The sequence below is a fragment of the Adiantum capillus-veneris genome, chromosome 27, assembly GCF_014529385.1.
Source record: "Adiantum capillus-veneris isolate H3 chromosome 27, ASM1452938v2, whole genome shotgun sequence".
Lineage (NCBI taxonomy): Eukaryota > Viridiplantae > Streptophyta > Polypodiopsida > Polypodiales > Pteridaceae > Adiantum > Adiantum capillus-veneris.
This window is the reverse complement of record NC_140957.1, coordinates 138877495-139021673: the sequence shown is the minus strand read 5'-3', so window position 1 is coordinate 139021673 and position 144179 is coordinate 138877495. Positions and strand designations below refer to the sequence as shown.

The following is a 144179-nucleotide window of genomic DNA, read 5'->3' as shown; positions in this document are numbered from 1 at the left end:
CAAGGCATTGACTTTGATGAAGTCTTCTCTTCGGTGGTGAGGATGACTACATTGAGATGCTTTCTTGCATTGGTTGCCATATTAGATTTGGTGTTGCACCAAATGGATGTCAAGACAGCGTTCTTGCATGGTGATTTAGATGTGGAAATTTACATGCAGCAGCCAGAAAGGTTTGTTGAGAAAGGCAAGGAAGATTGGGTATGCCAGTTGTTAAAGAGTCTTTATGGCTTAAAACAATCACCGAGGGCATGGTACCATAAATTCCACAAGTTTATGCTTTCTCAAGGCTACAAACGTAGTGAGTTCGATCACTGTCTATATACAAAGAAGGCTAAGGATGGTAGTTGGTTGATCCTTATTTTGTATGTGGATGACATGTTGATTGCTGGCAAGCACTTGGAAGAAATTTCAGCTTTGAAGTCAAAGATGGCAAAATTGTTTGACATGAAAGACATGGGTGAGGCAAGTCATATACTTGGTATGCGCATTGAGAGAGACAGATCAAAGAAGTTGATTTGGTTATCTCAAACAGAGTATATTGACAAGGTTTTGCAACGTTTCAATATGGAGAAGGGAAAGGCATTGAGTGTTCCATTGCCACCATATGTGAAACTTAGCAAACAAGATTGTCCTGTGTCTGAGGAAGAACAGGCTAAAATGGATAAGATTCCATATGCGTCTGTAGTGGGTAGTTTGATGTATGCAATGATTTCTACTCTTCCTAGACATTGCATTTGCAGTGGGAGTAGTAAGTCGATACATGTCAAACCCAGGCAAGAAACATTGGGAGGCAGTGAAAGGAATATTGAGATACCTGAAAGCTACAAAGAGTATGCGTATATGCTATGGGAGTCAGGAGCTAAGTGTAAAGGGTTTTACAGACTCAGATTATGCAGGTGACTTAGACAACTGAAGGTCTACGTCAGGGTATGTCTTTACATTGGCTAGTGGAGCAGTATCATGGCGTTCTAGATTACAAGATTGTGTTACAGACTCAGATTATGCAGGTGACTTAGACAACCGAAGGTCTACGTCAAGGTATGTCTTTACATTGGCTAGTGGAGCAGTATCATGGCGTTCTAGATTACAAGATTGTGTTACTCAGTCTACTACAGAGGCTGAATATGTTGCAGCATCAGAGGCATGCAAAGAATCAATTTGGCTTAATCGACTAGTAACAGATTTGGGAATCAAAGAAGAGATGCCTGTGTTATATTGTGATAGTCAAAGTGCTATACAATTGGCTCGCAATCCAGTTTATCACTCAAAGACAAAGCATGTGGATGTGAAGTATCATTTCATCAGGGAAATGCTCGAGGATAAGCATTTTCAGCTTGTCAAATTTCACACCACAAAAAATCCTGCTGATCTACTTACAAAAGGACTTCCCTCAGAGAGCTTTGCGCATTTTCGCAAGCAGTTAGGTGTAGGGTAGTACATCACTTCTCTACATCTCTTGTATATTAGCTTGTATAGTAGCTTCTCTCACACTTAAAGTACCACATTGGACATTAAGTGGGAGGTTGTTGGGGTATAAAGCCCAATGTGGTCGCCCAGGTAAGTGGGCGGGCCGCCAGGTATGTACACATATTCTTTTGTAAAAACCTAATAAGAACTCACTATGCTCTACACATTATAGTAGAGCGAGTTCACCATATCGTCATGCTCTTCTTCTCGCACTCTCTCTCGCGTCACACTTCTGCTCGTACTCCTTCAGATTTTACCCATGAGTGGATGTGTGATATGTTCAACCTTGCACTTCAACATGGTATGCCTTATGATTGGAGTACTAATTGGGTTAAACCTTTGCATAAAGGAGGGGATGTAAAAAATGTAAACAACTACCGGACTATAATGATTGGATCCTTATGGCAAAGTTGTTTGGTGCATAATGGAGATAAAATTGAGTGATTGGGTTGAAGAGAATGACAAGCGTGCAAAAGGGCAAGCCGGTTTTTGTAAATTCCATAGCACCATTGATCATCTTGTCACTCTTCATATTCTCATGGAGGAAAGTCGGTTGAAAGGCAAACGATTGTATTGTTGCTTTGTGGACTTGAAGAAAGCCTTTGATATGATTCCACGTAACAATTTGTGGAGGAGGATGGAAGAACTACAAGTGCCAAGCGAGTTTATGCTTGCTATTTCTCGAATCTATGAGAAGGTGATTTGTCAATTGCGCATGGGAATAGAAACTTCAGAAATTTTTGTAAACACTATTGGGATTAAAGAAAGATGTCTGTTGTCACCAACTCTCTTTGGTCTATGCATCGATCAATTGGAAAAAATGGTACTTCACTTTATGCAAGAAGAATGCATTGAAGAGGTCACTATTTGCAATGCGGTAATCATGCTTTTGTTGTAGGCGCATGATGTAGTGCTTCTAGCACACACTTTAGAAGATGCACAAAACCTTATGGTTGTCCTTGAGAACTTTTGCTTGCATAGTGGGCTGATTGTGAATGAATCCAAAACAAAGGTTACGCTTGTGAAAACCAACCACAAGGGGAAGCCATGCATTGTGTACAACAATGAGACACTAGAAGTTGTTGAGAGCTTTAAGTACTTGGCCTTGAGGTTCCGTCCAATCACAAGTGGCATGAATGTGCTATGCGTCGTTTGGAAGCGGGAAAGAGAGCATATTATGCATTTGAGAACATGTGTAATGCGGGAAACATCAAGTGTTGGGTTCTCAAGAAGTATCTTTTTGATGGATTGGTGACACCAGTTCTTCTTTATGGAGTTGAAGTGTGGGGTGGGAGCATCTCAAAGTCTACTTGGAAAGAGTTTGAGAATGTCCAAAAGTGTTTTCTTACAAAATTTCTCCAAGTTAAGATACAAACACCATATATGCTCCTACTTCTTGAGTTGGGATCTCTTCTAATTGAGGTTATGGGCATGGAAAGGGTTGTGGAGTACATGATAAAGATGTGTCAAAACCCCTCACATCGACTTCCTACAATTGCGTGGGAAGCAAGCAAAAAAGTTTGACGCATAAAAGCAAGATCTTGAGCACGGGATGGATGCAAGACATAAAGAAGTGGTTTGGGAGATGGGATGCATTACACTTACTACATGATGCTTCAATTGACTCCCAAGTGAATGAAGCTTTTCTACAATGCCAATGTATTACGGCTTGGGAAAAATCCGGCGGGTCACGCTTCATACATTACACCACCCATATTGCCCCCAACTACAAAACGATGTTCTTTGTTGAAAGAGGAAATCGTACTCACACTTACATGCTTGAGCCTATCCCCTTATCAATGATACACACTATCATAGCCATTCGGCTTAGCTCCAACTCTCTTCATGCCCACATAGATAGCAAGCACTGTGAGTGACTCATCTTCTCTGAGTCCTAATGTTTTGGCAATGTCGTCAAGGAACAAAAAGTGACGATCATCCACCACCACTGCATGCAAAGTGAGAATTTGGAGGTATGGGACCTCTTCTAGCACCTCATGTCCCTCTATCATTCGATCCTCCTCCTCAATGGAGTTGGGATCTTGCAAGAGGACGAGTGTCATAGATGCTTCGGTCTACTCATCAATCTCTTCAATAACTTCATTTGATTCCTCCACAATGGTCACAGGAGGTCTTTGGTTGACCTTTTCCTTTGATATTCCCTTATCCATTCCCTCAAGCACAAGTAAGACAAGAATCATGTCCCATGAAATGAACTGGGTGCCTATGCACCCCATGCCCAGAACTATGAGATCATCTTCATCCTCTGTCCTATAGTCCCGTTCCGTGAGGCCTTTAATGAATCTCAAGAAGCAAAACCAAAAGTTTTTGTTGGCCGCATAGAGATGCTTCAAAAAATCCCCTGGCAACCACGCCATGTTGGATCCCTCAAAGATTATGGCATATTCTTCCATGTGATGCGCCATGTAGTCAAGAAAGCTTCTAAATGCCTCTGCATGAAGGTTGGCAGTGGCTTGCATGTCAATTGTCGCCTCGAACACATTGAGTAGTTCATGTGCTCAATTTGTAAGTCCTACCTTTTCTAATTGTGTGAGAAGTGCATCAGTAGACATTGCCATGTGTTCGTTTGCGAAGAAGATGCGAAGAGAGCTTATAGCTAGAGTTTTGTGAATGTGAGAAATGAAGTTTTAAAACTAGAAAGTCACTTATGTCTTAAAGAAACTTTTTAAAAAGCACTTAAAATTAAGGTCAAAATAACTTAAAACTATAATTTTAAAAAAAATTCACGCGACAAAGCATTGAAAGACACCAGCATTGAAAACATTTGTGCTCCACATCAAATAAATTGCACGTTTCAATTGAAAACTTGAACAAGTTGAGAATAAACAAATATGCATAGAAAAGAGATTCAAAACACCATATGTATTAATGTGGGCAAAATCCCTGTCAGTTACAAGCTTTTACAAAAATACATCGCGAAAATGGAATGTCCTCACACAGAAAGCTCTTCTCTTTTTTGGAGCGAACAATATCTTCATTGATTACAAAGAGATATTGCTTGGGCAAGGTATATTTGAGATTAAGATACTTGCGAAGGTGGCTGAGATGCCAGTCATTGTTCACTGTAATGTGGTGCACTGCATTGTCGTGGAGGTGTATTTGCAGGTCAACTGATTCTCTAGCAGCAACCTCGGCTTAGAGAGAGAGAGAGAGAGAGAGAGGGGGGGGGGTTGGAGGGGTAAGATAGAGAGAGAAAAGGGGCATGGAGGAAGAAGGAAGAGAGAGAGAGAGAGAGAGAGAGAGAGAGAGAGAGAGAGGAGGGGGAGGAATAGAAAGAGAAGGGTGGAGGTGGAGAGAGAGAGAGAGAGAGAGAGAGAGAGAGAGAGAGAAAGGCACGGGTACACACACACACAGAGGCAAGGAAAGAGAGAGGGAGGAGAATGAGAGAGAGATAGAGAGGGTGTGTGTAGAGAGATATAGATAGAGAGAGAGGCAGGGGTAGAGAGAGAGAGAGAGAGAGAGAGAGAGCTTTACAAGAGAAGGGAGAGAGAGAGAGACCGTTATTGCTCAAGGGAGCACAAGCTTTGATTGAGTTGTGTCAAATATTTGCAGGAGTGTGTGTATGTTTAATGATTAGGATGTGTTTTGTTCCTTGTGTATGTGTGCTCACCAAGGAAAGAAATCTAGGAGAGAGAGCGAGGAAAGAGAGAGAGTGAATCCTCAACTATCCAAGGTTGAGAGAGAGAAAGAATCTTTTTGGAATTTGCTCGCTAGATTCTAAAAAAACGCTCGTCGAAAAATGCTCACCAAAAATTTGTGTCCGATAGGGAATCTATGTGTTGTTTTCACTTGATGCAAAGGGGAAGGTTTCGTGGGGCGTGGGAGGGAGGGGGCTAGCTTGCCGAGTTAGAGGGGGATGTTGAGGAGGCCGATGAAGGGAACTGGGAGGCACAAAGGAGTAGGTCAATTTCTACCTTAGCTTAGGAGAGAATCTCCCAATAATAGCATTATTTCTTTTAAAGTAGTGCAAGTATATCATACACATTTCATATGTGCCTATGATGCTAAAAAAGAAAATACACCCTCTGATAAAAAAAATGGTTTCCAGCATGTGGTAGGGAGCCAATGACGAGCAATGAAAGAAGCAGGGATGCAAGTGCCATGAGCAAGCAAGGAGCATTGTCTGCGTCTATCAGCATGGATAGAGGGAAGCCACGCCACCATATAATTGGACAAGGGGATAAAGACCGGGGGAAATTTTTTGTAAATATTGAAGGGGCTCGTTTGCTAATGTCGAGATCAGCTAGTCAGGTTGCAGAGGTGTCTAAAAGTGGGTGTAAGCATCAGAGTTCAAATCTACTCTACGACTGGCAATTTTGCTCACTCCATGCCGTGCTACTGAGAGAAGAGGGAGTGAAGGAATCTATAGAGATTCTATGTAATATAAATAAGAAGAGCTATCGATTTTGAAAATAAACAAGTAATAAAATCATGAGGCCTGACTATGAAAAGGGCACATCAAGCTAGCTAGACTAGGAAAATTTACACCAAGCTTAAGGTTTCGTTCTCACAAAAACTATCCTCGATGTACAATCAAACCAAGGATTAATGAGACGATAAGCAAGATGTTTGGATGAATCAAGTTCGATGAGAAAATCTTCTCTATTTAATGTTCTAAATTAAGTAAAATGGATTCCATAGTAGGTATCATACTGCAAGCATGCATAATACAATGTGTTGCAAGGGCTTCATTATAAAACCAAGACTTTGGCAAAAGAATGGTAATAACGTTTGGCCTCCTCCATGATCATCACATTGTAACACTAACTCCCTTGAGTATAGAGACTATCAGCCGCATCGTGGGTCGCTTGGAAGGAATTTCTTGAACATAACAACGTTTGATCTGCAAGTACTGTAGAATTTCGCATTGCTTGTCCCCATGATCTACTTGCAGAAGACATGGATATAGTGTCTTATGTACACCTCTCATTTACAAGCTGCCTTAGCGAGCTGCCAACCAAATTTGTGTCTTCAAAAAGTCCCTTATATGTGCATCACTTCCTAGTGAGGATCTCTAGCAAGATCACCCCAAACGAGTAGAAGTCCCCTTTGAAAGTGCACCTATAGCTTTGGTAGTACTTTGGAGGCACATAGAGAGGTTCCCCTGCCAATGTTCTCACACTTACATGAGTGTCCAATGCACTTATTAGCCTTGCCATGCCAAAATCGGACACTAGCCTCAAGATTTTCGTCGGGGCACATTGTTGGGCTTCATATCCATATGGATTACGTAGAAAGACCACTCATGATGTAGAAGGAGTATCCCTCAAGCTACCCTGCATGCAATTTTCTTCTCGTGTTGCCATGTCGGCCTCTATTTTATCCCCTCATCTCCATGCAGACTATTAACCTCCACCTTCTATGTACTCATACGCTTAAGAGTTCCTCTTTGCTCACCTGCAATAGCCTAACAAGGGCACCAAGTTTCTATGCTAAATCTTGCCTAAAGCCTCCATCTCTGCTGTGAACTCTTTGTCTCCTTGATAGTTGAAGTGCAACAACTTCTTGATGGCAACCATAGACCCATCTTTAAACTCAGTTTTGAACACCTTGCCAAAGCTCCCTCTCCCCTCCTATGTTCCATTTGCTATTTTCGTTGCATGATGCCAAATGAAGATTGTTGAGCACACATCAATATCTAGTTGTCCCTTCTTAGCTCTCAACATGAAGATTGTTGAGCACATCATTAGTATCTAATTGTCCATTCTTAGCCCTCTACATTTTACTGCACACTATCATCACTATCATATTATGCAAAAGCTATGAGAATTCCCATAACAATGTTGTTGGCCCATGGAAGCAAGTAAAGTGATTATGATTGATGAAACCAACAGTAAGAAAGGACTTGCCTACAAGGTGGGGGCAGAGTGTATTAGAGGGTTGGAGGTTGGAGCTTTGAGTGCAAGCCTCGAGGTGGGGGTACGAAGTGACTGCCTTTAAGTTCCGTGTCATTGGCATGGCCCAATGCCACGCCATTGCACAAAGGTAGATAGAGACTCTGAGAGAGAGAAAAAGAGAGAGAGAGAGAGAGAGAGAGAGAGAGAGAGTTGTGACTCATGACGCTCAGTACTACGCTTCTCTCCAAGACTCCGAGTCTCAGAGTCGAATGCATGAATGAGACATGAGAAGAGTGATAAAGAAGCAGCATGCCAAAATCATGATAATAGGCTCACTTCAACACCCCACCCCCCCTCTTAAACATGCTATTTTTTTTCACGCAAACCATTTTAAATTATTTAATAATTCTTATGCTTGTTTATTCTCACAAATATAAACCATAGAAGAAGAGCGAGTCCGGCATACATGATAGGCTCTAGCCTCAGTCTTTGCTCGCACACACGAGAGAGAGAGAGAGAGAGAGAGAGAGAGAGAGAGAGAGAGAGAGAGAGAGAGAGAGAGAGAGAGAGAGAGAGAGAGAGAGAGAGAGAGAGAGAGAGAAGTGCTTGTGTGTGTAGGAAGAGGAGAGGGGAAAATTGTTTCGGTGGAGCTCTAGGTGAGAGTAGTCCTCACCAGTCCTTATTCTTCCATATAACCAAAGAATAAGTTAGTGTTATTGATGGAGGGCCGTCCACTTGGCCTATACCCTAAGAATCTCCCACTTGAGGGCCAACGTGGCCCTAGTTGTTGTAAGTGCAAGGGTTAGTATGTGCAACTATACAAGTGTGAAGCATGCAAATCTTTCATTTTGAAAGTAGCATTCAAATCAGCCTTAAATTCAGCAATGTGTGTCTCATTGGGACAAGTGATCATCCTATGCCCATCATCTCTATGCAATGTGGAAACCACTCTAAGGAAGGCTCTTTGTCAGAGCATCCGTTGGGTTCTCATCTATGTGGACTTTGGCTAACTCATTGGGTTTGCTAGCAAAAATATCCCGTATCACATGATACCCAACCTTGATATGTTTTGACTTTGAATGAAACACGGGGTTCTTTGCTAACACAATCGCACTCTGGTTGTCACAATGTAGCAATGAAGTTTGGTGTATACCAAGGTCTCCCACTAGATGAGATAACAACACAGCTTCCTTGCCAGCACTAGAAACTGCAACTAATTTAGTCTCAATGATGGAAGACAAAGTGCAATTTTGGAGACACAATCTCCAAGAGATTGCCACTCCAACAAACAAGAAAATATAGCCATATGTGGATCTCCTAGTGTCCACACAACCCACATAATCATAATGAATGTATCCAACTGTGGATGCATCACTATTCCCAAAGCGTAAGCATGCTAGATGAACCCTTGATGTATCTCAAGATATGCTTCACTGCTTCCCAATGCTTTTAGCCAGAATTTTCCATATACTTGCTGACCACTCCCAGTGCAAATGCAATGTCTGGTAACGTGCTAACCATGGCGTACATGAGACAACCTACTACCAAAGAATAAGGCACCTTTTCCATCTATGCCCTTTCATCATCCAATTTGGGGCAATCATTATTGCTAAGTTTTACATATGTAGCCACCACTAGGGTACTCGATGATTTCCCCCTTTGCATGTTAAAATGTTGCAAGACCTTATGAATAAACTCTTCTCGTGATAGGTCAAGTATTCCATGCTTACGATCTCTCTTGATACGCATACCTAGAAAGTGACGTGCATCACCCAAATCTTTCATGGCAAAATGCTTGCTTAAGGCATCCTTGAGAATTGCAAACTCATCTTTTGACTTCTCGGTTACAAACATATCATCCACGAACAAGAATAGAATGATGAGGGAGAGATCGTTCAACCTCCTTGTGTACATGCAGTGATCCTCTTGGCTCTGTACATAATCTTGGGATTGAATGTACTTATCAAACTTGATTTACCACTACCTTGAGCCTTGCTTTAGTCCATACAATATTTCTTGAGTCTACACATCAAGTCTACCCTTGTTGGCTTCTCATTCTTTATCCCAAAACCTTCTGGCTACATCATGTAGACTGTAAGAACTAGGGTTGCTAGACCATAGGATCCTCCTCCCAACCCCCCATTATATAGGCGGGCTCCTAGCCCCTTGCCCTAGACGGATCCCCTGTCCACATTGTCTAGCCCGGCCCCTGGCCGTAGTCCATGACCGCCCTAGTCCTTAGGTTTGGGCCTTGTCCCTACAGAACCCTTGTCTTGACATTACTCCCCCCTTAAGGAAGAGTTTTCGTCCTTGAAAACACAAGTAGTAATATCTTCATAAAAACACTGATGTTTTCTTTATTGACGTCCCATACGTGGGCTAGTTGTCTATATAAGCGATAATTGGTGTCGTGAGGAGGTTCAATGAAACCAAGAGCAACATCTTGATTTTCAACATTGTTGTCCTTTTGCAACCACTTGGGTCTAAATGGTAACTCCATTTATAACTCACTTGAGTATTATAAAGGAGTAACCACAACTAAGAGTTGTCCAAAGGCATAACCACTTTTCAGATCTTCTGAGGGTACTAGAATAATGCAAGAAAACCTTGGCACAACTTTCCATGAAGTTGTGAGCCAGATTTCCAACTCGAGTGAGTATCTTAAAAAGCCCATAGCTACTAAGAAGTAGAATAGGGTGTGTCCTTATGTCAGACTTCTGAAAATTTTGGAACACAAAACTACATATTCACCCCTAATAAAGGTTACTTGCCAACATACTTTGTCAGCACACCTACTAAGTCCTTGATGTATGAAACTATTGACGGTATCTAACTCCACCACAACAGGTGTTCAAAGTTGAAAACCTTACTTACGCAAATTCTAGAATAGGGAGAGAATCACCCATTTAGAAATGCGTTGTGCTAACGTGTGCTCTTAGCAGATCCTTTAGCAAGAAAAATACTTGTAAGCTGCCCATCCAACGCTAGATGAATAGCAGCAGTAAGAGTGAGGTACTGTCCCCCAACCACTTACAAACAGTCTTCCACGACTGACGAGAAACTATGACTCAACCAGTGAGTATCCATCCATATACTTGATATGGAGTGGAGGCAACCAACTAGGTTTAAAGCGGTTGGCGTGGATTAAACTTTTAGAGTTTAGACCAAGCAACCAGAAATACCCATATTGTGCCATTACCTTGTATGGCAGGTGTAAACTCATCATAAATCTGCAGTAGAGGTTGCATGTGTAGGGCAAAAAGGTGCAAAGAGAAAAAAGTCCATGAATTGGCATGCCGCTCCAAATAAATCAGTGTTAAACACTAGGGTCCATAACACCTAGTGTGCATGCATTTAACACAAATTTACCGAAACTGCAATTCCATGACGAGACTTTCCATGGTACGTACGTGAAAGCCTTTCAAGAAGAGTTGGACCATAACAGAATGTGAAAGGTCAGTCACACCTAGATACCAACCATGATACATTCTCAGAAACTTAGCATACTTGGCTATATGTGGAAACGACCCTCCGTTAAGGTGGTTTCACAGCACTTGTCAACGCAGCAAGTCTGTACTGAGTACCCGACAATTTCTGGCCACTGAAATTGTTCCTGATACTGTGTGCTCCAAATGGTCTAATGAACGGATGCGACCAGCACGTAGGGACTTTGTCATGACACATTGTTAGGAAGTAGGCGCCAATGTCAGTCCCAGAGACTCATATTCTCCACATGTGGAATATGTCTCAAATAAGGATGTCTGTAAAAAGAACATCCTTCAAGTACGAGATGTACTTGTGTGTGGAGGTAAATACAAACACTCTGCGACGCGAGTGAGAGGGACCCTCATTATCATTGCTCCACATTGGCTAAACTGAACTCCTTGAGTACTTAGAAGATGTGGTATCCCATGTGACAACATGTGCCAAATCGAACCCGACAAGTGGGTTCATAACAACATAATGTATATTGGACACTATGGCCCAAAATACTTTGTTCCGACATGCCCTTGGCATGGCTCAGAAATATTCAAGCAGATTTATACAACTTGAAGAAACCAAGCAAAGCATACTAAAAAATGGAGTACACCATATCAATAGATGCGTACCTGGAGATTTGAACTTAATGGTCACTTACCCGTATTCAAATGCAGAAGAGCACGTCGCCTACCTGAGAAAAAACCAAGCACATTGCACTGGAAACCCTGAGTATTGCCTTCGCAATTCAAACCCGTTGGTTAGAATCTACGTAGTCAAACCCCTTGGTAAGACCCTTTGTAGAAAATGCTCAGCAAGCAGGTAACGGTAACCAACATAGTCAACCGTGTACAGAATGATTGGAATCAACTGAAAAAGTTGAATTTGTCTAAGGGATTGTGTGAAGTGATATTTTTGCCAGTTCCTCACAGGTATATCAGATACACCCTCAGGTATCATTTACACTCGTCTGGCACGTAATGAAAAAAAACTTACAGGAATATTGACAAATTCCCCTAAGTGTGTATGCTTATAGCATATTCCAAACGCTGAAATGTCGATGCCAAATGCTGAAATTGAAGCCTTGCTTCACATAAGTACTTATGGAGTTTTTGTGCTCATAGCTAACGGAGACTCCTGCTAACAGATAGATGTCGTAGCAAAGGAAAATCAACCTTGTCGAGCAATTTCAACCAAAATTGGCTAGTGTTGTGTGGCAAGCATCCTTTGTCGACTTCTAGAAGCAGCAAACATTAGTCAGCCATGCCAAGCACTTTGCACCCTTCATCAAGTCGAGCAATAGGTTGTGCCGATCATCTCCTTGAGATTCTAAAGCATCGCACATTTGCTATGCTTTTGCATCAAATTGAACCGTTGAGAAGCCGTGCTTCGGAGTCAGGTGGTTGGGAGTCAAGCCATGCTTGATTCGAGTTTTCAAGCTTATCTTTGGGCTTTTACCAACAATGTAGGCAACAAAATTTAATGCTTCAGATAACTGTCACAAGCCATGCTTGTGCTTGGAGTGCAGAAGATGCACTTTCTGTGATGCATGTAGAGATATGCAATAGAGATGCATTGTCCTCTGATGCATGCGAGAGCTATGCAATAGAGGTGATACTTCCTCTATCTGAAGAATACGCTTCCTAAGCAATACACAGCCTTGTTGTTACAGAATCAAGTTGTACTTGCGTAAGAAAAAATGCTGCAACGAACATTAACCATTAGAAACATCATAACCATGTCATACTCAAGCCATGCTTGATGCTGGTCATCAACACAATCAATGGTCTCTGGGCAATCAAAGTTTGCTAAACTCTTACCTTGCTGTTAGAAACATCATAACCATGTCATATTGAAGCCATGCTTGATTCAAGTTGGCAAGGGAAGCATGGGTCTTACCTATACTATATATTAAGCAGATAGACATTCAGGGGGCCACGTGGCGCAGTTTACCTCATCCGGTAGTGTGGCTCTGTAGCTGATCCGGTAACGCTGAGGACAGTGCACGCTATAGAGAGAGAGGCAGCCGAAGGCCGCCGGCCACACTAGTGCCAATAATGGATGCAACATGGCATGCATAAAACAATTTTTCCAATGATAAATATGTCCCATATGTAGAAGGTGTATGCATGCAATTTTGTACATGAAATGATCGGGCATATTAGTTAATCTTCCATGCCGAGAAATGGAAGTGACTAAAGTTAATACTAGCCATGTTGGACTGACAATCAAGCCTTGCTTGATAAAGTCCAACCTACCCCTTGGGCGGCCATCATGGCATAAATTGTTATTCACAAACCCAACAAAATGCAGATGATGACATAACCAATTCGAACATAAAGGGAAAATTGAAACATGAGTACCTGGAATTGTGTCAGAGTTTCCAATATGCCTCGCAATATGCCGAAGGATTTTCAGATACCAACATCGCTTGAATCCTTGAATGCTTTATCCCCTGGACAACTGATTGTGTCGGATACAATTGTTGAGTCCATGTCTACTTAGACAGGGCGTTCATTGATACGTGTCGATTGTAGGCTTGTACATGTTAACGTGATACTGATAATTGACCACACTCCTCACGTCGAATCAACAATATACATGTGCGATCAAGCGGAAAAACAGAAGGCTCGTAGCCTGAGCATGCTTAAGCTCATATGGATTCGCAATGGTGAGCTCGAAACGGCCCTTGGCCGACTGTCCTTGACCTTGTCATCAGCGTGAGAGGTGCTCGTCAAACCACTTTGTTCTCATTCTTGCATGCCACCATCAGCGTGGCGCTGCGAGGGGAGGACCCCTTTGGGAGACACCCTTTGTGGGAGTCGATTCTTAGCAGGGGAGGGTGCCCAACTTAGGGCACCCCTTAGGTTCAAACTCAAGAGAAAAACCATGGTGGCCGTTGCAGGCGACTGCGCAGGGAGAAGCGTTTTCGAGTACAAGCGCTGTGGTGATTTCCAACCCCGGCTGCCGTGACGAATTTTGCTCAGCTTGGCATCGCGAACTAAGTGAGCCTACCCCCAAGTGATTGCATGCAGGTCGACTTCGTTCCTCTACCCGGCTAGGCCCACCTTCCCACGACCGTCTTTTCCAGCATCGGCTCTGTAGGAACGCGGTCCCATCACCTGACCGAGAGAGAGAGAGAGAGAGAGAGAGAGAGAGAGAGAGAGAGAGAGAGAGAGAGAGAGAGAGAGAGAGAGAGAGAGAGAGAGAGAGAGAGAGAGAGAGAGAGAGAGAGAGAGTTCTATTATCGTCCTTGGAGGTCAAATATGACCTATGGGACCAAATGAACATGTCACGTGGTGTGAGTGGAGGTCATAAGTGACTCTCGATGCTCAAAAAAGGTTGAAATGAGTGTCGCAATAGAGAGTCCACATCGTGGTTGGGAGAGGAAGGTATGTAGGGAGAGCTCATGGCTGAATATATGGGGAAAAAGAGGACCTAATGTGGTCAAAAGCTGAGCACTCAAGTAGTGTGTGGTACTCACTCTCTCGCACTTGATGAGGGCATAAGGTGCAAAATCGATGACACTCCTCGCCAGTGCCCCAACATTCTGTCTTGCAGCGTAGAGAATGGGAGCTAAGACAAATGGAGGCAATGGTGTGGATTGCACTCAACAGGATGGGCTCAAGGATGTAGGGATGGGTTCGGTTACCTCGTTCACAGAAGAAGAGAGATTTGTAGTTTGGGGCAACGTGTGTGGTGTAATGGCTGAAGCGAGAACCTCCGGATTTCTCCCAAGCCGTGATACATTGGCGTTGTAAGAAGGCCTCATTAACTTGGGAGTCGATCGACGCATCCTTGACCAAGTGACATGCATCCCATCTTCCAAACCATTTCTTGATGTCAAGCATCCACCCCGAACTTAGTATTTTGCTCTTGCATGTCTTTTGAACCTTTTGACTTGCTTCATATGTGATTCTAGGAGGTCGATGCAAAGGGCTACGTTGTGTCTTACGCATGTACTCCACAACCCTTTGCATGCCTAAGACCTCAATGGGAAGCGATCCGGACTCAAGAAGTAAGAGCATGTAGGGTGTTTGTGTCTTGACTTGGAGAAAGTTGGTGAGAAAACGCTTTTGGACATTCTCAAACTCTTTCCAAGTAGACTTCCCGATGCTTCCACCCCACACCTCCACTCCATAAAGAAGCATTGGTGTCACCAATGTGTCAAAGAGGTACTTTTTGAGAGACCAACACTTGATCTCTCCTGCATTGCACATGTTCTCAAATGCATAATAAGCCCTCTTTCCGGCTTCCAAGCGACGCATTGCACAATCCTTCCATTTATGATTGGATGGAACCTCAAGGCCAAGGTACTTGAAGTGATCTACCACTTCAAGTTGCTCATTGTTGTATACAATGCATGGATTTTCGTCATTGAGGGTCTTTACAAGCATAACCTTGGTTTTGGATCCATTCACGATCAGCCCGCTATGTAGGCAAAAGCGTTCCAAGACACTCATAAGCTTTTGTGCATCTTCTAAGGTATGTGCCAAGAGCACTGCATCATCGGCATAAAGCAAAAGCATGATCACCGCATTTCCGATCTTAACCTCTTCTATGCCTTCTTGCTGCATAAAATCAAGAACCATGCATTCCAATTCATCAATGAGTAGCCCAAAGAGGGTTGGGGAAAGTGGGCATCCTTGTTTGACACCAATGGTGCTTGCTGAAATTCTATCTCCTATACGTAATCGACATATCACTTTTTGATAGATACGAAAGACTGCATGCATAAATTCTCTCGGCACTTGAAGGCTTTGCATACGTCTCCAAAGATTTCATCGCGGTACCATGTCAAAAGATTTCTTAAAATCCACAAAGCAACAATACAACTTTTTTCCTTTCAATCGAGACGCTTCCATAAGACTCGAAGAGTGACAAGGTGATCAATAGTGCTATGATGCTTTCGAAAACCTGCTTGGCCAAGCGCACGTTTGCCATTCTTTTCAGCCCATTCACTTATCTTCATCTCCATGATACATCCAAATAACTTTGCCATCAAAGAACGAACCATTATAGTGTGGTAGTTGTTCACATTGTTTACATCTCCTCCTTTGTGCAAAGGTTTGATCCAATTTGCACTCCAATCATGCAATCATCCGTGCAAGGCTTCCTCCTCCTCCTCAAGGCTTCCTCCTCCTCCATAGCTCCTCCCTCCCCCTAAGCTCTGATACCAGTGTAAGAACTAGGGTTGCTAGACCATAGGATCCTCCTCCCAACCCCCCATTATATAGGCGGGCTCCTAGCCCCTTGTCCTAGACGGATCCCTTGTCCACACTGTCTAGCCCGGCCCCTGGCCGTAGTCCATGACCGCCCTAGTCCTTAGGTTTGGGCCTTGCCCCTACAGAACCCTTGTTCTGACATAGGCATCTTCTTCGAGATCCCGATGAAGAAACGTTGTCTTCATATCCATTTGTACCAATTCCATGTCATCTATGGCTATCAAACCAAGCACAAGACATAGTGTAGTCATCTTGACCATTGGGAAAAATATCTCGTCGAAATCTACGCCCTTCTTCTTCTTGAATCCTTTAATAACTAATCTAGCCTTATACCTAGGCTCGGGAACGTTTGTCGTGTACTTCTTTCTATACACCCATTTGGAATGAAATGCTTGTTTACCCTCTGGTAGCTTTGTCAATTCCCAAGTCTCATTGGATAAAATTGAGTTATACTCAAATTGCATAGGCTGCTCCCACTTCATGATATCTTCCATCTGAATAGATTGTTTGTAACAAGTGGGCTCACCGTAGTCAGTGACTAACAAGTAGTCCAAACCTAGCTGAAAATGCTCAAGTGCACGAGATACAAGAGTAGATCTTCTAAGTGCTTGATTGTTGGATTCCTCTCTCTGCGGAGTTGTCTACTTCTAGGGACTTGCTATGTGACGTGTGCGAGCCGCACGGCTACAAGCACACAACCTAATAGATGCAAGCAAGCTCTACGTCTACATGGCGGTGTGTCACTCACCTCCTACAGTGCTGCCACCGAGGGACTCCGTGTGCACGCAGAGAAGAAGAAGCCGCCGCATCCCCGCTCGTCCTTCTCTGTGTCGCCGTGCTTGCCGATGCTCAATTGCTCTCTCTCTCTCTCTCTCTCTCTCTCTCTCTCTCTCTCTCTCTCTCTCTCTCTCTCTCTCTCTCAGACAGGCAAGAAGAGGTGAAGCCAGAGCAAAGCTTGCGCATTTAGAATTCCTTGAAAACCCTGTTTACAGCCTTATCTAGGGCTTGCCGTTCTTTTCACATACGAGAGCCCATATTTTGTCAATCAGTGCTAAATTGTCTGGTGCATCTTTCACCGGCGATCACCAGCCTTTTATTATAAACCTCTTAGACCGGCAAGCCCATCCCATGACTAAACATATGCACAAAAGAATAATGGCAGTATCATGGGTTAACAGGAGAAACATTTATTTGTGTACTAATGGAAGGGGCATCACTAGCATGTCCAACATTCTGCATAATTGGTGGTGAGGCAACATCCTCAAACCTTACTTTGCAATATTCAATCTCTTTCTCTAGTTGTCTATGCATCTTAGACTCATTGAATATCAACTGTGAGCTACGTAACCTTCTTAGATTTTGGGTGTTAGAGACGATATCTTATCTCTCCATCCTCACCATATCCAATGAAGATGCATTTGTGTAATTTTGGATCCAACTTCTACCTAACCTCTTTTGGCACATGTGAGAATGCCTCACACCCACATACATGCAATCTATCGTAATTAGACTGTTTGCTCATCCAGATATCATGTGGAATCTTATACTTCAGTGGTGTACTAGGTGACTGGTTTATCAAGTAGACAACTGTCATAATAGCTTTGCCCAAAACTCATGAGGTAAAGTGGTCGTAGACAACATAGAAGTAATCCGTTCTTGGATAGTCCTATTCATTCTTTTTGCCACACACTTTTGAGCACGTATGTAAGGCATATACTTGACTCCATTGCCAGTTCGTAAAGCTTTAAGCTTTCTACCTAATTGGTTTTGTACCATGGTTAAGAACTTCTAAAAGACACTAAAGACTTTAGTCTTCTGCTTCAAGAGATAAACCCACACCTTCCTAGTAGAGTCATCTATGAATGTTAGGAAGTATAGTGCCTCCCCTAGAGATGTAACATGCATGGGTCTGCATAAGTCGCTATGAACAAGATCTGGAGGGCCTCATGATTCCTTGTCTAAAGGCACTGAGGTCAACCTAGTCTATTTTCCATAAATGCAATGCTCACATAAAGAAAAGTCAGAGTAATCTAAGCACGGGGATATAGCAAAAACGTTACAGTACCTTCACTTCTTTGTGAAGCATATGCCCCATCCGACTATGCCACAAATCTGTAGACGGTAGCTCGGCTACACAAATAGGATTCTCTTTTATTGAAGAGAAATAGAGTGAATACAATGAGCCAGACTTCTGGCCTTTAAGCATGACCAGGTTTCCTTTCTTGATTAGCCAAGAACCATGTGCAAAAATAGTAACTTAACCCAAATTGTCTAATTGCCCTACAGACATCAGACTCTTTGTCAATTTGGGTACATGTATGACATTTTGCAACATAAACTTGGTGCCATTACGCATACAAAGTTTTATGGCTCCGATACCAACTAATAAGAATTACCTAACTTCACTATACCATGTGTAGCAGTATATGTGGAGAACCACTTACAAGGAGTCACATAAAAGCTAGCACCCGAGTCCACTATCCAATTATGGCCATAACACTCGTCAAGAGCTAATAATGCATCAAGACTCAAATCTGAGGTGAAGATCAACACATCTGATGGCTTTGTTACATCAAGAACAATCCCAACAGCTAAAGACTCAACAACATTAAGTTCTTCTATCTTCACGGTGCTTTTAGGTGTGTCAGACTTTGCTTTTTCTTTGCCCTTTTCATGTTGTAATATACGACAATCCTTCTTCATGTGTCCCTTTTTATGGTAGTGGATAACATTCAACATTCTTCATGTCTCCTCCATGAGTCTTGCTAGGATCGTTCTTGCGATCCTGAGAATGACATCGACTACAACCACGCTACCTTGTTTTGCTACGGGTGCCACTAGCCATATACGCATCACCATGCCCACTCACATCAAGAGAGTGTTGTCTAATATCCTCAGTGAGAAACACACTAGTAACGTCACTTAACACTAGCTTCTTGCTAGGTGCTGAGTTACTTATGGCTATATTGAATGTATCCCATGACGATCGTAGTGAACATATCAAGAAGATGGCCTTGATCTCATCTCATAAAAGTTTAAGACCTTTGGAAGTAAGCTGCAAAAAATCATTGTTGAACTCATTCAAATGACAGGTAATGCTGTTGCCTTCTTTCATGTTCATGTGCATAAGTTTCTTTATGAGAAAGACCTTGTTCGTGGCACTTTACCATCTATGTTGCACATAAGGCATCCCATAAATCTTTGGCATTAGTCTTATCCATTATTGTGAAGTAAATGGATTCACCAAGGTGCACGCACATAGCATGCTCATTCAAAGCTTCTCGTTGATCATTAGTGTATGCATTCTCTTTTCTCTCATGCAGTGGCGCTATGAAATCTGTATTGATCAACACATCGTGCATATGCTGCTTCCAGATTGCAAAGTTTGTGCCATCAAACTTTCTAATATAGTACTCATATTTGTTTGAAGAACTACTAGAGCAACCATATTTCGAGAGAAATGTGACCAAAAGACTTATGGAAAATGTTTTGGGAGAATTTCGACAGAGTTTGCCTTGTAACAGGAGCAAAACCTCAAGACAATATGCAGCAAAATCATTGTGTGAACAATCAAGCGTGCCAAGAATGTGTATGGATGACTCATGGGAGAAATATGATAGAATCTCCTTTGTTCGGGAAGCAATATCTCGACCTAAAATGAATGTAAAACAATACATAAACAAGATCAAATGCTCTCAAAGCATGTACTAGCATAAAATGGTAGCATAAACCACTGATAGAGTATGGGTGACCGCCAACTTGGCATCAAAAGAACCTATACTCGTCTATAAATAACATATGGCAAGGCCACGAACGGGATTTCCAGCAACCTAATCCACCTCACATTGGGTAACTCAACTCCCAGTGCTTGGTTTCAAAAAACCTCACGCGATGCCCTCACAAAAGGTTATGTAGACTCAATGACTAGCCACAGTCTCAGAAAGGCTTTTTTGGTCCGAGTCTCAAAAACGACTGGCTAACTATAAAAAACGGCACACGGTGTATAGCAGGCAATATTTGCAACTCAACATACATAAGTAATCACACACAAATAGGCACCAAGAATTGCTACATGCAATAAACAGGGACATCTGCTCTCAAAAGAGCTCAATAGCACTGTGTGTGCTCAACAAAATAGGCATCTATCAATGCATAGTCATCGACAAAGAAATTGCTACCAAAATGACTATCAAGCATGCGTGTGAAGGCATTGTACCTGTACGTGTCTGAAAATATAAAGAAACTGGTGTATGTCAGCTCGAAATCCCCCCTTGTAAACCTATTGTGGGAATAATCTGCGTGTCGATGTAGACTAGGAAGCTGATGTCGATTTTTGTCGCCCGAACATAAATGCCAAAAATGCCAAAGGTCAAAGCCGAAACTAGGCCAAAAATGTAGCCGATGTGCTTGATACTACCGATGTCGAGTGTCACTCCTCTATGATAGAGGTACCTCACATAAGCATGTGAATGAACACAATCATCTGCAAAAAAAGGTCCGTCTGCACGAAATCGTCGAAGCCCGTCGATGCTTAAAGCCACCAATGGTGTCGGGCCGATGTCGATGTTGAGTGTCAATGTTGCAATTTAAAAACCCAAGCTTAACCGCTTTCCACCAAAACCTACACACAATGCTTGTGTGTATGTAGCATTGTCGTGAGCTTCTCTATCCGATGTCGGGAATTGTCGAGAATCCGAGTCTCTCTCGGCTACTTGGTTTCAATTTTGTGAGGATGTTGCCTTGGTTTTCTACAGTGTGGGTGAGTCTTGAGTAGAGGACTTCCTCTCTCTCTCCCTCCCCCTCTCTCTCTCTCTCTCTCTCTCTCTCTCTCTCTCTCTCTCTCTCTCTCTCTCACTTCTCAAGGATGCCTTAAGCCAACAATTTGTTATGAAAGATTTGGGTGATGCTCTCTCTCTCTCTCTCTCTCTCTCTCGATTGAGGCAGGGCTTGTATGCAGAGATTGTGTGTGTATGTGTGTGTGTGTGTGTGTGTGTGTGTGTGTGTGTGCCCCTTTATACACACCTTAAACAAAACAAAAATTGCTTAATTTTAATTCTCTATTGAATTACACTACATTCGCTTAGAACTCTTGATTTGCTCTCGACCTGCTTGATTCACAGCTTGCAAGCCTTGCTTGATTCAATGCGACCTATTGTCAATGCCTTCTTCGCCCTGGATGCCCCGATTTCAAGTAGCATATTTCCCATGTTGCCTAATTTATAGCTCTATAAAGAAGCTATACACACACATCCGATTTACTTCACGGCTTCTATGCTACTGCCTGACCCTTGCCCATTTTCACGCTTGATCATGTCCAATGCTCGCATCTACTCGTTTTGCTGCTTACAGATCCTTCCATGGTCTATTGCATAATTGGTTGCCTGCCTTGCTTAATTTTACTGCTCTTCGTCAATGTGTGTCCAATCATAATAATACGGTAGTTTCCAAGCTCCATAGGATCACCTGCCTTGAAAATAGGCAAAGAGTAGACAGTCTCCAAGTCTCAGGTAGACCCTCACACATGACACGATTGAAGACAACTGCAAGAACCTCTTTCAACATATCTCTAGCATGTATAAAGTGCTCTGCTACTAGACCATCATGATTATATGCCCTCCTGGTCCTCATCCTGTCAATGGTCGTCTTTACCATCTCAATGGTAAATTAGGTACTCGTAGATGGGCATGGCTTGTTACCACATACATAATTCCAAGACATGTTTGTGCATACATTTTTCATGTCGCATACATCCCGACTCATGGTGTAAAATTTCTCCTCTTTCAATACATGGTCATGCTCTACTTTGCTCATGCGCTCCTTCAAAGCATTCAAGTCCACAAGAGAGCATTTACATTCCTTGACTTCCTCTTCAAGTTGCATGTAACGTGTTGTTTGCATCTCAAGTGTCCTCTTGAGATTCTCATTCTTAACCACAAGTACCCTTAGTGTGCCATTCTCCATTGCAAGTGCTCGTAAGTCTTCGCCTTGTTTGTTTACAGTCTCTTGCAACGATACCAAGTATGCCATGATCATGGTTTTCGATGTCGTTGGTTGGGTGGTTGTGTTGCTATCTCCACACTTAGGAGTTTTTGAATCATTTTCCACAAGGGTTGTGGACCTTGTTGAAGAAGAAGAACCCTTGCGAGTGCCGGAAGACATTGTATGTAAAATAAGAGATGAGAGTCACCTTTCTTGAACCTGTTCACATCAGAAATGCCGCTACAAAAATGCTTTCCATAATTCTGAATTTTTTGTCTTTACATTAATGTGTAGAGGGCGTCGTGCTCTTCGATTGAGGCTATAGATCACCCAAATCGGAGTTTGGATGAAGAAGTTATGATCAAAAGAATGAACTGCTATCTACTAGGTCAAAAAACGGCTGCGTTTTTGTGTGTGTGTGTGTGTGTGTGTGTGTGTGTGTGTGAGAGAGAGAGAGAGAGAGAGAGAGAGAGAGAGAGAGAGAGAGAGAGAGAGGATTCATTGTACAATGGGAGGAGGAGAGGTGCTACTGTTGTCGACTATGGCAATGGAGGACGCACAACAATGGGGTGCTACTATTGTCGACTATTGAAAATGGAGGACGCATGCACCAAAGCTAGGTTGACAATTAGAGGAATGGACACATAGCAGCACAGGAGGAGGTCCATAGAGAGAGAGAGAGAGAGAGAGAGAGAGAGAGAGAGAGAGAGAGAGAGAGAGAGAGAATCCCATGAGAGTTGCCAGTTCTTTCTAGTTCTTTTTAGAAGGAACACTCATTAGAGAGAAGGATGGCTCGGGGGAGAGAGAGAGAGAGAGAGAGAGAGAGAGAGAGAGAGAGAGAGAGAGAGAGAGAGAGAGAGAGAGAGAGAGAGAGAGCGCTAAAATCAGACAAAGAATCTGCAAAAGATTCTGCATAGTTTTTGTTTCTCAAAATCGTAGGTACATATTCGCATCAAAAACTCATCACTTTACTTGCTCTAAGGCATACTAACATCTTTGTAGATTCCTGCTAAACAAGTGCTTCCAGAATCGTTCAGAATCTGCACCTCACACTACTGGGAACTCCGTTATTATATTCAACAAATCAGGAGATACCTCATGATCCCATCGTTACATTGCAATGCTAAGGTTGGAACTCATGTGAGATCTCTCTCAACCTCTAAAAGGTGTATGCAGCAATTGAACAGGCACCAACTTCATGAAGTATCACCTTATAAAGCTCGCATAGCCAACTCAACAACCACGCGACGTTGTTATCCTGAGCAATCCACACAGTAAAAGAAAAGCATAAGCCTGCCCATTGCCAATCACCCCCACTCCTCACGCCCCTCTTCTGCTAAATGGAGGGTGTCTATCACCAACCATCGCCCCCTTCTTTGTGCGATCTCGTCTTCTCCCTGCCTTGAGAGCTGTTAAATGAAGGGCGTCTCGCATCAGCCCTCGCCCCCTTGTTTACACAATCTCGTCTCCTACCCGCCTTGATAGAATCTCCTTGACTAATGTTTGATTTTATGGATTTATTTCAACTGGTACCCCCTACTTGGGTAAGCCCTACTTGCTTTTCTTTAAAATCCCTACTAGTGGCTCTTCTTTAAAAGAATTGTATTACTTGGAATATTCCTCCCCCCTTGCAACATCTCAGCCTACCTCCGCTCTTCTCCGCTTGCACCATCTCAGCATGCCTCCGCTCATCTCCCCCACTTTACCCCTCCTCCTTGCTTCCATTCCCATCCACGCTCCTCCAGGCCCCACCACCTCCTCTTCCCTCTCCCACTCCTCTTGTTGTGCATTCCCATCCCCACTTCTCTTGCCCTAGCTTTAGCAAGGCTTTGCAGTAGAAACTCCTTGTGTATGGCCTTTGCTATGTAGGAAGAGAATACCGTGCTTCCCTGTGGTTCTACAAACCTGCTCCACCTCCGTCTGCTCTTGTTGCTACTGCAGTTCTGCTCAAAATGGCATAAGAGAGAGAGAGAGAGAGAGAGAGAGAGAGAGAGAGAGAGAGAGAGAGAGAGGCTCGGGCTGTACGCCTTTGCATGCGCATGCGTTGCCATACACCGAACTGGAGTTCCAAAGCTAGACCTTTTTTACGTAGACTGCATGAGGATAATCAGTGTTGATTCTCCTCTTCTTTTTATTGTCAAAAAGTGTATTACCTACTATGTCTCGCATCAAAAACTCATCACTGCTCTGCCAAAGAGTGTGGACTCACGGACAACAGAATCTGGAGGCGAATTTTGACGTAGCAACATTGTTGCAGATCATAAGCAACCTGCAACAGGATGGAGGGCATCCCTCCAGGCGAGCGCCTCCATTTGCAGAGCATACTGGAGCTGGACGCAGAACAGCTCGAGGTGGAGGAAGTGGACTCCGACGAGGCTCCTTCCTTTAACGACAACGATGATGAAAGCAGTAGGTGAGAGAGAGAGAGAGAGAGAGAGAGAGAGAGAGAGAGAGAGAGAGAGAGAGAGAGAGAGAGCATTTCTCTGATGATAAAATGGCCATTGAAATGGATGCTAGTGTTGTTGTAATTTGAAACATCAAGTGCCACACCCGCTTCCCCAGTGCCGTCTTTGGCGTTAGGAGGTATCTCGTTTTCATCCTCGTGCACCAAATTATCTGCAGCATCCTTAAAGGTCTCAGACAGTGGCTCTATCATTGAGGTAGATTGTAGGATAACCTACTTTTTGAACCACACCGAGCATCCATGGGTGCTAAAGAAAAGCTGTCATTATTATTCTACTGAAGGAGGGTGTCCAACCCTTGAAGATTGTGTTTAGTCCTCCTCTAAAACCCTTTTTGTAGCTCATGAATCACCAAGGGAAGAAGCGAGGTGAAAAATTCGAGAGATCTCTAGCTCGTAGATTCGACACTCCTCATATCTATGGCAGTCCTGTGTCAAAGAGCAAGTGAAAGATATGTGCGAGTTACACAACCCAAGCAAGACATGGGCACTCTCTGATATGCAACCAATGCAAAAAAGGACCAGAGAGTCAAAAGGGTTTATTGAGAGCATAAAAGAATCACTAAAGGCTCACACTATGTTTTGAGAAACAGGAGAAAACTTTGAACAGGTCTTCCTCTCTGGTACAGACTCAAATTTCAACAAAGTAAGCGCTTTGGATGCAGTCATAGCATCGAAATAACGTAATTTTGCATGAAATTTTCTTTAGGAAACATATTACTTTTGTACATTAAGTGCAATGCTTTACTCTACATGAAGTGCAATGCATTCTTGGATATGTAAGCTATTTTGTGGTGCTTTTGTGAGCGATTATAGCTTTTACGTTAGTCTAGGTTGCTAGATGCCTTCTTGATGTGTGTCAGATGCAATGGAATTGAGAGAGGAGGTAGAATTGAGCTTTCACACTTCCACCATTCTTTTTCTTTCCTTGCGTTAATGAATGTAACTTTGCGTTATTGATGGTTCCTTTTAGATACTTGAGAGAGCGAATCAGAGAGATGAGGTAGAGATGTAGAGAGATAGAGAGAGAGGAGAGTGACGCACCGGTGGGGTCCGAACCAACCCTCTCGAGGGCTCCCTACTCAGTTATCGATGTGGTATTTGCTTCAAATTGCGTGAATGGAATGTACACGATGCAATACCTCAATGCAAGACTCGACTTGACTTGAATGGATGACGTAGATGCGGCAACTCTCCAAGATGCAGCACCTTCGGGTCTGATTTGATGCACCTATTGGATCTGCATCGATGTGGATTGCAGATGGCCGCTGTGAAATAGATTGGGTGTAACGTGCAGCGGAGTTAATTGATGGTGAAAACTCAGGATGAGTGCTCAGTGCGTACTAAAGGTTCCTTTTACTGAATGAGAGATGTGCAAAGACTAGAGAGAGAAGAGAGAATGATACAGTGAATGAAGGTTCTGTGAGTGACAGAGAGACAACGAGTGTTAGGTGCAGCGGAATTGAAAAGGGTGAAGATCTAGGTTTTGCCCTTTCACAAATCCCTTCTTTCTTTGTGTTAGTAATTGCTTTAGCTAGATTGATGGTACCTTTTACTTTCCCTGGAGAGAGAGAGAGAGAAATGAAATGTTATATTAACGTCTTCAAAAGGCCAAAGTGACCTATGAGACCAGAAAGTTACAATGTGGTGGATCTGATACAAAGTCAGAGTCAAAGTAACAAGATGACAACAAAGACAAAAATGAAATGACAAATGCCACAATAAAATACTATGGAATCCTAAACTACTAGGTGTGAACAGCAGCTAGCTGGGATATCTAGATCACGAGAGAGAGAGAGAGAGAGAGAGAGAGAGAGAGAGAGAGAGAGAGAGAGAGAGAGAGAGAGAGAGAGAGAGAGAAAAGAGGAGAATGACACCCGATGGGGTCCCAATGTCACGTGAACATGGCTTTATGTGCCACGTGGACGTGCTTCATTGACTTCTAGAGCCAATTTTCTAGCTTTGAAACCCTCTTGCATAAATGGTTTTGTACACGCGTTTTGACAGATGTTATTACACTATGGTAGGCATGTGGCATGATGTGCATGTAGTTCTAGGTTAGAGGAATCCAACAGGCCATTCCTCGCGTCGATCGGTTTCCTGGGTGGGCAAATGTGTGACAGTTTCACCCGAAACTTAGCCTGGTCAAAAATTTACAAAATTTGTTGGGTTGGTGGACACTTTGCCCTACCTGAACCTAAAGAAGTTTATAACGTGTAAACCTCACCTATAAAGGGAGCATCTAGTCAAGCAGTTTGGCATCTGAGCAGCTAGCGCTACATCTCCCTAGAGTTTTCCAGTAGATCTCCCTTGGCGTTTTGCTCCAGATCAGCCAGCGTTTTTTGTATGAAATTCTTCCGCATCCACATAGCTCTGAATGTGCAGATGAGCTTCCCCAAAATGGGAGTAACAGGTTCTGAATGACCTGGGCATGCCAAACCTGCTTCCCTTGTCATACCCATCTCCTCTGCGCGAATGCCTAACTTTGATGCCAATTCTGGTGATATGAAATTTGCACGGGCTCCTGGATCAAAGAAAACCAGCACTGTATGGTCTCTAACTTTGCCCCAAGCTTTGCACAGTTCCGAGGCATCTATGTTTGGCTGGTCTCCAACCAAATCTGGGACAAGTCCTGCACTCGGCTTTGGCTTCTTCCCTTTATGGTCTGACTTGTCATCCTTATCCTGTGACTTCTTCTATGGGCATTCATTTGCAAAATGTCCTTCCTCTTCACAAATGTAGCATTTCTTGGCCTCTCTAAGCACTTTCTTTTCTTCAAAAGTCTTGCCAGAAAAATGCCCTTTTTGTCCTTGTCCTCGTGCTAAAGAAGATTTAGACTGCTTCTTGGACGGGTCAGCTTGGAGGGCTTCTTTGTGGGAGGCACAGAAGGCTTTGTTGCAACATTGCCCTCGGCTGAAAATTGTTTGCCCTGGGACCCTTTCTTGTGGCTATTAAATCCATCGGAATCTCCCTTCGACAGATTGCTGGCCACTCTTTCATTCTCAATCAACTAGAACATATTCATGACAGTAGTCTTTGTGCAGTAGTCCCTGATTTGCTGGCACAAACCTGTAAGAGGTGACTGGCAACAGTGCGGCCCAAAAATGTTTATTGTACTCTTCCAGATTCGCACACTGTTTAGCATTCACTCGTGCGATTCTGTCATCACATCCACTTCAAAAGTGTTTGTCAGCCATGCAGACACAAAAAGTTATTTGAAATTTGAATTGGACCCACGTTGTTGGGGCTTGACCCTGGTTCAACAATGTGGTCCACCATTGAAGCGCATTCCCTTTCAAGAAAGTGGCAGCCTTGCGTATCTTCGAAGACTCTGTGAAGTTTCCTCCAGCATAAGTTGCATCGAACTGCTGTATGAAGGTCAAAGCCTTCAATTGATCTTCAGTTCCTTTGAAAGTTTCAAACTTCACTCCCTGTCCACCTTCCTTGTAATCCTTAGGCTGACTCAAAGGAGCCACATTATCATAAACAGGTGCCTGCAAAAGTGGTCTCCACGATTGGCCATTTTAGCACTCGCATCACCTGTTTTACCTCTCATACCTGCATTTTGGGCGTATGGCTGCGAAAAACTAGCCATACCAAATTGTGTTCAAGGTACTCTAAATTGACCGATAGCACCCTGAAATCCTTGTTGGACACCCATGTTCGCGTACATAGGGTTACCCATGCCTGTTTGCATTGTCCTGAACACATTCCCTGGCATATAACCTGTGGAAGGTCCAGCCATAGCTTGAAACATTGAATCACCTCCAAAATAACCAGGATAAGTATTAGGTAATGGAAGGGTCTGATGCATAGCCTGTTCATTACTCCCTTGACCATTCACAAACGGTTCCTGGCCAGCTAAAGCAAGTTGCTTTGGAATATTGGACACCGCTAGTTGCTCAACCACATGGGCTTTCCCTTGAGCATCATGAGTCCTTTGCGCATTGGAAATCTCGTTTTCCTGCAATGGCTCAGTCATGCCCTGTGTAGGAGGCTGAAAACCCTGTGTCGGAGCCTGTAAGAACTCCTGAATCCTTGGGTTGCTAGCCAACTGCTGAAACATGTCCATGCAGCAACGCAGTTGAGCTCTAAACAACCTGTCCTCTTCTTGAAGAGTTGAAGGAACTTTCTCTGTGCCATGTGAGGAAGATCCCTCTTCAGGTACTTGGTCTCTCTTCTCTACCGTGACGACAAGCTTTGTGTTGCTTTCACCCACAACAATCCACGCTGCACTTTTTGAAGAAAAAGTGACTATCCCATCGATGGAACCATATAACCGGCCTGTACAACGTAGAGGGCGGTACTATTTCAATTACCTGTTAACTTTACACAGAGCACTGCGAAGTAAATAGAACACAGATGCGTCTAGCGACTAGAATGTCACTGCGCACACGAGACCGACACCCTGTAGGCCCCAAAGACTGGCGCCCCTTTCGGTATTTCTTTATTGAATTTAAGGTAGACGATCCGACCACTTAGTACAAGCTTTCACAAAGCTGTCCAAACCTGGCGAGGGCTGAAAACGCAGGTTTCCGACTTGATTCCGGCAGCATAGCGGCGCAAAAACCCCTGTAGGTCAAAAGTACCTGTCTAGGGCGGATTCCCTCGCTATCTAGAAGCTTTCTAGTGAGCTGTCATAGAAATTCAGCGGGCTGTAATTCTCTGTTTTTCACTACCGGCTGTCCAAAAGCTTGTACACGCATCCCAAGGCTCTCATGAGGCTCCTTGGTGTTCCCTTGCAGTTTAGGTGCGAAACCCTAAACCTGCAAGAAAACACAGCAGGCTGTAATTCCCTGTTTCGAATCATTTTTAGCGGAGCAAACACGCCTCTGCGTGTCCCAAGGGCTTCCGCACGGAATGGGACAGTCCCCCTGTGAATTGGACGAGTGTTCACGCGAGAAAACTCTCCAAACTCGCAATCTTTCGTGATGGAACTGTGCGTACCTGTGGGGGATTAGCAATTAGCTAATCCGGTTCCTATTCAGAAGGCTCTTGCCTTGGCAAACGTGCATAAACCCCACCATAACTGTACTAATTCATCTGAGTAGCCCAACTAGTGGGGCATTACCATATGTGCCAAAGGGGAGAGAGATGCACGAGAGCAAGTCATCACGCTACATGAGACAGAGAGAAGACAAGCTTTCCATTAAAGCTATAGACCTGCACCCACTACTCTCACACACACACACACACACTGTAGGTCACTTCATGAACCAAAAACTAGTCCCAGCCTCAAAATGGGTGCCCCCTCTTACTGAGGTGCCCTGCAGGCTGCTCTCCTTCTGCCAAGTGTCCAGTTTGCCCCTTTAATTCTGTAGTTCCCACTGACTTATAAAGTTGTGACTTTCCGAGTGGCCTAGACTTCATATTTGGCGCACACAGGCTTCCAAACTCATCAAAATTCAGTGCTAACTGGCCCAACCAATCCCTGACGCGGATCGACCCAGACTCCGGGTGTGAGAAACCTATTTGTCCGCAACCGTTTCACACTGGCCATGTAATGTCAACTTGCACCTTTTCAAGGGTTCCAGGGAAAACAAGTAAAAATAAAAATAAATAAAAATATCTAGTACTTATTTACGGAAGGCAATAGGAAAAATACACCTCCTACTGACACTTGTGCAAATGGTTGGATATTGTATGGCCAATGTGACTGGTAGTTTCACCCGCAGACGTCGTCGACACTGGAATTCGTATAGTAAAAGGATGTCTAGGCTCAGTTCAAGATCATGTAGGTCCCCTCGTAGCACTTAGCAAGTTGGTGGATACTAGGAAGTGAACTCAATAAAGGCGCAATGCCAAGGTGGGGTCACCAAAGGAAAATCACCTTAGAACTGGACTACATTGCATTTTTGGATGTGGTTCCAATGGTGAAAGATGGTCAGATGACCAATGAGAGTCCAATGGAAGCATCTCTAAAATTTAGGAAACTGCTATTTTGGGCCATGAAATTTGCTCGCGTCATTAGCTCCAAAATGACAAGAGGAACATTTCATTACTTTGCCGCTAAGTCAATAGAGCAACCGGTTGAGATATTTTTAGACTAGAAGGTCCAAAGCGGGGAATTAATGCATGAGTGCCACTTGGCACATTTTTGGGCATTTTCCAACTTAAGAGAGAGAAGCATTAAACAAAACGTGGGCTGCATATTTCAGCCGTATGGTGGATTGTTGCAGGTACCAAAGCTACTGTGTGCTTGCCTACTGTCTATATACGGTGAAGTGCAAGAACTGAGCAACCGTTAAGTCAACTGAGCAACCGGTTGAGATATTTTTAGACCAGAAGGTCCAAAGCGGGGAATGTGCGCTCCTTGCCGCACTGTCGAAGCAAGGGACTTGCCAATACACCGTGTGCGAGCCACAAACGGCTCCAAGCACACAACAAGCCTAAACTAGCAAGCTCAAGAGAACAAAGGGTGTGTTACTCACCGCTCTACGCTCGCCTTCGTGGTGGATTCCTCGCCGCGATGAAGAAGAAGCTGCAGTCGTGCCGCGCTCAACCGCTTCGCCGCCGTCGTGCCTTCGTAATGCTCGATCGCACACACACTCTCCCTCTCTCTCTCTCTCTCTCACACACACACACACAAGAGGGTGAAGAAGAAGAAGATGGAGATGGAGCAAGAGCACTCTTCTATTGCACAAATGAGAGAATGAGTAAAAATTAGGTTTAGTTGGCTTTTATAGGAGCTCATCCCATTCACACTTGGGCGCCCATGCTTAGCCAACTAACCCCTTGAATGTCCAAGTTAAAGTGCGCCTCTCATCGGCGATCACTCTACCTTTCCCTATTGGTCCGACAAGCCCGGTACCTGACTCTAAATAATACATAATACGCGTCCATCGTAGGTGATAGGATGTCCGTGTGCCGTGAGGGTTAACAGGGAATTAATGCATGAGTGCCACTTGGCACATTTTTGGGCATTTTCCAACTTAAGAGAGAGAAGCATTAAACAAAACGTGGGCTGCATATTTCAGCCGTATGGTGGATTGTTGCAGGTATCAAAGCTACTGTGTGCTTGCCTACTGTCTATATACGGTGAAGTGCAAGAACTGAAGCCTTGCGTATCATTCACTGCTCTCTCTCTCCCCTTCGTGCATGATGAGCGCGCGGCGGTGTGTGCAAGTGAAAGAGCACGCGAGGAAGTGTAGTGTGTGTGCAGAGAGGGGAGGCGAAGGCCAACAAGAGAGGAAGCGCTAGCAGAAGAGAGAGGGCTCACGTTTTTGGGGAAAACTCAATAAGTGAGTTTTGGGTTTTCCCACTTTATCATAAGCGACCTTTAAAAAATGTGTCCAGGTTCATATTGAACCTGGACAAAGTATAAAAAAGTACAAAAAAGGGGTTATTTAGGCCTTTAACCCAACAACCTCCCACTTAAAGGCATAAATGGCGCCTTTAAGCTACGTGACTCCCACCATCTCTATGCATAGGTGATGTTGTGCTTTGGGTAAGCACTTAGTGAGAGCATCGGCTGGATTTTGTGATGTATGGACCTTAACCAATGTAATAAGGCCATCCTCAAGCACTTCTCGTATGAAGTGATACCGCACATCAATATGCTTTGTGCGTGCATGAAACATGGCGTTCTTTGCCTAACATATAGCACTTTGGCTATCACAACCAAGCATAGGTGCCTTGGCAGGCAAGCCAAACTCACTGCATAGGCGTGCTAACCAAATAGCTTCTTTGGAAGCCTCAGTGGCTGAAATATATTTAGCCTCTGTAGTAGACAATGCAACAATCTTTTGCAATCTAGAACACCATGAAACAACACCTCCCGCAAGAGTAAATACATAGCCACTTGTGGATTTCCGTGTGTCCACATCACCAGCCATGTCAGAGTCACAAAATCCCTTCAACTCCATTGGTCCTTTAACATAGCAGAGGCATTTGTTTTTAGTCCCTTTCAAGTACCTCATAATGGACTTCACTACATCCCAATGCAACCTGCCTGGATTAGCCATAAACCGGCTCACAACTCCCACTGCATGGGCTATGTAAGGCCTAGTAGCAACCATAGCATACATAAGTGAACCACAAGCTGAAGCATAAGGCACACTTTGCATGTCATTGGCTTCTTCCTTGGACTTGGGACAATCATCCTTGGAGATTTTAACATATGGCTGTAATGGCACACCAAGAGGCTTTGCTTCAGCCATGTTAAATCTGTCTAGCACCTTTTCAATGTACTTTTCTTGCGACAAATACAATAGGCGCTTGTCTCTTTGCGTGTAACACGCACTCCAAGTATATGTTCAGCTGCCCCAAGGTCTTTCATTGAAAACGCAGATTTCAGCTGCCCTTTAAGAGCATCTACAATGCTTCTTTTCTTTGCAGCTATCAACATATCGTCTACATAGAGCACAAGAACGATCGGGCTGCCATCCTCATCACGTTTGGTATACAAACAATGGTCTGCATGGCTTCTTTTGTAACCATGTTTAAGCATGAAGCGATCAAACTTCTTGTACCACTGTTTACATGATTGTTTCAGCCCATACAAGCTTCTATTGAGCATACATACCAAATGTTCCTTGCCAGGGATGACAAAACCCTTGGGTTGCTTCATGTAAAGCTCTTCTTCCACATCACCATGCAAGAAAGCGGTATGTACATCCATTTGGTCCATTTCCAAATCAAGAGCAACCACAATGGCAAACAATACACGCAAAGTGGTCATCTTCACAACAGGAGAGAACACTTCCTGAAAGTCTATGCCCTTGGTTTGAACATATCCCTTTGCCACAAGCCTTGCCTTATACTTGGGTTTTGCATCAACAGTTTTGATTTTATACACCCATTTGTTAGGAATAGCCTTCCTTCCTTTGGGCAATTCAACCAAATCCCAAGTATGATTAGCATGCAAAGCTTTAATCTCTTCCTGCATAGCAAGCTCCCACTTGTCGCTGTGCTCACATGTCTTTGCCTCTTTATACGTAAGAGGCTCTCCCTCATCTGTCAACATAATGTAATGCAAAGAGGGGTCATATCGACTCACAGGCCGTCTTTGACGAGTAGACCGCCTCACCCAATGATCCACATTATCCGGCAATGGGTTTACATCAGGTGGCACTACAAAATCATCAACAATGGGCTGCTGTACATCATTTTCAGCATTGTTTCTTGGCTGCAAATGCCCTTCAGAAGCCTCAATTTGTTGTCCAACATCGTCTGGCTCAAATACCACTGGATCATCTACATTTTCAGCCATTTGTGGTGCATCCTGAGGGTAAAAAATAGGCCTAACAGGTGGCTGGTCATGCTGAAATTTCACCCTTTTATGGTCATGCTTTGAGGCACAATTGTTTTGAAGCAGCCTTGCCTCATAAAAAACAACATCCCGGCTGCGTACAACCCTTTTGAGCTGAGGTAACCAAATCTTGTAACCCATTTCGCCTTCTTCACCATATCCCATGAAGAGGCCTTTAATGGACTTCGCATCTAGTTTACTCCTCAACTCAGGTCTAACATGCACAAAAGCTTCGCAACCAAAAATGCTTAAGTAATCATATGAAGCAGGCTTGCCATACCAAACCTCTTCAGGGATGTCACCTTTCAAAGACATGTGAGGGGATCGATTACATAATATGCACTGCAGTTTTCAAAGCTTCTCCCCAAAATCCATGAGAGAGATTAGCTGTGGACAACATGCATCTCACCCTCTCACAAAGTGTCCTATTGAATCTTTCAGCCACACCATTAGAAGAGGGGCTGTATGGTACAACAAGCTCCCTCTTAATGCCCAAATTTTCACAAAACTTGTTAAATTCAGCACTTGTGTACTCCCCCCCATTGTCTGTACGCAAGCATTTTAGCTTTCTACTTGTTTGGGTGGTCACAAATGCACGAAATCTCTTAAACGCAGCAAAGGCTTCATCCTTAGACTTAAGCAAATAAACCCAAATTTTCCTAGAATGATCATCAACAAAGGAGACAAAATAACATGCACCACCCATAGACTTAGTAGGCATGCTACATACATCGTAATGTACAAGATCAAGCACACAAGATTTACGAGAGACACCAGAGTAATAGGAACTCTTTACTTGCTTGCCATATTGACATTCATTACAAAAGTCAAGCTTTGTGCCTTCAGCATCAAGCTTGTTCAAAGTACAAAGCTTAGAAAGGCCCTTTTGGCTCATATGGCCAAGCCTCTTGTGCCACAACTCCATGTGAGAGTTAATTTCAGCCAATGCAATAAACTTGCCCAACACGGCCTTTCCATGCATGCAGTAAAGTGTCCCTTTCTTTGTGCCCTTTACAATCAGCCTTGAGCCTTTAGTCATTTTCCATGACCCTCTCTCAAACAAGATGCTGTAACCATGCATATCCATTTGACCAACAGAAAGCAGACTCTTCTTGATTCCCGGCACATATCGAACATCATGCAAGACAAGCTCATTTGTGCCATCTATGGAGAGATGCACAGTGTCAATACCCTCGATGGAACATGCATGATTGTTTCCAAGGTATACATGGCCACGCTTGCTCGCATCAAAAGTAGAGAAACACTCCTTGATAGGAGTCACATGAAATGAAGCACCGGAATCAACAATCCAAGTCTGGGACAATGCATCATTGACAATCAACAAAGCATCAATAAGATCACCAAGATCACTCTTGGTGATCTGCATGTCCTGTGAATGAACATTTAGAGAGGCATCAAAGTCATAAGCATCATCGTCTGACAAAGTGGCACACAAGATGTCCTCTACATCTGACAGCTCCTCAATCACGACACTAGAAGCCACATTGGCCTTCTCTTTGTCCTTTGAGCTATCCTGTGCATCTGCCTTGACTTCCTTCTTCTCTTTCTTTTTGTCTCCACCATTCTTTTTCCTTTCTAACTCAGCTTTATAGTACTTGCAATCGGGTTTCTTGTGACCTTTCCTGCCACATTGATAGCAAGTCACATCACCCTTGCCTTTGCTTGCATTTCCCCTTTCTTTACTCTTACTCTTACTCCTTTGTGCATAAGCATTCTTCTTTTCTGTCCTGCCTCTAACCATGTTGGCAGAGCTGCCTCCCTCTCCACTTGCTTTCCTCCTGATTTCTTCATTCAAGATAGAACCCCTAACACCATCAAAGGTCAAATTGGGGTTATTGGACAACGAAACCACCAAAGTTTCCCATGACTCAGATAAGGTCATAAGCAAGAAGATAGCTTTCAGCTTATCATCAAAAGGGGGCAAGCCAGAATCCTGTAACTGCGACAAAGTACCTGCGAATAATGGCAAGTGCTCTGCCGCGCTCTTGGACTCATCTAGTTGCATGCCAACAAGTTTTCGCATCAAGTGCACTTGGTTGACAGGCGTTGTATTTTCATACATTCCCTTCAACTTCTCCCACACATCAAAAGCAGTCGTGAGACCTTTCACATCAATGACGGTCTCATCGGTCATGGCCATTTTAATGTATGTAACGGCCTTCCTGTTCATGCTAACCCATGCTTCATCCGTCATATTCTGTGGCTTCACCTGTTCAAGTGCCCCTTCGTAATCCTTAAGAAATAGGATTCCTTGAATTCTGTCTTTCCAAAGATCAAAACCTGTACCATCGAACCTCCTAATCTCGAAGAGGTCCTTCACATCCGAAGAAGATGAGGCCATAGTTGCTCGAAATAAGAGGGATAATACGCTGAATTTTTGGGCAAAATGCGCAAAAATCAGAGTATAGCCTCACAGAGATGTGCACTACAGCTCCAAATGGTCACAGGAGCAAAATAGGTCGATTTGGGCACAAAATTCAATTTCTGTAATTTATGCCCAGGAAATTTCAGCGAGCGAATTTGTGCTCGAAAACAACAAATTTAGTTTTTTTTAGCCTCAGAAGACATACATAAGGCTAATACACAGACTTTAGAAGCATGTAAGCGCAAAAGCCCCAATTTGTAGCATCAAAATTGCATGAAATTGAGCCACAAATGGTCATACATCGAAAAAATTTGTCAAATGTGCGTAGATTGTATCAATTTGCACTTCCCCCAATGTAATCGCACCATAAAAACACTTGCAAAAACCTTCGCAAATCTGAAATTTGCTTAAAACACCCGTTTTAGGGCTCGTTTTTCGGCAATTTCAATGTTTTTGGGTAGCGGGGACTTAGCAAAAGTATTCCCACACCTTAATACATCATTTGCAAAACTTGTATTTTGTTGTCATAACCTGTAATTTCAGCCTGTTTTGGGTCAATTTGGGTTGCCGGGAGCTCTCTAGTGTCCGGGGACGAGTCCTTTGGCGACGAAATTGCAAAATCTCGCGTGAAAGTTGACCTTCTTGGTTGAAATTCAGCGTTTGTAGGTTTGGGGCAAACCCTAATCGAAGCTCTGATACCAGTTGATGAGCGCGCGGCGGTGTGTGCAAGTGAAAGAGCACGTGAGGAAGTGCAGTGTGTGCAGAGAGGGGAGGCGAAGGCCATTAGGAGAGGAAGCGCTAGCAGAAGAGAGAGGGCTCACGTTTTTGGGGAAAACTCACTTATTGGGGAAAACTCAATAAGTGAGTTTTGGGTTTTCCCACTTTTATTATAAGTGACCTTTAAAAAATGTGTCGAGGTTCAATATGAACCTGAACAAAGTAAACAAATGTACAAAAAAGGGGTTATTTAGGCCTTTAACCCAACAATGCATTTATGTGATGCCCCACAAGAGGGCTTTTCATTTGACCTATGTACAATTGTGTGGGTTCATGCGCGATTGCCGAGGCAAGAGCCTCTTGCATTGGTATTGAATTAGCTAGTTGCTAATTCCCCGCAGGTACAGGTGAATTCGGAGAGGTTTCACGAGAAAAATCTCGTTCGATTCAAAGGGCAAGTAGCCCTACAGGTGCGGGAATTTGAGGACTTGCTACGGATGCGACTGGCTCGCGAAACAGAGCCCAAAACAGGGAAATATAGCCTGCTGTGTATTTTGTTAGGTTTAGGGTTTCGGCCCTAAACGGTCCCTAATACTCCGAGGAGGTACTCGCTAGGTTTTGCAAAGTGTCCGTATGCATCGGGAAAGTCATTTATTGCATGGGGATATTGTTTGTGAAGCGTCCTAGTACAGTTATGTTGCCGAAATCGAGCCAGAACAGGTGGTTTTTAGCTCGGATTATACGGGACAGCTCGTAGGAAATCATAGGTTTTATTCCCTTTGTTAATACAATAAAGAAATACCGAAAGGGGCGCCAGTCTTTGGGGCCAATAGGTGTCGGCGTCTGCTTGGTAGTGCTCTAGCTTCCAAGCCGTGTGTGTTTGAAGTATCAATTCCCGTTACAGGTTTTCTTTTGCAAAGTTTCTCTGTGTCCTAAAGTCTAAAGTAAAGTAAAGAATTCGGGTGAAAGCCTACGTCTACCGCCCTACGGGCCGGTTTCACCCCCTCTCTAGCACTAGAGAGGTATTTGCTTTAGATTGCACAAAGGTCTGGTACAATGCTTCTAGATGTTGTGGTACTTGACAACGACGACGACGATAATGACGACGACGACGACGAGAATGTCAACGACGACGACGACGAAGACTAAGGGCTGAAAATGAAAAACGCTAGGCTGAAGGCTGGCTGAAAACTGAGCGCTCTCCTAGGGCTGAATTCTGCAACTGTGCCAGCGACAATGACGGTGACGAAGGCGACGACGAGGCGATGCAAAAAACGCTGATGGCTGAAATCTGAAAACGTTGCCTGAATCTGATGGCGCTAGTGGGATTCCAATGAGGATCTGGTACGGGAATGGTGTGGTACCGCAAAGCTAAGGGCTGTTTTGCGGATGCAAAACGCTAGGGCTGAAATCTGGAAACGCCGAATCTTGCTAGAAAAAATGCTAGGTCTGCTGAACTTTTGAGAAAACGCGAAGGCTGCTGGGTCTTGAGGGGCACGGCTTGTCTGTGCTTCTTGGTCTTCTTCAACCTCTGTGTCTTCTGGCTTGTCCAAGCGGCCAATTGGCTCCTTATATAGGTGCAGATATCTAAGTTGAGCAGTGCTCCCACAACCTCCACGATTTGGACTAAAAGAAAGTCACTAATAAGTGAAATAAGGTGGTTCATGTACTGGAAAATGCTCATACTAGGTACTGAATGGAATGCTAGTGATCATGGGTTGTGCAATCAGAGGGTATGCAACTACTCTGCGTGGACATGCGCGACCCACGTACAGGCTCACAAGGTTGCCATAACACTTCCTAGGCTACCTAAACCCTAGAAGTAGGAATAGCTTGTCCACATGCACATAGGGTTAGATGTGCACTTGACATCCTCCCCTTCTCAAGGTGAGGTACTGGTACCGAGTTGCATGGCTTCTTTGTAGTTGTAGTTTGCCAACAACTCAGGGTAATTTGTGAAGAATGCTTCATCAACCCACACTGCCTCGTGGGTTCCTTGATCTTTGAACTTTAAAAGGTATTGTCGTGCTTGCTTCTTTGATCCATGGCAAAAGTGATGCAACAAAATCTGCTCCGGTTCCCCGACTTCTGCTTCATCAATGATCTCTGGTTCTTCTTCTTCGGAAATGCGCTTTGGTGGGTCTCCCTGAAACAACTTCAACCAAGAAACATGGAAAACAAAGTGCATTGACGATGAGTTAGGCAACTGTAATTTCATAGAAACCTCATTTATCTTTTTAATGAGTGGAAAAGCACCATACATACAGTTGGACACTCTTTCCTACTTGCTTGAGACGTTGCCTCATGATCCTAAGATAGACCAAATCCCCTTCCTTGATAGCAACATCCTGACGATGCTTGTTTAGCCTTGCTTAGTCGAAGCTTCACACTCTCAGTTATCTCATCCAAAGATTGGCTCTCAGCATTGGCATCATGCATTTGACTGACCGATCGAGTCAACAAAGACTGAAACGGACAGCCAAATGCTACCTCATACGGAGTTCTACCAATGGCACTGAAATATGCGTCATTCAAAATTGCTTTAACTAATGGGAGATACTGCTCCTAATGATTTTGCTGATCATGCACATAAGACTTCAAAACATCGAAAGCCAACTGATTGTAGATCTCAGTTTGACCATCGGATTGTGGGTGAAATGCGGACGAAAAATTCAACTTGGTGCCAAAATTTTAAAAAAGTGCTTTTCAAAATTGCCTTGAACTTGATGTGCTATTGATGAAGATTGTATGAACTCCATAAATCTTGGATTCTCCATCAATTGCTTGAACATGGTCACAACAGTAACAACTTGCAAAGCTTTCTCTGCTTGGCCTGAACTCTCGCCAATTTCATGTGCAGTTGGAATAGGCTGTCTATCCTCTGAAGAGGAACCCTCTTCCTTGTTGCCATCCATCCTGTATCCAGAGAAAGACTCGTAGCCTTTCTCACCTGTATCCAAAGAAAGACTCTTGTAGCCTTTCTCACCTGTAAATCCATTCGATCTACTTTCAAACTCTCTGTGTTTTCAAGGTCATCCCAAACTCTCTGTGTGTCTTTAATCCAAACTAACCAATGCTCACTTTTTGAGGAAAAAGTGATTTAATCCCGTCGATGGAACCATGTAATCGGCCTGTTAACTTCAAAAAGGGCGGTAGACTTTACTTCAAACCTTGATTTAGCTTTCACCCATTATTAGTCGTCTATTCTACCTGTGCTATAATGACACAAGAGAGGGGAATGGGATACAGATGCTAGAATGCATTTGTATGCGAGTCAGACACCAGATTGGCCCCTAAATAGGCGCCCCTTTCGGTATTTCTTTATTCTTTAAAAAAGGGAATAAAAGCTGTGGTTCCCTACAAGCTGCCCCACACAATCTTGGCTGAATTTCAACTGTTCTGGCCCGATTTCGGCAACATAACTGTACTAGGACCCTTCACAGTCAGTATCCCCACGCATTAGATGACTTTCTCGACGCATACGGACACTTTGCTAAACCTGGCGAGAATCTGCAGCACGCTGAATTCTCTGTTTTCTGCCCCGAAAATGTGCCAGATCACCTGTACATCGGTCCCCTCGCGTTCTCGAACCTCCTGGGGGTATTAGGGTCCGTTTAGGGCCGAAACCCTAAACCTGCAAAAATACACAGCAGGCTGTAATTCACTGTTTCGGGCTCTGTTTCGCGTGCCGGTCGCATCCGTAGCAAGTCCTTGAGCTCCCGCACCTGTAGGGCTAGTTGCCCTTTGAATCGGACGAGATTTCGCACGTGAAACCTCTCCGAATCACCTGTATCTGCGGGGGATTAGCCGCTAGCTAATCCAGTACCTGTGCAAGAGGCTCTTGCCTCGGCAATCGCGCATGAACCCACACAACTGTACATTGGTCAATCTGATGAGCCCACTAGAGGGGCATAACCATAAAGAATAGGGGAGAGAGAGAGCAGTGAGAGGTGTGCAAGTCATGACATCCTGCACCTCACTGTACATAGAGGGTAAGCCAGCACTCCATTGAAGCTCTCCCACCTGTGACAGCACTAAAAAACGAGCTCATAGCTGAAAATCACGTTTTTGCCTTCTCTTTAAGTAGTAAATTGGCCTCAGAGTGCCAAGTGTCACTCATTTGTGCATTTTCCCGCTTTAGACCCTCGGGTCTAAAAATATCTCACCTGCAGCCTCTGTTGACTTGGCCACAGAGTAACCAAATGATCCCCATGTCAAATTGCACGTAATGACGCGAATACATTTTGCTGTCCAAACATAGCAGTCCCTAAAATTTAGGAGTTTCTGCCATTACATTCTTCTAGGTCATCTGACCCTCTTTGTACACTGCAGCCACACCCAGAACTGAAATGTAGCCTATGTAGCAAAGGATTCCGCTTTGGCTGGCCAATGACCCCACTTTGGCTAACCATAGTTCTTGTCCAACCTTAGTGCTCTTTAGCCCTCAGGCCTGGACTCTCTCTGAACAGTTCCACACTGGCTATGCAATGCAGGGCAGTTAGATTTCCAGAGGGGTGTTTCCAAAAGGTAAAACAAACGAAATTCCCCAAAGAAAGAGAAAATAAACAAAAATGGAATTGCCACTGGCTGGTGATAGACCCTCACGAATGAGAGAGTTGCTAGGCCCTTGGGAAGCAAGAGCCTGCAACCATTGCTTACCAAACTCGGAATCTGTATACTTCTTTTTCATGCTGTCAAAAGAGACTCCTTGAATAGTGACCGTTGAACTTGTCTCTAGAGCCAAAATCTGTCCTTTGCGACTTAACGCATCTGCATCAGGGTTAGCCTTACTTGGAACATACTCAATCAAACCTCCAAATAGCTCAAAAAACTGAGACCACCGTGCTTGGCAGTCACTCCAATGTGCACTAGGCATAGACTGAAGCCATTTGAGGGCTTGATGATCAGTACGCACAGTAAACTCTCTACCATACAAGAAATTCTTCCAATGCTTGAGAGAATGAATGACAGAGAGAAGTTCCTTATCATACACATAATAATTCTTTTCAGCACTGTCTAACTTCCTATTGAGAAATGCAACTGGACGGCCATGCCGCTAAAGCACAGCTCCTATGGCGACGTTGCTCGCGTGTGTCTGTCACGACGACGTGGCAATTTGAACTGTGTCACGAGGACGTGGTAACTGCTAACCTTAGTTGTTGGTTTCTTTCCAATGATTTTTGTTTTATTTTTGAGACCCTCTTTGTGAAGTTGCAAATGGTCGGACATTGTATGGCCAATGTGAACGGTAGTTTCACCCCGCAGACGGGAAGTTGGTCGGCATTGGAATTCGTATAGTAGGAGGATGTCTAGGCTCAATTTTAGATTATATAGGTCCCCCCGTCGCACTTAGCATACTAGGAAGTGAACTCAATAAAGGCATAAAGCCAAGGTGGGTCACCAAAGGAAATTACCCGACAGTTGGGCCACATTGCATTTTTGGATGTGGTCCCAATGGGGATAGATGGTCTAGAAGACCAGTGGGAGCCCAACAGAAGCATCTCCTAAAAATTAGGGAACTGCTATTTTGGACCTGAAAAGCTGTTCGCGTCATTACCTCCGGAATGACAAGGGGAACATTTTAGAGCTCTGCTGCAAAGTCAACTGGGCAACCAGTCGGGAGATTTTTAAGCGGCAACCCCGAAACGGGAAATTGCTTGTAAATGTGCCAAGTGGCACAATTTGGTGCACTTTCCTCTTGCAAAAAAATGGGCACTAAATTTTAAGCTGAGAGGAGCTTCATTTGTCGCCTGCCCCACAGGTTAAGAGCTATTGACTGCAAGCTTTCCCCTCTCATGTACAGTGTGGTGCAAGAAGTCATGTCCTGCACACCTCACACTACTCTCTCTCTTTCCTACGTGCAGTAATGTGATGCCCCACAAGAGGGCTCTTCATTTGACTCATGTACGGCTGTGTGGTTACATACGTTTTTGCTGAGGCAAGAGCCTGTTTGAGCAGGAACAGGAGTAGCTAACTGCTACTCCAAAAGCAGGCACCGGTGAGGGTGATAACCCCACCGTACAAGTGCGATTTCAGCGCGCTGATTATGCTCTGTATTTTGACTGTTTTCCAGCCATATGGACACCAAATCCCTTGGGAATAGTGCCCCACTGCTAGAGGGCAGTTCGGAAATTGTTTAGGGCTGAAAACAAGGCAAAAATCAGTAAATACAGCGAGCTGAATTTACTGTTTTTGGGCAGGAATCAGAGTGTTTATGCCAGTGGAAGTGAGTTCCAGTAGGGGAATTAGTTTCGGGCAAGTTTTGAGGTTGTTATGCTATCGAAATTTTGCCAAAACAGGTGGTATCTAGCTGGATACAGGTAAAGAACTCCCGAGACTCTTCTTTGTAATCTACCCTTTTAAAGTATAAAGAAATACCGAAAGGGGTGCCAATTTTGGGGCCTACAGGTTGTCGGCGTCTACTCGGAGCATTCTAGCTTCCGAGCCGTGTGTGTGCTTAAGTGTTAATTCCCGTCTCGCAGGTTCCCTTTGCAAAGTACTCTCTCTCTCTCTCTCTCTCTCTCTCTCTCTCTGTGGAATGGGTATGTTTATGTTTTTGTGTTGGAAGTGGTTTTAGGAATTTTCATCCTCGGAGATTCTTGAAGAAGGTAGACGCATGACTATAGACGAAGTTGAAGCATTGAAGGAGCCACATATGACTTTGTGTCGTTTTCGGCGCAGCCCAAAGAAGCAAGCGTTGCAGACCTTTATGAAGTTCAAGTATTGCATGACCCATGCATCAAAGTGGGCCGACGAAGAGTCGTTCCCAGGATTCCAGCCGCTGTTGGCAATCTCCCTCAACGCCATATAGTTCGGTACCTATACCTCACTTTGAAAAGGAGGGGATGTGATGTGTACAACTAACCCTATGTGTACGTGGACAAGCTACTTCATGACATGGGTTCAGTTCAGTTCAGTTCATTCAGCCTAGATTAGGAAGTGTTCAGGCACCTTTGTGAGTCTGTTCGCAGACCGTGCATGTCTAGACACTTAGAGTAGATGCATATCCTCTGGCTGCACCCAGCATGATCATCAGATTACAGTAAGAACCCATCAGGAGCATTTTTACAGTGCATAGACCTATTTTCCCTATTTTAGCCAATTTTCACTTATTATTTTTAAGTGACTTTTGTTGGGAAACTGGGTAGGGCAAATTCAGTAAGCCAATATATAAGAAAACCCAACGCTAGTGTATTATGGTAGAAGAGGTAGCAGGAACCTTGTGTTCATCAGGCACCTTCTCAGCAAGACTCTCCCTGCGGAACTCCTAGCGTTTTCAGCCACAAGAACAACGAGCATTCTCAGCCTTGCAGAGCCTCCAACGTTTTTGCATTGCAGATCCACCTGGCGACAGCAGGACACAACAGGACCTAGCATTTTTGCAACAAGAACCCAGATCAGCCCCTAGCGTTTTTGGATCAGCAAGCAAGCTTAGCATTTTGCAGATTCACCGCGACAAAACTCAAATCCAGACCAGCGTTTTCAGTTTTCAGCTCATAGGCACCTCAAAGCAAGTCTCGAACCTTGCAGATCTCACCCTCTCGCAACAGATCCTCGCCGCACGGTCAGATCCAGCGTAGTTTGCAGATTCAGCGCGTTTTCAGCGCATCGTCGTCATCGCCGTTGTCACCGACATAGAGTCAGAATTCAGCAGATAAAGATTTGCAGATTTCAACCATTAGCGTGTTCAGATTTCAGCCCTTCTTGTCGTCGTCCTCATCGCCGTCGACATCGTCGGCAAGTCCAAGCATTGTAGAGATTTGTGCAATCAATAGTAGACCGCTCTCGGAGATACTCGTTGCTGTTGCCCGCACGCTCCCTCCCCCCTTCCCCTTCTTCGCCATCGCTGCCTGCTCCCCTGTCCCTGTATAGCACCCTCACCCTCACCTCCTCACGTAGCCCTCCCTGCCCGCCCCTACGCAGCCTGCCCTGCCCGCCCCCCTACGCAGTTAGTCCCCTGCCCGCCGCTTGCGCTGTCCACCCTGCCCGCCAGCTGCCGCTCGCGCTTCCCAGTCCGCAGCCCCCCCTTCCGCTGCCTATCTTACTGCCCGGCCCCGCCCCGCCCGCTGCCCACTTCCCTACCAGCCCACATTGCCCCCCCCCCCCCCCCCCGCGCGCACTTTGCCTCTCGCTTTCCCTCCCTCCCCCCGGCCGCTTTCTTCGCTCTTTGCCTTTCTTCCCGAGGGTTTCCTTCAACTGGCTTTGGCAGTGGTGTTTTTTTTTGGATAGTGCTCGTCAAGATTTGTTGCAGCGAAATTACTGTATCCGCTTCTCCGACACAGCAGTAGACACAGATGGAGGCTCCAGCTCCGCCACAAAGGGACTCTTCCGAAGCCCCCTCGCCCGACCCCGCTGAGCCCACCATTCGACTTGCTCTTTCACCGACAGAGCAAGCGAGCCTAGCTGCAAAGGTAGAGCGCTTGCAGGCGACTTCAGTCATCTGCAAGATTCTCGGCACCCGGAGCTGCGTGACCTTCTCCAGGCCCGCCTTCTCGTAGAGGTGGGCAAGATCTTGGACGTGCAGATACTTGGGCGAGGCTACTATCAGATCGAGTTTGAGACCTCCGAGATGGCGTCCAAGGTCATCGCCATGAGTCCATTGACCATCCGAGCAGCTTGAGCCCACTTTCGATAGTGGAGACATGGTTTTGACCCTGCTTCGGATGTTCTAGTAGAGGAGGCAGACATCCCCATCTCCGTTTGCTTTCCTAGTTTGCGGAGGGAGTACTTACCACTTTTGTCCTGGATAGGCTCAGCGATTGGGACTGTCCTGGAGACACCTCGCACGGCAGCCTCAGTCGCTGCCAAGGCGGCTGGCATTCCCTCAGTTCGTGTTCTGGTTAGGGACACTCACACGCTCCCGAAGGTCATTCTTCTGCCTTGGGTGAGTGGGGGTTGGTTTAGACAGAGCGTCGAGTATTCGGGCCTCCCGAACCAGTGCTTCATTGTCGACAGATGGGCCATCTGGCGAAGGCCTGTCCACGGAGGAGGCCTCGTCCTACACCACAGACTCAGCCCCAGCCTCCAAGGGCTGGCCAGCAGCCACAGGCAGACACAGCGCACACATGCAGAGCCACCCTCCGAGCCTGGGGCTCCAGCGGAGGAGGGATGGCAGCAGGCCCGTGGTCGACAGCGGCAAGGGCCACAGCGACAGCCTGGCACTCAGAGTGGTCCTCAGGCGCCTACCCAGCAGCAGTGGGCTCCTACGGGGAACCGTTTCGGTCCTCCTGAGCAGGATGAGGTCCCTGCTCCAACCCCCACCTCAGCTTCACCCTCAACAGCCCCTCCCTGCCCAGAGTTCCCCCCCTCCTCATCATCCTCCCCCCCATCTCCAGCTCCCGTTGGCCTCCCCCCCGTCCCTCTACCTCTGCCGCTCCCCCCCGCCCCTCCTCTCCACCTCTCCCCCCTGGTCCTACTCCCCCCCCTCCTGCTCGAGTTTCATAGTCGACCCAGGGGGCAGGGCCATCTTCGGCTGCTGGGAGATCTCTTGGCAGCGCCTTTGCTATAACCGGCCCGTACAACGTAGAGGGCGGTACTATTTCAATTACCTGTTAACTTTACACAGAGCACTGAGAAGGGAAGAGAACACAATTGCGTCCAGCGACTAGAATGTCACTGCGCACACGAGACCGACACCCTGTAGGCCCCAAAGACTGGCGCCCCTTTCGGTATTTCTTTATTCAAATTAAGGTAGACGATCCAACCACTTAGCACAAGCTTTCACAAAGCTGTCCAAACCTGGCGAGGGCTGAAAACGCAGGTTTTTGACCGGATTTCGACAGCATAACGGCGCAAAAACCCCTGTAGGTCAAAAACACCTGTCTAGGACGGATTCCCTCGATATCTGGAAGCTTTCTGGTGAGCTGTCACAGAAATTCAGCGGGCTGTAATTCTCTGTTTTTCACTGTCGGGAGCCCAAAAGCTTGTACACGCATCCCAAGGCTCTCACGAGGCTCCCCCGATGTTCCCTTGCAGTTTAGTTGCGAAACCCTAAACCTGCATAAAAACACAGCAGGCTGTAATTCCCTGTTTCGGATCGTTTTTAGCGGAGCGAACACGCCTACACGTGTCCCAAGGGCTCTCGCACGCAATGGGACAGTTCCCCTGTGAATTGGAGGAGTTTTCACGCAAGAAAACTCTCCAAACTCGCAATCTTTCGTGATGGAACTGTGCGTACCTGTGGGGGATTAGCAATTAGCTAATCCGATTCCTGTTCAGAAGGCTTTTGCCTTGGCAAACGCGCATAAACCCCCAGAATTGTACATAGGTCAAATGAGAAGCCCACTAGTGGGGCATAACATACTGTACGTAGGGGAGAAAGAGAGCAGTATGTAGTGTGCGGGGCATCACTCCCGTCACCATACTGTGCATAGAGGGCAAGGTAAGCATTCCATAGCTTCTGTACCTGCTACAATCCACTTGAGGCTGAAAATGGCGCCCCCTTTGTTGATATGCAGCTCGTTTTTGCCTCCCAGAGTGGCAGAATCGCTCACAGGCTGACACGTCGCCCAGTTTCCGAGTTTGGGTTTTCCCTGCTGAAAATATCTCAACTGGTGCGTCAGTTGACTTGGCAGCAGAGCAATAAAATGTTCCCCTTGTCATTCCAGAGCTAATGACGCGAACACATTTTCTGGTCAAAAATAGCAGTTCCCTAAATTTTAGGAGATGCTTCCATGGCGTCCCTATCGGTCTCCTGACCATCATTGAAGACTACCATTTGACCAACATCTACAATGTGGGTTAATTTACTAGCCCCTTTTAACTTATAAAGTTGCAGTGACTTGAAGAGTGGCCCACATTCCAGTTTGGCGCACACGAGCTTCCATACTCATCAGAATTCAGTGCTAACTGGCCCGGGCAGTCCCTGTCTGACCGACCTAAATCCCCGATGTGAGAAACCCATTTTGCTGCAGCCGTTTCACATTGGCCATGTAATGTCCACTTGCACCTTTTCAAGGGTTTTGGGACAAACAAGTAAAAATAAAATAAATATATCTAATACTTATTTACGGAAGGCAACAGGAAAAATACACCTCCTGGTGACACACCCCACCCTTGAAATACTGCAAGCGACCTCGCTTGCATGCCAATAATACATGCAGATATCTCCTGATATCACATATATTCTATGATGGGAAATCCAAGATATACATGCTTTCGGAAATGTAGCGTTGGACGATTAAACAATCCCACCAACCTGGCTATGACACATATATCAAGCATAGAAGTCTTCTAGTGTACTCTTGAGCACGAACTTCTCTAGCTAAATTCTGTATGGAAAGAGTAGATACAATTGCTTAACTACTCTCTTGAGCATCATGAACCATGCTCTTGCCTTGCTCCAAAAAGGTTGCATCAAGTCACTATGGGTTCCATTTGAAAGGCTTCAAGATACAATTGCAATAGCTGAGGTGAATCAAGCAATTCAGACTCTTCCATCCATTTGGCATCTAGTGATGGATAGTTCTTGAACTTCACCAAATAGCGTCTTGCAACCTTTCCTCTAACCTTTCTTTCTTTATGTGCCAATATCTGTTCAGGAACAAGGATTTCATCCAATTCTTCCACTTCGGGTTGTTCCTCATCAAGCATATTCTCTGGCACATCACCAACAAAGGGCCTTAGAAGGCTGACATGAAAAGCATTATGTATTTTCCAGCCTTCTGGTAGCTTTAACGTGTAAGCTACATCGCTGATCTTTTCTGAAATCTGAAAAGGACCATAATATTGCATACTGAGGTTAGGAAACAAGCGTTCCTTGCCTTTCCTTTTCCTTAACCTGGCCTTTTCAAAGCGCAAAAGTACCCAATCACCAAGTGAAAATACAAGTTCACGACGGTGACGATCAGCAGCTTTCTTTTGCTTAGCCTGAGTCTTCTCAAGAGCAATCTTTATCTTCCTGTATGTTTCATCCATATCTTGCACATACTTGTCTGCCTCAAATATCTTGTCCTTAGTCTGCAAAATGGGTGGGACTTTCTTTCCTCCTTCCACTATCTCAAATGGTGCCTTACCTGTTGATGTATGCACAATGTTATTGTAAGCATATTCAACCAATGGGAGATGGTGTTCCCAAGTTGCCTTGTGCTCTGAGACATAACATTTGAGCAGGTCCAAGACAATAGAATTTGCCTCTTCTGACTATCCATCAGTTTGCGGATGAAACAAAGAAGAGAACTTGAGCGTAGTGCCCATGTTCTCAAACAATGCCTTCCAGAAAAGACTCGTCATACATGGATCCCTGTCACTGACAATTGACTGGATCCCATGATATTTAAAGATATTGCTCACGAATATCTTGACCATGTGTTCTGGCTTTATCTTCTTCCTAACAGGAATGAAATGGGCCTGCTTACTGAACCTACAAATGATAGTCCAAATCCCATCATTTCCTGTTTGCGTCCTTGGAAGATCAAAGATAAAGTCCATTGCTATACTTTCCCATGGCCTATCAGGGATCGGCAATGGCTGCAACATTCCCGGTTGCTTTTGTCTGTCAAATTTGACTTTTTGGCATACTAAGCATGATCTTACAAATGTGTCAACATCTTGACGCAAAGCTGGCCAATAGAAGAATGCCTCAACCCCTTTCACTGTCGCATCAATTCCACGATGCCCAGCATAAGGTGGAGCATGACTTTCCATCAAAATCTTTGGCCGTAACTGTTTAGTAACGCATAACTTTCCATGCATCATGAGAAAGTCATTCTTAAGTATATAGTGCTCATGATGTTGCCCATCAACAAGCTGGTCATAGAGCCTTGCAAAATCTGAATCTTCAGCATATTGTGTCTTCATTTCGTCTAGTTCACAATGGTACGGAATTGACACTGCTGAAATTTGGGGCTTTCGTGACAACGCATCAGCCACCACGTTCTTTTTCCCTTGCACATGCACAATCTGAAAATGGAACATTGACAAGATGTTTGCCCATCGCATGTGCTTCTCAGACAACTTCGTCTGTGTAAGAAAATATCGCAAGGTTTGATGATCCGTTTGGACAACAAAATCAGCCCCTAGCAAATAGTGTTTCCAACTAGTGAGAGCATGAATTACTGCCAGCAATTCTTTCTCATAGACTTGCAAGTTCCTTTCAGTCTTCAAAAGAATTCTGCTCTCATAGGCGACTACTCGGCCATTCTGCATTAGAACTGCACCAAGACTATGGCCACACGCATCACATTGAACCACAAAAGGTTTAGAAAGATCTGGCAAAATAATTACCGGATCTGAAGTCAGCTTCTCTTTCAAGTGTTTGAATGCTAAAATTTCCTTGGCTGTCCACTTGAAAGTAACTCCTTTTCCTTGCAGTGCATGGAGCGGAGAAGCAATCTCAGCAAAATTTCGGATGAACCTCCTGTAATAGGAACATAAGCCTAGAAAGCTTCGAATGTCATGTACGGACTTCAAGTCTGGCCATGACCTAATTGCTTCCACTTTAGCGGGATCCATGCGTACCCCATCCTTTGAAACAATGTGCCCAAGGAAGTGAATTTCTTGCAAAAAGAACTCACTTTTCTTCGCATTGATGAGTAGCCTATTCTTGTGTAGCTCATTGAAAACTGCGGTCAAGTGATCCCTATGCTCCTCTTCAGACTTTGAGTAGACAATCATGTCATCAAAGAAGGTACCCACGAAGTTTCTATGTGGTCTAAAAATTTTGTCCATCATTCTATTAAATGTGGCAGGAGCATTTGTGAGACCAAATGGCATGACAAGAAACTCATAGAGACCAAATGTTGTCCTGAACGTAGTCTTATGGACATCTTCTGGTCTAATGCGTATCTGATGATACCCGCTCTTTAGGTCTATTCTTGTAAACAATGACCCTCCCTCAAGCCGATCAAGAATGTCATCTATCCTCGGTATGGGGAACCTGTTCTTGATGGTATTCTTATTCAAGGCGCGATAGTCAATGCACATGCGCCATGAACCATCCTTCTTCTGCACTAAGAGTACAGGCGAACAAAAAGGGGATGAACTGGGCTGAATCAGCCCCTTCTCTAAAAGCTCGTTGACCTGACCCATAATCTCTTTCTGCTGGGCTGCACTAACCCTGTATGGTGGTCTATTCGGTGGACTAGAACCTGGCACAAGATCTATAGTATGATCCTCAGGTCTCTCAGGAGGTAACTCCCCTGGCAAAGAGTCCGAAAAACAATCACTGAAACCACTCAAAAAAGTTGACCTGTCTTTATCTAAGGTAGACAAATTAGATACAACTTGAGGTACTTCTTTTGCAAAGATCAAGTACGCAGAAAGATGATTCTTTATTACAGATGAAATAGCAGAAGCAGAAACAACTGGAAGAGACTCGCCTTTAAGCTTTACATCAAGGACATGAGTCTTTCCTCTATGTACAAGGGTAATCTTTTTGTTGTAAGTATCCACCATAGCATGCAACCTGTAACACCATGGGATACCCAATAACACATCACAGCCCTCAAGCGGCATAATATGAAATTCTTCCGCATCCACATAGCTCTGAATGCGCAGACGAAGCTTTCCCAGAATGGGAGTAACAGGCTCTGAATGTCCTGGGCATGCCAAACTTGCTTCGCCTGTGATACCCATCTCCTCTGCACGAATGCCCAACTTTGATGCCAATTCTGGTGATATGAAATTTGCACGGGCTCCTGGATCAAAGAAAACCAGCACTGTCTGGTCTCTAACTTTGCCCCAAGCTCTGCACAGCTCCGTGGCATCTGTGTTTGGCTGATCTCCAACCAAATCTGGAACAAGTCCTGCACTCGGCTTTGGCTTCTTCCCTTTATGGTCTGACTTGTCATCCTTATCCTGTGACTTCTTCTGTGGGCACTCATTTGCAAAGTGTCCTTCCTGTTCACAAATGTAGCATTTCTTGGCCTCCCTAAGAGCTTTCCTTTCTTGAAAAGTTTTGCCAGAAAAATGCCTTTTTTGTCCTTGTCCTCGTTCCGAAGAAGATTTAGACTGCTTCTTGGACGTATCAGCTTCTTCAGTGGAGGGCTTCTTTGTGGGAGGCTCAGAAGGCTTTGCTGCAACATTGCCCTTGGCTGAAAACTGTTTGCCCTGGGACCCTTTCTTGTGGCTATTAAATCCATCGGAATCTCCCTTCGACAGATTGCTGGCCACTCTTGCATTCTCTATCAACTGAAACATATTCATGACAGTAGTCTTTGTGCAGTAGTCCCTGATTTTCTTGGGCAATCCGCAACAGTACTTGTCAATCTGTTCTGACAATGGCACAAACCTGTAAGAGGTGACTGGCAACAGTGCGGCCCAAAACTGTTTATTGTACTCTTCCAAATTCGCACACTGTTTAGCATTCAACTCGTGCCATTCTGTCATCACATCCACTTCAAAAGTGTTTGTCAACCATGCAGGCGCAAAAAGCTGTTTGAATTGGACCCACGTTGTTGGGGCTTGACCCTGGTTCAACAATGTGGTCCACCATTGAAGCGCATTCCCTTTCAAGAAAGTGGCAGCCTTGCGTATCTTTGAAGATTCCGTGAAGTTGCCTCCAGCATAAGCTGCATCGAACTGCTGTATGAAGGTCAAAGCCTTTAATTGGTCCTCAGTTCCTCTGAAAGTTTCAAACTTCACTCCCTGCCCACCTTCCTTGTAATCCATAGGCTGACTCAAAGGAGCCACATTATCATAAACAGGTGCCTGTAACAGTGGTGCTCCATGAGTGTTCATTCCAGCACTCGCATCAACTGTTTTCCCTGTCATATCTGCATTTTGTACGTATGGCTGCGAAAAACCATCCATACCAAATTGTGTTCCAGGCACTCGAAACTGACCATAGGCACCCTGAAAACCTGGTTGGACACCCATGTTCGCGTACATAGGGTTACCCATGCCTGTTTGCATTGTCCCGAACACATTCCCTGGCATATAACCTGTGGAAGGTCTAGCCATAGCTTGAAACACTGAACCACCTCCAAAATAACCAGGATAAGTATTAGGTAATGGAAGGGTCTGACGCATAGCGTGTTCATTGCTCCCTTGACCATTCACAAACGGTTCCTGTCCAGCTAAAGCAAGTTGCTTTGGATCATTGGACACCGCTAGTTGCTCAACCACATGGGCTTTCCCTCGAGCATCATGAGTCCTCTGCGCATTGGAAATCTCCTTTTCCTGCAATGGCTCAGTCATGCCCTGTGTAGGAGGCTGAAAACCCTGTGTCGGAGCCTGTAAGAATTCCTGCATCCTTGGGTTGTTAGCCAACTGTTGAAACATGTCCATGCAACAACGCAGTTGAGTTCTAAACAACCTGTCCTCTTCTTGAAGAGTTGAAGGAATTTTCTCTGTGCCATGTGAGGAAGATCCCTCTTGAGGTACTTGGTCTCTCTTCTCTGCCATATCGACAAGCTCTGTGTTGCTTTCACCCACAAGAATCCACGCTGCACTTTTTGAAGAAAAAGTGACTATCCCGTCGATGGAACCATATAACCGGCCCGTACAACGTAGAGGGCGGTACTATTTCAATTACCTGTTAACTTTACACAGAGCACTGAGAAGGGAAGAGAACACAGTTGCGTCCAGCGACTAGAATGTCACTGCGCACACGAGACCGACACCCTGTAGGCCCCAAAGACTGGCGCCCCTTTCGGTATTTCTTTATTCAAATTAAGGTAGACGATCCGACCACTTAGCACAAGCTTTCACAAAGCTGTCCAAACCTGGTGAGGGCTGAAAACGCAGGTTTTCGACCGGATTTCGACAGCATAACGGCGCAAAAACCCTTGTACGTCAAAAACACTTGTCTAGGACGGATTCCCTCGATATCTGGAAGCTTTCTGGTGAGCTGTCACAGAAATTCAGCGGGCTATAATTCTCTGTTTTTCACTGCCGGGAGCCCAAAAGCTTGTACACGCATCCCAAGGCTCTCACGAGGCTCCCCCGATGTTCCCTTGCAGTTTAGGTGCGAAACCCTAAACCTGCATAAAAACACAGCAGGCTGTAATTCCCTGTTTTGGATCGTTTTTAGCAGAGCGAACACGCCTACGCGTGTCCCAAGGGCTCCCGCACGCAATGGGACAGTTCCCCTATGAATTGGACGAGTTTTCACGCGAGAAAACTCTCCAAACTCGCAATCTTTCGTGATGGAACTGTGCATACCTGTGGGGGATTAGCAATTAGCTAATCCGGTTCCTGTTCAGAAGGCTCTTGCCTTGGCAAACGCGCATAAACCCCCAGAATTGTACATAGGTCAAATGAGAAGCCCACTAGTGGGGCATAACATACTGTACGTAGGGGAGAAAGAGAGCAGTAGCGTGCGGGGCATCACTCCCGTCACCATACTGTGCATAGAGGGCAAGGTAAGCATTCCATAGCTTCTGTACCTGCTACAATCCACCTGAGGCTGAAAATGGCGCCCCCTTTGTTGATATGCAACTCGTTTTTGCCTCCCAGAGTGGCAAAATCGCTCACAGGCTGACACGTCGCCCAATTTCCGAGTTTGGGCTTTCCCTGCTAAAAATATCTCAACTGGTGCGTCAGTTGACTTGGCAGCAGAGCAATAAAATGTTCCCCTTGTCATTCCAGAGCTAATGACGCGAACACATTTTCTGGTCAAAAATAGCAGTTCCCTAAATTTTAGGAGGTGCTTCCATGGCGTCCCTATCGGTCTCCTGACCATCATTGAAGACTACCATTTGACCAACATCTACAATGTGGGTTAATTTACTGGCCCCTTTTAACTTATAAAGTTGCAGTGACTTGACGAGTGGCCCAAATTCCAGTTTGGCGCACACGAGCTTCCATACTCATCAGAATTCAGTGCTAACTGGCCCGGGCAGTCCCTATCTGACCGACCTAGATCCCTGATGTGAGAAACCCATTTTGCTGCAGCCGTTTCACATTGGCCATGCAATGTCCACTTGCACCTTTTCAAGGGTTTTGGGACAAACAAGTAAAAATAAAATAAATATATCTAATACTTATTTACGGAAGGCAACAGGAAAAATACACCTGCTGGTGACATTTGCCACGAGTCGCTTGGCGAGAGAGGGACAACCTTTCTTGTGACCCCCTCTATAGGTACAGACGTCCCCCCTTGCAGCTATCCCTCGTGGTCTGACGAGCATCGACATTCGGCGCCGATGAGACTTCTTCGACTACGACTTTACTCGTTTTCTCGGCGACCCCTCAGCAGACCATCAGGCAGCTTGCTTCAGGGTCCATGTTTTGTTCCTTGCAGCTAGGGGGATAGAAGCCTTGGACTCAGCGGTTGGCTTCTCTTTCCCCCTTTGCGGCAGGGATCAGACTGAGTGGACTATCGACTCAATGTTGGGGTGGTTGCACACACAGGTCCTAGAGTTCTCTCACCACATGGGAGAACTAGGAGTTACAGACATGCTTCAGACTTTGTGGCCATTGGCCAAGTTTGCGGTGACCCCTCCAGATACAGCAAGATGTAGACACATTGTGGTTTACTTCTTTGCCGATACGCAGTGCTTGCCATGCTATGTACACATTCATGAACACGCCTGGACAGAGGAGGTTGCTATAGGTACGGCTTGCTCTACTTGTGCTTGGGCCAGGTACTCGTTGCAGTCACGCCTATCTAGAGGACTCCCGGATGCGGATTACTCCCCATCCAAGCCAGCCTCGAAGATAGCACGTTTAGCTGCTGCGGCAACATCTGTTCTTTCTCGCTTCCCATGAGGATCGTCTCATGGAACGTGCAGGGACTTGGTGGGCCCCAGTTTCGAGGTCAGCGGGGCCGACTGCATCAGAAGCTTCAGCGATGCCTTGTGGGAGGAGAGATTGATCTCCTTATGCTACAGGAGCACCATTTGTGTGAGAGCCGCATAAGACGTTGTGGTCAGCTCTTGCGTGGTCGATATGATACTTTTTGGTTAGCTGCTTTTGGACCTGGAGGCATCCAGGGTGGGGTATGTATGACTATTGCGGATTCTTTACAGCACGCCATTATGGGCAAAGGGATTATTGTGCCAGGCAGGGCTCAGTGGATCACTATGCAGGTTCAGGGTTGCCTTGTGGGCTTCCTGAACATCTATGCGCCCAATGTGGCGAGTGCACGAGTAGAGTTTTGGTCACAGATAGTTGAGTCTCTGCCGCAGGCAGAACATTGGTGCATAGGGTGGAACTTCAACATGTTGGAGGACCCTTCTGACAGGATTGGTGGTAGCCATGCTACTGTACATGGAGTTGAGCTAGCAGCTTGGGAGAGGTTTTGTATGACTCTGAGGGTCTCGGATGCGTGGCGGCACTCTAGTTTTGTGAGGCCCCCAGACAGCCTAGCCTTCTCTCGTTCGGACCGCAGAGTGGGAGGAGTGAATCTATCGCTGATAGATCGCTTCTACACTAGTGTCCATCTCAGTGACTTGGGGGGGACAGTTGGCATTCTGGCAGGGACTTCCTTCTCGGACCATGCACCAGTGATCCTCACAGTTGCAGACAGGCAAAGGAGGGGGAGCACGATGCTTCGCATCCTTGAGAGGGTCTTGCTAGACTCTGCACTCAGAGAGCGAGTAGAGGCTCTCTGGACAGAGAGCTTGGACATGCAGGATTCCCATGCTGACAGAGTGGCCTCAAGACTAGCTCAGATAAGTTGTTTCTTTCTCCAGGAGTTTTTGGCTCGCTTGGCTGCAGCGAGAGAGGAGGAGCAACGTCTCAGACGAGGCGTTGCTTCCTTGCAGAGGATGCAGGAGCAGCGTCCAGATAGTCCTTGGTTGGAGGAGCAGCTACAGCAGGCTCGCTAGGAGCTTGTTAGCACAGAGAGACGGCACCATGAGTTTGCTTTCCATCGACAGGCATCTCAGTGGACACAAGTGGGTGACAGAGTGATTGGTGCTTTCTTCGAGGCAGTGGGACCTCGGCATGCGCATGCCAAGGTCAGTCAGTTGAGGAGATCCGATGGGTCAGTTGCTTCTGAGCTAGAGGACATGCGTGCAGTTGCTACAAACTTTTATCGTGAGTTACTGTCAGCAGAGCCTCAGTCAGAGCGTCAGGATGCATGCAGGGAGCAGATGTGGGCACAAATGCCTTGCCTTGTGACTGAGGAGATGCGTCAGAGGCTTGAGCTGCCACTTTAGCTTGAGGAGTTGCACACGGCTCTTGGTGCACTCCCCCGTGGTAGTTGTCCAGGTGAGGATGGCTTGACTTCCAGTTTTTTCTTAGAGTACTGGGACTTGCTTGGCCTAGATCTCTGTAGTGCTTTCCAGTACATCTTGCACACAGGAGAGATGCCTGACAGCTTGAGTGAGAGTCTGATCTACCTCATTCCCAAGGAGGGTGGCTCCTTGGATGAGATTCGACAGTGGCGCCCCATCACCATCCTCAACTCATCCTACAAAATTCTTGCCAAGGCTCTGAGTTTGAGGATCTAGCCACTTCTAGAGAGCCTTATACATGGGACTCAGACAGGTTTTGTCAAGGAGCGCAGTATCCTTGACAACATCTTTACTTTTTGGGAGGCTTCTGCCTTAGCGCGGCCCCGTGGTGAGGATCTGGTGATTCTTCTTCTCGATTTTGAGAAGGCCTATGACAGAGTTGACTGGGACTTTCTGGAGGGCACTCTACGCAGGCTGGGCTTCTCAGATGCTTGGATCCGAGGGGTGTCAGCTTTGTACAGACGGGCACACAGTCAGGTACTTTTGTCAGGAGGTAGAGGTGATCTTTTCATGCTCACACGTTTGGTCAGACATGGCTGCCCTCTTGCCCTCTTCCTCTTTCTATTCTATGTTGAGGCGATGAGCAGGTTTTTGGTGTCGCAGCAAGTTGGTTTACGAGGCTTAGCACTCCCTATTCGAGGGGATGAGCTACTGGACGCGGAGTTTGCTGACGACTCAGTCTTGTACTTGGATGGCCAGGAGGCCAACCTTCATAGGTGTGAGCAGGCTCTTGAGACCTTCTGTTGTGCATCTGGCGCACTGATCAACTGGAGAAAGACAGTGGCTTTCTCGATTGGTGGTGCTCCTATACCCGATTGGATGCCAGGTGAGGGTTTCAGGTGGATTCCCCAAGGGACTGCAATTCGATACTTGGGCTGTCAGGTTGGTTTGGACTTGTCTCCCGAGCAGCAGATTGCTCCCCTCCTCCTGTCTATCAGGAGGAAGTTGCTACATTGGAGCTCCGCACGACTTTCTTTGGCTGGCAGGGTTGTAGTGGCCAACCAGGTGTTGTTGGCTACTATGTGGTACATCACTTCTTGCTGGATCTTCTCGAGTTCTTGTATCAGCCAGGTAGAGCGGCTGATCAGGAATTTCCTTTGGTCAGGGCGAGACACACTGACAGCCCGGGCCAAAGTGGCTTGGTAGGTCATCACTCTTCCTTGTTCACAGGGAGGGCTAGGGATCATAGACCCAGCACAGCAGAGCATAGCTCTTCTGGGGAAGTTCATCGTCCGAGGTCTTCTTCCAGGTGAGGAGCCCTAGGAGTTCTTGTTACAACGGCTTCGTGCTAGTGTGCCTCAGGCAGGAGGCCCCTGGCAACCTTCGACCAGATGGATCTTCACAGAGATGCGCAGAGTTGGTTTGAGCAGGAGACTGGAGGATCGCTTCGCTGTGGGGTTGCTTCGATCTTGGGAGCACCTGCGGCGAGGCCTGGAGCAACGTCAGCCTACTTGCACGGAGGAGCGTCTGCGACAGCCCCTTGTTTGGAACCCCATGGTTTGCACTCAAAGAGGTCACTTGGTTGGTAGTCGGCCTTATGTTTCTTGGGGTGCCATGGCAGCGGGTCCAGCACGCTCTTTAGGTGACTGGTTACAGTTCTCAGGCCTGTCAGAGGAGCTACAGGGCCTTCAGCCCCACAGGGCATGAGAGGGGTGCAGAGCATGTGCCAGGACATCTCAGAGGCAGTACCAGTTGAGTGGCTCACGCCTCTCGAGTCAGCAGCGCCCAGATGGATGGGAGCCTTCACGCGATTGGAGGTCCTCATCTCTGTTTGGGCTTGCTCAGAGACTGTTCCGTCCCTGTTTTTCGAGCTACAGGGTGAGGGACGCTTACAGCGAGTTGCAGTAGAGGCCCCATAGGTAGCAGAGTGCTGTTTTCAGAGGATCCAGTGGTGGGCATCTGTGGGAGGACTTGTGTCATCGACCTCGACCCAGCTGCTCTTGAGACTGGACACTGGAGATTGTGGGCTTGGGAGTGCTGTCCACTGGCACGAGTACAGTGGGATCCTGGAGAGTGGCTTTGGAGGGACCCCGTCTCTTCTACAGACCACCCAGGTGTCCCTTTCTTTCGGTACACTGTTCGACTGGGATGTCACATATTGGCAACACAAAGAGGCTCTCGCCCTGCTGCAGCACCTCATTGGCAGGAGGAGGGTCTCACAGCTGAGTTCTTGGCAGCTTTTTGGGAGAGGTTGTGGGACTCCAAACTGCCGAGGAGAGTCACTTTGTTTCACTGGCTGGTCGCACATCGAGCTACAGCAGTTGGGAGCTGACTTGTGCATAGTGGTCTTTCGTCCGCATGCACAGCTTGTGACCATCTTGTGGAGAGTCATCGTCACTGTCTTTGGGACTGTCCCTTGGCACAGCAGGTGTGGCTGCGTGTTCTTCGGCTGATGCCCGCTCTTTCCACGGCTCGGCAGTACACTTGGGGGGCAGCTGCCTGGTCCACTCTCACAGGCACGGCACTTCAATTTGAGCTATCGTCCACCAGCAGGATGATAGTGATGCAGGGGGGGCGACCTACACTCCAGCCTGCCACAGAGCTTACTCCACAGGAGTGGTGCAGTGAGAGAGAGGTGTGTTGGGAGCTTATCAGTAGCCTGACACTCTGGTTCATCTGGCGGGCCCGTTGCTTCCGCATCTTCGAGGCTCGCCCTGTACTACCAACAGAGACTGTTCGGGACCTTTGGCTTGAGCTGGTCCATACTCTCAGAGGATAGTTCGAGAGACTCCAGGGAAGCTCCGACCTCATGAGGGAGCTCAGAGAGGCGTCCTGGGCCATTTTTCACCATGGATCAGGGTGTGCTTAGATGGCACTACCGTTCACATGTGTGGCTCTTCCCTCCTCCCATCCCCTGATATAGCCTCATTGTACACATGTTGTTTTTTCATTGGGAGATCATGATTGTTGTAGTCCTCTCTTGTAGAGGAGGTTGTAGCCCTATGGGCAATTTCATTAACTAATAGAAGGATCTTTTACTCGGGAAAAAAACTAGTAGAACGCTCTTGCCATAGAGAGTGAGGCCTTCGGAGGAGGGTTTTGACAACATTCTGGTGTCGTATTCTTCTCTCTCTATCTCTCAGTCTCATGCACTTTCATTCACAGTGTTGATCACTTTGTTTGTGTCCATTGCACTCTCTCATTAAAGGAACGGAAGGCTCTCCCTTCCGAAAGTAAAAGGAACCTTGAGCACAGTTCGGAGCACTCATCTTGAGCAAAGTTCAACATTCACTTCCGCTGCACGTTACAGTACATGGTGTGCTGGATGACTTCGGCAAGACGATCACCCTTCAGCATAGGGGCAAAACTCATGTTTTGGATGTAAAGCTCAAAGGGGAGTTTGTCGCTATTGTATTTGCTTCCGCTATCACTTATGTAATAAAGAGTCATCTTTGTGTGTACTTGATTTGTGCACGTGATGTCTCAGATAATTGTCAGTCAAATTTATTTGTGTTAGATAAAGAAGGTCAGCATTTTTGCGAGAATTTAGTGACTGTTTTTCTGATTCATTACCGTCGCAATTGCCGCCAAAGAGACCCGAGGACCATCGGATAGATTTGGTGCCAGGGTGTAGCCCACCAAATAGACCTCCCTATAGGGTTAGCGCTGCGCAGCAGAAAGAGAATATGGGCCAGGTTGAGGAGTTGTTAGAGAAGGGGTTGATCAAGCCTAGTTCTTCACCCTTTTGCTCCCCAATGCTTCTAGTAGAGAAAAAGGATGGCTCATGGCGCATGTGTAATAATTACCGTGCGTTGAATAAGAATACTATCAAGAATAGGTTTCCTATTCCTAGGATCAATGATATTCCTAATCGTTTAGAGGGTGTTGCAATTTTCAGCAAGATAGACCTTACGAGTGGGTACCATCAGATTCGTATAAGGCCAGAGGATGTACACAAGACTGCGTTTAGAAAGACATTCGGTCTTTATGAGTTTCTAGTGATGCCGTTTGGGCTAACAAATGCTCTTGCAAGGTTCAACAAAATGATGGACCGTATTTTTCGCTCGCATCGAGAGTTTGTTGGGACGTTCTTTGATGACATGATAGTCTATTCGAAGAATGAAGAGGAGCATAGGTGTCACTTAACCATTGTGTTCGAAGAGTTGCGTAGTCACAGGCTACTTGTCAATCCTAAGAAAAGTGAATTCTTCCTGGAAGAGATCCACTTTCTTGGCCACATAGTCTCAAAGGATGGTGTCAGAATGGATCCCGCAAAGGTCGAAGCTGGCCAGGCTTGAAGACTATCCACGATGTCAGAAGCTTCTTGGGATTGTGTTCCTACTATAGAAGGTTTATCAGGAATTTTGTAGAGATAGCATCACCTCTTCACGCTTTGCGAAAGAAAGAGGTCACTTTCAGATGGGCCCAAAAAGAGATTTTAGCTTTTAGTCTCTTAAAGCAAAAGTTGACTTCAGATCCAGTAATTGTTTTGCCAGATCTCAAAAAGTCATTTGTGGTCCGGTGTGACGTGTGTGGCAGTAGCAATCGGAGCAGTGCTAATGCAAAATGAACGGGTAGTAGCTTATGAAAGCCAAATTTTGCAGGGGCCAGTGAAGACTATGCAAGTCTATGAGAAAGAGCTCTTGGCCATGATTCATGCGCTTTCTAGTTGGAAGCACTACCTCTTAGGTGCTGATTTTGTTGTCCAGACAGATCATCAGACCTTGCGATACTTCTTGACACAATCAAAGCTATCCGAAAAGCATATGCGATGGGCAAACATTCTTTCTATGTTCCACTTCCAGATTATGCATGTGGAAGGCAAGAAGAATGTTGTGGATGATGGGTTATCAAGGAAGCCACAAATTTCATCTGTGTCAATGTGTCAATTCCTTATCATCATGAGCTTGATGACATGAAGGAACAATATGCTACTGATGAAGATTTTTCAAGGATCTTTGAACAATTGCAAGAGGGGCAACATCATGAGCACTACCTCATGAGCCTACCTCCTTAGAGATGGTTTTATGATGATGCATGGCAGACTTTGTCACTAGGCCATTGCGACATAAGGTCATGGAAGAGAGTCATGTCCCACCGTATGCAGGGCATCGTGGTATTGATGCGACAGTTAAAGCGGTAGAGACATTCTTCTATTGGCCTACCTTGAGGAGAGATGTGGATGCCTTTGTGCGAGCATGCGTGATTTGCCAAAAGGTCAAGTTTGACACGCAAAAGGCACCAGGGCTGTTACAACCACTGTCGATTCCGGATAAGCCATGGGACAACATTGCTATGGACTTTATCTTTGATCTTCCAAGAACGCCAACAGGGAATAATGGTATATGGACCATTATTTGTAGGTTCAGCAAGCAGGCCCATTTTATCCTTGTTAGGAAGAAGATAAAATTTGATCAAATGGCACGCTTGTTCATGTACAATGTGTTTAAGTACCATGGTATCCCACAATCGATTGTTAGTGATCGTGATCCTCGCATGACCAGTTTGTTCTGGAGAGGATTGTTTGAGAACATGGGTACTATACTGAAGTTCTCCTCTTCGTTTCATCCACAAACTGATGGACAGTCAGAAGAGGCTAATTCTTGCGTATTAGATCTGTTGAAATGCTATGTGTCAGATAATAAGGGCAAGTGGGAACTGTATTTGCCTATGTTTGAGTATGCGTACAATAATACGGTGCATTTGTCGACTGGCAAGGCACCTTTTGAGATTGTTGAAGGCGGCAAAAAAGTTCCCCCCATTTTGCATACAAAGGACAAGATCTTTGAGGTAGATCGATATGTTGAGAACATTGATGAAATGTATAAGAAAGTTAAAGTTGCCTTGGAGAAGACTCGGGCAAAGCAGAAAAAGGTTGCTGATCATCACCGTTGTGAATTGCTGTTATCACCTGGTGATTGGGTTCTGGCAAGGTTAAAGAAGATGAAGGGCAAGGAACGGCTGTTTCCTAAGCTCAGCATGCGATACTATGGGCCTTTTCAAGTGCTTGACAAGATCAGCGATGTAGCTTACAGGCTGAAACTGCCTGATGCGTGGAAGATTCATAATGTGTTTCACGTGAGTCTTCTAAGACCCTTCGTGGGTGATGTGCCAGAAGATATGCCAGTTGAGGATCAGCCAGAAGTTGAGGAACTTGATGAGATTCTGGTACCTGAGCAAGTTTTGGCACATAAGGACATAAAAGTTAAAGGACAGGCTGCAAGACGCTGCTTGGTGAAGTTCAAGAACTATCCGCCTATGGATGCAAAGTGGATGGAAGAGCATGAACTGTCAGTGTCACGTGAGTCGTGACACATCCAACCTTATGTGTCCGTGGACAAGCTACAACATAACAGGGTTCAGTCAGTCCAGTCAGTCTAGATTGAGAAGTGAGTCTATTCGTAGACCGTGCATGCCCAGTCACTTAGCATAGATGCATATCCTCTGGTTGCACACAACATGATCATCAATATTCCCATCAGAATCCATTAGAATCAGATAGGGGAATTTTCCAGTGCATTTAGCCTATTTTCCCTATTTTTGAAATTTTTCACTTATTAATTTAAGTGACTTCCCAACAAAAGTAGGTAGGGCAATTTTGCTAAGAAAATATAAACAAACCAAAGCTAGCACTAAATGGTAGAAGAGGCAACAGGAGCCAAGCTCAGCAGGCAACTTCTCAGCAAGACCAAGCCTTGGTGGTTTTTCTCCAAGCAAAGAACTTCATCCTCTAGCGTTTCCATCAAGCATCACAGCCTGGCGTTTTGCATCATCACTCCATCGCCAGCAAGTCCCATTGCATAGCGTTTTTGCATCAACAAGGATCGCCAGTAGAGACAAGTTGACCTAGCGTTTTTGTCATCATCAGCCTATCGTTTTTGATTGAAGCAGCCCAGTGTTTTCCATAGCGATTTTCAGCAATGAAGTTGTTGCAGATTGAGCCCCCTAAAGGTAGAAGATTCAGCCCAAAAAGACCATCAGTTTTCAGCCCTTAAGAACCTCTGTTTTCAGCCCTAAACCAGCAGAATTTCAGCGACAAAGACCCTCAGAAACAGCCCCAAAAATCAGCGTTTTTGGACCCGCAGCAGATTTCAGCCCATAGCGTTTTTGGACAGCAGTAGAAAGATTGCAGATTTCAGCCCTTAGGTCGACTTCGTCATCCCCGTCGTCATTGTCAACATAGCCTAGACTTGCATCCGTCTCATGCATATAGTTTGTACCAGATTGTGCAATTACAAGTAGACCACTCTCGCCGACAAGAGTGGGGCCTTCGGAGGAGGATTTTACAACGTCTCTGGTGTCGTATTCTCTTCTCTCTCTATCTCTCAGTCTCATACACTTGCATGCATAGTGTCCATTCTCTTTGTTTGTGATCATAGCATTCTCTCATTAAGAACGGAAGGCTCTCCCTTCCATAAGAACAAAAGGAACCTTGAGCACAGTTCGGAGCACTCATCTTGAGCAAAGCGCAAACATTCATTCCGCTGCACCTAATAGTCAGAGTCACCAAATGTATTGCAGCTCTATCTTGAAGCCTTTGGGTTACAACCTACTTATGCCCCAACCCAACGTGTGCAAAGGAGGGGTAATGATAGGGCTAGCACATCAAATGTACATATGAATTCAGTGTAATAGATGGAAATGACAAAAGTATGAAGGTCTCATTAAGTCATTTATATCTATGTGTTACGACCTTTCTTGCGGATACATGTGATGATAAAAGAGTGCCGATAACACAAGATCATCAGTGGCATGTATTTATGGTATGCAATCGAGGACGGTTGCGATTTCAAGAGGGGGGTATGTCACGAGGATGTGGCAACTGTTAACTATGTCACGAGGACGTGGCAACTGCTAACCTTAGTTGTTGGTTTCTTTCCAATGACTTGTTTTATTTTTGAGACCCTCTTTGTGAAGTTGCAAATGGTCGGACATTGTATGGCCAATGTGAACGGTAGTTTCACCCGCAGATGGGAAGTTGGTCGGCACTGGAATTCGTATAGTAAGACGATGTCTAGGCTCAGTTTAAGATCATATAGGTCCCCCCGTCGTACTTAGCAAGTTGGTCGATACTAGGAAGTGAACTCAATAAAGGCATAAAGCCAAGGTGGGTCACCAAAGGAAAGTACCCGATAGTTGGGCCACATTTCATTTTTGGATGCGGTCCCAATGGGGATAGATGGTCAGAAGACCAGCGGGAGCCCAACGGAAGCATCTCCTAAAAATTAGGGAACTGCTATTTTGGACCAGAAAATGTGTTCGCGACATTACCTCCGAAATGACAAGGGGAACATTTTAGAGCTCTACTGCAAAGTCAACTGGGCAACCAATCGGGAGATTTTTCAGCGGCAACCCCGAAACGGGAAATTGCTTGTAAATGTGCCAAGTGGCATAATTTGGTGCACTTTCCTCTTGCAAAAAAATGGGTGCTGGATTTTAAGCTGAGAGGAGCTTCATTTGCAGCCTGCCACATGTTAAGAGCTATTAACTGCAAGCTTTCCCTCTCATGTACAGTGTGGTGCAAGAAGTCATGTCCTGCACACCTCACACTGCTCTCTGTCTTCCCTACGTGCAGTAATGTGATGCCCCACAAGAGGGCTCTTCATTTGACTCATGTACGGCTGTGTGGTTACATGTGTTTTTGTTGAGGCAAGAGCCTCTCTGAGCAGGAACATGAGTAGCTAACTGCTACTCCAAAAGCAGGCACCGGTGAGGGTGATAACCTCACCGCACTGGTGCGATTTCAGCGCGCTGATTATGCACTGTATTTTGACTGTTTTTCAGTCATACGGACGCCAGAACCCTTGGGAATAGTGGGAGGGCAGTTCGGGAATTGTTTAGGGCTGAAGATAGGGCAAAAACCAGTAAATAAAGCGAGCTGAATTTACTGTTTTTGGGCAGGAATCAATGGGTTTATGCTAGTGGAAGTGAGTTCGAGTAGGGGAATTAGTTTCGGGCAAGTTTTGGGGTTGTTATTCTGCTGAAATTTTACCAAAACAGGTGGTATCTAGCTGGATATAGGTAAAGAATTCCCGAGACTCTTCTTTGTAATCTACCCTCTTTAAGTATAAAGAAATACCGAAAGGGGCGCCAATTTTGGGAACTACAGGTTGTCGGCGTCTACTCGGAGCATTCTAGCTTCCGAGCCGTGTGTGTGCTTAAGTGTTAATTCCCGTCGCAGGTTCCCTTTGCAAAGTACTGTGTGTGTGTGTGTGTGTGTGTGTGTGTGCGTGTGTGTGGGTGTGTGTGTGTGCGCGTGCGTGTGTGTGTGCGTGCGTGCGTGCGTGCGTGTGTGTGTCTAAAGTCAAGTAAAGAATTTCGGGTGAAAGCCAAAGCCTACCGCCCCACGGGCCGGTTTCATGCGTCTATACCCCAAAGGGATCATTCCAAGAGGCAAGGATGAGACACGGAGTCTTAGTCAGCACAACCTTGAAAGCTTCGAAAGCCTCAACAATTGCCTCGAGCAAGGAAATGCGCTGACGGCAAGTGTTAACCCCTTTCAAAAACCAGTCATGGGTGCGGCAATTCGTGCAAAATTCTTTATATGCGAACTATATACCTGACACAGACCTAAAAAGAACGCACATCATATGCAGTTTTGGGTATATCCCAATTATGAACCTGTTCTACCTTTGCGGGGTTTAACCCGACACCGTCTGCAGAAATGATGTAGCCCAAATAAGTAACTTCAGTTAGAAAAAATTCTGACTTCTGAGCTACAATGTACAACTGACACTCATTAAACGGGCTAAAATCCTTTCTACATCCCGTTCATGCTGTTTCCATGAGCCAAAAAAAATGAGAATGTCATTCAGGAAAATAAAAACACACACGCCAATCATGTCTTCAAAACGACCTACCATGAGACGGTTGAACGTACCCACGGTACCCGTGAATCCAAAAGGCATAACAATATACTCCCATTGCCCCCGCTCTGTGCGAAAAGCGGTCTTGTAGACGTCGCCCTTGAATACCCTTACCTGATGGTACCCACTTTTGAGATAGACTTTGTTGAAAACCTTCACGCCATTGAGTCTATCGAGGATCTACTCTATGCGAGGCATACGAAACTTGTTCTTCACAGTCATCTTGTTGAGTGCCCTATAATCTACTTACAAACGAGACGACCTATCTTTCTTGCGAACAAACAAAATAGGAGCAGCAAAAGGACTTACACTAGGGCGTATGAGACCCTTGGCCACTAACTCAATGAGTTGCCGCTCTAACTTTGCTTTTTGAGACTTGTTCAAACTTCAAACGGTAGGGAGCCTTACTGACGGGCTGTGTCCCCCTCCATGAGTTCAATGCGATGATCCTCCGGATGCTCGGGACGGAGATTGGGGGGAAGATCATCCTGCAAGAAAAGGTGCTCATACTTTTGAAACAAACCTGAGTCTCGTTCTAGAGTCTTGAGGTCCTGTGTCACTTGAGTGGCATAGATGAATGCGGCTTGAGCTCCTCGTTGTAACTCACGCTTAGCCTGCACATGAGAAATGAGAGGTAAAGAATGGAGGCCTTGCTCATTGCGGATGACCACGGGAGAGGAACCCTCCGGTGAGAGAGTGAGCGTCTTTGCTTTCCAACCAAAGAGTGGATCATGCTCATGAAACCATTAAATGCTGAAAATCATATCACATCCTGAGAGAAGAGAAACAACAAATTTTCGATGGAAAGATGCTTGTTGAATAGAGACTAACACACTAGGACATTCATGCGTGATTAAAGAGTGCATGCCGGGAGGGAATCTAGACACCTCGATAGGAGCCGCTGGAATAGCTTCTAGGCGAGCTCTCCTTACAAGAGAATCACTGACCACATAATGCATACTGTCAGAGTCAAACAATACCACAACAGGTTGACCATTCACATGACCATAACAAGACGCTCATCAGAAATGTGTGTAGTACTTTCTGGGTTAACCAAAGTGCTGACAGATAATGTGGATTCTGTGGTTGACTTTGGTGGTGCTTTCTTAGGACAATCTTTCTTAACATGGCCCTGAGTGTGACATTGATAATATCTTGCTTCTTTGCCATAAGCGCTCTTTCTTCTAAAGTTAACCAACCTCCTACGATTCCTTGAGCAGACTTTTCATCAGGTGTTAACTTAGGTTTATCTTGAGATTTGTTCTTTCCCTTAGATTCATTGTTGTGAGAGTTCTATGATCTAGGTGTGGAAGAAGATTGAGAAGAAGAGTTACCGTTATGCTTACTTGTCTAACCCAAAAAGAAAAGCCTCTTTTTGTTCCGCATCCGATTTGTGCAATTGGATGCCAATTTGCAAAATATGATTAGAAAAAGACATAGCAAGAGTGTCAATTTTGCTTAAGACCACACCAATCTTCTTTTAACCGATCTAGGTACTGCGGTGGCATAAAGTGAGCTTTGAGCTTGTCTTGGAAGTTGCCCCAACTGAGAGACATCAAGTTCGATGTGCAAGTCTCTAATCCTACGGACTACAACACCCAGTGGCAATAGTTCTCGCCACAGAGATGAAGCACAACAAAGGCAAGCCTAAGGAGGACAAGTCGTCTCAAAGTACCTCTCGAAAGCCATCTGAACCCACTGAATGTTAAGAACGGTAAGACCAATGGTAGAGGGGCACGCCTTCCTCCGCATGCTCAAGATGCTCAGACAACTGTGACTCCTGCCAAGCTTGATACCAATTAATGGCATCCCCTGCTAGATACATGGTAGCCGTCAAAACTTTACTGTTACTTGTTTTCTTGTTAGTCGCAAAGTAAGCATTAAATTGATGCAGCCAAGAATGAATCACAGATGCATCCATCTTACCATCATACTCGCTAAACGTCAACTTCTGAGTAACTGTAATGTTGGAGTCGTCGCCTCTACCTGTGCTACGTGATGACTAGCCAGTCTCCTTGAGTGGCTCGCCTTTCATGGAAAGTACCTGTAGGACCAACTCTTGCATGCATTGGTCACTCTGCGCCTCTCTTTCTAACTCCATAGCCGCTCGCTTCTCTTCGGCCGCTATGGGTTGAACCTCGCGTGCTTGCTCACGCTCGAGCTCCATAGCTTCCCTTCTTTCTTCACGGTCGCGGTCCACGCCTCTTGTTGTAGCATCATCTCCATCATCGACTTGACCAGAGCCTCCATAGGGTTTGGTGCAATCCGTGGCATAGATGGGGAGGATCGGGGAACAATCCTCCTGGTGTAGAAACTTCGTCTTCTCCAACTCCACTCTCATCACCTTCACGCAAAGTATCCGTTCCGCTTCCGGTGATGACCAAGCATTGAGTTCTTGGGTACTTGGGGTTCTTGGGTTCTTGAGGATCGTGAGGTTCTTGAGTTCTTGGCTTGCAATGTGCGTTTAAGAAGGCTTTTCTCTTACCCAAGCTCAACTCCTTCGTGCGGGTGCACCCCTTGGCGGCCTTGCGCTCACACCAAGGTTGCTTTTTCCCACCTCACATTGATTGGCCTGCCGCTAAGTGCAAATTCCACTCTCGATGAGTGGAAAAGAGGAACGAGGGGAGGCTGGACAAGCCCTTTTTTCTTGGGTTACCTGCCACTCTTCAAAAACACAGATTAGGGATTGACACGCCCAAGTGGTCTTGGGTTACGTGCGACCACAACAAGCAAAAAAAATTCTAGTGGTTCTTTGTGCTTCTTTCCTTGAGTGATGATACCGAACAGTGCCAAAGAGCTCTGATACTAACGTAATGTGCAGCGGAAGTGAATGATGGTATAAGCTATGGATGAGTGAACAATCAGTGCTCAAGGTTCCTTTTACTTTAGAGGAAGGGAGAGCCTTCCTTCCTTAGAGAGAGAATGTGCAATGACGAAAACAAAGGGAGTGGAAAACCGTGAGTGCAAAGTGCATGAGAGTGCTAGAGAGAGAGAGAGAGAGAGAGAGAGAGAGAGAGAGAGAGAGAGAGAGAGAGAGACGACACCAGATGGAGTCCCAAACCCCCCTCCAAGGGCCCCCCTCTCTATTGATAGAGTGGTATTTGCTTAAGATTGCACAAAGGTCTGGTACAATGCTTCTAGATGCTGTGGTACTTGACGACGATGATGTTGACGACGACGATGACGAAGACTGAGGGCTGAAAATAAAAAATGCTAGGCTGAAGGCTGGCTGAAAACTGAGCGCTGTCCTAGGGCTGAATTTTGCATATACTGGCGACGACGACTGCGACGACGACAACGACGAGGCTATGCAAAAACGCGGATGGCTAAAATTTGAAAATGCTTCTGAAATCTGAAAGCGCTGGCTGAATCTGATGGCGCTAGTGGATTCCGGCGAGGATCTGGTACGGAAAAGGTGTGGTACCGTGAAGCTAAGGGCTGATCTGCGGATGCAAAACACTAGGGCTATAATCTGGAAACGCTGAATCTTGCTAGCAAAAACGCTAGGTCTGCTAATCTTGTTGAGAAAACGTGAAGGCTGCTGGGTTTTGAGGGGCACGGCTTGTGTGTGCTCCTTGGTCTTCTTCAACCTCTGTGTCTTCTGGTTTGTCCAAGTGCCCAATGGGCTTCTTATATAGGTGCAGAGATATGGGTCGAGCGGTGCTCCCACAGCCTCCACGATTTGGATTTAGAAAAAGTCACTTATTAATAATAAGTGAAAAAGGTTGGTCCATGTGTACTTGCAAAAAAGGGGTTCATGTACCGGAAAATGCTCATGCTGGGTACTAAATGTAATGCTAGTGATCATGGGTTGTGCAATCAGAGGGTATGCAGCTATTCTGAGTGCCTGGACATGCACGGCCCGCGTACATGCTCACAAGGTTGCCATAACACTTCCTAGGCTACCTAAACCCCAGAAGTAGGAATAGCTTGTCCACATGCACATAGGGTTAGATGTGCACATGACTTGCCCCAACTTGGATGGTGTGAACGAAGGTGCAAACCAGATGGATGCTTCTAGAGCGAAAGGCTGGATATGCAAACGCCGATGTCCACGAAGGTTATCTGCTAGCCTATGCTATCCCTACACATGAAGATTGGCGAGCAATGCCGAATGGGAGATGAAGGTGGATATGTCCTCTGGAATGCCCACAAACCATGGCAAGTCCTCTAGATGATGTCTCATGAAATAGCTCAATAACTACTCAAAGATAGGGGCTCCTCTTGGGGCTTCGACTAGATTGCTATATGATGGTAGCTCTAGATGAATCCTCGTCTCTGCAATTGATGTGGTTGCGAATGTAGGCTCATGATGCCTGCGACCTCCCGCTGTGGTTGCTTTGGATTGAAACCTTTTGGTTCCAGATTGATGGCTACGGATTGCTAAGAAGATGCAAATGGTGTGGACCTGATGTGTTATAGGCTTTGACACTCCGAGCGAGAAATCAATAGCAACACACAAACAAAAACTGCAAAATCGTTGAACTTTGATTAAATAAAAAATAAAAATAAAAATAAAGATAAATAAATAAATATATATATAGAGAGAGAGGGTCGACACGCCATGACGGAGTTCCACGCCCAGATGCACTGGTCCCAAAGACTGGCGTCTCTTCCGATATTTCTTCATTATTGCTCTTTGCAAGAGTATAACTCCCGAGGGTTCTCTGCTCTTGGATTTGCATCCAGATGCTTTGCAAAGCGAGGCCCAAGGGATCTTATAAACAATACAAGGGTTGGGATTTTTAAATCCTAACCCCCTTTTTAGGCCCTACGCCCAAAACTTTTGTAAGTTCTTTTGGGATCAGTTTCTTCTTGTCCTCTTGGCCATTTTCCCTCTAGTTGGGCACTCCACGTCATCACTTTGTGACATTCCCCCCTCTTGAAAGAATTGTAATCGCCCTCGATTACACCTGCAAAAACAACCAAAGGATAGAAACTTTCTTCAGTAGACAATGACTCTATGTGCTCATGCACCATACTCCACCAATCTAGCACTTCTAGAAAGACATGAGTCACTATCAATCACATTTCTGTCGAGGGTCTCAAATACAAATCCTGATCATTGTAACCATTTAGCAATCATACCCGTACCGCACTGATTTTTTCATGGATGTCTTGATCTACTAAATCTTGTTACTATTAGATTCATATCCTCTCATTTCACATTTCAATCAAGCAAATCATGCCATGACTATCCTCACAAGATAGTATATCCACATAGCATGTAGTTCACAAAAAAAATCAGACAGTCAGTTCACATTGAACACCATGTTTCAATCATTCAATCTAGCGATCTCGTTCTATCCAGAACTCGTGATGCACCTAGATCACTGCGCATCCATCTCATCCTTCTAGAACTCTCCTCATAGGGAACATGAAAAACCAAGTCTACTACAGTCGCAAATCGTGCAATCTTTGCAAGAGGCTTGTACGATGAAGAATCCCCGTCTAAGTGATTGTGAGCATAGTTGCCAAGAAACTCATATCTTCAACTAAGAAACTTCACGAAACATTTCAAGCGTTTCGAAACTCCTCTAAGAGGTTTGAAAAGCTATTGCTGTATACTTGGTTGCAAAGCACGTCTTGGTTCAAGTTTTGGTTGCTGTTTACGTGGTTGCAAAGGGCGTCTTATGCTATGTATATTACTTTTGTTCAAGTTTTGAACTCCAAAGTGCCTTTTTACTCTCTCTTACTTAGTCTTTCACTATGGGTTTGTGTGCCAATGGGTAGTATGTTTAAGCTCTGCACTCACATGTTTATGGTTTGCTATTCATGGTTGGTGACAAAACTTTTGTTATGGCGTTTCATAGTCTGGCAAAACCGTTTTGAAACTCATTTCATATGAAACATTTCGAAACTTCATGGCTACTATGATTGCGAGCAATAATTTTGTAAAAAAGGCCACAATAGTTCAAGTCACATGGGCATAGTCACATGGAAAGGGAAACAAGAACGAGGCCGGCAACAAGGTTGTATTCCAAACGCGTGTTCATGGGTCCTCCCATACTGTACGATAAATACCGTTCTGGTATTGAGTACTTCACGTACTGGTTGTTATTTATACGCACACACAAACACATACATGGGTGCGTGTATGCATGCATGTGTTGCACACACACATCTAGGGTTGTGTATATATGATGTATACGTGCATGTATGCATGTGTGTATACATGTATATATACAGGCAGTTACATGTATCCAAGCATGCATAAGTAGACATGTATGTCTATTTGTATTCATTACCTAACAAACGTTTCGTAATGGTAGTGATTACCCATACTGCGCAACGTTTTTTAACATTTTTTTTGTATGGTACTTGTCATACTTGTTCACCTTGACTGGCAAGGCCATCGAAGACGGAAACGGTTTGCTCTTTTCATTGGAATGGTTTAGAAATGGCTTGTTATAGGTATATATTGTATGCAATGTTTGGAACTTCTTGAAGAAACGGTAAAATGAAAATGAGAAACGGGGAACTTTGGAAACGGAGTTTCCGATACGATAGGCCCTGAAAGTGAGTTTTCCTGTAACTACGCCCATGGGCAACACGCCATTCCTTGCCTCCGGCCAAGGGTCAAGAGTCTTCATGAATAAATACATAGCAAGGGAGATGTAGGCAATTACAATCAACCGTATGGCTGTATGTGGAAACTTGTGCCATTGTTGTCAATACCCATAATTGCGCTAGAGTCAAAAAGTTCTTAAGCGAATCTGTCACTCCTTTGTCACTCAAATGGTGGGAGAACTCTAAAGCCTGTATCTACAGGCAACCCACATCCTTCTTCTTGGGCCACTCCTGCTGGCTTGCCCCACTGTGGAAAAGAGAAGCCCACAGTGGAGTCCAAAGCCTTATCTCCCCTGGTTGAAGGAATATGTGAACCTGAAAACGAGCTGCCAGAGCACCTGCATCTGTGTTATCAAGATGTTTGTAAGTGGCCTTAACAAAAACACGACGAAATTTACTCATCCTGGACAAAGCCACATGGAAAGTTAAATGTATGTAATTAGCTAAGGGTTCCCATTCTTTCAAATTTGCAGTTTCTATATGGTTTATTGTGATGCATGACAGGCTGCATTAATAAGCTTTAGTGGTAAAAGACTTATGTTAGGTGCAGCGGATTGAATGTTTGCGCTTTGCTCAAGATGAGTGCTCCGAACTGTGCTCAAGGTTCCTTTTGTTCTTATGGAAGGTAGAGCCTTCCGTTTCTTAATGAGAGAGTGCTATGATCACAAACAAAGTGAACGGACACTGTGCGTGCAAGTGTATGAGACTGAGAGATAGAGAGAGAAGAGAGATACGACACCAGAGACGTTGTAAAACCCTCCTCCAAAGGCCCCACTCTCGTCGGCGAGAGTGGTCTACTTATGATTGCACAATCTGGTACAAATGGAATGTATGGGACTGATGCAAGTCTAGGCTATGTCGGTGATGACGACGGTGACGACGAAGTCGACCTAAGGGCTGAAATCTGCAATCTTGCTACTGCTGTCCAAAAATGGGCTGAAATCTGCTGCGGGTCCAAAAATGCTGATTTTTGGGGCTGTTTCTGTGGTTCTTTGTCGCTGAAATTCTGCAGGTTTAGGGCTGAAAAACAGAGACTTCTTAAGGCTGAAAACTGAGGTTCTTAAAGGCTGAATCTGATGGTCTATCCGGGCTGAATTTGCAAGTTGTTCATTGCTGAAAAACGCTGCAGGCTGAGGTCCTTAATGCTGCAAATCTGCAATCGTTGGGATATTAAAAAATGCTAGGCTGATGTGTTCCAAAAACGCTAGGAAAGGTCTTTAGAAAACGCTAGCTGATGGGGGGTTCCTGTGGCGATGGATGCTGATGCAAAAACGCCAGGCTTGGGCTTACTTACAGGGAGGATCTGCTGATGCAAAAAACGCTAGCTTGTTGTGGATGAAGGAAACGCTAGGGGATGCTGCTGCTTCTTGCTTGGGTGGGGGAAACCGCCAAGGTCTTGTTGAGAAGTGCTCCTGTTGCCTCTTCTTCCATTTAGTGTTAGTCTAGGTTTGCTTATACACAAACTTACTCAATTTTCCCTACCTACTTTCCAACAAAAGTCACTTAAAAATATTAAGTGAAAAATGTCAAAAATAGGTAAAATAGGCTAAATGCACTGGAAAATTCCCTTGAAGGATTCTGATGGGAATGCTTATGATCATGCTGTGTGCAACCAGAGGATATGCATCTACACTAAGTGACTGGGCATGCACGGTCTATGAATAGACCCACAAAAGTGTCAGATCACTTCTAAATCTAGACTGACTGGACTGACTGAACCCTGATCATGTTGTAGCTTGTCCACGGACACATAAGGTTGGATGTGTCACGTGACATCCCCTCCTTTTCAAAGTGAGGTACTCGTACCAAATTGTATGGCATCGAGGGAGATCACCAATAGCATCCGAAATCCTGGAAGGGACTCTTCGCCGGCCCACTCTGATGTATGGGTCGTGCGGTACTTGAACTTCATAAAGGTCTTCAACGCTTGCTTCTCTGGGCCGCGCCGAAAGCGACACAAAGTCATCTTCATTGCTTCAACTTCGTCGAGAGTCATGCTTCTTTTTTCGTCAAGAATCTCCATGGCTGAAAATTCTTGAACCCACTTCCAACACAAAACCATGAACATACCTATTCTATGTAAAGTGAGTGGAAAAAATCTCGTCTTCTCTAAAGACTGTGCATGCAATGTAGATGAACATAGAGACGGAGTGACAAACTGTTCATCAAACACATGCAAACAATGAGATCGAATCTTTTCTTGATGATCTAAATCAATCAACTGTGGCAATTCACAACGGAAATGCCCATGCTTGGTGCTCATACTTTCATGTGCTCTTTCTACAACTGTGTCGTGCCAAGGAAGAGACATGGAATGTGACTTTCTTACATGCATACTTTTCAGCTTTTCATGAAAAATCCGCATATATTCGTGCTTATTCATGAGTGAAACGTACTCAACGTACAATATGTCATGCCTAGGAAAAGGGGTCACATAAAGACGTTGACTAAAATACAGGAAACGGTCACGAATGAAACACTGGAACAATGCGTGCGTATCAATCATGCGAATACATAATACTTCCTGTGAGGGTTCTTTGGACCTAGGCTTGAGAGCCAAGATCGCTTCTTCTTGAATGATCGAATTGTCCTGTGGGGGTTCTTTGGACCTTGACTTGGAAGCCAAGATCGATTCTTCGTGATTGATCGAATCTACAACGAGGTTAGCTTCGCTAGAAAAAGCATCAACTAACACATCATCCTTCTTGTGAACAATCACATCCTTTTCATGCAACTCATCATGCTTGTGAGAAATCACATCTTGATCATGCAAATCATCATGCTTGTCATTGTCATCCAAATCATTATGCAAATCATTGGCATCCAAATCATCATGCTTATCATTGTCATTCAAATCATGATGCAAATCATTGTCAATCAAATCATCATCATGCTGCACACAATCATGCAAATCCTGTGTAATCATGCTTTGAAAAAGAAGAGACTGAGAGAGTCTCCTTTTCCCGAATCTCTTGCATCGGTGCCTGCACTTTAGAAAAAAGTCGCAAGAACTCTTGCATACGTCGCTCGCTCTGTTCTTGTCTTGCCTTTCTTTCTGCTTCTCTTTCTGCTTTGTCTTCTGTGTGTCTACATTTCGTTTCTGCCATTCTTGCTGCATTTCTTGCTTCGCGTTCTAAATTCCTTTCCATAAACATCAGCTCCAAATTCTCCATAGGAGTTAGTGCAATCCTTGACGTAGATGGGGAAGGGGAAGGGTCGGAAAAACCTCTTGGTGGGGAGAACTTTTCGTCGCCTCTCTCATGCTCATCACCTTCAAGCGAAGTATCCATTCCGCTTCGAGTGATGACCATCCATTGAAGTCGTGGGTTCTTGGGGTCTTGGTTCTTAAGTTCACGAGGAACTTGGGTTCTTGGGTTCTTGAGGGTCTTGAGGTTCTTGAGAGTCTTGAAGTTTTCTTTCGCTTGCAAACCGTGTTTGAGAAGGATCTTCTCTTCACCCGAGTTCTACTCCTTTCCGCGGGCGCACCCCTTGGCGGCCTTGCGGTCACACCAAGGTTGCTTTTTCCCACCTTACGTCGATTGGCCAGCCGCTAAGTGCACGGTCCGCTCTCAATGAGTGAAAAGAGGCACAAGGGGAGGCTGGACAAGCCCTTCTTTCCTGATTCCTGTCACTCTTCAAAAACACGATTAGGAATCGACACGCCCAAGCGAACTTGGGTTCGTGCGACCTCAACTAGCAAAAAAAAATTCTTGTGATTCATGTGGTTCTTTCCTAGAGTTATACAGAACACTGCCAAAGCTCTGATACCAATGTTAGGTGCAACGGAATGAATGTTTGCGCTTTGCTCAAGATCAGTGCTCCGAACTGTGCTCAAGGTTCCTTTTGTTCTTATGGAAGATAGAGCCTTCCGTTCTTAATGAGAGAGTGCTATGATCACAAACAAAGTGAACGGACACTGTGCGTGCAAGTGTATGAGACTGAGAGATAGAGAGAGAAGAGAGATACGACACCAGAGATGTTGTAAAACCTCCTCTGAAGGCCCCACTCTCGTCGGCGAGAGTGGTCTACTTATGATTGCACAATCTGGTACAAATGGAATGTATGGGACTGATGCAAGTCTAGGCTATGTCGGCGATGACGACGGTGACGACGAAGTCGACCTAAGGGCTGAACTCTGCAATCTTGCTACTGCTGTCGAAAAAATGGGCTGAAATCAGTTGCGGGTCCAAAAACGCTGATTTTTGGGGCTGTTTCTGTGGTTCTTTGTCGCTGAAATTCTGCAGGTTTAGGGCTGAAAAATAGAGACTTCTTAAGGCTGAAAACAAAGGTTCTTAAAGGCTGAATCTGATGGTCTATCCGGGCTGAATCTGCTACCTCTTTTAGGGCTGAATTTGTTCATTGCTGAAAAATGTTGCAAGTTGAGGTCCGAAATGCTGCAAATCTGCAATCATTGGGACATTCAAAAATGCTAGGCTGATGTGTTCCAAAAACGCTAGGAAAGGTCTTCAGAAAACGCTAGCTGATGCGGGATTCCTGTGGCGATGGATGCTGATGCAAAAACACTAGGCTTGGGCTTACTTACGGTGAGGATTTGCTGATGCAAAAAACGCTAGCTTGTTGTGGATGAAGGAAACGCTAGGGGATGCTGCTTCTTCTTGCTTGGTGGGGGAAACCGCCAGGGTCTTGTTGAGAAGTTGCCTGCTGAGCTTGGCTCCTGTAAGGTGCAGCGGAATGAATGTTGTATTTTCTCAAGATTAGTGATCTTTACTGCTCAAGGTTCCTTTTAGTTCTTAGGGAAAGAGAGAGATTTCTGTCTTATGGAGAGTGCTATGATCACGAACAAAGTGAGTGGATATTGTGCGTGCAAGTGAATGAGACTGAGAGAAGGAGAGAGAAGAGATACGACACCCGAGAGTTTGTAAAACCCTCCTCCGAAGGCCCCACTCTTGTCGGCGAGAGTGGTCTACTTTGATTGCACAAAGGTGTACAATGCGTATGCAATGGACTGATGCAACTTGGACTATGCCGATGACGACGGTGGTGACAACGACGACTTGATGGCTGAATCTGTGATCTTTTTTGGCTGAATTTGTGGACTGTTTTCGGGGCTGAAAATGACTGTTTTCTTACTGTGCTTATGGCTGAAAATGGTGGATCTGGCAGGGGGTCATGCTGAGGGTAAAAACGCTAAAGTGGTGTGTCTTTTTAGGCTGCGTTTTTATGCTGATTTGCACCTGCTGAAAACGCTGCACTTGTAGATCTATTCCTTGCTCAAAAACGCTACAAACTGCTGAGGTTTTGCTGGTGTTTTTGCTGAGCTGAACTGATGGTAAAACGCTGGTTGGCTGTAGGTTAATGGTGCGTTTTAATGGCTGAAGTCGCTGCCTAATATCATGCAATGCTAGCGTTAGTGGACTCTTGGGGGCTGCTGCCAATTGGGAGAGAAAACGCCAGGCAAGAGAGGTTGAGGGATGGCGATGGCTGGTCCTGGAAAAACGCCAAGGGGATGGATCTGATGCTGTGGGGGGTACTGCTGAGAAGTTGCCTGTTGAGCGGGAAGCTCCTGCTGCCTCTTCTGCCAGAAAGTGCTAACTTGGGTTTGCTTATATATTAACTTAGCAAAATTGCCCTAGCTACTTTTGTTGGAAAGTCACTTAAAAATAATAAGTGAAAATAACCAAAAATAGGAAAATAGGCTAAATGCACTGGAAAATTTCCCTAACTGATGCTAATGGATTGTGATGGGAATTCCGATGATCATGCTGTGTGCAACCGGAGGATATGCATCTATGCTAAGTGAATGGTGTAGCACGGATAATGTGTCGTGCTCTCTACAGTGGGTAGTCCTCAGTGCAATGTGCGTGACAATCTCACTCAAACAGACTGAATCTCCCTCAAACAGACTGAACAGGAAGGAACAATAGACGTCAATAGTGCTCGCAAAGACACAACAGCAGACCAGAACATATGAGTCGACTATCTCAAAGATTGATACAGACTCTGGCGTGGCAGCACACTCAGCTCCAGCCCAGGACTCACAGGTACAATGGGGGTGTCGAGGCTCAGATGTGTCGAGATGGTGAAGACGTGCTCTGTGTAAAGACCCACTCTAGATGACTACGTACAAGATAATGCCACTGGCCCCAAAACGACTACTCATATGTACAATCATCAAGAGCCACCAACGGCTCATAAAGAACATCTTCTAAGTCTATCCCCACTGGGTGGCGGCGGTGACCTGGCCACTATGTCCACTAGACTACCCTGCCACGTGTCTCTGCCCAAGTGTGTACCGACCAGACCAAAGACCAACTGACCAAAGCCCAACTGTAAACTACTGTTGTGTGAAAGTGAAAGTGACACTGTAGCTGGCTACAGGTTTCCCGCCACAAGACCGCTGCGCGTCCCGGAGAGCGGAACTGAAGAATTGAAATATCGGCGATCTACTGTTGGTGGTCGGATGATTGAGGAGGAGGAGGCTGATAGTAAGGTGGGTAAGGAGATGGAGGCCAAGTGTATGGTGAGGGGTAGTGGCCATGAGGAGGGTACATTGGGTATGGAGTAGCCAGCCCATGAGCAGCAGGCTGCGTCATGTGAGACGGTTGAGGGTGAGTAGGTGGAGCTGGTGGAAACCCAGGAAAAGACTGGGCAGGCTGCGAGGGTGGAACAGGTTGTTGGAATCCCGAGAAGCTGTAGAAGTGCTGAGGAAAGGATGGGGACTGGGAGGGGGAGGCCATAGAGGGACCATGAAATTGTGATGAGACCGATCGTGTTGGCTTAGACTCCATATTGGTAGGATTTGCTTTCTCTGCTGTTTGAGAATCCCCTAAATGTGCTTTGGAAACGTCCGTCTGTGTCGGTATCTGTGTTGCCATAGCAGGAACTTGCGGAGAAACCGGGGTTGTAGTTGTAGTTGTAGCTGTAGCTGGAACTGCCTGTGAAATAGCTACAGCTTGGTATTTTGCACAGGAAGGACATAGTGTATGTACCACCCGAGAGAGGTCTTGAACTGCTGCGGTCATATCATTTGCTTCTTTTAACTGTTTTTGCTGAGTATGGACAATATGTTTGAGGTCCACTACCTGTTGAGTTAAGATTCTTATGCGATCTTGAGCTGTAGCAATGAAATTGTCCCTATCCAGCGCTCGTTGAAGATGAGCCTGCACTTCCCTTGTCATACCGTCATAGCAAGCGCGATGCAGACCGTTGGTACCTTGCAGTGAGAGGGCTGCATTGATAATCGTCGAAATGGCTCTTCTGTCTGCTTATAAAAGTTTGTCGGCCTGAGGCGCAAAAGTATCATATATGTCATGCTTGTCAGATGTAGGCGTCCCAGAGCTAGATGCCCCTGCACTATCCTTCGGTGCCCTAGCATTATCCCTAGGTGCCTCTGCACTAAGAGTAGTACGTGGTGCTGGCGACACAACTGGTGGTTGTGTTTTAGTGACTGCAACACTACTCACAAGAGGTGGTGTGAAAGTTGAGGTGGCCACAAAGTAGACATACGCACTGCTGGTGTTGTAGTATGGACGTTAGAGATTTTGACCTGTGATTCTGAGAAAGGTAGTGTTGCCAACTGCTCAGATGAATCTTTTTGTACCTTTGGCCTCTTTTGCCAGATGCCTTTCCCTTTGGCCATTTTGGAATGGTTTGCTCTTTTGGATCATCTTGAAGGGTGAGAACTGCTTTTGCATCTGTCTTTTGTTGCATAATCTGCACTACCCAATATATAATAGGCGCTGCATAGCAATTGAACCTTTCTGCTTTGCCTTTACGCTGAGTCCGAAAACGCTTTCCCTGTCCAGTAGCGCTTTAAACAGCAAATTGTGAAATGGGTACGGCAGGCAGTGGTAGAGACAAAAAAGAGCATCGCATATTGTTGGAGAACCTGGAGAAGATGGAACCCCTGTTCTTTCCGGTGCTCGCAGTAAAAAATAATACTGTAACACTGAATACAGTTGCTGACTCCTGTGATATTCTGGATGTGAGTCCACCAAAAGTTCCTGACAAGCATTTGCAGTTTCTTCTGGTGAGAGATTCGAGAAGGTTTTGGTTGCGGGCAGAGGTGCTAGCACAGTCAATATTCCCATAGCCTGTCCGATATCCTCCGCTGTAAGTGCAGTATCATTCAGCTTTGGAAAAGTTAGCAAGAGGGAACATAGCTTGGCAGTAGAGATATTGGCAGACAAATCGGTCTGAGTCAAATTTTGAAGACCCAAGTGTATCAGTTGCTGCTGAGAGAACACATCCTTGAGTGCTGGATTCGGAGCCTGTAAATGATATAGCATTAGTAAAGGTACCTTGGAGAGGGCACCAAACGGACGAGGCACCTGGAGAGTGGTGACTCTGTCAGCAGTGACTGACTGTGGTGAATCTTTCTCTGAAGATTCCTCTAAAATCTCCTCTGAACTAGGAGTATAGTCTGATTTACTGTCAGAGCTATCCCCAGAGGCAGAGGACTCTTCCTCTGATTGCAATTGCTTTTCTCTATTCCGAGTACGAACCATCTTACTAAACTGTGCGGGGACTTCCAACGAGAAATTGGAGTAGCAGGGCGCAGGAGCTTCGGAGGCACCTGGCGAAGAGAAGACTGTGGAGTCTAGAATACTCTTGGCGCTTCTGATATGAAGAAGTTGAGGCTGATTTACTTTTAAGTTGAAGCTAAAGTAGCTTTCGAGTTTTTAAAAGGTGCTTTTTAGGTTTTTGTTTTTGTTTGGGCTTTGATTGCTTTTGCGCAAGCCAGGAGGCTAGGTTGGGGGCGGGCGATTAGGGGTTGAAGGGCGAGGACCAAGGCGAGAGGGAAGCAACAAGGTGAGGGCGAGACGGTGAGGGGGCTAGGGCGAGGGGTGAGGGGATGGGAGAGGGCGAGGGCGAGGGGGAAAGGGGCGAGGGGCGAGGGGATGGAAGAGGGCGAGGGCGAGGGCGAGGGGGTGGGAGGGTTAGGGCGAGGGCGAGAGGGTGAGGGGGGCTAGGGCGAGGGGATGGGAGAGGGTGAGGGCGAGGGGCGAGGGTGAGGGCGAGGGGGTGGGAGGGTTAGAGCGAGGGCGAGAGGGTGAGGGGGGGCTAGGGCGAGGGGCGAGGGGATGGGAAGGGCGAGGGCGAGGGGAAAAGGGCGAGGGGGTGGGAGGGTTAGGGCGAGGGCGAGAGGGTGAGGGGGGCTAGGGCGAGGGGCGAGGGGATGGGAAGGGCGAGGGCGAGGGGAAAAGGGGGGCGAGGGTAAAGGGGAAGGTTAGGGCGAGGGGCGAGGGGATGGGAGGGTTAGGGCGAGGGCGAGAGGGTGAGTGGGGCTAGGGCAAGGGAATTTGGCGAGGGGATAGGGGGTTTGGGGGAGGGGAAAGCTATGGCTAGGGGCGAGAGGCGAGGAGATGGGAAAGTTAGGGCGAGGGCGAGGGAAAGGGGGAAGGGGGAAGGGGAGGGTTAGGGCGAGGGCGAGGGAAAGGGGCAAGGGGAGGGTTAGGGCGATGCTAGGGGCTAGGGCGAGGAAGGGTATGGCTAGGGTGAGCATTAGGGCTAGGGGAGGGGGTTGAGAGGAGAGACAAGCGGAGGGTAGAAAAAAAACAGGTAGCTTTAACGCCTAGGAAACTATCCCAGAGACCTTAAAGATTTAGCTAGACCAAAATAATAGAAAGCATTGATAACACCGAGGTACTCAGAAAGAATCAGCAATTTTAGATAAAACGCGAAGTATCATCCTACATAAATACCCCACTCAAAGCATTTATGCATCTCCAAGAACTAAGTTTAACTTGAGAGCAAAAGCTGAGAAAAGGACCTGAGTCAGATTGAGGAGATTAGGTTATGCCCAAGAAAGACAGAGATTGAAGACAGAGAGTGAAGGATAGAGTTGATCCAATTCCAATCAAACCCATTGAGCCTAACAGAGTCTGCAGAAGGGGAGCTGTCTAATGAGAGGGTGTACGCATAGGGTGTATGAGATAAGATGAAAAGGAACAGCAAGATGCCGATGATAGTGATTCCGAAGTTATTTACAGGTTCAGGAATCGGCGAAGCTCAACACTTGAATGTAGCTCGGTTAGACCCTTGAGCGGCAGCTTAAGCATGATAGCATTTTATCCGAGATCCACTGACTAAAGGCAACGGAACTCCTTCGAGAGTGGCTAATTGTACAGCTCCGTGGGGAAGAATCTTCATCACCTTATATGGTCCTTGCCATGCTGGGACCAACTTCTTTGCTTTTTTCAGAAACTTGGCCTGATAAAGTAGCACTAGTGCTCCTTGCGTTATTTGCGGCTTTCTGAGATGGCGATCATTCCAGGCTTTACGACGAAGCTGCTCTGCTTCCAGAGCCAGTGAAGCCAAACCTCGGCTTTCCTCCAAAAGGGAAAGACGAGAGACAGATGCCGACCCCAAATTTCCATTGGCACGAAGACTCCCCACTCGCGGGGATCTTGAGTTGAATTCGAAAGGTGCTATCGCTTCCAACCCGAAAGCCAATTGAAATGGGGTGTGATTGGTTGTGGCTTTGAAAGAAGTTCGATATGCCCAAAGTGTACCGTGGATAGCTTGAGCCCAAGTCGAGGGATGAAGATGACATGCTTGCCGCAGGAGTGCTATCAGAACCTTATTAGTGCTCTCTGCCTGCCCGTTTGCTCTAGGGTAATAGGAACAAGATTTTCTGTGAAAAATCTTGTAGTTGGCCAGCAAGGTAGAAATTGTTTCATTCACAAAGTGACTACCCCTGTCACTGGTGATTTCCAAGGGACATCCAAACCTGCACAAAATATTTTCGTAGAGAAACTTGGCTACCGTAGTGCCAGTGCAGTCGGTTGTTGCAAGTACCTCTGCCCACTTTGTTGCGTAGTCGGTAGCCACCAAGAGATACTTCCGATTGCCGGGTTGGGCAGAGGGAGTAATTGGGCCTACAAAATCTATGCCCAATCTCTCAAAGGGTTGCCATGCCATAGAGACCTGCAGAGGACGGTTTGACTGTTTGCTTGGTTTAGGGCCACAGCGCTGACATACATCACATACCTTTACATAGGCAATTGCATCGCGGAAAATATAGGGCCACCATAAGCCACACTGGAGAATCTTTTGTGCAGTAATATGGCTAGGATAATGGCCACCAGTGGGACCACTATGGGCATCCTCTAAAATATACTCGACTTCATGAGGGGAGTCACACCGCCTCAGAACACCATCCTGCCCTGATTTGTATAGCTGGCCCCCAATGAGAGTGAAAGGCCTAGACTTCAGCAATAGGCGTCTCTTCTGCAGGGGAGAAGCATTCTCTGGGTAGACCCAGCAGAAAGCAGATGCAAAACATCGCCGTACCATTCCGGAGTGGTATCCACTTTAAAGAGATTGCTATCAGGAAAGTCGTCAGCAACCCCTGTTGCTTCTTCACCAGTGTGAACGCGAGAACGGTGGTCGGCAAGGACATGATGTTTGCCGGGCCTGAGTACCACTTCGAAATCGAACTCTTGAAATAAGAGTAGCCATCGCCATACTCTACCTACAACCTGCGGCTTGTTGAGCAGATATCGCAGGGCATGGTGATCAGTAATAACTGTGAAGTGGACCCCTAATAAGTAGTGCCGAAATTTTTGCAGAGCATACACAATAGCTAAACCTTCCCTTTCTGTGGTGCTATAGTTGCAGTCTGCCTTGGTGAGTAGGCGACTTGCATAGTGAACAGGGCGATCCAGGTTATACTCCTTACTAGGTTGAGTCAGCATCGCACCCACAGCTAGTTGACTGGCATCTGTATGCACATGAAAGGTGAGAGACCAATCGGGGGCTACTAAGATAGGCGCTTCAGTGAGGCGTTTTTTAAGGTATGCAAAAGCTTCATCCTCTGCCTTTGACCATTGAAAGGGAACAACATCACTGGTTAGGCGGGTTAGGGGTTGAGCCACCTATGCATACATGCGTATAAACCTGCGATGATACCCTGTGTGGCCTACAAAGCTCTGTATCCCTTTTGGGTTGATGGGAGGTGGTAACTTTAAGATTGCCACAATCTTCTCTGGGTCAGGCGCTAAACCTTTAGCAGACACCACATGGCCTAGAAGTGTGCCTTCAGTTACCAAAAAATGACAATTGTTAGCATTTAGCTTTAGGCGTGCCTCTCTGCACCTGAGGAAGACAACAGAGAGCTGAGCGAGGTGTTCCTCTAGGTTTTCCACTGGGGTTGAACATTGAGCACCTGAGAAGGTCGAAAAATCTTCCATGAAGATGCGAAGATGATCCGTAAGCAGAGGACAAAAGATGAGATATACCGCCCTATTGAAAGAAGGTGGGGCATTTTTCAACCCAAAAGACATTCGAGTGTATATAAAAATACCCCAGGGAGTCACAAAGGCCGTTCTCAGCTGATCACCTGGATGGATGTCCAACTGATTGTATCCACTAAACCCATCCATGAAACTGTACAATACATGCCGTGCTACATCTTCGAGCACTTGCTCGGTGAAAGGTGTTGGGAAACCATCTGGGATAGTTACCTTATTCAGAGCATGGTAATCTACGCACATACGGATTTTGTTGGACTGCTTCTTAGGCGCTATCACCATGGGTGATAACCACTCAGAGTGCTCCACAGGTACAATGATCCCTGCTTCTTGCATTTTTTCTAACTCTGCCTTGACCGCCTCAGCATACTTCGGGTTGAGCTTGTACGCTCGGCCTCTTACAGGCTTAGCCCCTTCAACCAGAGGTATAGTGTGGACACCCAATTCTGGTGGAATCCCCTCTAAATCCTTGTAGGACCAAGCAAAAACATCTTTAAAAGAGTGTATGAAAGAGACTACCTGATTGAGTAATGCGGGATGCTCCCATAACCAAGCTGCTAACAGTACGTGTTGAGGGTTGTCAGGATCTCCCAGGTTGACTTCTCTGACCGGGTCCGGGGGTGTAGGTGGAGAGGGTGCTTCTGAAGATGAGAGGTGAGCTGCCTCTTGGAGCTTCAAGACATCATGTGCAGGTGTTTGATCGATAGGAAACTCTGCATACTCTTCTTGTAACCATCCCGGTGGGAGCTACTCGAAGGGTAAATCTTCAGATGCAGACGACATGACAGAGTGCTTTTGAAGGGGGTCCGACTTGGGAGATGCTCCAGGAAGGGGGAAATCTTTGGCGAGTGCATGCAGAGGAGATTTCTTCCCCCTTCGGTGATGTGTTATAGGTTCCCCAAGACCGAGGGCTTCCATCGGCGGGTCATTCGAAGCATGAGAATTTGGGGCTGACACACTTACTTCTTCGACTGTTGTACCGTCTGCTGTAGGACTTTGGACATCTGTGCCCTCCTGGGGGGTTTGAAGAGAGAGTGTTACTGGCGGCATAGGTAAGTTTTGAGTAGAGACCATGTAGCATGGCATTGATGTGGTAGCTTCCAACCACTGTAGGAGGTCCTCGTCAGACCGGTCAGGTGGGATGGGCTGCTCAGGGTCGGGGTTGGACTGTACTGACAATGAGCTGTGCTGAGCCACTGGATCCATCCCTCCTTCAAGCCGGATTGGTTGCATTTGGGAGCCGGGAGTGTGTATCCACATGGCGTCGTTTTCCCAATTATGAAGTGCCTTAGTATGCCGCAACCATGGTCTACCAATCAGCAAAGGAAATCCTCCCTCCACCTGAGAAAGACTGACCACCTCAAAATCCAAACTAAATGTGAAGTCTTGTACCTTCAAAGGCTCCTTCTCTACTATGCCCACAGGATAGACTGTCCTCTGGTCTGCCAATGTAACAGTGAACAGAGCAGGGCTAGTAGGCTGCAGACCTAAGGCTGACATGGTAAATTCAGGCATTAGATTGATTCCAGACCCACCATCCACTATGACGCCTGAGAATGACTGCCCAAGAATAGATATAGTAAGACGTGGACTTTTATAGTCGGTGAGGGGAGCAGTTGGATATGAAATCATGTAGGACTCCAGGGGCTTCACAGGTAGGTGCCCGCCACTAGGCCCTGTACCAGGGTACAAAGACTGAATTATTGAGAGGGTGTCACTTCTAAGGGTTGCATCTAGCCGGAGCATCTCATAAAGAGACTTGCTGAAAGGTGTTTTTCAAGATTGCTTCCGCTGTGGGCCTAGCTCCTACAACCTGGGCCTCCTTGGAAACTTTGACCTGTTGCCAGCCAGCTACTGCTGCCAGGAAGGCTCCATCAATGTCCGAAAGCATAGAGACTGGCCTATTCTTTGCACCACTTACGGGTGCGACATTTTGAACAGGTTGCTGAAGTGTTGGACCGGATGGTCCCGTTGGCAAACTTAAACCCAGAGCTGCTCTTTGTGCTCGAGTGAGCACCCCAGTAGGCTCTGCTGCTTGTTGTGGCTGAACTGTATGTGTAGCAGGTGCTGGCTGAGGGGTGGTGTTCACTGTGATTAGATTGATTTTCGGGAATGTAAACTCTTGTTGATTTTGATTTGGGCCTGAAGATGAGGATGCCCTTTGTTTGGGACAATCTTTACTGTAGTGGTCCTTAGACTCCGGACAATGTCTGCAAGGAGGAGACCCTTCAGGTAAAGGACACTTACTTTGGTAATGCCCATATTCACCGCATCTGTAGCATAGGATTGGCCGATTAGACGTACGAAACGGGGGACGAGGTGGTGGCTGCTCTTGTTGTTGCACGGTGCTTGAGGCTGAGGTGTAGAAACTTTGGGGAACTGAGGGAGTACTGGCATGATAAAAGCTGTGGGTTGCAAAGTTGTTGTGCATACCTTGCTGCATAGGGGGTGTTGTTAGCAGAGGAGGCAACGGGTTTTTATGGCCGTAGGGTGAGACCATGTTGGATGCAGGTGCTAGCCCTTGTTGGAGAGAAGGACCTAGATTTTGTTGTATTTGCCGCAATCCTTTGATATAGTAACAATCCTTATCTTTGTGCCCAGATTTTTCGCAGAAGTGGCAATAAGCCCGAAGGGGACAGTTCTGTGGAGGATGTCCAGGAGAGCGACAAGAGCTGCACCATACCATAGCTTTGGTCTCCTGCTGAGACCGAAGCTCTTCTAGTTCTCTCTTGATTTGATCCAAAGCCTCAAGGTGCGATGGTTTCTCTTGTCTCAGAGAGATTGATTTCTCTTCTTGGAGGGCGCGTTGTAGTTTGAGAGCTTCGAGTTCCCTGCGCAAGGAACTCAAAGGATTAGTAGGACTTCCTTCGGAGACCAGAGAGGGAGTATCTATGTAGGAGAGTTGTTGAATAGCTTCCTAGCCCCCTCTATTCTAGTAGTAGCTGCGATGAATTCCTCCAGAGTGGCGTCAGGTCGGAGGCTCTCCCGGAGTTTTTGTTGAGAGGTTTTTGGAAGCGCCTTCTCCACCCACTTCTTAACCATGAATTCACCGGGTTGTTGGGGAAGCTTGGCAACCAGAGACTTGGTTTTGGTCATAAGCTCCGCAAAAGTCTCCTCTGGCTGGAGCACCATGTTGGCCAACTCATCCAACACTTTCTCTTGGTAGTCGCCTGGCCTGAAGGCTGCACAGAACTGTTGTCTTAAGTCTGCCCAAGTTGCAAAATGATTCTCTGCAAACTAGCTGTACCATTTGTCTGCTAAGCCGTCCAAGGTGGATGGAAAAAGTACCAGATAAGCATCTTCCCTGTTAAGACCACGTCCTCTACAGAGAGATAAGAACCTCTGTGCATGGTCGTCCGCATCTTTCGAGGAGAGTCCTTTGAAGGTGGGGAACTTGATGTTTACCTTGACCAACACGCTAGCCAACGCCTCCATGGCCCCTTGTTGAGCCTGTTGCTCAATGTCCTGCTGTAGCAGAATAGGAGAGAGCTTTACTGGAGAAGGTGATCTGGAAGATGTGGAACCGGATGAAGGAATGGGGGATGTCATATGTGGAGGTAAGGTTGATGAAGTTAATGGACTTCTACTAGATACCACAGGGCGTCTTCTGTTATAGTGCTTCAGAGGGCTCAATAGTGCGCTTTGACGCTCAACTGACCGCCTTGTATGTGTCATGCAGTGAATAGTGAACAACACAGGTCTAACACAGAACAAGTGAGGATAGTGACTAGACCACCTGGTCCAGGACCAGTGACTAGACCACCTAGCTGGCAGGACGAGGAGGGCTGGACCAAGACCAGGACTAGACCAGGACCAAAGACCAAGGACCAGGGACGAGGACTAGGACTTGGACCAAGGTGAGAGAGGACCAGACTTGCAGACTATCTACACAGTGTAAGCAAGTGTGCAGAGCCAGGTAACAACCGATTAGCTTCACGATTTTATCTCCACAAGAGTGAGACTTCCTTTGAGGTCCCACCGTGACGCCAAAATGAGAGCACACCTGTAGCGCGGATAATGTGTCGTGCTCTCTACAGTGGGTAGTCCTCAGTGCAATGTGCGTGACAATCTCACTCAGTGCAATGTGCGTGACAATCTCACTCAAACAGACTGAATCTCCCTCAAACAGACTGAACAGGAAGGAACAATAGACGTCAACAGAGCTCGCAAAGACACAACAGCAGACCAGAACATATGACTCGACTATCTCAAAGACTGATATAGACTCTGGCGTGGCAGCACACTCAGCTCCAGCCCAGGACTCACAGGTACAATGGGGGTGTCGAGGCTCAGATGTGCGGGATGGTGAAGACGTGCTCTGTGTAAAGACCCACTCTAGACGACTACGTACAAGATAATGCCACTTGCCCCAAAACGACTACTCATATGTACAATCATCAAGAGCCACCAACGGCTCATAAAGAACATCATCTAAGTCTATCCCCACCGGGTGGCGGTGGTGACCTGGCCACGATGTCCACTAGACCACCCTGCCACATGTCTCTGCCCAAGTGTGTACCGACCAGACCAAAGACCAACTGACCAAAGCCCAACTGTAAACTATTGTCGTGTGAAAGTGAAAGTGACACTGTAGCAGGCTACAACTGGGCATGCACGGTCTACGAATAGACTCACAAAAGTGCCAGATCACTTCTAAATCTAGATTGACTGGACTGACTGAACCCTAATCATGTTGTAGCTTGTCCACGGACACATAGGGTTGGATGTGTCATGTGACAACTTAAGTTCTCAACTTTTCAAATATGCAGTTTGTGCTCTTGCGTGCATATAACAAATGAAGAACCAGTTCAATTTTCATAGTCCCGTGCTTGAGAATGTTATGAAGGAAAGTAGAGAAGGAAAGCGTAGAGCAAGAGGCTGTTCAGTCAGAACATAGGATTTCACATGAAGCTTTCATTGATTCACAGAGTTCAAAACTAACCTCTAAGCTCACATGTTAAACATGGTGTGTCTTAAAATTAGTTCTTCATGGCCTGCAAAAGCAGACCAGCTGAAGGGGCCAAACAGTCATTTTATTGGACTTTAAATTATTGTTCCTGGATTCATCTAGGTATATTTTTTAGTCGATAGCGGACATGCAGACTTCACATTGTGAAGTTTTCGTCCGAGTTATGCCCAGTTGATATTGTGCCAATTCTTTCTATCTTCTGTAGTGCGGTATGCCCTATCAACTACTTTTTTTTGGTGCTAATTTTTCCTATTTCATGATTCTTTTAGTGCTAGGCTTCATTATGGCTGAGTGTGTCCTGCATCTCTAGAGTTATGATAGAAACGCAGTACACAGATCTTTGTATTCATGTATGCTTGTGTGTATGTGTGCATGGTGTGAGTGTGTGGGAGCATATATTGAGTGCCTAGTTCTACACCCATTATTGGGCACTGACAGCGTGAGTGGGGATGTCGTAGTACTTAGACAATACTATGCATGATGGAGCTGATGGTTATATTGTCTTGTGGGTGACTTCCACGAGCCTATACCTTGCACTTTTTTTTAATGGTGAATCTGGACAATACTATGCATGATGGAGCTGATGGCTATATTGTCTTGTGGGTGACTACCACGAGCCTATACCTTGCACTTTTCTTTATATGGTGAATCTGGGCATTTCCTGGATTCATCTAGGTATATTGTGTTGCTTTGTGCGCAGCACAGATAGTCAAGGTGCTTTATGACCTGCAAACAGGCCAAATAGTCAATTGATTGGACTTTATGATTTAATTGTTCTTCTTTGTGGACAGCTTAGATGGTCATGGTGATGGTGGAGGAGGGCGTAACGGTGGCTTTACATTTGATATATCTCTTGCTTCCACTCATTCATACTTGGGTGGTAAGACTTTAAAATCTTTTTAAATAGTGCTTTCATGGCTAGGAATTGTTGTGATGGCATACCTGGTTATTGCAGAGGTTGATGACATCCATTGTCGTCGGTCTTTTTGGGATGGAGGAGCCACTCTCACACTCCCAATGTTCTATCTAGAAGGTGAGTTAATCAATTTTGATGTTTTGTTGTTCTCTGCAAACCTGTCTGAAAATTGTAAGGCATGCGATTTTCAAGGAATTGTTCTTTTCCCGGAGGCAACGTTACCTTTACGTGTAATACAGCCCCGTTTCAAAGCTGCAGTCGAGCTGGCCATGAAGCAGGAGGAGGCACCTGGCACAATTGGTGTGGTATGTGTCAATGCAAAGTGTCTTGAGTAATGTGTTGGCAAGACATTCCCTTCTTTATAGTTTTTTATTTGCATGAGACTTTGATTTGTAGGAAAGAAGTACCAATATTAGCTTGACATTTTGTGGTAGTAGTGAGAATTCATACAAGAGTTACTCAGCATGTATGTGCTCAAAGTATGCCTGATTGTACTCTGCCACCCAAAGAATTATTAGGGGGATAGCTAGTAGAGAGGGCGTTTCTTAGGAAATGTGCTCTTGAAGAGTATGTTTTGAGATTGAAGAGTATGTTTTGAGAATAGCAGTGCAGCACACAATTACCACACATTACTTATCAGGGACCAGAAAGAGGAAGTACGCCGTACAGATACAAGACACCTCGATTCGTATCGCACACCTTGATTCTAACACCTTGCTACAATATTGGCTTCTTATGTTTTAAGGTCAACTAACCATCACCTTTCCTAAGGGGAAACAATACTACGAGGAATGCATTTATTCTGAAGCTATCGGTAACCAGGACTCTAACTTTCTTTACCGTCATCTTTTCCATGGCTTGAACATGGCAAAAGATTAGTGCCCAGCACATTTGTATGAAGTTTGTCTGCAGACAAACTTCTCAGGGATGTGCTGGGCACTAATATGATAACAATCATCTTATATGTTTATACTTAAACAACTGGAAAGTCCACATCACATTGTCCTCTCTTACTAGGTCATCTATTGCAATGTTAAGTCTTGATACAATGCTTTGATCGCCCAGGAAAACTCTAATAGTGGTTTCAGCAATAGTTTTCTTCTAGCCTTTCTCTTTTCTATTTTATAATATATTCTGCCGTTGCATGTGAAGTTCATTGCTCTTTGTTTACTTTATTTAGTTTACGATGTAACAGAAATCTCTATAAGTGCTCAAATGCTCTCTGTTCAGTGGGTTGCCTTTGTGCAGCATGCAAGAAATTTCACTCACAAGGCAACGATCAGAGTCATTAAAGATATGTCAGGAAAAGGGTGAATCAGGTGATGATCTCATCTGCAACCGCGAGCAAACCTCCTCTCGGGGCGGGGCAGCCAATGAATCTCGGATCTATTGCGACAGATATCCTCAGAATCTCCTATCGCGTACCGCTCGCCGAACGGGCATGGGTAGCGACTCTGCAAGTAGGGTGTCAGAGTAGAGGGCAAGGGAAGCGCTAGAAAGATGCAGAGTTTGCTGAGAAAAACGCTAGAGAGAGAAAACGTTGTTAGAGGAAAAACGCTAGAGAGAGGAAAAATGCTACACACTAATAGCGCTAGAGAGAAATGAAATGTTATATTAGCGTCTTCTAAAGGCAAGATTGACCTATGAGACCAGAAGTTACATCATGGTGAATTTGATACAAGGTTTGGATAGATAGAAAGAAAGAAAGAAACTAACAAAACAGGAACACTACTAGAGCTGTAAAAGGTGGGTATCAAGAGCTTGAGAGGTACATATACAAAAAGTGGGTGTGTATCTCAAAGAACACGTACAAAATGGTGGATGTGTATCAGAATCCGGAGATGGCTTGCATAGGGTGTTGCATGATCATGTCGATGCCCTCCATGGTGAGAGTTTGCATAGGGCGTCTCCCATGTTTCGCCAATAGAGATTTAATCCTCTGTTGCAACCTACCGTGTCGATGGGACCATCCCCTCATCTTGGGCCTCCTGGATCTCCCCAACTTGGCTGCTCGATCACCCAATATACCTCTGCTAGTGATATTCCCTGTATCCCTCCTCTCTGGCTGATCTCGTCTTTGCTTACTCTTTGGATGGAAGAACATTGTGATCTGTCTCTAGGCGTGTCTCTCGGTGTGTGAGCCTCTCTCTCTCAATAACCCTGCTCAATATCGCTCGACGCTGAATCTCCAATAGATAGGCCAAGACATCTCTGATCCTGGTATCTCATAACAGAGGCCCAACACTCTCTAAAGAGGCAGTAAAAGCGGCCGTATCTCATAGTATGCTGTACAGTGGCATATGTAGTGAAGCTCTGTCTTTGGCTCTCTCTGATACAACTAGCACAACCCGGCCTCAGCTGAAATGCCTCAATATTGACCAGTCTCAATCTCCAAGTGATGTGATGATGTCCGAATGTGTCCAATAGCACATTGTAATCCGTGGGACAAGTGAGTGTCCACCAGATAAGAACCCATCCTCTGTGAGCTGGAGAAAATGCTCTCTATTGTATGTCATCTTTGAAGTTTGTGCACAACTCTTGTATAGGTTGTATCCATGTCCTTTGCGTATCCAACTGAAACAGATTGTGTCGTGTAAGTCTGGTGACCTCCCTCCATGAGAGAGAGAGAGAGAGAGAGAGAGAGAGAGAGAGAGAGAGAGAGAGAGAGAGAGAGAGAGAGGGGGGGTGCATCTAGAGAATACTGAAAGGGGGGGAACATGTCCATAGAGAAATCATGTAGCTCAAACCATGCTGGCATCTGTGCATAGCAATAACATATATCTCCGTGTGCTGTCAAGTGCCGGGAGGACTCCAGGGCCAATTGAGCATAACAATCTCGTGGGAGCTCCCATAAACTGTGTTTGAATGCCATTGATCTTGTAAGAGCCTCAACCACCAAAGGAGCAGCAGCCAGCTCTGCTCGGATGATCACATGGGGAACCGAGGCCTTAGTCTTGATCATCTTGGAGATTATGGAGATAAGTGGCCTCTCCATGTCTCGCCACCCATCCGTACGTCAGTGCTGACGACCATGATCATCTACCGAGGGTCCACATATCTGCACTCCATATAGCATAGTTTAGGCAACGAGAGTATCAAAAAGCCATAGCCTGGTGTGAGGCTCTTGGAATGGAACCTGTGAACAGATCCTCTCTAAACCTCCCAAAGTTGTGTATGCATTAGTCAGTCTAGTCTCTGCTGCTCTTCTCATGGAGCAAATCGGGCCACTAAAATCACCCCAAGGTACTTAAGTGTACATATCCATATACTCCACTTGGTCCTATCCATAAGTAAAACTGGGTGCTGATCACCTAACACATTGCACTATAGTATTAAATACCATAGCCTTGGTCTTCACAAGGTTAGCAGACATACCAGTATCGTGCACAAATGTGTGTAAAGCATCAAGATGGCGTTGCATCCCCCCAGGTGAATCGGAAATAAGCACAATTTCATGTGCATACAACAATAGGGGTATCCATGTCCCTGCCAACTGTGCTCCTCTATCACTCTCCCTCTCTATGTAGTCTGAAGCCTCATCCACATACATGCCAAAAAGAGAGGGGGATAATGAGCAGCCCTGTTTCACCCTAATGATGGAGTGGATAATATGGTGGAGTGAATAATCTCGGATATCCCCTGGGGACTCGTCATGTAACTGTCTTGTACAAGGCCATGATCCCCCATATGAGCTCTACTAACACTCCCAGCTCCTAGAGTCTACACATCAATCTGCCCCTTGAAACCGTTTCAAAAGCTTTGCGAAAATCCACAAAGCTACAATAAATCCTCCTCCCATGAAATCTGCTCTCCTCAATAATAGCTCTTAGTTGAGAATGTGATCTAGGATAGAGAAACCCCGCCTGGCCTGGTGCTCCAATTCCCTCTCTTTCTGTCCATTTGCTCAACTCATGCTCAATGATGGATGTATATAATCTGGCTAGTGTGTGTCCAATCATGATAGTATGGTAATTCCCAGGCAAAGTAGTGTCCCTTAGATTTGAAAATAGGTACAATCGTGGACATGCTCCAAGTATGAGGGAAACCCTCACACATAGCTCTATCAAACATCAATGCAAGAAGATCAGCCAAAAGATCCTTCACATGTATAAAATGCTCAACTACCAAGACATCATGGTCATATACTCTCCCAATCTTCCTCCTATCAATAGCCTTCTTTACCATCTGTGTAGTAAAGAAAGCGCAAGTATGTGGGCATGCTTCTGGTGGATCTGGCAATTATTGTTGGTCCGGGGCCATGTAGAGAGGAGTAGCATACTCACCCCATATGTCTGTATATGTAAAGCGTGGTGCTAGAGAGTGCTCACGAAACAATTTCCAAGCCGCACCCAAGTCCTGGGCTCAAGAATAATTGATATAAATCTCTCTCCAGCTAAGCTAGGTAAGCTCTCTTCTTTCGTCGCACAAGATGCCGGAAGGTAATCTGTGAATATGTTGAATGATGACGCCCATGCGCACCTCCCTCTGTAGTCAAGACTCTCGTCTCTCTACACTCGTCATCATACCATCTGTTCTGGGGCGTCTTCCCAGAACGAGGTCTCTTTGAAGGGTGGCTATGTGGGAAGGCCTGTACATGATAGCGAGTGGGCCTGGGTGCCTGCAACGGTGCAGCTATACTGTAAGAGAAACTAAGTGAAAACTGCAGGACAACATGATCCACTACCACCCCAATTGGCCTAGGGCCCACCACAAAATCATCAATACATGAAATGAAACTCGGTGTAGTCATGACATAATCCAATGTACTAGCTCCATGACGATGGGGGAAACAAGGGAAACCGCTCTACTTGGGGAATCTCCCGATACCATTCAGGATGGGTAAACGATGTGCACTACCCATCTCTGTGTTTGTTTTGATAACTAAACTCCTTAAATTTTCCGTAAGACTTTTCATGTAAGTTTGTGCAAACATAGATAGGTCTGCCATACTCCATCTACTCTATATAATGTCAGACTCTTGCCAGACCCATGTCAGTCGTATCAAGCTCTCTCAACATCTCCGCACAGGTATTATAGAAGACTGACTAATACTGCACTATCCTGGTGTTGAAATCTCTCAAAATCATGATATCACCATCTCTAGAAAATTCCCATATATCCTTATCCACATATACTTGGCATGATCATCTCTGTGAGCAATGTGTATCATTGGCTATAACTCCTCCCTATAAAGTACAGCCACTTTGCCAGACCCTCGTTCCCTATGCTCTAATCTGTCTCCTATCTACTTGCCGGCTCCCATGTATATCCACTAACATGTGGTAAACGATGTCTAGGTGCCTGATGCGTCTTTGAGTAAAATACGATGTCCCTCCCAGTGAAGCTGTCCTTAAAGGCTCCTACATCTAGTCTCAGAGTCCCATTACAATTCCAAGCAGCAATGCTGAGTTTGGTCCATAGGCCTTGCACGATCATGTGGTACGCCTCTCCATAATCACAACGCGGCTGTCTTTGTAGAAAGCCACCTTCCCCTTCTCCTTGCCACCTTGATCTCTAGCCTGACCTCCATCATGTGTGCTAATCGTGCGAAGGTAAGACCATCTCCTAAAAAGACACGTGTGTTGTTTAAATTGGTCTCTTTTTCAAGAACTCCTTTGCTTCCATTGAGGGGAAACACAAAATTAGTGCCCTTTTTTTGACCGAGGATGTGCCTATATCTGCCTTCTTTTTCCCCACCCTCCATGCTTTGGTATGTGTGGGTGCTATCACCCCTATCATTGTCGTAAGCTCCTTAACTTCCTCATCCACATTATCATGGTCTTTAATACCGGATATGCGTACATGCATGGATCGTTCCTCCTTTGTTCTTCTTTTAATGTCATGTTAATGATAGTTGGGCTGGGCGTACGCGTCTTGGTCTTCTCTTTCTTGGCCACTTCAATCCACTTTTCGGCCTCCTCTCTTGTCTATTGCTTGAGGTTCCTCTTGACAGCTTCGACTCATCCGTTCTTGTGCGCATCAAGCTTCTTCTCAATGCTTCCTACGATCTCCTTGGTGATCTCTTCTTTGATAGCTTTCTTGTCGTTGAGAAATTCCCTCTTTTCTTTTGTCATAAGGGTAGCAATAGTACCTTCCAAAAGAGAGATTCACTCTACCAGACTTTCTTTCTCCTCTTTCCATCTCTCCCTCTGGTCTTGCTCACGGCGGAAAACTATTTTCTCTTCTCTCCATTCCTCTTCTATCTCCTTCTTCCAACCTTTCATTTCCATCTCCAATGTCAAAATGCGCTTGTTTGTGAGTACGAATTTCGCCTTGCTAGCCATTGGTGTGAGTGGGGAAGACGTTTTCTTTTGTGGGTTGAGAGAGAGAGAGAGAGAGAGAGAGAGAGAGAAAGAGATGAATGAAATGAAATGTTATATTAACGTCTTCAAAAGGCCAAAATGACCTGTGAGACCAAAAAGTTACAACGTGGTGAATCTGATACAATGTCTGAGTACCAAAAACAAAAAGGTATTGAAAAAGGGGTACTATAGAATCCTAAACTGCTACATGTGAACTAAGTAGCTAGCAGGAACTGTGTAGGATATGAGAGAGAGAGAGAGAGAGAGAGAGAGAGAGAGAGAGAGAGAGAGAGAGAGAGACCCTAAAAACAATAAAAACACACAAGCGAAACCTAAAAAATAGCAAGAGATTTTTGAAACCCTAAAAACAGTAAAAACCAATTTGGAAACCCTAAAAAACTGTAAAATACAGTTTCAAAACCCTAAGAAAGTGGCAAAACCTTAAAAAACAACAAAAAACAGTTTGAAAACCTTAAAAATTTGCAAAAAAACAGTGACAAAACCCTAAAAACAGCAAAAAAAGGGACAAGACCCTAAAAAGCAGTGTGGAGGGGGGGTACTGCTAAGAAGTTGCCTGTTGAGCGGGAAGCTCCTGCTGTCCCTTCTATCAGAAAGTGATAAGGTTTGCTTATATATTAACTTAGCAAAATTGCCCTACCTACTTTTGTTGGAAAGTCACTTAAAAATAATAAGTGAAAATAACCAAAAATAGGAAAATAGGCTAAATGCACTGGAAAATTCCCCTAACTGATGCTAATGGATTCTGATGGGAATTCCGATGATCATGCTGTGTGCAACCGGAGGATATGCATCTATGCTAAGTGACTGGCATGCACGGTCTACGAATAGACTCACAAAGGTGCCAGATCACTGCTAATCTAGACTTGACTGAACTGATTGAACCCTGCTGTGGTGTAGCTTGTCCACGGACACATAGGGTTGGGATGTGTCACGTGACACCATGTATCTGAGCCTCGTCTCAAAAGTTAAAACCATCCTTAGCAAGCTGGAGAAGATGCTCTTTGTGGAAAGCCATCTTTGTGCCCAGCGCTTGTGCCGGTTGTATCTAAGTCCTCTTGGTATCTAGCTGAGTCAAGTCCTGGTGGATGAGCTTGATGATCTCGGACGGTGTTAGAGTTAGAGAGGGTGCATCTGAAAGGGGGGCAATCTGTCCATGTTGAACCCATGTACTTGAAACCATGGTGTCATCTCCTCATACCAGCATGTGGTATCTCCCTGCGTAGCTAATTGTCGAGAGGACTCAAGTGCTAGGCGGGCATATGTGTCTCTGGGGATGTCCCAAAGCGAATAAAGGACACTGATCTGGTAAGCGCCTCAACCACTAGTGGGGGGGGGGCAGCTAGCTCTGCTCGAATAATGTCATGTGGTACGGAAGCCTTGGCTCTAATAAGCCCGGAGATCATAGAGACTAGAGGCTTCTCCATGTCTCCCCATCCATCAGCGACCCGATCTCCCGTGATGGTCCATTGAAGGCGCCCATATCTGAACTCCATAGAGCCCACGGAAGCCACCAGAGTATCAAAAAGCCAGAGCTTCCTCCGAGGCTCCTTAAACTGGTTATGCGAACACATCCTCATATGCTCTAGTCAGTCTAGTCTCTACGGCTCTCCTCAATGAAAATGCTGGTCCATTGAAGACACCTCAAGGTAGGTGTAAGCATCTCTATACTCCACTCTCTCATGGCCGTATGTGAATGCGGGTGCCGATCTCCCGGTCCACTGTGGGGTGGTGTTAAACACCATAACCTTGGTTTTACCAAGGTTGACAGACAACCCATTGTCGTGGGCAAACCTATGCAAAGCATCCAAGTGACGTTGCATTCCCTCCGGAGAGTCGGAGATCAACACAATATCATCAACATATAACAATTGTGGAATCCATGTCCCTGCCAGCTGTGCACCTCTATCACCCTCTCTCAGGATAGTCAGAAACCTCATCCACATACATACCGAATAGAGTAGGAGAGAGCGGGCAGCCCTGATGCACCTCAATAGTGGAGTGAACTAATGTAGATAACCCCTCTAGAGTGAGTACATGCCCCACTACTGACCTGTATAATGCGGCATGCCACGATCCCCCAAATCAGCTCTGTGGATATTCCCATCTCTTGTAGTCTGCGCGTCAATCTAGCTTTGGGTACTGTGTCAACAGATGCTTTGCGGAAGTCCACAAAGCTACAATAGATCTGTCTCCCCTGTGATCTGCCCTCTTCAATAATGGCTCTGAGTGTCAGAATGTGGTCAAGAGTAGAAAAACCTCTACTTAACCCTGCCTGCCCGCTGCGCGTATACCCTCCTCCTGTGCTCATCTACTCAGTTGTTGCTCAAGAATGGATGCGTACAGCCGTGCTAATGTGTGTCCAATCATGATAGTGCAATAATTCCCAAGCTCCTTAGGGTCTCCTGACTTGAAGATAGGTGCAATAGTAGATAAACTCCATGTATCAAGCATGTCCTCACACATGGCATGGTTTAACATCACTGCTAGAAGCTCTGCAAGCAGATCCCTGGCATGTATAAAATGCTCAGCCACTAAGCCATCATGATCATATGCTCTCCCAGTTCTCATCCTATCAATGGCCTTCTTCACCATCTCTGCAGTGAAAGAAGCACATGTGTGTGGGCATGGCTCGGGGGGGGGGGGGTCGGGAAGAGGCGGCTGTCCAGGAACTGTGTACAAAGATGATGCATGCTGGCCCCAGGCCTCTTTAGAAATAATGGCAGAAGGAGGGGAGTGCTCATGCAAGAGTCGTGACTTGCCATGTCTCACCCTAGTCCCGACTCAAGAATAGCTGATATAGATTCTGCTCTAGTCGAGCCAAGAATGCTCTCTTCTTTTGCAGCACTAGGCATCGGAAGGCAATCCATGTCTGTCTGTGAGTGATGTCCCTTAAAAGCACCTCCCTTTGAAGCTTGACTCTCGTCTCGTGGCACTCCTCATCATATTAACTGTTCTGGGGCATGCTCCCAAAACGTCGTCTCTGCTCAGACTGGGTGTATGGGTATGCCTCTGCTGCCACACCATGGGCCAGGATGATAATGTCACCATCCCTAGAGAACTCCCATATGTCATCATCCAAAATAGAAAAGGGGGGTTGTCCTCTAGGTGGTGCATATACTGACACACTCGCAGGAAAGTAGCAAATAGCAATGTAGAGGTATCTGCCTGTCTCTGCTCTCAATCTCACCCACATGTACCTAGCCTGCTCATCCCTGCAGGCTACATGTATTAATGGTTGCCACTCCTTCTTGAATAAAACTGCCACTCTCCCTGAGCCCCGTCCTCTGTGCTCTGATCGAGTCTCTTGAATGTAAGTTGTCTCCCATCTGTATCCGTTGACATGTGGCATAGACTGCCCAGGGGCTTGATGTGTCTTAGAGTAGAAGATGATGTCCCTCCCAGTGAAACTATCCTCAAAAGCACCCACATCAAGGCGTAGAGATCCATTACAATCCCAATTAGCAACTTTAAGTGTGGTCCCATAGGTCTCGTACCGTCATGCGGAGCGCCTCTCCATAATAATCACTCGTCCATCTCTATAGAAGGCCAATTTTCCTTTCTCTTGGGCTATCCTTATCTCAAGCAAAACTTCTTGCATATGAGCAAGCCGTGAGAGTGTGAGGCTGTCCCCAATGAATACCCCCGTCTTCTTCAGTGTAGGACGCTTCTTCAAGGAATCCTTCTTTGCTTCCAAGGCGGGGATGCGGAGGATCAATGCTCTTTCCTTTGAAAGTCTCCCTATTTCCTTCTCTCTTCTTCCCCACTCTCCATGCCTTTGTGTGAGTGGCCTCACTACCCATCATAATTAGAAGTTAAAGAGACTTCCCCCTCCACATCATCACGGTCTTTTAGACCGGTCACTCATACATGTAAAGCTCTAGCCTTCCTCCTTTGCTCTTTCTCTAGGGTCATGTTGATGATTGCGGCAGTGGGGATGGCTGTTGGTTCTTTCCCTTTTTCTTTCTTGGCGAATTCTATCCATTTCTCGGCCTCATCTACCTTCTTCTGTGTTTTTATGATTAAACATCTACCCACAATGATGTCTTCGCCTCATGTTGCTTCTCTTCTTCTTTGATCTTCTGCACTTGTTCTTTGATTACTTTGAGTTCTTCTATCATCGAGGGCTGGATTTCTCCTTCTTCAAGTCCACTCTGCGCTCTAGTTTCCGCAAGCTCTTGCTTGAGGACTGAGACTTCCTCCCAGAGCGCTTGGGACTTCCACATGAAAGTCTTCTTTCTCCTTTTTCCATTGCTTGCCCTTGTTGAAGACCATTTGGATGAGGTTGGCCTTTTCTTTCCACCATTTTTCCATCTCCGTTTTCCACTCTTTCATCTCTTTTTCCACATGTGTTATCCTCTTGTTCGTGACCATGAATGCTGCCTTTGTTACCATCGAGGGAGACTTGCACACGGGTGAGCTGCTCTTGGTCTCCATTGCTTGTTTTTGCGACAAGGATGGAAACTTTCGTGTGAAAGCTAAATTAACCCCGCTAAAGTCGTTGATAGTCCTACTTATAGAGTTGCAGCAACATGGGCGTGAAGATTTTTGTGCGGATTTTGCCAAGCAACCTACTTGCTCAAAGAGAGAGAGGGGTGCAACTACGTTATTCCCTGCTGCCCTAGACAGCTCGTGCTACTTGCAATCTCCCTGCACGCAGCCCCCTCCTGCGCTTGTTGAAAACCCTAAGGAGCGATGAGCCCTTTGCTGTCGTGCTGTGCTTGCCAAAAAACCCTAAGTGTTGCTTCAACACTGCGCCCTGAGCCTGCTCGTGCGCGATGCCCTACCCAGCTGCCGCGAACCTGCTTGCTCCGCGCTGGCATGCACCCTCGCTTCTGTTGGGAATTGTGGGCTTTGTCCTATGTTGGTTTGTATCTCCTCTATCCTAGTGGGATGCATAGGTGGCATAGAACCATGTGTTAGCATGTGGAAAAGGTACTCAAGGGTGTGGGTACCCATGGGGGTCAGTACTAGAGGGTGTGGACTCACATAGAGTTAGTTAATAGACTCCTAAAGTGGCTCGAAAGGTCACCCACGAGTTTGCAAGTTGGATGGGCTGATTTGGAGCCTTTGTATGATGTCATTAGTGATGCCAAACGAGATGCCTTAGCCAGCTCTATATAATGAGCACTTTGTACACACTTTTATGTTGAATCAATCAATCTAGTTTTGCATCTACATTCTACTCTATCTCTGTAGTATAATTAACATTGTCATTAGAATGTTAACACCATGAATGCTAGTCTCAACGATCCACCTTACTCTACAAGTGGTATCAGAGCCTACAGTTCATACTTTGGGCTATTAGTCCCTCTACTTGATTCATCATTATAACCTTTGATTGTTTGCATTAGCATATTATATCATTAATAAACTCCCCCTCTAATCACCACTTGGGATATGACCATGCTCCACTACCCATGGTGATTAGGCAAGAGATAGAGTTGATTTATTGCGCATTGCTTAGATGGATTTTGCATTTGCATTAACTAGATTGCATGGTTTTGCATTTATTCTTGAGAGCATTTTTCCTTTGCCTTGATTAGTTTTACAAGAATCTCCTCGGTTCCCGCTTTCCATAGCTTCCTTGATCACTGGATTTGGGCAAGATTAGGCCCCCTAATCACCTTTCTAAACTTAGGTGTGTGCATTTGTGTGTGACTTCGTGCAAACCTGGATTTAAGTTCTATAAGTCGGGGTCATCTCACAACATGGCCTCGTGGGCCAAGCAATTAGACCACCAAAATTAGGGTGTTGCCATGTCGATCGTGTGCTCAAGTCACACATTGTGTAATTTTAGTTAATCGGGATCGTGGGCGGATCTGAAGGCTGTTGTCAACTACAATTAATTGGCCTGTTTCGGATCCGCGAACTTGCTTCCACAGACTGAACCATTTTTCGCTTTTGCTTCCGATCGACCCGCCGGCCAACACCCAAAGGGCGGATTCCAGCTATCGGTTGTGTCTGTCCATCGGCCAACTGCTGACTTCCACTATCCGACGTTGCTTCCCGGGTTGCCCCCGCCTGCCCGAGAGCTGCCCCATCTGCTTGAGGTCCGCCCAACCTCCCCGGCCTTGCAAGACCCATTCCCCACGCTGTCGAGCACTCCAAGAGCCTCTAAGGCCAAGGCATTAGAGGTTGTTCTCACCTACAGTAAGCATCAAAAGAAGAGGCATTCCCACCTGCAGTACGCATCAAAGGCTCCGGGCTCAAAGCTTTAAAAGCGGCACTTCAAAGAGCCCTGAATTCAAACTTCAAAGCTTCAAAAGGTTTCAAAGACCATTCCTTCGCGCATCAAAGCTTCGAAACAAGCTTAAAAGGAATCAAAGAAGGACTTCAAGGAGGAAGGTCAAAGATTTTTCAGGGTCGATCTTAAGAAGCATTTGGTTAGTCTCCAAAAGCTTCAAGGCTAGTCAAAAGCACATCAAAGCTACTAGGGCTTCAAAAGAAATTTCAACAAGCATTGAAAGGCAACTTTGAGCTTCAAGTCTGAAGAACATCAATGGCTTCTTCGAGCATACGAAACAAAGCTTCAAGGAATCTTTCTCTCACATTCTCATTCAAACCTGTATTTTAAAGCTAAAATTTTTGCATCCATGGCACAACCTACCGCAATATATGCCATAATTGTCATTAAGGTTTTCATTTTGTACGTCTGTACGGAGTTTAGACATTGGCCTTGGCATAGAAACCAAGCGCTAAGACTGCTCCAAGGCACAATGGGAGAGCAAAAGAGAGATCTACCTTCAAGGGGAGGAGAATTAACATCAATTTTCAATTTTTCATTAGTGTTAACTTTTCATTTTCATTCAATAAAGCTCGAGCAAGCTACAGCATCAACCATGGTAGCAACAGCACCAAGATGGTGCGGGTAATAGAGTCGAAAGACGAAGAAGTAGGAGTGGAGGAGGACAAACAATGAAGCTGTGGCAATGAAAGTTTTTGCAGACTCTTGGACTGAGTTGTGTGTTGGACCCTTGGATTGGAGTTATGCTCTTGGATTGGAGTGTCTATCATCAATTGTCTCCTAGATTGGAGATGGTCTCTTGGATTGGAGATGGTCCTTTGGATTGGGGATGATAATCAGCGTGGATTGGCGTAGCTATATTCTATTGTCATAGTCCAAACCCCAAGGGGAGGGTTGTTGGGAATTGTGGGCTTTGTCCTATGTTGGTGTGTATCTCCTCTATCCTACTGGGATGCATAGGTGGCATAGAACCATGTGTTAGCATGTGGAAAAGGTACTCAAGGGGGTGGGTACCCATGGGGGTCATTACTAGAGGGTGTGGACTCACCTAGAGTTAGTTAATGGACTCCTTAAGTGGCTTGAAAGGTCACCCACGAGTTTGCAAGTTGGATGGGCTGATTTGGAGCCTTTGTATGATGTCATTAGTGATGCCAGATGAGATGCCTTAGCTAGCTCTATTTAATGAGCACTTTGTACACACTTTTATGTTGAACCAATCAATCTAGTTTTGCATCTACATTCTACTCTATCTCTATAGTATAATTAACATTGTCATTAGAATGTTAACACCATGAATGCTACTCTCAACGATCCACCGTAACTCTATAGCTTCAGCCTGCCAGCTAACCATCCTCAGCGTGCTGTCCCCAAGCGATCCTCATAAGCCCGACCACCATAGTAACACGAAACGGGCAGAACGGACCCTTGCCGCATCAAAACGGCGTTCCAGCCGGCTTGACTTGTCGAAACGGGGACGGGAACGACGGAACATGACAGCGGAATGGGGCGCAGATTTTCAAATTTTCAAATTTGAAAAAAATGGTTGGGCTACTAGAGCCGTTTTGCCAGACTGATTGCGGGACGTTCAAACTTGAACTTCAAGTTACAACTTGCAAGACTACCAAGGGGGGGAAGGGGGGGTGTCATGAGACGGGCACCACATGCCAATAGAAAAGAACAGACTGAACAAACTTTTAGCTCTTCAACAACAACTAACTGAGAAAGAGAGAGCACACGCGACACGGAGTGGCGAAGTTCCACCCCAGAGAGTATTGGCCCCAAACCTTGGCGCCCCTTTCGGTATTTCTTTATATTACTTGAACTCAGTGCAATGTCGGTACTCCACCCTCTACATGTCGTATTGAAGCATGTCAGAGAATGAGCCCTCTGCACATATTTAAAGGCCCTTGGCCTCAAAAGAAGTTACATGAAAAACAGTAAATTCAAAAGCATCTAGTCCAAAAACGCTGGCACCTACAAAGCTGCCAGCGCAAAAGCAAGAATCTGTACAGCTGTGCCACATCAACAGCCAGCGTGAAACGCGGAAATCGTATAATCTGCCATGTCAGCAAGCCTATGCAAAATCTGGAAATCCGTACAATCTGCCACGTCAGCAGTCAGCGTCAAATCCGGAAATTCGTGCAACAACTGGCATGTCATCAACTCGCAAATTAGCATATGTGTGTGTGCGGGGTCCAACTTTATTTTAATGCCTTTATGTCACTTGGGCCCCATAGTACGGGGTCCCATAAGTTGGTGTGAACTCTTCTTTGAAAATAGGCACTCGGCCTATCCTTGCAAGTTGGTGATTAATCTTCTGCTGCTTCTGCTTCTTCACTTAGGATTTAGGCCCCTCGGATGGGATCTGCAGGTTGGCTCCGTTCTTCAGTGGCTTGACACGTCAACAGTTTGTGATGGGGGGGGGGGGGGGGAGGGTCCTTTTTCTTTAAAAGCTCACCCTCACCCCTCACTTGACCATATCCCTCACTTCAAGCTTGAGCCTTGAAGCCACTCTCACCCTCTCTCTCAAGCTTGATGCGGCAAGCCACTCACTCTCTCTCTCAAGCTTGAAGCCACAAGCTCTCAAGCTCCATCCCTCTCACAAGCTCCCTCCCTCCATTGCATCCCTCTCTCAAGCTCCATCCCTCGATCAGACATCCCTCTCTCTCTCTCTCTCGTTTCAAATCTCATTGCTCAAGCCTCAAGAGCTATCAATATGGCACAAGCTTCCCCTTCACATGAAGGTCCCTCGGTTGTTAGGAGGGGCAAGAAGGATGATCTCAATGGTGGAATGAAGTGCATTCCGAAGTCTTGGGCAAAGACAGTGGTGGAAGATCATGGACGTGCAAGCTATGTGGCTTCCACCGCAAATCTGGGACAAGCAAGGTTCAAGCACACCTCTTTCACATAGTGGGGGAGCAAGTGAGGCATTGCAAGAATGTGACGGCCGAGAAGAAGAAGGAGCTTGTGAAACCGGCTTGTTTAATCCAAAAAAGGCGGTAGACCTTAGACTTAAACTTTATTTGCTTTCACCCATTTAATTTGTCGCCCACTTTACCTGTACTTTCAAGACACAACAAAGGGGAAAGGGATATAGGTTGCTAGATTGCACCTGTATGAGAAGACCGACACCAGATTGGCCCCTAAATAGGCGTCCCTTTCGGTATTTCTTTATTCTTTAACAGCTAAGAGGAAGTACAAAGAGTGCTTATAGCACTTAAACCTGTATCCCGTAGTTCTTAACATATATGTGGGAATTTGGGCAGCATAACGGTGCAAAACCCTACCCAAATCAGTCTGGAAGTAGGGAATCTTAAGGAGACCACTGTCCTTGTCCCTAATCAACCATAAACCGAGCAAAACAGAGCATAACCAGCCTCTGTAATTTCTGGTTTTTCTCTGATTATTCACTGTTTTCAGCTCCCTATAGCCCCTGTACTGTCCCTTGCACCTTGGGGTAGCTGCCCCTTGAATTTGGAGAGTTTTAGGGCACCAGAACAGTCCCAAATCAGCAAAAATCAGCAGCCCAGCTGCGCTGAATTTGCATCTGTTTGGTGAGGTATTTAGCCTCACCGGTTCCTGCTTTTGGTGTAGCAGTTAGCTACACCTGTTCCTGCTCAAGAGGCTCTTGCCTCAGCACAAAACCACGAACCCACAACTGTATACATTGGTCAACTGAGTAGCCCACTAGAGGGGCGTTCAATAACTGCACGGAGGGGATAGAGAGAGCAGTGAGAGTTGTGCAAAGCATCAGTTCTTGCACTTCACTGTACATAGAGGGTAAGCAAGCACTCCATAGCTCTTAACTTGTGTCAAAGCTGCAAAGAGTCTCTTCTCTCATTTTAGGTGCCCCCTCTCTGGCCAGAAGTAGCAGAATGCTCACGAAGTGCCACATGGCGCACTTTCCGACTTTGGGCATTCCCGGATAAAAATATCTCAACTGGTGCATCAGTTGACTTTGCAGTAGATCAATAAAATGTTCCTCTTGTCATTCTAGAGCTAATGACGCGAACACATTTTCAGGTCCAAAATAGCAGTTCCCTAAATTTTAGGAGATGCTGCCTTTGTATCTTTTTAGGTCATCTGACCCTCTTTGTACACTGCAGCCACACCAAGAACTAAAATGTAGCCTATGTAGCAAAGGATTCCACTTTGGCTAATCAATGACCCCACTTTGGCTAAGCATAGTCCTTGTCCAACCTTAGTGCTCTCTTGCCCTCAGGCTTGGACTCCCTTTGAACAGTTCCACACTAGCTATGCAATGCAGGGCAGTTAGATTTCCAGAGGGGTGTTTCCAAAAAGTGAAAATAAATAAATAATAAGAAAGAAATCAACAACAAGGATAGATAGTAGTCACATGCTGGTGACATATCCCCCTCTTGAAATCTCAAACGTCCTCGTTTGTATCTATGTCGTACATGCTCACAGTCAACACTCGGGTGTGCGCACACTTGTCGACACATGTATGACACATACATGCTCATTGTCAACCCTGGTGTATTCAACACCTCGTTGACACATGTATTGCCTGCGTGTGAACCTTGTCCCAATGACATAGTGGTAGCTTCGCACTCTGCCATTGCTTTGAGTCAATAACTTTCCAATGACAAAATGGTAGCTACGCATTTTTCCACTGTCTTTTAGTACACGTTGGATCTAGTAACACTCTCGAGCATACCCAAACCGACAGTTTAAGAATGCAGTTATACATGTACTTTTTAATAGAAGCAATTATTGTATCCTTGTGACAAGAAATACTCACTTCTATAGCACTAACCAAACTTTTGGACATTCCATAAGAGCAATTGCCAAACTGACAATCTGTACGGCTCTAACATTCATGTAACATGCACTTCATTTGAGCTTACTTTAAATAACATGTACATCATTTCTCTCAGAAGCCATTGTCACACTGAAAATCCATGTAGCTTTGAAACTGAAGGGGTCAAGGTAGGTTGCAAATCGAAGGCTTCAAGGTAAAGTGATAACACAGTTGGTGACTCTGCAAGTTCACCTTCTTCCATCCACTTAGCATCCATTGGTGGATAGTTTCTGAACTTCACCAAGTAACGCCTAGCAACCTTGCCTTTCACTTTTCTTTCTTTATCCTCGACTTCCGGCTGATCTTCAGCTTGCATATCTTCTAGCACATCACCCACATAGGGTCTGAGAAGACTCACATGAAACGCATTGTGAATCTTCCAACTCTCAGGCAATTTCAGCCTATATGTAACATCACTGATTATGTCGCATACTTGAAAAGGCCCATAGTAACGCATGCTGAGCTTTGGAAATAGTCTTTCCTTGCCCTTCATCTTCTTTAACCTTGCCTTTTCAAAGCGCAGAAGCACCCAATGACCAAGTGAAAATACCACTTCACGACGGTGACGATCAACTGCTTTCTTTTGCTTTGCCTGAGTCTTTTCTAAGGCCACTTTGACCTTCTTGTACATTTCATCCATGTCCTGAACATACTTATCTGCTTCAAATATCTTGTCCTTTGTATGGAATATGGGAGGAACTTTCTTGCCACCTTCAACTATCTCAAAAGGTGCCTTGCCGGTTGATGAATGCATTGTATTATTGTATGCATACTCTACCAATGGAAAATACTGCTCCCACTTTCCTTTATGCTCTGACACATAGCACTTCAGCAGATCTAGGACAGCAGAATTTGCCTCTTCTGACTGCCCATCTATTTGAGGATGAAATGACGAAGAGAATTTGAGCGTTGTGCCCATATTCTCAAACAAGCCTCTCCACAACAAACTTGTCATGTGTGGATCACGGTCGCTAACAATCGACTGTGGCATGCCATGATACTTGAAAACATTACTCATAAACAAGCGTGCCATCTGATCTGGCTTTATCTTCTTCCTGACAGGAATAAAATGAGTCTGCTTGCTGAATTTGCAAATGATCGTCCAAATACCATCATTTCGTGTCTGCGTTCTCGGAAGATCAAAGATAAAATCCATAGCAGTACTTTCCCATGGTTTATCTGGAATAGACAGTGGTTGCAATAACCCTGGTGCCTTTTGCCTGTCAAACTTGACCTTCTTGCATATTATGCATTCTCGCACAAGGCATCCACATCTCTTCTCAATGTAGGCCAGTAGAAGAATTTCTCAACCGCTTTAACTATAGCATCGATACCACGATGCCCTGCATACAGTGGAATATGACTCTCTTCCATAACTTTGCGTCGCAATGGCTTTGTGACACACAATCTGCCATGCATCATCATAAAGCCATCCTTGAGAAGATAGTGTTCATGACGTTGTCCATCCATTAGCTGCTCGAAGACCCTTGCAAAATCTTCATCATTTGCATACTGTTCCCTCATATCATCAAGCTCATGATGATAAGGAAATGACACAGCTGAAATTTGTGGCTTCCTTGACAAGGCATCAGCCACAACGTTCTTCTTGCCTTCCACATGCACAATCTGAAAATGGAACATGGACAAAATATTTGCCCATCGCATATGCTTCTCAGATAACTTTGCCTGTGTCAAGAAGTATCGCAAGGTCTGATGATCCGTTTGGACAACGAAATCTGCACATAGCAGGTAGTGTTTCCAACTTAAGAGCGCATGAATCACGGCCTGCAGTTCTTTTTCGTAGACTTGCATAGTCTTTTTTGGCCCTTGCAAAATTCTACTCTCATAGGCTACTACCCTGCCATATTGCATTAGCACTGCACCAATGCTACTACCGCAGGCGTCACATTGGACCACAAATGACTTCCTAAGATCTGGCAACACAATGACTGGATCTGAAGTCATCTTTTCCTTTAAGAGATTAAAAGTTGAAATCTCTTTTTGTGTCCATCTGAAGGTGACTGCCTTCTTTTGAAGAGCATGTAAAGGTGAAGCAATCTCAGCGAAATTTCGGATAAACCTTTTGTAATAGCAGCATAGTCCCAAGAAGCTTCGGACATCGTGCACCGTCTTCAAATCTGGCCATGACTTGATCGCTTCAACTTTAGCAGGATACATTCTGACACCATTCTTTGATACAACATGTCCCAGAAAGTGAATCTCTTCCAGAAAAAAATCAGTTTTCTTTGCATTGATGAGCAACCTATGGCTACGTAGCTCTTTAAACACAATGGCCAAGTGATGCCTATGCTCCTCTTCATTCTTTGAGTAGACTATCATGTTGTCAAAGAATGTACCAACAAACTGCTGGTGTGGACGGAAAATTCTGTCCATCATCCTATTGAACGTAGCAGGAGCATTTGTGAGACCAAAGGGCATCACTAAGAATTCTTAAAGGCCAAACGTCGTTCTAAAAGCGGTCCTGTGCACATCTCTGATCTAATGCGGATCTGATGGTACCCACTCTTTAGATCTATCCTGCTAAACATAGCTCCTCCTTCTAATTTGTCCAGAATATCATCAATTCTAGGTGTAGGGAACCTATTCTTGATGGTATTCTTGTTCAGTGCACGGTAGTCGATGCACATACGCCATGAGCCATCCTTTTTTTGCACCAAAGCACTGGAGAACAGAATGGAGATGAATTGGGCTGAATCAGCCCCTTTTCTAACAGCTCCTGTACTTGGCTCATTATCTCTTTCTGCAAAGCCGCACTAACCGTGTACGGAGGCCTATTTGGTGGGCTACTGCCTGGCACCAAATCTATGGCATGGTCCTCGGGTCTCTCTGGCGGTAATTGAGATGGTAATGAATCGGAAAAATAGTCACTGTACTGTTGTAAAAACATTGACCTTTCTTTATCTAACACATGTAAATTTAATTCGTCACAATCTGACACTTCACGTGCAAAACCAAGTACGCAGAAAGATGCTTTTTCATTACAGAAGTAATAGTAGAAGCTGATACAGTGGGAATAGACTCCCGTTTAAGCTTTACATCCAGAATGTGAGTCTTTCCCCTGCTCTGTACAGTGATCTTTTTGTTGTAGACATCCATGATTCCTTGTACATGAAACAACCAAGGAATGCCTAGCAACACATCACATCCATCCAGTGGCATGATGTAAAATTCTTCAACATCTACATAGGACTGGATATGTAGGCGCAACTTTCCAATGATGGACGTCACAGCCTCTGTATGGCCAGGACATGCCAAACCTGCCTCTGCTGTATACCCCATCTCTCTAGGTCTGATTCCCAACTTTGAAGCCAATTCTAGGGAAATGAAGTTGGCTTTGGCACTTGGATCAAAGAAGATAAGCATTGTTTGATCCCTGATCTTTCCCCATGCTCTGCAAAGCTCACTTGCATCTGAATTTGGCTTGTGGCCCACCATATCTGGCACTACACCAGCCATGGGCCTCTTTCCTTTCCTGTCCTCCTTGTCTTCAGAATCAGCTGGCCTTTTCTTTGTAGGACAATTGTAAGCAATGTGGCCAGGGTGCTCACAGGCTGCTCACAGATGAAGCATTTGTTCTCTGACCTCAGGACCTGCCTTTGCTCTTCCGACTTGCGAGGAAAACGTCTTTTTCATTTCTTTGCCCGTCCCTTTTCTGATTCAGCCGTAGCTTTGCCTTCCCCTGCGTTGGCTGGCTCCTGAGTCCCTTTAGGAACCTCATTGGGAACGTGCTTCTTCGCTGAATTTTTCTTGGCTGATCCTTCCTTGACGCCAGTATTGAATTCACAATCTTCTCCCTTGAGCAAACCATTGTCAGTGTTTGCTACCTCTATGAGCTGCGTCAAAGTAGTGACTTTGGTCTTCGTACAGTACTTTCTCAATCCTTTGGGTAGGCCACAACAGTATTTTCAATCTGTTATGTCAATGGCACAAACGTGTAGGAAGTTACTGGAAGTAGAGCTTTCCAAACCTTCCGATTGAAGTCATCCAGATTCTTGCAAGTAGCAGCATTAAGCTGGTGCCATTCTGTCATGACGTAAGTCATCAAATAACCATGCTGATGCAAAAATCTGCTTGAAGTAAATCCATGTGGACGGAGCTTGCCCTTGAAGCAATAAAGTTGTCCACCATTGTCCCGCATTCCCTATCAAGAAGGTGGCTGCCTTGCAGACCTTTGAAGCCTCTGTAAAGTTTCCTCTTGCATAGGCCTTGTCAAACTGCTGGAGGAATGAGAGAGCCTTCTTCCTGTCATCAAACCCTGTAAAGGTCCTGAATGTCACACCTTTGCCACCTTCTTTGTACAGAGTTGGCTTCCAGCGGCGTTAAGTTGTCATATGGAAGTGGCTGAAACATGGGAACACTATTAGGGTTCATCTGTGTTCCTTGGTCGCTATTAAGTTGACCTGGAGATGCCATATTTGGCTGTTGATTTGTAATTCCAGCCATACCAAAATTTGCCTGTGGCATCCCAAATTGGCCCTGAGTGCTTTGAAACCCTGGTTGCATGCCAATGCCACCGTACATGGGGTTAGGCATCATCGTTTGAGCACCCCCGAACACTGTTCCTGGCGTGTAAAACTTATTTCCAGGTGCATGACCAGCCATGCTCTGGAATATTGATCCACCTCCAAAATAGCCAGGGTGTACTGAAGGTGGTGGGAAGACTTGTTGCATAGCCTGTAGGTTGCTTCCCTGCCCATTAGAACCAGCTATAGGCTGCTGAAAGGTGGTTGGCTGAACTGGTACAACTTGAAAGATTGGCGTTTCATCCAGCTGTTCTTGCACCTTAGGCACAGGTTTTGGAGACTGCATGGTCTCCGTTAAGTGTACAAGTGTTTCCATTGATTCTGCAGTATGAATCACCTGTGCTTGAGTCTTAACAAGCTTTTGAATATGATCCAGTCTATGATCCAGTCTTGCTGAGACGGAAGAGGAGGTTGCAGAAAGGCTAAAAACCTCGGGTTCTGCATTACCTGTGTGAACATAGTCACAGCAGTAACCAACTGGGTCTTGAATATATCATCATCCGTCTGTGGTGGTCTTGAAGACTCACCCACTTCATATGTTTGTTGCCCCTGTGAAGAGGAAACCTCTTGAGTCACATCATCTGGTCTGTTAGCCATAACTGCAATTCCCTGTGTCTGGTCTATGATCCCCTGTGTCTTCAAGCCCAAACTGACCAAGGCTCACTTCTATGGGAAAAAGTGATTTAGTCCCGGCAATGGAACCATGAAACCGGCCAGTTTAATTTAAAAAGGGCGGTAGACCTTAGACTTAAACTTTATTTGCTTTCACCCATTTAATTTGTCGCCCACTTTACCTGTACTTTCAAGTCAAAACAAAGGGGAAAGGGATACAGGTTGCTAGATTGCACCTGTATGAGAAGACCAACACCAGATTGGCCCCTAAATAGGCGCCCCTTTCGGTATTTCTTTATTCTTTAACAGTTACGAGGAAGTACAAAGAGTGCTTATAGCACTTAACCTGTATCCCGCAGTTCTTAACTTTGTATGTGGGAATTTGTGCAGCATAACAGTGCAGAACCCTGTCCAAATCAATCTGCAAGTAGGGAATCTTAAGGAGACCACTGTCCTTGTCCCTAATCAACCATAAACGGAGCAAAACAGAGCATAACCAGCCTCTGTAATTTCTCAATTTTCTCTGATTTTCACTGTTTTCAGCTCCCTGTAGCCCCTGTACTGTCCCCTGCACCTTGGGGTAGCTGCCCCTTGAATCTGGAGAGTTTTAGGGCACCAAAACAGCCCCAAATCAGCAAAAATCAGCAGCCCAGCTGCGCTGAATTTGCACCTGTTTGGTGAGGTATTTAGCCTCACCGGTTCCTGCTTTTGGTGTAGCAGTTAGCTACACCTGTTCCTGCTCAAGAGGCTCTTGCCTCAGCACAAAAGCAGGAACCCACAACTGTATACATTGGTCAACTGAGTAGCCCACTAGAGGGATATCACATAACTGCACGGAGGGGATAGAGAGAGAGAGCAGTGAGAGCTGTGCAAGGCATCAGTTCTTGCACTTCAGTTGTACATAGAGGGTAAGCAAGCACTCCATAGCTCTTAACTTGTGTCAAAGCTGCAAATGAGTCTCTTCTCTCATTTTAGGCGCCCCCTCTCTGGCCAGAAGTAGCAGAATGCTCACGGAGTGCCACATGGCACACTTTCCGACTTTGGGCATTCCCGGCTAAAAATATCTCAACTGGTGCATCAGTTGACTTTGCAGCAGAGCAATAAAATGTTCCTCTTGTCATTCTAGAGCTAATGACACGAACACATTTTCAGGTCCAAAATAGCAGTTCCCTAAATTTTAGGAGATGCTGCCATTGTATCTTTCTAGGTCATCTGACCCTCTTTGTACACTGCAGCCACACCAAGAACTAAAATGTAGCCATAGTCCTTGTCCAACCTTATTGCTCTCTTGCCCTCAGGCCTGGACTCCCTCTGAACAGTTCCACACTAGCTATGCAATGCAGGGCAGTTAGATTTCTAGAGGGGTGTTTCCAAAAAGTGAAAATAAATAAATAATAAGAAAGAAGTCAACAACAAGGATAGATAGTAGTCACATGCTGGTGAGAGCTTGAGATCAAGGATGCCATTATGAGAGCCAAAGAAAATGATCGACCCAAGCGGCAAGCCATCGACCCCAATCACTTGGGTTTTGTTTCTTCTACCACTCATTCACAGGCTTCCGTTGGAGGTAGTAGTGCGGCGGCTCAAACATCATTTCAAACGACTTCACCCTCTCTTCCCACCCATCGTCAACGAACGCTAGATGCGTTATGGGATCCAAAAAAGGAGGAGGGTGTGGATGCCTACGTTGCCCGCTTCTTCTTTTCATAAAGGCTCGGTAAGTTCAGAGTTCTCATACATGACATGTTCGTAACTAGTATGTCCATTGTCCATTCAACATTGTCTTGACTCTTGACTTTTGAGTCTTACCTTCTCCTTACAACCTTTGTGATACGTATAGGTCGGACTACTTCAAGGCCATGTGCACAAGGATTGGGGAATACGGGCCACGCTACGTGCCACCCACTCCAGAGGCCCTTCGTACTACTATTCTTGATAGAGAGGACGTTGTGGAGATGGCAGCCGTAAACATGAAGCGACAATGGGCCAAGTATGGAGTGACAGTCATTATAGATGGATGGAGCAACACCAGGAGGAGATCCATTCATGGGCTTGTGGCTTATTGCAAGGGAGAGATGTACTTTGCCCACTCACATGATGCCACAGAAACATGGAAATCTGCCATCGTGCTTGTGGGAGAGTGAGTGTCCTCCATAGAGATCATTGGCCAGAGGTGGTGTTGTAGCTTGTCACGGATGGGGAGCCATCAAACAGGGCAGCCGGCGCCATTTTGGAGGGCATGTATCCCCGCATCAAAGTGTCATTTTGTATGGCACATTGCCTTAACAACCTTTTAAAGGATATAGGGTGTCTACCTTGGATAGAGCCACTCATTATAGATGCGTCCAAGCTAGTGTCCTTCATCAACAATCATAATCTCCTTCGTGCTGCATTCTTGAAGTGGTCAGGGGGCAAGGTTCTCTTAAAGTATTGTGAGACCCGCTTTGCCTACAACTACATAATGGTTCATCGCCTATGCGAATGTCAAGAGTGCAGTGTGGCAGACCCTCATCTGTACGGAGCACCTTCCTCCACCTTTTTGTAGTGCCTTGGCTGGCCTTATAAGCCACGCTTGAACGTACGTCGTATAGTAATGGTCTTTTTGCTCCATCTTTTTGTCTATTAAACTCTTCGATCTTTGCACTTCCTAGATGATGTTATTTGTGATGCGCTTAGTATGTTATGAGGTGTCTTATTAAAATTTACATCCGCAACCACTAATGCGCACAAGCGATGCTGTGACATGTTGAAACATGCCTAAACATGGTTCTAATTGTGCAACTAGATGTTAGAAGCTTGGCTTATAGTTGTTTACTAACTTATAGGCTGTTTTGAGGCTGATTTCAGCGTTTTTTTGTGGCCCGTTCCAGTGTCCCTGTTCCCGTACTGTTTCGGAGCCCCCTGTTCCCGTTCCAAGTAACTTTGCCGACCACCCTTTCCCCAGCCTTCTCAGAGAGAGAGAGAGAGAGAGAGAGAGAGAGAGAGAGAGAGAGAGAGAGAGAGAGAGAGAGAGAGAGAGAGAGAGAGAGAAAGAAAGAAAGATTTTTTAACGTCTATAAAGAGGCCGAAATCGGCCTATGAGACAAATCAAAGTACATGAGGTGGGTGTCCTCTGTGTATCCATAAAGGATAAAAGGGTACAAAAGTAAAAGTAAACTATCCTGTGTAATGTCTGGGGGGAGGTGATACAAAGAGGGTGGGGGTGGAGCTCCAAAAACTGGGGAGAGATGCAATCCTATATGCTGGGGTAAATACAATCATGAGATGCTATCCTATCTCTAACTCCATCCAGTCCCATAATCAGGGTGTAATACATGATGCATGGATGGGTAGGGTGCGGACAATCCGCGTAAGATGGCGGTTGGATCTGCAAAAGCCCGAGTACGTCGCTCCTCCAAGGATCTGTAGTAGTGCTCGTGGATCTCTTGGATCTCTACGTCCATGTGTGCGTGGGCGTCTGCGAGCTCGGACCTCCTCAGCCTGCTGTAGAGTCACTTCTCTCTGGGTGGTCGAAAGTGATGGTGCTGCTATGGTCCTCTGGAAAAAGTCCGTGAGCTGTGTCTGGCGCTCGTCTCTCATCCCTAGTGCTGCCTGGAGGAGGGAGTCCCGATGTTGCTGTGCCTCTATGAGGAAGCGGCCGAGCTGTCGCTGGTCTCTGGACTCAAAGATCTGATGTAGGGTGGGCTGATCTGCAAACAAGGTCGGATATCTGCCTCTAATCTCCTCATATGCTCTACATCTGCATACGTAATGCTCCTCGCTCTCAACCTTTGCTGTGCAAAGTCTGCATATCCTCTCTGCTCTGGGGACATGTGCCGCTCGGCCTGCCTCAATCTCTAGCTGGTGTGATGATACTCTGAGCTGTCCGATGGCGACCCGTGCTCTATGTGGCATATAGACATCCATGTATCGTCTCTGGATGAAACCATCTGCTAGAATAGTGAGGAAGTGGTCTCTGTAGTACTGCCTCTTCGTGGGAAGAGGCTCTCTGGGTGTGATCCATGTCTCCCTGATGTATAGCTGCCAGAGATCCTGTCTGAGAACTCGATTCCTCTCGGTGTGTGAGAGGCATATGTGAGGGGAGTGGGGATCATACTGAAAAGGGGGCAGATCCGTGATGTCCAAGCCATGGGATGTAAACCACTCTATGACCTATGAGTACCATGCCCTCGTGTCACCCTCCTGATGCAGTTGTATCGATGCCTCAAAAGCTCTGCGGGTGAGTCTGTCTGGTGGGAGCTCTCGCATGCGCTGGATGAAACCAACTGTCTGAAAGAGAGCCTCTACTAGCATCGATGGGGTAGCTAGCTCTGCTCTGATGATATCATGTGGTACTGAGGGTTTGCTGTGGAGCAAACGGGAGATCATGATGATCTGTGGGCGCTCTATCTGTGTCCATAGGGATGCGGATAGCCCTGGAGCCCATACAACGGCTGCATACATCATGGTAGGTGTGACTAGAGTGTCAAAAAGCCACCCCTTGGTGCGGGGCTCCTGGAAGTGGGCCTGATGGCATCTGCACTCCAAGGTGGCCAACGCTGCATATCCTCGTGTAAGCCGGTCTTGGGTTGCCTGTGCCATGGAAAATCTACCAGTGGTGCCAATGAAAGTCACCCCCAGGTATACATATGAATCAACCACATCGACCTGCCCGCCTGCTGCTGTGAGTACTGCTCTGCTCCGCACTGTCTTGGAGGTGTGAAAGATCATGACCTTGGTCTTGCCAAGGTTCACTATGAGCCCTCGATGTGTGCAGAAATCATCCAAGGCTCGTAGGTGGCTCTGTAGTCCCTCCTGTGTCTCAGAAACTAGAATGATATCATCAGCATAAAGCATAATATGTACTGGTATACCTGCCAAGTCTGATCCCGCCCCTCCTGCGCGTAGAATGTAATCGGATATCTCATCGATGTAGAGACCAAATAGAGTCGGGGAGAGGGGACATCCTTGCTTCACACCAATAGTGCTAGCAATGGAATCCGATAGTCCGCGTGGGCAACGCACTCTACCAGAGACCTGTGCGTATAAAGAATGTGGCCCATATCATCTCAGATGGTATTTGTAGCTCCTGAAGGCGCTGGAAGAGTCTCTCTCTAGGGATAGTGTCAAAGGCCTTGCGGAAATCCACAAAGCAGCAGTAGAGTCTCCTCTTCCGTGCTTTCGCTCCATCGATCAGGCAGCGAAGCACGAAAATGTGGTCGATAGTCGAGAAAGTGCGTCGAAAGCCTGCCTGTCCTGACGCTCGTATCCCTAATGCCTCTGCATGCGTGCTAAGCTCTGCCTCAAGAACAGCCCCATATAGTTTGGCCAGTGTGTGGCCAATCATGATAGTCTTGTAGTTCCCTGGATCTAGGGTGTCGCCAGACTTGTGGATAGGCACGATGGTGTGCATAGTCCACTCCTCTGGTAGTCCCTCAACCAAGGCACGGTTGAAGAGATGTGCTATCAAGGGGGAAAGAGTGTCTGCTGCATATATCAAGTGCTCACTCTGTAGTCCAGTGTGATCTGCTGATCGGCCATGCTGAAGGCGTCGGATGGCCCTCTCCACCATGCTAGATGTGAAGAAAGTCGAGGTGGTAGGTCGAGGATCAGATGGCTCTAGGATCAGTGGTTGCCCAGGTATTTGGTACAAGCGCTCGGCATAATCATGCCAAATCTGGGGGTCCTCCAGGGGGGTGGTGGGGCGTGGCTCTCTCAGAGTCCTCCATGCTGTGGCACAGTCTGTACTCATAAGAAGGTGGTATAGCTCAAGCTCCTGTGCCTCCTCGAAGGCCCGCCGTTTACGGCGTGTGATGGCCTTCATCTGTCGTCTGACCTCGCTCTCAGTAATCTCCTCTAAGGCTCGTCGAGCCCGTAGCTGTCTGTATAAATCTCTGCACTCCCCGTCGTACCAACGATTCTGGGGCATCGTCCCAGAGGGGGGGGGTCGGCGACTGTGGGTAGTGTGTGGAAAGCAGTTGAGGGCTGAGGTGTGTAGAACTGCTGAGAGCTGGCTAGTGAGTGTAGAGAGTGGTGTGTCTGGGTCGAGAGTGTAGATCCCCTCATATACATGTGATGAGTAAACGTGGGCTAGCGCATGTGTGAAGTGTATAGTGGTGTATGGTGTGGATGTAGGTGGTGTATGTGAGATGGGTGATCCAGTGAGAGAGGGCGAGATATGCGTGGTCAGCCCCGATAGGCAATGGTGGGATGGTGAAGGATGTGAGTAGGTGGGATGTCTCTCTGAAGCCAATGTAGTCCACTGTACTACCTCCGTTGGCTACTGATGGCGGTATACAAGTCAAGCCGCCGGATGATGGCCATTGCGCCATCCCGTTATAGATAACGAGACGGTGCTGTGATCCCAAGTGAAGTAGGTGCCTCCCATATGGTGTGGGTGTGGTGGTATCACTAGAGATCCTCTCTGCCCCTGTGTCCTCCATAGTGGAGAGTAGCTCTGGGTCGTCGAAGTCGTAAATATCACACTGTCTACTCTGTGTCCTGGCATTGAAATCCCCCGTGAGGAAGACTTCACCTAGTCTAGAGTACTCCATGATCTCGTCCCTAAGACATGCATATGGTGAGTGTGTATCATCCTCCTCCTCTCCTCCGTGTGTGTGTACCTCCTCTGTCTCCCCTCCACCTGTCTGTGCAAACCTGGAGCTGCTAGGTGCAAAGTAGCATACGGCGATGTAGAGGATGTGCTCCTCAGATAGCTCAATCCGTATCTGAAGGAGTACGAGCGGAAGTGTGACGCGAGAGAGAGTGCGAGAAGAAGAGCACGACGATATGGTGAACTCGCTCTACTGTAATGTGTAGAGCATAGTGAGTTCTTATTAGGTTTTAACAAAAGAATATGTGTACATACCTGGCGGCCCGCCCACTTACTTGGGCGACCACATTGGGCTTTATACCCCAACAACCTCCCACTTAAAGTCCAATGTGGTACTTTAAGTGTGAGAGAAGCTACTATACAAGTTAATATACAAGAGATGTAGAGAAGTGATGTACTACCCTACACCTAACTGCTTGCGAAAATGCGCAAAGCTCTCTGAGGGAAGTCCTTTTGTAAGTAGATCAGCAGGATTTTCTGTGGTGTGAACTTTGACAAGCTGAAGTTGCTTATCCTTGAGCATTTCCTTGATGAAATGATACTTCACATCCACATGCTTTGTCTTTGAGTGATAAACTGGATTGCGAGCCAATTGTATAGCACTTTGACTATCACAATATAACACAGGCATCTCTTCTTTGATTCCCAAATCTGTTACTAGTCGATTAAGCCAAATTGATTCTTTGCATGCCTCTGATGCTGCAACATATTCAGCCTCTGTAGTAGACTGAGTAACACAATCTTGTATTCTAGAACGCCATGATACTGCTCCACCAGCCAATGTAAAGACATACCCTGACGTAGACCTTCGGTTGTCTAAGTCACCTGCATAATCTGAGTCTGTAAAACCCTTTACACTTAGCTCCTGACTCCCATAGCATATACGCATACTCTTTGTAGCTTTCAGGTATCTCAATATTCCTTTCACTGCCTCCCAATGTTTCTTGCCTGGGTTTGACATGTATCGACTTACTACTCCCACTGCAAATGCAATGTCTGGGTGAGTAGCAATCATTGCATACATCAAACTACCCACTGTAGACGTATATGGAATCTTATCCATTTCAGCCTGTTCTTCCTCAGACACAGGACAATCTTGTTTGCTAAGTTTCACATATGGTGGCAATGGAACACTCAGTGCCTTTCCCTTCTCCATATTGAAACGTTGCAAAACCTTGTCAATATACTCTGTTTGAGATAACCAAATCAACTTCTTTGATCTATCTCTCTCAATGCGCATACCAAGTATATGACTTGCCTCACCCATGTCTTTCATGTCAAACGATTTTGCCATCTTTGACTTCAAAGCTGAAATTTCTTCCAAGTGCTTGCCAGCAATCAACATGTCATCCACATACAAAATAAGTATCAGCCAACTACCATCCGTAGCCTTCTTTGTATATAGACAATGATCGAACTCACTACGTTTGTAGCCTTGAGAAAGCATAAACTTGTGGAATTTATGGTACCATGCCCTCGGTGATTGTTTTAAGCCATAAAGACTCTTTAACAACTGGCATACCCAATCTTCCTTGCCTTTCTCAACAAACCCTTCTGGCTGCTGCATAAAAATTTCCACATCTAAATCACCATGCAAGAACGCTGTCTTGACATACATTTGGTGCAACACCAAATCTAATATGGCAACCAATGCAAGAAAGCATCTCAATGTAGTCATCTTGACCACCGGAGAGAAGACTTCCTCAAAGTCAATGCCTTGTTCTTGCTTAAAGCCCTTGGCAACAAGCCTTGCTTTGTACTTTGGTTGACTATCATGAGCGGTGATCTTATACCTGTAAACCCATTTACAGGGTAGAGCCTTTTTGCCCCGTGGTAATTTAACTAGCTTCCATGTCTGGTTTTTATGCAGAGCTGTCATCTCTGACTGCATGGCCAATTGCCAATTCCCGGAGTCCTTCATTTGCACTGCTTCCTTGTAACATGAAGGCTCATTGCAATCAGTCAACATGACATAGTTCATAGATGGAACAAACCTATCAGGTGGTCGCGTGACACGTCCAGATCTACGCACAATAGGTGGCTCAGGCTCAGCCACAACCTGTGGTTCCACTCTATCCTGTCCTTGCTCCTCTTGAGCCTTGACATTTTGTCTTGCACGTGCAGGTCCATCTTCTTGGAAGACAACTCTTCTAATCTCCTCAACCCTCTCTGGTTTAGAATGATATTTGGATTCATTAAAGTGAACATCATTGCTGCGGACAACCTTTCTGGATTCGGGATCCCAAAGTCTGTACCCCATCTCACCAGAATTACCATAGCCTAGAAAGATGCACTTTCTACTCTTTGGCTGAGCAGTTTGTTCCTAAATTCCTTTGGAACGTGAGTATATGCCTCACAGCCAAAGACTCTGAGATGCTTGTATGAGGGCATTTTGCCTGACCATACCATCTCTGGCACTGAATCCTTCTGCAAAACCTTGCTAGGAGATCTATTTACAAGATGAACAGCTGTTGATACAGCTTCAGCCCAAAACCCATTTGGCAGCTATGCATAGGCAACATACTTCTGACCTTCTCTTGTATGGTCCTATTCATCCTCTCAGCAACACCATTTTGAGGAGGATTGTAAGGAGCATTAAGTTCACGTTTTATACCTTTTGACTCACAAAAGTCCTGAAAGGCCTTTGAAACATACTCTCCACCATTGTCAGTGCGTAAGCATTTAAGCTTCTTGCCACTCTGATTCTCCACAAGTGTCACAAACGTTTTGAAAACACTAAACGCTTCATCCTTCTGTTTGAGAAAGTAAACCCATACTTTCCTCGAGTAATCATCTATAAATGTCATAAAGTAAGAAGCTCCCCCCAGAGATAGGTTAGGCATAGGTCCACACAAATCACTATGAAAAAGTGCCAACTGTGTATCTCTTCTACTGCTTCTATGCTTATGTGGCTGCTGTGTTTGCTTACCATACAGACAATGTTCACAGAATTCAAAATCATTAAATGAAAAGCCAGGCAAATAACCAGAACGAGACAAGATTTCCATTCGCTTCTTGGACATATGTCCTAACCGGCTATGCCACAAAGAAACGTTCGCCTGCTCGGTTACATTGATTACATTTTTAGAGACATTTGATACATAAATCATGTAAAGTCCTCCAGACTTTACTACATGTGCTACTGTCATAGAACCCTTGGATATCTTCCACATGTTCTGTCCAAAAGTGGTGACGTAGCCAGCATCATCAAGTAAACCTGTGCTGATCAAGCTCTTTGTAATTGCGGGAACATGTCTCACATTCTTCAGCGTGAAAGAAGAGCCATTCTGAAACTTCAATTGAACATCTCCAACACCTAAGATCTCACATGTCTGCCCATTGCCTAGCCGAACATGATCTTTAGTGGTCACATAAGAAGTAAACCACTCCTTGTTTGGAGACACATGAAGTGATGCCCCTGAGTTTATAATCCAGTCACTCAGTGCATTTCCATCAGATGCTGTAAGAAGAGCTGAGTCCATTGTATTCTTCAAGAAGTAGATGTCTCCTGACACTAGACTGTCATCCTCTGCAAGTGTTTGTCACATTTATTTCTTGAATCTTCACTGAGGACTTGTTCTTCTCACTATGGTCTTCAGCTTTCTCTTTGCCTTTTTCTGCTTTCCACTCTCTGCAGTCTCTTTTCATGTGACCCTTCTTGCCACAATGGTAGCATTCTATGTCACTCTTGCCTATAGCACTGCGGGACTTGCTACGAGACTGATTCCTCTTTCCACCTTTGTACTTTTCTTTGGTCCTTCCCCTGACAACTAAGGCTATTCCTTTGCCTTTGTCCATTGTCTTTCTATTGGTTTCTTCAGTAAGCAGACTTCCTTCTACACCTGCTATGTTCAAACCATCTGGAGGTGCAGAATTACTCAAAGCTGTGCGAAAAGTGTCCCAACTTTCCGGCAATGTGATCAACAGGAACATAGCTCTAACAAGTTCATCAAACTTGACACCTTGAGCTGACAACTGACTGTAGATTGTGTTGAATTCATTCAGATGATTGGACATAGGTGTCCCTTCTTTCATCTTCAAGTCAACAAGCTTCTTAAGCCAGTATACCTGTGAAGCTGCACTCTGCTTCTCATAAAGATCACTCAGCTTTAACCATGCTTGATAAGCCGACATCTCGTCTGTTACATTGAAGTAAACGCTTTCTGCCAAAGTCAGCATAATGGTAGAAAGTGCCAATTCATCCATTTCGCTCCATTCATCTTCGTCCATATCTTCTGGTTTTATCCCCTTGAGCTTTATAGGTTTTATCTGCTTCTTTTGTACCAACACGTGCCAAATCTGCTTCTTCCACAATGGGAAATTGTTTCCATCCAGCTTCTTGATATTGTAAAGAGCAGTGTCCTGTGATCCAGCCATAGCTACTCTTCAAAGTGGTTTACTTTCCTAGGAAAAATTCGGCAGAGTTTCCCCTGTAAACTGACCTCTGAACCAATATCAACCTATCAAATGAACCAAGAAAGCTTCAGATTCTGCATAAATTTCGGCAGAGTCTCCTTTGTAAAATGGCTCTGGTGTACTCAAAAAACAGCTTAAAAAACACTGTCTCTTTGACACTGTAAGCTGCGGGTAAACCTGTCCTGCACCTATACTGTCTCTCACTGTCCTGTCACTGTCCTGTAAGCATAGACTGTGACAATGCCTCAACGGCAGTAAAGCAAAGATGCAATCCCAACTGTCTAACTCACAGTCAATACATCCTAGCTGCCTATCGAAGGGTGCTCGAGGGATCGCTCCAAGACCTGTATCACCGAAAGGATCTCAACATTCGAGAATCCCCTAGCTCAATAAAACCTCACTCGACCCTCAACAAAGGCTGCAGTAAATCTGACAGTACATAGACTTCCCACAAAGTCATACATCCACAAATTTCCCACTGTATGCTGTAACCGGTGCGGCGGTTGTTTGCTGCGTGACTCACAGCCAGCAAACCCTCAACAGACATAGATCATCTCTGACAATACATCCCATGTGGAAGTACCTGCAATGTCAGGATGAAATCTGGAATATCAAGCAGCAAACACAAGCTACCTAATGAACTAGTGGATGTCGCCTACAGTCTGTGTAGAGATGTGCCCGTGTCGTATGTGACACGCCTCCAAGAACTGTGAGCCGTCCTTCGATGTGTAGACAGCCACAAATCAACACTCTGGGAGTGTCGATATCCTCAGCACCTGCAGTCGTAGGCCAAAAAACCCAAATTTGCAGAGTCGGATCTGCACCCACTGAGACCACGTAGTCGAAAATGGCCTGCGCAGACCTTTGTCGAAGCCGAACAGTGGCCCTCCGTCAGATCCTCTAGAAGTGTTGTGCCGTGTACACTTCTTGTGTGTAGACTCCCATTGGTAATCCTGTACACGGGGTAGGCCTCTCTCTGAACTCTCGTGTGTCTCTGTGAGGAGAATGATGTCTCTACCATGCATCACCTCTTCCAGTCTCCCTGGATGTGTCCACAAAGAGCCATTGCAGTTCCAAACTGCCATGTGTATCTCCTCGTATAGTGTCTCATAGGCCGCGAGTCCCTATGCTACGGATTTGCCATCAATGATGACGCGACCGTCGCGATAGGAGGTCCGTTTTCCTTCTTTGCGCGCTTTTTGTATCCGAGGCATGCATGCTCTTCTATGCTCTACTTGCACCTTGTGAGGTCATCATCTAGGTAGATGGGGGGGGGCCGTGAGACCTCGTAAAATTACCCTCTTTCGAATGAAAAGGGTCCGTCCTTCCTCCGATGAAAATTGGAGGATAAGAGGCCTCTTCTTGATGGGGTCTTTGCCGGCTCGCCAAGCTTTGGTGAAGGGGGTTGATTCCTCTATTTTGTATCCAAGAGTGGTACATAAAGTCTTGCCATCTTTCTCGGGGGTGGAGTCCTTCACTTCTTCAATGCCGGTGACTCGTATGTTGAGGCGACGGGCATGGCGCATTTTTTCCTCTTCGAGGGTGGTGTGTACAAGAAGAGCTTCTTCCTTGTGTGCATCCTCTTTTGCTTCTTTCTTGATGTTCTTCTTGACCACTTCTACCCATCCCTCTTTCGTTGCTTCGAGCTTGTCTTCCAAGCGTTCGGTGAGGGCTTTAGTGAGCTCCTCTTTAATGGCCTCTTTGGTTTCATTATTGATTTCCCCTTCTTCGGGGGTGAGGGAAGCGATGGAGGCCTTGAGGATGGCCATTTGTTCTTGCATTTCCTCCTTCTCCTTTTTCCATTCCTCTTGGGTTCCTTTCCACTTGTCGGTCTCCTTCTTGTGCTCTTGTTCTTTAGTCTCTTTCTCCTTGGTCCATTCTTCTTTTTCCTTATGCAAGGCTTCCACCTCTTTCTCAAGCTTGGAGAGGCGGTTGATGATAGTGTTGATGGTGGAGTCCACCAACTTCTTGTTCTCTTTGATTGCGGTGTGGAGTTTGTCGTCCATCTTGGCCATTTCTTCTTTGGTCACTCCTTTCGCCATGTCAGGCCCGTCTCGGTGTCGGTTTGCACAAAGCACCTGTTCTGTACTTCTGAAAAAGTTGCAAGAATTGCAAATTTTCTGTGAAAAATTGCAGAAATTGTATTTTTGAAAACTTCTTTCTCACAGAATTCCTGTGTGTAATTCCTGTGTGTATTGCTGGACCTGCATTCCTGGAAAAGGGCCTGCGTGTAGGGCTGGACCAGCCCTCCAATCTTGGTGTGAGCAGTCAAAAATGCAGCAGGTACTCAAAAATGAGCCCGCTGCTGACCAGGAAGGGGCCTGGGGAGGGTGGCGCTGGCGCGAGCTGGGGGGGGGAGGAGTGGCGCGAGCCTGTGTGCACCCAATTGGAGTGCGCGAGCTTGTAGGACAAGGGCGTAAGCCTGTGGGGGGCAGTAGTGGCAAGCCCTCACCATAGCAGCAAGTGCCCGCCATCAGAACAGCAAGTGCCCGTCATCAGAGAGAGAGAGAGAGAGAGCGAGAGAGAGAGAACTTTAGAGAGAGTGGCCTTAACGTTGGAAACTTCGCATTCAACTGATATACCAAATATAACAAAGGGAGGGGGGCTCCCTATATACCCTACCTACATCTGGGAAAGTGATAAATTTGGCTCAACTGCTGATAAATGTGCAAAGTCACTTTAGTGACATACTTACCACATTTTTAGCATGGGAAAACTACTGATATGTCAAAGCCCTGAAGAATAAAGCCAACTTGCAGATGCTGGTCGAGGGGCCTGAACCCTAAGAAGAACAAGTAACAGAAGAAGTCCTACCAACCTATGGGGACCCCATCCGATGGGCCCCAAGTGACATAAAGGATTAAAATAAAGCAGGACAAAAACTGATGACGTGGCAGATTTCTGAAAATTCTATTGACTGTTGACGTTGCAGAATTATTGTACGGATTTCTGCTTTTTACAGTGGCAGTGCTGGCGTAGCAGGACTGTACAGATTTTTGTTATTTATGCTGGCAACTTTTTGGCATTGCTTTTGGACCAGAAGCTTTTGAGTTTTGAAGGCTTTTCACTGTAACTGCTTTTTAGGCCAAGATCCTTTAAATATGTGCTAAGGGCTAATTCTCTGGCATGCTTCCTGGAGAAGGTGCAGAGTCTGGAGTACCGGCTTGTACTGTGTTGATGCAATATAAAGAAATATTGAAAGGGGCGCCAAGGTTTGGGGCCAATACTCTTTGAGGTGGAATTCCGCCACTCCGTGTCGCGTGTCGTCTCTCTCTTTCAATTTAGTTGTTATTGAAGTGTTGAAAGTTTGTTCAGTTTATTCTTTTCTATTGGCACATGGTGCCCGTCTTGTGACAGTGGTATCAGAGCATCAGGCGTGTGCTTTTTTGAAAGCATACCGGTCCTACCAAAGAGCAAACAGAGCAAGATCACACTTCCAAAGTTTATTGGAAATTTTAGCTTCATGTTCCGACCCCGGACTTATTAGCCACTCCCACCCTTCATCGCGCATCGGGCGCGCTCCTGTCTTCACCGCTCATGTCTTACAAGGCATAAGCCATAAAGATCACTTACAAGAGGAGGATCCAAGATTTGTTTCGAGCTGCTGTTTTTCTCAGAGAGTGCCATGGAGATGTTCACAGCTACCAAGCAGTATACTCCAAGTACTTGGCAAGCTTTCAAGAATTTTTTTTGCCCGAAGTTATATGGTTTCTGACATCTTCTTTCAGTGTGTAACTTCTGGCAAAAGTGGGGTATCCTGAAATGCTTGCCATGGAAACCCTAGCAGATTATAACTTGAAATTTCTTTACATCTCTCAGCAGGGAAAGTCATTCAATGCGTGGGAATACTGACTGTGAAGGGTCCTAGTACAGTTATGCTACTGAAATTGGGCCGGAACAGTTGAAATTCAGACAAGCTTGTGTGGGACAGCTTGTAGGGAACCACAGGGTTTATTCCCTCTTTTAAACAATAAAGAAATACCGAAAGGGGCGCCTAAGCTAGGGGCCAATCTGGTGTCGGTCTTCTCATACAGGTGCAATCTAGCAGCCTGTATCCCTTTCCCCTTTGTTGTGTCTTGAAAGTACAGGTAAAGTGGGCGACAAAGTAAATGGGTGAAAGCAAATAAGGTTTAAGTCTAAGGTCTACCGCCCTTTTTGGATTGAACAGGCCGGTTTCATGGTTCTATCGACGGGATTAAATCACTTTTTCCCATAGAAGTGAGCCTTGGTCAGTTTGGGCCTGAAGACACAGGGGATCATAGACCAGACACAGGGAATTGCAATTATGGCTGACAGACAAGATGATGTGACTGAAGAGGCTTCCTCTTCGTAGGGTCAACAGACACATGAAGTGGGTGAGTCTTCAAGACCACCACAGACGGATGATGATATATTCAGGACCCAGTTGGCTACTGCTGTGGCTATGTTCACACAAGTAATGCAAAACCCGAGGTTTTTAGCCTTTCTGCAACCTTCTCTTTAGTCTCAGCAAGTTGGGTCACTAGATCATATTCAAAAGCCTATTAAGGCTCGAGCACAGGTGATTCATATTGCAGAGTCAATGGAAACACCTGTATACTTGACGGAGAACATGCAGTCTCCACAACTTGTGCTTAAGGTGCAAGAACAGGTGGCTGAGATGCCACTTGTCTTTCAAGCTGTACCAGTTCAGCCAGCCACTTTTCAGCAGCCTATAGCTGGTTCTAATGGGCAGGGAAGGAACCTACTGGCTATGCAACAGGTCTTCCCACCACCTTCAGTACACCCTGGCTATTTTGGAGGTGGATCGGTATTCCAGAGCATGGCTGGTCATGCACCTGGAAATCAGTTTTACACACCAGGAACAGTGTTCGGGGGTACTCAAACGATGATGCCTAACCCCATGTATGGTGTCACGGGCATGCTACCAGGGTTTCAAAGCACTCAGGGCCAATTTGGGATGCCACCGGCAAATTTTGGTATGGCTGGAATTACAAATCAGCAGCCAAATATAACATTTCTAGGTCAACTTAATTGCGGTCAGGGAACATAGATGAACCCTAACAGTGTTCCCATGTTTCAGTCACTTCCATATGACAATTTAACGCCGTTGGAGAGGCCAACTCCGTACAAAGAAGGTGGCAAAGGTGTGACATTCACGACCTTTACAGGGTTTGATGACAGGAAGAAGGCTCTCTCATTCCTCCAGCAGTTTGACAAGGCCTATGCAGGGGGAAACTTTACAGAGGCTTCAAAGGTCCGCAAGGCAGCCACTTTCTTGACAAAGAATGCGGGACAATGGTGGACAACATTATTGCTTCAAGGGCAAGCTCTGTCCACATGGATTTACTTCAAGCAGATTTTTGCAGCAGCATGGTTATCTGATGACTTTGAAGCAGATGTCATGACAGAATGGCACCAACTTAATGCTGCCACTTGCAAGAATCTGGATGACTACAATCGGAAGTTTTGGAAAGCTCTACTTCCAGTAACTTCCTATAGGTTTGTGCCATTGATAGAACTGATTGAAAATACTGTTGTGGCCTACCCAAAGGATTGAGAAAGTACTGTACGAAGACCAAAGTCACTACTTTGACGCATCTCATCGAGGTAGCAAACACTGACAATGGTTTGCTCAAGGGAGAAGATTGTGAATTCAATACTGGCGTCAAGGAAGGATCAACCAAGAAAAATTCAGCGAAGAAGCATGTTCCCAATGAGGTTCCTAAAGGGACTCAGGAGCCAGCCAACGCAGGGAAAGGCAAAGCTACGGCTGAATCAGAAAAGGGACGGGCAAAGAAATGGAAAAGACGTTTTCCCCGCAAGTCGGAAGAGCAAAAGAAGGTCCTGAGGTCAGAGAACAAATGCTTCATCTGTGAGCAGCCTGGCCACATTGCTTACAATTGTCCTACAAAGAAAAGGCCAGCTGATTCTGAAGACAAGGAGGACAGGAAAGGAAAGAGGCCCATGGCTGGTCTAGTGCCAGATATGGTGGGCGACAAGCCAAATTCAGATGCAAGTGAGCTTTGCAGAGCATGGGGAAAGATTAGGGATCAAACAGTGCTTATCTTCTTTGATCCAGGTGCCAAAGCCAACTTCATTTCCCTAGAATTTGCTTCAAAGTTGGGAATCAGACCTGAAGAGATGGGGTATACAGCAGAGGCAGGTTTGGCATGTCCTGGCCATACAGAGGCTGTGACACCCATCATTGGAAAGTTGCGCCTACATATCCAGTCCTATGTAGATATTGAAGAATTTTACATCATGCCACTGGACGGATGTGATGTGTTGTTAGGGATTCCTTGGTTGTTTCGTGTATAGGGAATCATGGATGTCTACAACAAAAAGATCACTGTACAGAGCAGGGGAAAGACTCACATTCTGGATGTAAAGCTTAAAGGGGAGTCTATTCCCACTGTATCAGCTTCTGCTATTACTTCCGTAATGAAAAAGCATCTTTCTACGTACTTGGTTTTTGCACGTGAAATGTCAGATTGTGATGAATCAAATTTATCTGTGCTAGATAAAGAAAGGTCAATGTTTTTACAACAGTATAGTGACTGTTTTTTCGATTCATTATCGTCTCAATTACCGCCAGAGAGACCCGAGGACTATGCGATAGATTTGGTGCCAGGCAGTAGCCCACCAAATAAGCCTCCGTACAGGGTTAGTGCGGCTCAGCAAAAAAAAAAGAGATAATGGGCCAAGTACAGGAGTTGTTAGAAAAGGGGCTGATTCAGCCCAGTTCATCCCCATTCTGTTCTCCAGTGTTGTTGGTGCAGAAAAAGGATGGCTCATGGCGTATGTGCATAGACTACCGTGCACTGAACAAGAATACCATCAAGAATAGGTTCCCTACACCTAGAATTGATGATATTCTGGACAAATTAGAAGGAGCAGCTATGTTTAGCAGGATTGATCTAAAGAGTGGGTACCATCAGATCTGCATTAGATCAGAGGATGTGCACAAGACTGCTTTTAGAACAACGTTTGGCCTCTATGAATTTTTAGTGATGCCCTTTGGTCTCACAAATGCTCCTGCTACGTTCAATAGGATGATGGACAGAATTTTCCGTCCACACCAGCAGTTTGTTGGTATATTCTTTGATGACATGATAGTCTACTCAAAGAATGAAGAGGAGCATAGGTATCACTGGCCATTGTGTTCAAAGAGCTACGTAGTCATAGGTTGCTCATCAATGCAAAGAAAAGTGAGTTTTTTCTGGAAGAGATTCACTTTCTGAGACACATTGTCTCAAAGGATGGTGTCAGAATGGATCCTGCAAAAGTTGAAGCGATTAAGTCATGGCCAGATTTGAAGACGGTGCACGATGTCCGAAGTTTCTTGGGACTATGCTCCTATTACAGAAGGTTTATCCGAAATTTCGCTGAGATTGCTTTACCTTTACATGCTCTTCATAAGAAGGCAGTCACCTTTAGATGGACACAGAAAGAGATTTCAACTTTTAATCTCTTAAAGGAAAAGATGACTTCAGATCCAGTCATTGTGTTGCCAGATCTTAGGAAGTCATTTGTGGTCCAGTGCGACGCCTGCGGTAGTAGCATTGGTGCAGTGCTAATGCAAGATGGCAGGGTAGTAGCCTATGAGAGTAGAATCTTGCAAGGGCCAGAAAAGACTATGCAAGTCTATGAAAAAGAAGTGCAGGCCGTGATTCATGCGCTCTTAAGTTGGAAACACTACCTGCTAGGTGCAAACTTTGTTGTCCAAACGGACCATCGGACCTTGCGATATTTCTTGACACAGGCAAAGTTCTCTGAGAAGCATATGCGATGGGCAAATATTTTGTCCATGTTCCACTTTCAGATTGTGCATGTGGAAGGCAAGAAGAACGTTGTGGCTGATGCCTTGTCAAGGAAGCCACAAATTTCAGCTGTCTCAATTCCTTATCATCATGAACTTGATGATATGAGGGAACAGTATGCAAATGATGAAGATTTTGCAAGGGTCTTCGAGCAGCTAATGGATGGACGTCGTCATGAACACTATCTTCTCAAAGATGGGTTCATGATGATGCATGGCAGATTGTGTGTCACAAAGCCATTGCGACGCAATGTTATGGAAGAGTCATGTCCCACCGTATGCAGGGCATCGTGGTATCGATGCTACAGTTAAAGCGGTTGAGACATTCTTCTACTGGCCTTCATTGAGAAGAGATGTGGATGCCTTTGTGCGAGAATGCCTAATATGCCAGAAGGTCAAGTTTGACAGGCAAAAGGCACCAGGGTTATTGCAACTACTACCTATTCCAGATAAACCATGGGAAAGTATTGCTATGGATTTTATCTTTGATCTTCTGAGAACGCAGACAGGAAACAATGGTATTTGGACCATCATTTGCAGATTCAGCAAGCAGACTCATTTTATTCCTGTCAGGAAGAAGATAAAGCCAGATCAGATGGCACGCTTGTTTATGAGCAATATTTTCAAGTATCATGGCATGCCACAGTCGATTGTTAGTGACCGTGATCCACGCATGACAAGTTTGTTCTGGAGAGGCTTGTTTGAGAATATGGGCACAACGCTCAAATTCTCTTCGTCATTTCATCCTCAGACAGATGGGCAGTCAGAAGAGGCAAATTCTACTGTCCTAGATTTGCTGAAGTGCTATGTGTCAGAGCATAAAGGAAAGTGGGAGCAGTATTTGCCTTTGGGTGGAGTATGCATACAATAATACAGTGCATTCATCAACTGGCAAGGCACCTTTTGAGATAGTTGAAGGTGGAAAGAAAGTTCCTCCCATACTGCATACAAAGGACAAGATATTTGAAGCAAATAAGTATGTTCAGGACATGGATGAAATGTACAAGAAGGTCAAAGTGGCCTTAGAAAAGACTCAAGCAAAGCAAAAGAAAGCAGCTTATCGTCACCGTCGTGAAGTGGTATTTTCACTTGGTGATTGGGTGCTTCTACGCTTTGAAAAGGCAAGGTTAAAGAAGATGAAGGGCAAGGAAAGACTGTTTCCAAAGCTCAGCATACGTTACTATGGGCCTTTTCAAGTGTGCGACATAATCAGTGATATTGCATATAGGTTGAAATTGCCTGACAGTCGGAAGATTCACAATGCGTTTCATGTGAGTCTTCTCAGACACTATGTGGGTGATGTGCCAGAAGATATGCCAGTTGAAGATCAGCCGGAAGTTGAGGAACTTGACGAGATCTTGGTCCTGGAACAGATTTTGGCACATAAAGAAAGAAAAGTGAAAGGCAAGGTTGCTAGGCGTTACTTGGTAAAGTTCAGAAACTATCCACCAATGGATGCTAAGTGGATGGAAGAAGGTGAACTTGCAGAGTCACCAACCGTGTTATCACTTTACCTTGAAGCCTTCGATTTGCAACCTACCTTGACCCCTTCAGTTTCAAAGCTACAGGATTGTCAGTGTGACAATGGCTTCTGAAACAAATGATGTACATGGTATTTAAAGTGAGCTCAAATCAAATACATGTTACATGAATGTTAGAGCTGTACAGATTGTCAGTTTGGCAATTGCTCTTATGGAATGTCCAAAAGTTTGGTTAGTGCTATAGAAGTGAGTATTTCTTGTCAGTTTGTCAAGGATACAGTAATTGCTTCTATTAAAGGGTACATGTGTAACTGCATTCTTAAACTGTCAGTTTGGGTATGCTCGAAAGTGTTACTGGGCCCAACGTGTACTATAAGACAGTGGCAAAATGTGAAGCTACCATTTTGTCATTGGAAAGTTAGTGACTCAAAGCAATGGCAGAGTGCGAAGCTACCACTATGTCATTGGGACAGGGTTCACACACAGGCAATACATGTGTCGACGAGGTGTTGAATACACCAGTGTTGACAATGGTTGACAATGAGCATGTATGTGTCGTACATATGTCGACAGGTGTTGAATACATCAGTGTTGACTGTGAGCATGTATGTCACCAGTGTATGACTACTATCTATCCTTTTTGTTGATTTCTTTCTTATTATTTATTTCACTTTTTGGAAACACCCTCGGGAAATCTAACTGCCCTGCATTGCATAGCTAGTGTGGAACTGTTCAGAGGAGTCCAGGCCTGAGGGCAAGAGAGCACTAAGGTTGGACAAGGACTATGGTTAGCCAAAGTGGGGTCATTAACTAGCCAAAGTGGAATCCTTTGCTACAGAGGCTACATTTTAGTTCTGGGTAGTGGCTGCAGTGTACAAAGGGGGTCAGATGACCTAGAAAGATACAATGGCAGCATCTCCTAAAATTTAGGGAACTGCTATTTTGGGACCTAAAAATGTGTCCGCGTCATTACCTCCGGTATGACTAGGGGAACATTTTACAACTCTGCAGTGAAGTCAACGGCAACCGGTCGGGAGATTTTTAGGCGGCAACCCCGAAACGGAAAATAGCTTGTAAATGCACCAAGTGGCACATTTCTGTGCACTTTCCTCATGCAACAAGAAGTGGCGCTGAATTTATAGCTGGGAGGCTCATTTTGCAAGTTCCTGTCACCGGTTAAGAGCTATGGAGTGCTTCCTTTCCCTCCTATGTACAGTGCGGTGCCAGGAGTGATGCCCTACACGCTACGCACTGCCCTCTCTCTCCCCTATGGCAGTATGTTATGCCCCTCTAGTGGGCTTTTCAATTGACCAATGTACAGTTGTGTGGGTTCATGCGCGATTGCCGAGGCAAGAGCCTCTTGCACAGGTACTGGATTAGCTAGCGGCTAATCCCCCGCAGGTACAAGTGAATTCGGAGAGGTTTCACGCCAGAAATCTCGTCCGATTCAAAGGGCAAGTAGCCCTACAGATGCGGAAGCTCGAGGACTTGCTACGGATGCGACCAGCACGCGAAACGGAGCCTGAAACAGTAAATTACAGCCTGCTGTGTATTTTTGCAGGTTGAGGGTTTTGGCCCTAAAGGGTCCCTAATACCCCCAGGAGGTTTGGGGACGCGAGGGGACCGCTGTACAGGTGATCTGGCGCATTTTCTGGGCTGAAAACAGAGAATTCAGCATGCTGCAGATTCTCGCCAGGTTTTGCAAAGTGCCCGTATGCGTCGGGAAAGTCATTCAATGCGTGGGAATATTGACTATGAAGGGTCCTAGTACAGTTATGTTGCCGAAATCGGGCCGGAACAGTTGAAATTCAGCCAACAAGCTTGTGCGGGGCAGCTTGTAGGGAACCACAGTGTTTATTCCCTCTTTTAAACAATAAAGAAATACCGAAAGGGGCGCCTAAATTAGGGGCCAATCTGATGTCAGTCTTCTCATACAGGTGCAAGCTAGCAGCCTGTATCCCTTTCCCCTTTGTGTCTTGAAAGTACAGGTAAAGTGGGCGACAAATTAAATGGGTGAAAGCAAATAAGGTTTAAGTCTAAGGTCTACCGTCCTTTTTGGATTGAACAGGCCGGTTTCAGGAGTGACGAGGTAGTCGTTGAGTAGCTTCATACCACAGACTGTTTGTCTCGGGAGAGTGCTTAGCGGCGTTGTTTGTTGTGTCTTGTAACATGCATATGTAAGCATTTGTGTTGCATTTTGATGTGCCAACCACTGAATATTCCTAATTGGATGAGATTGCGTGGGTATGTAATTTTAGTGCACCAAGATACCTGTGGAAGATCAGTACGGTCTGGGTGTGATGGCTAATTTTACTATGCCGGAATATCAAGAGTTCCGATCTGGACGAAAGGAGAAACTAAGTCCTTGATCAAAAGAGCCAAAAGGAGAAGCTAACTCCTTAACAAAAAGAGAAAACTGATTGTCCCTCCGAATGTCCCTCGGAATGACCCTCGGAAATTTTTGAGCTAACTTGAGTTGTTTTGCAGATATGCTGTAATCACGGACGATTACTCTCTCTCAAGAAGGGGAGATGTCACAAACTGCTGACGTGTCAAAGCCTTGAAGAATAAAGCCAACTTTCAGATGCCGGTCGAGGGGCCTAAACCCTAAGAAGAAAACGTAACAGAAGAAGAAGTCCTACCAACCTATGGGGACCCCGTCCGATGGGGCCCCAAGTGACATAAAGGATTAAAATAAAGCAGGACCCACAAAGAGCCAAAAACTAATGAGGTGGCAGATTTTTGAAAATTCGGTTGATTGTTGACGTGGCAGAAATATACGGATTTCCGCTTTTTACGCTGGCAGTGCTGACGTGGCAGGACTGTACGGATTTCCGTTATTGACGCTGACAACTTTTTGGCATTGCTTTTGGACCAAAAACTTTTGAGTTTTGAAGGCTTTTCACTGTAACTGCTTTTCAAGCCAAGGGCCTTAAAATATGTGCTAAGGGCTCATTCTCTGGCATGCTTCTTGGAGAAGGTGCAGAGTCTGGAGTACCGGCTTGTACTGTGTTGATGCAATATAAAGAAATACCGAAAGGGGTCCAAGGTTTGGGGCCAATACTCTCTGGGGTGGAATTCCGCCACTCCCTGTTGCGTGTTCTCTCTCTCTTTCAGTTTAGTTGTTATTGAAGTGCTAAAAGTCTGTTCAGTCTGTTCTTTTCTATTGGCACGTGGTGCCCGTCTTGTGACAGAAAAATGCAGAATATGAGACTTTGATCTTCGGAAACCGTGGAACAGGGGCCCCGCCTCATGCCAACCTATCGGGTGGGCAACACCATGGAATGCACTGCTGAGAAAGTACGTCCACCTTAGGTACAACTGGGCACAACCACAACAGTCCTCACTTCATGATCTGATTCTTGGAGATACTAGAGCCACTACTGGAGAGGAATCTAAAACTTTAACACCCCTTTTCAGCTCTTGGATGGGGAACTAGTCCAAGGGACTTGGCATGAGAGGATAATGTTGCCTGTTGAATAAAGCCATAATGGTATTGTATCTTTATATGCTTGGTCTGAGCATGAAAAGGTTCCTCGCAATAGCTACACAACTCTGGTTGTCAGAGTAGATCGTGGTCGTCGGCTGCGGCGAGCCAATCTTCGAAAGCAGCCTTCATAACCACACTGACTTACATGTAGCACTGCAAATAGCCCTATGCCCTACCTATGTGGATGATAAGGCAACTAAGGCTGTTTCCTATTGCTCCATGAAACTGCTCTTGAGCCAAAAGAAAAGGTGTAATCTGTAGTCGACCGTTGTTCGTCTCTATCTCCACCCCAATCTAAATTATTTTTTTCTCGAAGAATGATCTTGGAGTGCCTAACGACTTTGACTGCTTTAAGTACTGTTGAGTCCGACGAGCTTGCTCCATATGTGACTTGACGGGTCTCTGTGTGAAACTGACATCAAACCGGGTGTTGAGTACCCAAATAAGAGGACCGTCCATCTTAGGATACGTTGTAGCATCTGCTACATTTGAGGGGCCATATTGTGACTTCTTCTGGTTGGGATCCATAGGAGATGAGATAGGTTTACAATTAGTCATACCAAATACATCCATAGCGCTCTTGAGAGAGAAAGATGCCCTCTCTGTCTGTCATATCTCCAATCCAAGAAAGTAATGAAGCAAGCCGAGATCTGTCATCTTGGAGAGAGTGAAAGAAAGGATGAAAGATAATAATAACTCCTTATAGGGCCAAACTCATATCAATCACAGCTCCTATGTGACCATGACTCTATAACACTAGCTGTAAGATTGCAATCACTGTTCCAGTTCAATTCTTTTTGGCAAATTCTGCATTATCATTGCTTTAAAAAGCACCAAGCACTGCTTCAGTTCAATTCATTTTGACTAATTCTGCATTGATCATTGCTTTTAAAGGCACCAAAATATGGTTACATCATTCCAATGAGCAAGAATATTGTAGACAATGGGTTCTGATGTTCCTTGGAAATTGATCAATTCAAATGAATGCTTTCAGATTCATGTTCGTGCAAATCCACGTGGAGAAGGTCTTCATTTTTCTGTTGTGGGTACCACGGCTGAGGTCAGAAAGTTTGTTTATTTTGATCTCATTTCCAGTGTAGCATTGCTGGTCTAAATGGCCGATTGTTTATATAGAACAATGTGGATTCTGTCTGTGGTTTAAACCTTTTCTAACAGATTAGACAGCTTCGGCACTTGGAGGATGGTTCAATCAACGTAGTCACTCGGGGACGACAAAGATTTTGCACTAGCCATGCATGGATAAATGCTGATGGCGTGGTAAGAGGCATCCTGGGTGCTAAAACTAGGGTCATTTTTTGTGGCCGACTTGTGGGCTGTATATAGTGGTCGCTGATTATTTTGCTCTGTGTAGCCATGTGCTCAAGTGCAGATTATACCCGAGGATATTCCCTTGCATATTCCAAGAGACGCATTTGGGACTCTCGCTTCTATTCAGAACCATGAGAGTGGAAAAGTCCCAAAAGCAGCTCAAAACTCATTTGGAATGCGAGATGCTGAAAGGGAAAGTGGCATGGATGAACTAGAGTGTGAAGATGATTATCCTTCTGTCTTCTCTAACCATCCAGAAGCATGCACCTCAACTGGCAGCCACAGTCAGTCTGCGAGTGTGGATGATGGCAGTGCAAGTGAAGATGATGAAACTAGTCCAAGGTGGTGGTGGAGTTCAAGAAGGGATAGAAGAAATTGGTCGTCTCAATCAAGGCAAGCTGAGAGAGTTGACAATTCAGATGGTGCTCGGATACTTTCTGGTGGAAGTGATTGCTCTGCAAGCGAAAGTACTTTCCAGGAGGAACCTTGTAGGCAGAGTGTTGAGGCAGACTGGGGTGGTGCTTGCAAAGCCTGGGCATCCGATGAGTCAAAGTGGTTGTTACGCCCTCCACGGACTTCTTGGCCACACTGGGTATACAGAATGTTCGATGCCTATAACCTTGCTCGCCGAGCTGCAGGTAAAAGTTCAAGCACTTTCCAATCTGAGATGTAATACAAGATCTTCATTTCTGTTTGCTCATATGCTGTGTGTTGCAGACATGTGGAGGCAAATGGTAGAACTTCCTAGTCTAAATGACTTGGTACAAAAACCGGAAATACTATCTTATTATATCGCGAGCAAGATCCCTGTGCAAGATGCCACTAGACAAGAGCTACTAGAGAGTGACGGAGTTGTCTCTCGGCTACGGAGGGAAATACAGCTGCTGGAATCAATGGACTGCATTCGTTGCAAAACTTGCAAGGTAGACGACATTGGACACTGATTGATTTACGTACATTGTATCCTTGCTAGTAATGAATCGTGTCTGAAGAATCTGTTCTTTTACATAGACCTTTGGTTGCCTGATTAGCTTTAATGCTATCTAAGAACTTGTGGTTAGGAGACCTAAAAGACCATTCCCACTCAGTGACTCCAAATTTTGGGACAGGTCAAAAGATGACCAAACTAGGCCGAAACTCAAGGAGAAAGAAAAAATTATAGCATGGCCTTCTCTTCTTGAGTTTAAGCTATGGCTGTTTGAAGGTTTTTTTGTTGATGCAGACCCTTATTTTGTATGTAATGATTCACAGAATGTAGTTGCAAGACGGAGTGATATGCTGGTGATGTCTTCAGATGGACCACTGGGTGTCTATGTGAACAATGCTGGTTACGTACATGAAACTTTGACCTTAGCCAAGGTGCGGGGACTCATCTTACAAGGGCGGCCGGAAACAATGCATAGCTGGTTTCCTGGGTATTTGTCTACATTGCCTCAAATATGCTGATCCGTGCATCCTTTAATCCGACAGACAATTTTCCGTCTATTGACGCGATTACGCTTTTCAATCCCTTGTTTTGCAGATACTCTTGGACAGTTGCTGATTGCAATCTCTGTGAATCTCACATGGGTTGGCTTTTTAGAGCTCTCAAGGACTTGCATCCGCGGCAATTTTGGGGTTTAAGGAGGTCTCAGCTTGCTGAAAAAGCTTCATAATCTAGTGTTATCTGACATGTAAAAACACTTCGTTACTTGTGTTGGTTTAATCGGCCATCCTCCTGTATTTTGGATAGAGGCTTGCTACACGACCAAGATTGCTCCTTTGGAATTCTGTTCACAGTTTCAACTAAGTCGTACATGATTGCTCAGAATGCTGTACTCCTTTCAGAATCCTAATATCAGAAATGTGATATCTGCACACACTGTCTTCTCATGCCACAACAAAGGCTTATATTTTCCTGCTTGGCATTTGGAAGCTGATGAGCTCTAGGAATTGAACTTTTGAGCAGTCTTTTTTGTTGCTTTCTACTACAGGAACTCCCCATGGATCTTTAAGTCACCTCTCTCTCTCTCTCTCTCTCTCTCTCTCTCTCTCTCTCTCTCTCTCTCATGATAATGGTTGTGGAGTACATGATGAAGATGCGTCGAAATCCTTCTCATCAACTTCCTACAATTGTATGGGAGTAAGCAAAGAAGTTCACAGGATGGGTGCAAGACATAAAGTGGTTTGGGAGTTGGGATGCATTACACTTGTTACATGATACCTCAATCGACCCCAAGTGAATGAAGCTTTTCTACATTGCCAATGTATTGCGGCTTGGGAGGAATCCAATTGATCATGCTTCATACATTACACCACCCATATTGCCCCCAACTACAAAACCACATACTTTGTCGAAAGGGGAAACGATACCTTATTTGCTTGAGCCTATCCCCTTGTCGGTGAAAAGCACTATTGCAACCATTTGGTTTAGCTCCTATTCCCTTTGATGGGAGACGAGGCGTAGGGGCAATAAGGGAGAGTCCCAGCAACTATGCACATTATGCTCGCCGTGAATTCGAGAGTTTGAGTACGATACACTACTAGAGTGCTCAGCTTTTACTTATGTCCGAACTTGCTTTCCTCACATTTTTAGTCATGACCTAACCTTGCATACTATCTCAGTAACAGTCTGGACTCTCCATTGTCATCCTTGAGCATCAAGAATTATTTATCAGCCCCAAATACAATAAGTATATCACATGTATCTTTGGTTTCGTAGGTCATATTCCAAGGACGATAATAAAATCTACTTGCCTTCGGCCTCTAGAAAACGCTAATAAATCTCTCTCTCTCTCTCTCTCTCTCTCTCTCTCTCTCTCTCTCTCTCTCTCTCCCCCTATATACATTGAATGCATGCTCCATAACACTAGATCCATCCCACATGATCTTTCTGATATCTACATCCACCACGTCTATAAGGGCATCTCTTCGCCACCAATAGAGACACTAGTTAGCTATCCTCCATTTTACACATTTCAAGTATTAGCTCCCTTTTCCACCATGATGATGAATGTTGAGAGCTAGACTAATAATCAATGAGTGCAAAGTCCAAGAGGATACGAACACTCACCCAACTTAAAAATTGGGAATTTGAGAAGGCTCATGAGCTAGAGGTGTACCACTTAGTAGATGTAGACATAGCATAGTGCCAAACCAAAGAGCTTTGCCCACCCACTTCCTTTGATGATTCACATAGACGACATAATTTTGATATGGGCATCTGTTGCATCTCTTACGAGAACAACCTCTCTACTTAAGATTGTGATGTGACAACAAGCCGTGTGAAAAACCATGTGAAGACCTTGTTTGTGCCTATGTGTAAGGCTTAGTCAACATCGGACTTTGCCATATGTGTGATATCTTAAATTTCATTGAAGACGCCTCTTCTAGCTCTACTAAAGAGAACGCTTTGTACACATTTCTATCGATCAATAATCTATTGTGCAATACACTCTCTCTAGATTAAGCTTATGATAATCAATTAATATATTAAGCATGAATGTAATCCATCATAAACCACCAATTGGTATGAGAGCCTTTGAGGTGATTAGTATCTCTTAATCATCCATTAGATCCTTTATATCTTTATCCTTGCATACCTATGCTTGATCAATTCTTCATTAGCTAGTGTGAGCATGTTCTTGGATTTAATTCCTTTGAGCCACTACTCCTAACTAATTACGAGGCTAATTAGCATAAGGCTATTAAGTGTGTGCATAGCTTGCATTCCATAGCATTTAGCATTGCAATAACTTTCCTACGTTGATCAAGCTTAACATCACCATTGGGTGATTCATTCATGGATTTTTCATAATCCACGACGAATTTGTGGCGATTGCGAATTTGTGAGGTGTGATTAGTGATTGGAGTATACCATATTTGTATTTCATTTATGCTCATTTTCAACAAACCTTGCACATTCATTGCTCACTCTAGTGTTCATCTCATTTTGCGCTCAATGTAATTTGCAAAGCCTTACTCTTACTGTAGAACCTTTAAGTGCAAGTATTGCATATCATTAAGTCTACAATTGTGCACCCAAAGATCTCTATGTTTCATCTTTTGATAAGTCTTTGACCACTTAACTTAGCTTTATTATAGCATCCTCAATATTTTCCAAAACTGGGTGTGAAAAGGGCGTCTTAATTCTAAACTACTTTTGGGCCATTATTGGTTAGAGCCAAGGCCCACAAGAGACTAGTGAGATTAGTGGTATTTACTGAATTTTGCAATCTAATGGTTCCACTTTTTGACTTCCATATTAGCAACATTCACGAGAACTTCCATAGTTTTAGAAATCTTACAAATGCCGTGCGAGTACTAGGTGAATTTGAGAAAGACTAACAAATGACAATGCAAAAGCAAAAATGAAGGTCTTTTTAAAAGGAAGGGAACAACATGCAACCAGTGGGTTTTACATTTTAAAAAGCAGCATGGCCATGTAACAAAAAATTTACATTAAATTTCACAAAATCCCTTGATCTTATATGCGGGACTCGACTCTTTACTTTTAAAAAGGGTAGAGGAACCTAGGGAAGCCATATCTAGGGAAGGGATGCAGGAAGCCATTGATAGTCTTCCCTAAATTTTCCCCCGTATGTCACCTCCAGTCAAACTTATGACTCTCCTCAGTCATTGCTGCAAATCATATGATGAAGCAGATTGATTCCCGCCTCTAATGCGTCTATGACTTGTTCTAGTGTATATGTTTTTTGCTCTCCCAATGTTTTGATGGAAAAAATAAAATAAAAAAGGAGATATTTGTCAGAGGCAACTGCCTTCCGCTCCAGAGAGCTACAGAGACGCTATCAGTGTATTGGATCCAACACAAAGCTTCCCAAAGCCCTGTTCGCCATATATACTGCCTGCTTACGGCTTTGCCAAAACAACCTGCTCAACCAGTGACTCCCACCTCGCTTGCTTGTCGTTTTTTGCGCTTGCTAACTTTTTTAATATCAAAAGGGGAGAAATTATCTTTTGTTTTAAGAGACCGTTCTTGGCCCTTATTCAACAAGTATCTATACATCTCATTTAGCGGATGTTCCCTCTCACTTGGTAGCCAGCATAGATGGTGGGATCCGTCAGGGTGAGGCTTCTCAGAATTACCACCAACGATGCCATGTG

General features: G+C 45.5%; 2 protein-coding genes and 1 pseudogene across 6 annotated transcripts; 1 reads left to right on the top strand and 2 right to left on the bottom strand.

Annotated features, from left to right (window-relative positions):
• Positions 1–24158: 24158 nt before the first annotated feature.
• LOC147422831 (uncharacterized) lies at positions 24159–140930 on the top strand. 5 transcript variants are annotated; one of them, XR_015186769.1, is made up of 10 exons: positions 24159–24419; positions 91295–91383; positions 91459–91536; positions 91612–91724; positions 138739–138804; positions 138921–139022; positions 139117–139711; positions 139791–139996; positions 140368–140488; positions 140596–140834. XR_015186769.1 is itself a non-coding variant. In XM_086502810.1 (10 exons), the coding sequence occupies exons 1-10, from the start codon at positions 24286–24288 to the stop codon at positions 140726–140728; spliced, it is 1671 nt and encodes a 556-aa protein (XP_086358936.1). In that variant the 5' UTR covers positions 24161–24285; the 3' UTR covers positions 140729–140930. The 5 variants fall into 5 exon arrangements, 4 of the variants coding, with proteins under 4 accessions (XP_086358936.1, XP_086358935.1, XP_086358937.1 ...); XM_086502810.1 differs by having other exon boundaries at positions 24161–24415; positions 91300–91383; positions 140325–140488; positions 140596–140930; XM_086502809.1 differs by having other exon boundaries at positions 24161–24419; positions 140325–140488; positions 140596–140930.
• LOC147422833 (uncharacterized) lies at positions 117265–119695 on the bottom strand (annotated as a pseudogene).
• On the bottom strand, positions 126226–127186 carry LOC147422832 (uncharacterized). Its single transcript, XM_086502389.1, has one exon. The coding sequence runs from the start codon at positions 127012–127014 to the stop codon at positions 126226–126228; it is 789 nt and encodes a 262-aa protein (XP_086358515.1). The 5' UTR covers positions 127015–127186.
• Positions 140931–144179: the final 3249 nt, after the last annotated feature.

Bases quoted from the DNA above. Each gene is read 5' to 3' on its own strand.
- LOC147422832 (XM_086502389.1), bottom strand. From the start codon at position 127,014: ATGGCGAAAGGAGTGACCAAAGAAGAAATGGCCAAGATGGACGACAAA.
- LOC147422831 (XM_086502809.1), top strand. From the start codon at position 24,286: ATGGAGGGCATCCCTCCAGGCGAGCGCCTCCATTTGCAGAGCATACTG. The intron at 91,384-91,458 runs GTAAGACTTTAA...TGGTTATTGCAG, and splicing joins CACTCATTCATACTTGGGTG to AGGTTGATGACATCCATTGT. The intron at 139,997-140,324 runs GTAGACGACATT...AATGATTCACAG, and splicing joins TTCGTTGCAAAACTTGCAAG to AATGTAGTTGCAAGACGGAG.